The 144,179-nt window shown below is 32.1% G+C and overlaps 4 protein-coding genes and 2 long non-coding RNA genes across 8 annotated transcripts; 2 read left to right on the forward strand and 4 right to left on the reverse strand.

Moving 5' to 3' along the window:
• Positions 1-22,957: 22,957 nt before the first annotated feature.
• LOC143059190 (activin receptor type-1-like) lies at positions 22,958-53,967 on the reverse strand. 2 transcript variants are annotated; one of them, XM_076232679.1, is made up of 8 exons: positions 53,836-53,967; positions 35,078-35,205; positions 33,651-33,855; positions 32,224-32,438; positions 31,608-31,707; positions 28,434-29,054; positions 27,035-27,165; positions 22,958-25,759 (listed from the first exon to the last, which is right to left on the reverse strand). In XM_076232679.1, exons 1-8 carry the CDS (start codon positions 53,885-53,887, stop codon positions 25,604-25,606), a joined length of 1,608 nt encoding a protein of 535 aa, XP_076088794.1. In that variant the 5' UTR covers positions 53,888-53,967; the 3' UTR covers positions 22,958-25,603. The 2 variants fall into 2 exon arrangements, with proteins under 2 accessions (XP_076088794.1, XP_076088795.1); XM_076232680.1 differs by lacking the exon at positions 53,836-53,967 and adding an exon at positions 45,623-45,804.
• Positions 53,968-55,542: 1,575 nt separating this feature from the next.
• On the reverse strand, positions 55,543-58,902 carry LOC143058608 (uncharacterized). Its single transcript, XR_012973149.1, has 3 exons — positions 58,772-58,902; positions 57,833-57,968; positions 55,543-55,648 (listed from the first exon to the last, which is right to left on the reverse strand). It is a non-coding gene; the product is annotated as an uncharacterized LOC143058608 (long non-coding RNA).
• A 3,929-nt stretch (positions 58,903-62,831) lies between these two features.
• Positions 62,832-111,643, forward strand: LOC143058647 (cilia- and flagella-associated protein 65-like). 2 transcript variants are annotated; one of them, XM_076232113.1, is made up of 42 exons: positions 62,832-62,976; positions 67,099-67,341; positions 67,846-67,984; positions 68,569-68,699; positions 69,073-69,187; positions 69,655-69,739; positions 70,599-70,744; positions 71,287-71,400; positions 72,671-72,779; positions 73,113-73,228; positions 73,812-73,961; positions 74,796-74,924; positions 75,186-75,254; positions 76,037-76,129; positions 76,936-77,016; positions 78,406-78,460; positions 78,689-78,774; positions 79,793-79,919; positions 80,804-80,972; positions 81,445-81,583; positions 83,800-83,939; positions 84,360-84,444; positions 84,995-85,153; positions 86,165-86,330; positions 86,782-86,910; positions 87,458-87,614; positions 88,210-88,278; positions 89,009-89,137; positions 89,706-89,790; positions 91,631-91,789; positions 92,129-92,317; positions 93,286-93,399; positions 94,532-94,690; positions 95,811-95,954; positions 98,216-98,332; positions 98,767-98,907; positions 99,894-99,968; positions 100,822-101,024; positions 101,764-101,892; positions 102,302-102,572; positions 108,846-108,958; positions 109,994-111,643. In XM_076232113.1, exons 2-42 carry the CDS (start codon positions 67,118-67,120, stop codon positions 110,145-110,147), a joined length of 5,364 nt encoding a protein of 1,787 aa, XP_076088228.1. In that variant the 5' UTR covers positions 62,832-62,976; positions 67,099-67,117; the 3' UTR covers positions 110,148-111,643. The 2 variants fall into 2 exon arrangements, with proteins under 2 accessions (XP_076088228.1, XP_076088229.1); XM_076232114.1 differs by lacking the exons at positions 62,832-62,976; positions 67,099-67,341; positions 67,846-67,984; ... (3 more) ...; positions 70,599-70,744; positions 71,287-71,400 and adding an exon at positions 71,463-71,539.
• LOC143058648 (uncharacterized) lies at positions 64,345-67,000 on the reverse strand. The gene is made up of 3 exons (XR_012973169.1): positions 66,467-67,000; positions 65,655-65,723; positions 64,345-64,892 (listed from the first exon to the last, which is right to left on the reverse strand). It is a non-coding gene; the product is annotated as an uncharacterized LOC143058648 (long non-coding RNA).
• A 3,795-nt stretch (positions 111,644-115,438) lies between the features above and the next one.
• LOC143058322 (uncharacterized) lies at positions 115,439-118,274 on the forward strand. Its single transcript, XM_076231798.1, has 2 exons — positions 115,439-115,554; positions 117,417-118,274. Exons 1-2 carry the CDS (start codon positions 115,537-115,539, stop codon positions 117,810-117,812), a joined length of 414 nt encoding a protein of 137 aa, XP_076087913.1. The 5' UTR covers positions 115,439-115,536; the 3' UTR covers positions 117,813-118,274.
• A 12,990-nt stretch (positions 118,275-131,264) lies between these two features.
• Positions 131,265-132,646, reverse strand: LOC143059554 (uncharacterized). The gene has a single exon (XM_076233073.1). It carries the CDS (start codon positions 132,576-132,578, stop codon positions 131,640-131,642), a length of 939 nt encoding a protein of 312 aa, XP_076089188.1. The 5' UTR covers positions 132,579-132,646; the 3' UTR covers positions 131,265-131,639.
• Positions 132,647-144,179: the final 11,533 nt, after the last annotated feature.

Here is a 144,179-nt window from a genome sequence, read left to right on the forward strand (position 1 = left end):
TAGTTGTTAGACAAAATGATATAATGTCAATTGAGAGGCTGGATTATGATTGTTGTTGATAGACAACAAGACATAATGTCAATCTGAGAGACTGGATTATAGTTGTAGTTGCGTTACAACAAGATATAACATCAATCTGAGAGGCTGGATTATAGTTGTAGTTGTTAAACAATATATAATGTCAATCTGAGAGGCTGGATTATAGTTGTAGTTGTTAAACAAGGTATAATATCAATCTGAGAGGCTGGATTATAGTTGGAGTTGCTAGACAACAAGATATAATATCATTCTGAGAGGCTGGATTATAGTTGTAGTTGTTAAACAAGAAATAATATCAATCTGAGAGGCTGGATTATAGTTGTAGGTGCTATACAACAAGATATAACATCAATCTGAGAGACTGGATTATAGTTGTAGTTGTTAAACAATATATAATGTCAATCTGAGAGGCTGGATTATAGTTGTAGTTGTTAAACAAGGTATAATATCAATCTGAGAGGCTGGATTATAGTTGGAGTTGCTAGACAACAAGATATAATATCATTCTGAGAGGCTGGATTATAGTTGTAGTTGTTAAACAACAAATAATATCAATCTGAGAGGCTGGATTATAGTTGTAGTTGCTATACAACAAGATATAACATCAATCTGAGAGGCTGGATTATAGTTGTAGTTGTTAAACAATATATAATGTCAATCTGAGAGGCTGGATTATAGTTGTAGTTGTTAAACAAGGTATAATATCAATCTGAGAGGCTGGATTATAGTTGGAGTTGCTAGACAACAAGACATAATGTCAATCTGAGAGGCTGGATTATAGTTGTAGTTGTTAAACAAGGTATAATATCAATCTGAGAGGCTGGATTATAGTTGGAGTTGCTAGACAACAAGAAATAATATCAATCTGAGAGGCTGGATTATAGTTGTAGTTGTTAAACAAGATATAACATCAATCTGAAAGGCTGGATTATAGTTGAAGTTGCTAGACAACAAGATATAATATCAATCTGAGAGGCTGGATTATAGTTGTAGTTGTTAGACAACAAGATATCATTTCAATCTGCGAAGTTGGATTGTTATTGTTGTTGAGAAGCAACAAGATAGAATGCCAATCTGAGAGGCTGGATTATAGTTTTAGTTGGGAGACAACAAGATATAATGTCAATCTGAGAGGCTGGATTATAGTTGAAGTTGCTAGACAACAAGATACAATGTCAATCTGAGAGGCTGGATTATAGTTGTAGTTGCTAGACAACAAGATATAACATCATTCTGAGAGGCTGGATTATAGTTATAGTTGTTAAACAAGGTATAATATCAATCTCAAAGGCTGGATTATAGTTGTAGTTGCTAGCTATATAGAAAACAAGATATGACATAAATCTGAGAGGCTGAATTAAAGTTGTAGTTGTTAGACAAAATGATATAATGTCAATTTGAGAGGCTGGATTATGATTGTTGTTGATAGACAACAAGACATAATGTCAATCTGAGAGGCTGGATTATAGTTGTAGTTGCTATACAACAAGATATAACATCAATCTGAGAGGCTGGATTATAGTTGTAGTTGTTAAACAATATATAATGTCAATCTGAGAGGCTGGATTATAGTTGTAGTTGTTAAACAAGGTATAATATCAATCTGAGAGGCTGGATTATAGTTGGAGTTGCTAGACAACAAGACATAATGTCAATCTGAGAGGCTGGATTATAGTTGTAGTTGTTAAACAAGGTATAATATCAATCTGAGAGGCTGGATTATAGTTGGAGTTGCTAGACAACAAGATATAATATCAATCTGAGAGGCTGGATTATAGTTGTAGTTGTTAAACAAGATATAACATCAATCTGAAAGGCTGGATTATAGTTGAAGTTGCTAGACAACAAGATATAATATCAATCTGAGAGGCTGGATTATAGTTGTAGTTGTTAGACAACAAGATATCATTTCAATCTGCGAAGTTGGATTGTTATTGTTGTTGAGAAGCAACAAGATAGAATGCCAATCTGAGAGGCTGGATTATAGTTTTAGTTGGGAGACAACAAGATATAATGTCAATCTGAGAGGCTGGATTATAGTTGAAGTTGCTAGACAACAAGATACAATGTCAATCTGAGAGGCTGGATTATAGTTGTAGTTGCTAGACAACAAGATATAACATCATTCTGAGAGGCTGGATTATAGTTATAGTTGTTAAACAAGGTATAATATCAATCTTAAAGGCTGGATTATAGTTGTAGTTGCTAGCTATATAGAAAACAAGATATGACATAAATCTGAGAGGCTGAATTAAAGTTGTAGTTGTTAGACAAAATGATATAATGTCAATTTGAGAGGCTGGATTATGATTGTTGTTGATAGACAACAAGACATAATGTCAATCTGAGAGACTGGATTATAGTTGTAGTTGCTATACAACAAGATATAACATCAATCTGAGAGGCTGGATTATAGTTGTAGTTGTTAAACAATATATAATGTCAATCTGAGAGGCTGGATTATAGTTGTAGTTGTTAAACAAGGTATAATATCAATCTGAGAGGCTGGATTATAGTTGGAGTTGCTAGACAACAAGATATAATATTATTCTGAGAGGCTGGATTATAGTTGTAGTTGTTAAACAAGAAATAATATCAATCTGAGAGGCTGGATTATAGTTGTAGTTGCTATACAACAAGATATAACATCAATCTGAGAGGCTGGATTATAGTTGGAGTTGCTAGACAACAAGACATAATGTCAATCTGAGAGGCTGGATTATAGTTGTAGTTGCTAGACAACAAGATATAATATCATTTTGAGAGGCTGGATTATAGTTGTAGTTGTTAAACAAGAAATAATATCAATCTGAGAGGCTGGATTATAGTTGTAGTTGTTAAACAAGATATAATATCAATCTGAAAGGCTGGATTATAGTTGAAGTTGTTAAACAAGGTATAATATCAATCTGAGAGGCTGGATTATAGTTGAAGTTGCTAGACAACAAGATACAATGTCAATCTGAGAGGCTGGATTATAGTTGTAGTTGCTAGACAACAAGATATAATATCATTCTGAGAGGCTGGATTATAGTTGTAGTTGTTAAACAAGGTATAATATCAATCTTAAAGGCTGGATTATAGTTGTAGTTGCTAGCTATATAGAAAACAAGATATGACATAAATCTGAGAGGCTGAATTAAAGTTGTAGTTGTTAGACAAAATGATATAATGTCAATTGAGAGGCTGGATTATGATTGTTGTTGATAGACAACAAGACATAATGTCAATCTGAGAGACTGGATTATAGTTGTAGTTGCTATACAACAAGATATAATATCAATCTGAGAGGCTGGATTATAGTTGTAGTTGCTATACAACAAGATATAACATCAATCTGAGAGGCTGGATTATAGTTGTAGTTGTTAAACAATATATAATGTCAATCTGAGAGGCTGGATTATAGTTGTAGTTGTTAAACAAGGTATAATATCAACCTGAAAGGCTGGATTATAGTTGGAGTTGCTAGACAACAAGATATAATATCATTCTGAGAGGCTGGATTATAGTTGTAGTGTTAAACAAGAAATAATATCAATCTGAGAGGCTGGATTATAGTTGTAGTTGCTATACAACAAGATATAACATCAATCTGAGAGGCTGGATTATAGTTGTAGTTGTTAAACAATATATAATGTCAATCTGAGAGGCTGGATTATAGTTGTAGTTGTTAAACAAGATATAATATCAATCTGAAAGGCTGGATTATAGTTGAAGTTGCTAGACAACAAGATATAATATCAATCTGAGAGGCTGGATTATAGTTGTAGTTGTTAGACAACAAGATTTAATTTCAATCTGAGAAGCTGGATTGTGATTGTTGTTGAGAAGCAACAAGATAGAATGCCAATCTGAGAGGCTGGATTATAGTTTTAGTTGATAGACAACAAGATATAATGTTAATCTGAGAGGCTGGATTATAGTTGTAGTTGCTAGACATCAAGATATAATACCAATCTGAGAGGCTGGATTATAGTTGTAGTTGTTAGACATCAAGATATAATATCAATCTGCAATGCTGGATTATGATTGTTGTTGAGAAACAACAAGATATGACATCAATCTGAGAGGCTGGATTATAGTTGTAGTTGTTAGACAAAATGATATAATGTCAATCTGAGAGGCTGGATTATAGTTGTAGTTGTTAAACAAGAAATAATATCAATCTGAGAGGCTGGATTATAGTTGTAGTTGCTATACAACAAGATATAACATCAATCTGAGAGGCTGGATTATAGTTGTAGTTGTTAAACAATATATAATGTCAATCTGAGAGGCTGGATTATAGTTGTAGTTGTTAAACAAGGTATAATATCAATCTGAGAGGCTGGATTATAGTTGGAGTTGCTAGACAACAAGATATAATATCATTCTGAGAGGCTGGATTATAGTTGTAGTTGTTAAACAAGAAATAATATCAATCTGAGAGAATGGATTATAGTTGTAGTTGCTATACAACAAGATATAATATCAATCTGAGAGGCTGGATTATAGTTGGAGTTGCTAGACAACAAGACATAATGTCAATCTGAGAGGCTGGATTATAGTTGTAGTTGCTAGACAACAAGATATAATATCATTTTGAGAGGCTGGATTATAGTTGTAGTTGTTAAACAAGAAATAATATCAATCTGAGAGGCTGGATTATAGTTGTAGTTGTTAAACAAGATATAATATCAATCTGAAAGGCTGGATTATAGTTGAAGTTGCTAGACAACAAGATATAATATCAATCTGAGAGGCTGGATTATAGTTGTAGTTGTTAGACAACAAGATTTAATTTCAATCTGAGAAGCTGGATTGTGATTGTTGTTGAGAAGCAACAAGATAGAATGCCAATCTGAGAGGCCGGATTATAGTTTTAGTTGATAGACAACAAGATATAATGTTAATCTGAGAGGCTGGATTATAGTTGTAGTTGCTAGACATCAAGATATAATACCAATCTGAGAGGCTGGATTATAGTTGTAGTTGTTAGACATCAAGATATAATATCAATCTGCAATGCTGGATTATGATTGTTGTTGAGAAACAACAAGATATGACATCAATCTGAGAGGCTGGATTATAGTTGTAGTTGTTAGACAAAATGATATAATGTCAATCTGAGAGGCTGGATTATGATTGTTGTTGATAGACAACAAGACATAATGTCAATCTGAGAGGCTGGATTATAGTTGGAGTTGCTAGACAACAAGATATAATATCAATCTGAGAGGCTGGATTATAATTTTAGCTGATAGACAACAAGATATAATGTCAATCTGAGAGGCAGGATTATAGTTGTAGTTGTTAGACAACAAGATATAATATCAAGCTGAGAGGCTGGATTATGATTGTTGTTGAGACAACAAGATATAATGTTAAACTGAGAGGCTGGATTATAGTTGAAGTTGCTAGACAACAAGATACAATGTCAATCTGAGAGGCTGGATTATAGTTGTAGTTGCTAGACAACAAGATATAATATCAATCTGAGAGGCTGGATTATAGTTGTAGTTGTTAGACAACAAGATATAATTTCAATCTGAGAAGCTGGATTGTGATTGTTGTTGAGAAGCAACAAGATAGAATGCCAATCTGAGAGGCTGGATTATAGTTTTAGTTGGGAGACAACAAGATATAATGTCAATCTGAGAGGCTGGATTATAGTTGAAGTTGTTAAACAATATATAATGTCAATCTGAGAGGCTTGATTATAGTTATAGTTGTTAAACAAGGTATAATATCAATCTGAGAGGCTGGATTATAGTTGTAGTTGCTAGACGACAAGACATAATGTCAATCTGAGAGGCTGGATTATAGTTGTAGTTGCTAGACAGCAAGATATAATATCAATTGAGAGGCTGGATTATGATTGTTGTTGATAGACAACAAGACATAATGTCAATCTGAGAGACTGGATTATAGTTGTAGTTGCTATACAACAAGATATAACATCAATCTGAGAGGCTGGATTATAGTTGTAGTGTTAAACAAGAAATAATATCAATCTGAGAGGCTGGATTATAGTTGTAGTTGCTATACAACAAGATATAACATCAATCTGAGAGGCTGGATTATAGTTGTAGTTGCTAGACAACAAGATATAATATCATTTTGAGAGGCTGGATTATAGTTGTAGTTGTTAAACAAGAAATAATATCAATCTGAGAGGCTGGATTATAGTTGTAGTTGTTAAACAAGATATAATATCAATCTGAAAGGCTGGATTATAGTTGAAGTTGCTAGACAACAAGATATAATATCAATCTGAGAGGCTGGATTATAGTTGTAGTTGTTAGACAACAAGATTTAATTTCAATCTGAGAAGCTGGATTGTGATTGTTGTTGAGAAGCAACAAGATAGAATGCCAATCTGAGAGGCCGGATTATAGTTTTAGTTGATAGACAACAAGATATAATGTTAATCTGAGAGGCTGGATTATAGTTGTAGTTGCTAGACATCAAGATATAATACCAATCTGAGAGGCTGGATTATAGTTGTAGTTGTTAGACATCAAGATATAATATCAATCTGAAAGGCTGGATTATAGTTGAAGTTGCTAGACAACAAGATATAATATCAATCTGAGAGGCTGGATTATAGTTGTAGTTGTTAAACAAGAAATAATATCAATCTGAGAGGCTGGATTATAGTTGTAGTTGTTAAACAAGATATAATATCAATCTGAAAGGCTGGATTATAGTTGAAGTTGCTAGACAACAAGATATAATATCAATCTGAGAGGCTGGATTATAGTTGTAGTTGTTAGACAACAAGATTTAATTTCAATCTGAGAAGCTGGATTGTGATTGTTGTTGAGAAGCAACAATATATAATGTCAATCTGAGAGGCTGGATTATAGTTGTAGTTGTTAAACAAGGTATAATATCAATCTGAGAGGCTGGATTATAGTTGTAGTTGTTAAACAAGGTATAATATCAATGTGAGAGGCTGGATTATAGTTGGAGTTGCTAGACGACAAGACATAATGTCAATCTGAAAGGCTGGATTATAGTTGTAGTTGCTAGACAACAAGATATAACATCAATCTGAGAGGCTGGATTATAGTTGTAGTTGTTAAACAATATATAATGTCAATCTGAGAGGCTGGATTATAGTTGTAGTTGTTAAACAAGGTATAATATCAATCTGAGAGGCTGGATTATAGTTGGAGTTGCTAGACAACAAGACATAATGTCAATCTGAGAGGCTGGATTATAGTTGTAGTTGCTAGACAACAAGATATAATATCATTCTGAGAGGCTGGATTATAGTTGTAGTTGTTAAACAAGAAATAATATCAATCTGAGAGGCTGGATTATAGTTGTAGTTGTTAAACAAGATATAATATCAATCTGAAAGGCTGGATTATAGTTGAAGTTGCTAGACAACAAGATATAATATCAATCTGAGAGGCTGGATTATAGTTGTAGTTGTTAGACAACAAGATTTAATTTCAATCTGAGAAGCTGGATTGTGATTGTTGTTGAGAAGCAACAAGATAGAATGCCAATCTGAGAGGCTGGATTATAGTTTTAGTTGATAGACAACAAGATATAATGTTAATCTGAGAGGCTGGATTATAGTTGTAGTTGCTAGACATCAAGATATAATACCAATCTGAGAGGCTGGATTATAGTTGTAGTTGTTAGACATCAAGATATAATATCAATCTGCAATGCTGGATTATGATTGTTGTTGAGAAACAACAAGATATGACATCAATCTGAGAGGCTGGATTATAGTTGTAGTTGTTAGACAAAATGATATAATGTCAATCTGAGAGGCTGGATTATAGTTGTAGTTGTTAAACAATATATAATGTCAATCTGAGAGGCTGGATTATAGTTGTAGTTGTTAAACAAGGTATAATATCAATCTGAGAGGCTGGATTATAGTTGGAGTTGCTAGACAACAAGATATAATATCATTCTGAAAGGCTGGATTATAGTTGTAGTTGTTAAACAAGAAATAATATCAATCTGAGAGGCTGGATTATAGTTGGAGTTGCTAGACAACAAGACATAATGTCAATCTGAGAGGCTGGATTATAGTTGTAGTTGCTAGACAACAAGATATAATATCATTTTGAGAGGCTGGATTATAGTTGTAGTTGTTAAACAAGAAATAATATCAATCTGAGAGGCTGGATTATAGTTGTAGTTGTTAAACAAGATATAATATCAATCTGAAAGGCTGGATTATAGTTGAAGTTGCTAGACAACAAGATATAATATCAATCTGAGAGGCTGGATTATAGTTGTAGTTGTTAGACAACAAGATTTAATTTCAATCTGAGAAGCTGGATTGTGATTGTTGTTGAGAAGCAACAAGATAGAATGCCAATCTGAGAGGCCGGATTATAGTTTTAGTTGATAGACAACAAGATATAATGTTAATCTGAGAGGCTGGATTATAGTTGTAGTTGCTAGACATCAAGATATAATACCAATCTGAGAGGCTGGATTATAGTTGTAGTTGTTAGACATCAAGATATAATATCAATCTGCAATGCTGGATTATGATTGTTGTTGAGAAACAACAAGATATGACATCAATCTGAGAGGCTGGATTATAGTTGTAGTTGTTAGACAAAATGATATAATGTCAATCTGAGAGGCTGGATTATGATTGTTGTTGATAGACAACAAGACATAATGTCAATCTGAGAGGCTGGATTATAGTTGGAGTTGCTAGACAACAAGATATAATATCAATCTGAGAGGCTGGATTATAATTTTAGCTGATAGACAACAAGATATAATGTCAATCTGAGAGGCAGGATTATAGTTGTAGTTGTTAGACAACAAGATATAATATCAAGCTGAGAGGCTGGATTATGATTGTTGTTGAGACAACAAGATATAATGTTAAACTGAGAGGCTGGATTATAGTTGAAGTTGCTAGACAACAAGATACAATGTCAATCTGAGAGGCTGGATTATAGTTGTAGTTGCTAGACAACAAGATATAATATCAATCTGAGAGGCTGGATTATAGTTGTAGTTGTTAGACAACAAGATATAATTTCAATCTGAGAAGCTGGATTGTGATTGTTGTTGAGAAGCAACAAGATAGAATGCCAATCTGAGAGGCTGGATTATAGTTTTAGTTGGGAGACAACAAGATATAATGTCAATCTGAGAGGCTGGATTATAGTTGAAGTTGTTAAACAAGGTATAATATCAATCTGAGAGGCTGGATTATAGTTGAAGTTGCTAGACAACAAGATACAATATCAATCTGAGAGGCTGGATTATAGTTGTAGTTGCTAGACAACAAGATATAACATCATTCTGAGAGGCTGGATTATAATTATAGTTGTTAAACAAGGTATAATATCAATCTTAAAGGCTGGATTATAGTTGTAGTTGCTAGCTATATAGAAAACAAGATATGACATAAATCTGAGAGGCTGAATTAAAGTTGTAGTTGTTAGACAAAATGATATAATGTCAATTGAGAGGCTGGATTATGATTGTTGTTGATAGACAACAAGACATAATGTCAATCTGAGAGACTGGATTATAGTTGTAGTTGCTATACAACAAGATATAACATCAATCTGAGAGGCTGGATTATAGTTGTAGTTGTTAAACAATATATAATGTCAATCTGAGAGGCTGGATTATAGTTGTAGTTGTTAAACAAGGTATAATATCAATCTGAGAGGCTGGATTATAGTTGGAGTTGCTAGACAACAAGATATAATATCATTCTGAGAGGCTGGATTATAGTTGTAGTTGTTAAACAAGAAATAATATCAATCTGAGAGGCTGGATTATAGTTGTAGTTGCTATACAACAAGATATAACATCAATCTGAGAGGCTGGATTATAGTTGTAGTTGTTAAACAATATATAATGTCAATCTGAGAGGCTGGATTATAGTTGTAGTTGTTAAACAAGGTATAATATCAATCTGAGAGGCTGGATTATAGTTGGAGTTGCTAGACGACAAGACATAATGTCAATCTGAGAGGCTGGATTATAGTTGTAGTTGCTAGACAACAAGATATAATATCATTCTGAGAGGCTGGATTATAGTTGTAGTTGTTAAACAAGAAATAATATCAACCTGAGAGGCTGGATTATAGTTGTAGTTGCTATACAACAAGATATAACATCAATCTGAGAGGCTGGATTATAGTTGTAGTTGTTAAACAATATATAATGTCAATCTGAGAGGCTGGATTATAGTTGTAGTTGTTAAACAAGGTATAATATCAATCTGAGAGGCTGGATTATAGTTGGAGTTGCTAGACGACAAGACATAATGTCAATCTGAGAGGCTGGATTATAGTTGTAGTTGCTAGACAACAAGATATAATATCATTCTGAGAGGCTGGATTATAGTTGTAGTTGCGAGACAGCAAGATATAATATCAATTGAGAGGCTGGATTATGATTGTTGTTGATAGACAACAAGACATAATGTCAATCTGAGAGACTGGATTATAGTTGTAGTTGCTATACAACAAGATATAACATCAATCTGAGAGGCTGGATGATAGTTGTAGTTGTTAAACAATATATAATGTCAATCTGAGAGGCTGGATTATAGTTGTAGTTGTTAAACAAGGTATAATATCAATCTGAGAGGCTGGATTATTGTTGGAGTTGCTAGACAACAAGATATAATATCATTCTGAGAGGCTGGATTATAGTTGTAGTTGTTAAACAAGAAATAATATCAATCTGAGAGGCTGGATTATAGTTGTAGTTGTTAAACAAGGTATAATATCAATCTGAGAGGCTGGATTATACTTGGAGTTGCTAGACGACAAGACATAATGTCAATCTGAGAGGCTGGATTATAGTTGTAGTTGCTAGACAGCAAGATATAACATCAATCTGAGAGGCTGGATTATAGTTGTAGTTGTTAAACAATATATAATGTCAATCTGAGAGGCTGGATTATAGTTGTAGTTGTTAAACAAGGTATAATATCAATCTGAGAGGCTGGATTATAGTTTTAGTTGCTAGACAACAAGACATAATGTCAATCTGAGAGGCTGGATTATAGTTGTAGTTGCTAGACAACAAGATATAATATCATTCTGAGAGGCTGGATTATAGTTGTAGTTGTTAAACAAAAAATAATATCAATCTGAGAGGCTGGATTATAGTTGTAGTTGTTAAACAAGATATAATATCAATCTGAAAGGCTGGATTATAGTTGAAGTTGCTAGACAACAAGATATAATATCAATCTGAGAGGCTGGATTATAGTTGTAGTTGTTAAACAACAAGATTTAATTTCAATCTGAGAAGCTGGATTGTGATTGTTGTTGAGAAGCAAAAAGGTAGAATGCCAATCTGAGAGGCTGGATTATAGTTTTAGTTGATAGACAACAAGATATAATGTTAATCTGAGAGGCTGGATTATAGTTGTAGTTGCTAGACATCAAGATATAATACCAATCTGAGAGGCTGGATTATAGTTGTAGTTGTTAGACATCAAGATATAATATCAATCTGCAATGCTGGATTATGATTGTTGTTGAGAAACAACAAGATATGACATCAATCTGAGAGGCTGAATTATAGTTGTAGTTGTTAGACAAAATGATATAATGTCAATCTGAGAGGCTGGATTATGATTGTTGTTGATAGACAACAAGACATAATGTCAATCTGAGAGGCTGGATTATAGTTTTAGTTGATAGACAACAAGACATAATGTCAATCTGAGAGGCTGGATTATAGTTGGAGTTGCTAGACAACAAGATATAATATCAATCTGAGAGGCTGGATTATAATTTTAGCTGATAGACAACAAGATATAATGTCAATCTGAGAGGCAGGATTATAGTTGTAGTTGTTAGACAACAAGATATAATATCAAGCTGAGAGGCTGGATTATGATTGTTGTTGAGACAACAAGATATAATGTTAAACTGAGAGGCTGGATTATAGTTGAAGTTGCTAGACAACAAGATACAATGTCAATCTGAGAGGCTGGATTATAGTTGTAGTTGCTAGACAACAAGATATAATATCAATCTGAGAGGCTGGATTATAGTTGTAGTTGTTAGACAACAAGATATAGTTTCAATCTGAGAAGCTGGATTGTGATTGTTGTTGAGAAGCAACAAGATAGAATGCCAATCTGAGAGGCTGGATTATAGTTTTAGTTGGGAGACAACAAGATATAATGTCAATCTGAGAGGCTGGATTATAGTTGAAGTTGTTAAACAAGGTATAATATCAATCTGAGAGGCTGGATTATAGTTGAAGTTGCTAGACAACAAGATACAATATCAATCTGAGAGGCTGGATTATAGTTGTAGTTGCTAGACAACAAGATATAACATCATTCTGAGAGGCTGGATTATAGTTATAGTTGTTAAACAAGGTATAATATCAATCTTAAAGGCTGGATTATAGTTGTAGTTGCTAGCTATATAGAAAACAAGATATGACATAAATCTGAGAGGCTGAATTAAAGTTGTAGTTGTTAGACAAAATGATATAATGTCAATTGAGAGGCTGGATTATGATTGATGTTGATAGACAACAAGACATAATGTCAATCTGAGAGACTGGATTATAGTTGTAGTTGCTATACAACAAGATATAACATCAATCTGAGAGGCTGGATTATAGTTGTAGTTGTTAAAAAATATATAATGTCAATCTGAGAGGCTGGATTATAGTTGTAGTTGTTAAACAAGGTATAATATCAATCTGAGAGGCTGGATTATAGTTGGAGTTGCTAGACAACAAGATATAATATCATTCTGAGAGGCTGGATTATAGTTGTAGTTGTTAAACAAGAAATAATATCAATCTGAGAGGCTGGATTATAGTTGTAGTTGCTATACAACAAGATATAACATCAATCTGAGAGGCTGGATTATAGTTGTAGTTGTTAAACAATATATAATGTCAATCTGAGAGGCTGGATTATAGTTGTAGTTGTTAAACAAGGTATAATATCAATCTGAGAGGCTGGATTATAGTTGGAGTTGCTAGACGACAAGACATAATGTCAATCTGAGAGGCTGGATTATAGTTGTAGTTGCTAGACAACAAGATATAATATCATTCTGAGAGGCTGGATTATAGTTGTAGTTGTTAAACAAGAAAAATATCAACCTGAGAGGCTGGATTATAGTTGTAGTTGCTATACAACAAGATATAACATCAATCTGAGAGGCTGGATTATAGTTGTAGTTGTTAAACAATATATAATGTCAATCTGAGAGGCTGGATTATAGTTGTAGTTGTTAAACAAGGTATAATATCAATCTGAGAGGCTGGATTATAGTTGGAGTTGCTAGACGACAAGACATAATGTCAATCTGAGAGGCTGGATTATAGTTGTAGTTGCTAGACAACAAGATATAATATCATTCTGAGAGGCTGGATTATAGTTGTAGTTGTTAAACAAGAAATAATATCAATCTGAGAGGCTGGATTATAGTTGTAGTTGTTAAACAAGATATAATATCAATCTGAAAGGCTGGATTATAGTTGAAGTTGCTAGACAACAAGATATAATATCAATCTGAGAGGCTGGATTATAGTTGTAGTTGTTAGACAACAAGATGTAATTTCAATCTGAGAAGCTGGATTGTGATTGTTGTTGAAAAGCAACATGATAGAATGCCAATCTGAGAGGCTGGATTATAGTTTTAGTTGATTGGCTGGATTATAGTTGGAGTTGCTAGACAACAAGATATATAATGTCCATCTGAGAGGCTGGATTATAGTTGAATTTACTAAACAACAAGATATAATGTCAATCTGAGAGTAAGAGGGTGGATTATAGTTGTAGTTTTAAGACAACAAGATATAATATCAAGCTGAGAGGCTGGATTATAGTTGTAGTTGCCAGACATCAAGAAATAATATCAATCTGAGAGGCTGGATTATGATTGTTGTTGAGAGGCAACAAGATACAATGTCAATCTGAGAGACTGGATTATAGTTTTAGTTGCTAGACAACAAGATATAATGCCAATCTTAAAGGCTGGATTATAGTTGTAGTTGTTAGACAACAAGATATAATATCAATCTGCAATGCTGGATTATGATTGTTGTTGAGCGACAACAAGATATAATGCCAATCTTAAAGGCTAAATAATAGTTGTAGTTGCTAGACAACAAGATATAACATCAATCTGAGAGGCTGGATTATAGTTGTAGTTGTTCGACAACAAGATATAATGTCAATCTGAGAGGCTTGATTATGATTGTTGTGATAGACAACAAGACATAATGTCAATCTGGGAGGCTGGATTATAGTTGGAGTTGCTAGACAACAAGATATAATGTCAATCTGAGAGTAAGAGGGTGGATTATAGTTGTAGTTGTAAGACAACAAGATATAATATCAAGTTGAGAGGCTGGATTATAGTTGTAGTTGCCAGACATCAAGAAATAATATCAATCTGAGAGGCTGGATTATGATTGTTGTTGAGAGGCAACAAGATATAATGTCAATCTGAGAGACTGGATTATAGTTTTAGTTGCTAGACAACAAGATATAATGTCAATCTGAGAGGCTGGATTATAGTTGCAGTTGCTAAACTACAAGATATAATATCAATCTGAGAGGCTGGATTATAGTTGTAGTTGTTAAACAAGAAATAATATCAATCTGAGAGGCTGGATTATAGTTGTAGTTGCTATACAACAAGATATAACATCAATCTGAGAGGCTGGATTATAGTTGTAGTTGTTAAACATTATATAATGTCAATCTGAGAGGCTGGATTATAGTTGTAGTTGTTAAACAAGGTATAATATCAATCTGAGAGGCTGGATTATAGTTGGAGTTGCTAGACAACAAGATATAATATCATTCTGAGAGGCTGGATTATAGTTGTAGTTGTTAAACAAGAAATAATATCAATCTGAGAGGCTGGATTATAGTTGTAGTTGCTATACAACAAGATATAACATCAATCTGAGAGGCTGGATTATAGTTGTAGTTGTTAAACAATATATAATGTCAATCTGAGAGGCTGGATTATAGTTGTAGTTGTTAAACAAGGTATAATATCAATCTGAGAGGCTGGATTATAGTTGGAGTTGCTAGACGACAAGACATAATGTCAATCTGAGAGGCTGGATTATAGTTGTAGTTGCTAGACAACAAGATATAATATCATTCTGAGAGGCTGGATTATAGTTGTAGTTGTTAAACAAGAAAAATATCAACCTGAGAGGCTGGATTATAGTTGTAGTTGCTATACAACAAGATATAACATCAATCTGAGAGGCTGGATTATAGTTGTAGTTGTTAAACAATATATAATGTCAATCTGAGAGGCTGGATTATAGTTGTAGTTGTTAAACAAGGTATAATATCAATCTGAGAGGCTGGATTATAGTTGGAGTTGCTAGACGACAAGACATAATGTCAATCTGAGAGGCTGGATTATAGTTGTAGTTGCTAGACAACAAGATATAATATCATTCTGAGAGGCTGGATTATAGTTGTAGTTGTTAAACAAGAAATAATATCAATCTGAGAGGCTGGATTATAGTTGTAGTTGTTAAACAAGATATAATATCAATCTGAAAGGCTGGATTATAGTTGAAGTTGCTAGACAACAAGATATAATATCAATCTGAGAGGCTGGATTATAGTTGTAGTTGTTAGACAACAAGATGTAATTTCAATCTGAGAAGCTGGATTGTGATTGTTGTTGAAAAGCAACATGATAGAATGCCAATCTGAGAGGCTGGATTATAGTTTTAGTTGATTGGCTGGATTATAGTTGGAGTTGCTAGACAACAAGATATATAATGTCCATCTGAGAGGCTGGATTATAGTTGAAATTACTAAACAACAAGATATAATGTCAATCTGAGAGTAAGAGGGTGGATTATAGTTGTAGTTTTAAGACAACAAGATATAATATCAAGCTGAGAGGCTGGATTATAGTTGTAGTTGCCAGACATCAAGAAATAATATCAATCTGAGAGGCTGGATTATGATTGTTGTTGAGAGGCAACAAGATACAATGTCAATCTGAGAGACTGGATTATAGTTTTAGTTGCTAGACAACAAGATATAATGCCAATCTTAAAGGCTGGATTATAGTTGTAGTTGTTAGACAACAAGATATAATATCAATCTGCAATGCTGGATTATGATTGTTGTTGAGCGACAACAAGATATAATGCCAATCTTAAAGGCTAAATAATAGTTGTAGTTGCTAGACAACAAGATATAACATCAATCTGAGAGGCTGGATTATAGTTGTAGTTGTTCGACAACAAGATATAATGTCAATCTGAGAGGCTTGATTATGATTGTTGTGATAGACAACAAGACATAATGTCAATCTGGGAGGCTGGATTATAGTTGGAGTTGCTAGACAACAAGATATAATGTCAATCTGAGAGTAAGAGGGTGGATTATAGTTGTAGTTGTAAGACAACAAGATATAATATCAAGTTGAGAGGCTGGATTATAGTTGTAGTTGCCAGACATCAAGAAATAATATCAATCTGAGAGGCTGGATTATGATTGTTGTTGAGAGGCAACAAGATATAATGTCAATCTGAGAGACTGGATTATAGTTTTAGTTGCTAGACAACAAGATATAATGTCAATCTGAGAGGCTGGATTATAGTTGCAGTTGCTAAACTACAAGATATAATATCAATCTGAGAGGCTGGATTATAGTTGTAGTTGTTAAACAAGAAATAATATCAATCTGAGAGGCTGGATTATAGTTGTAGTTGCTATACAACAAGATATAACATCAATCTGAGAGGCTGGATTATAGTTGTAGTTGTTAACCATTATATAATGTCAATCTGAGAGGCTGGATTATAGTTGTAGTTGTTAAACAAGGTATAATATCAATCTGAGAGGCTGGATTATAGTTGGAGTTGCTAGACAACAAGATATAATATCATTCTGAGAGGCTGGATTATAGTTGTAGTTGTTAAACAAGAAATAATATCAATCTGAGAGGCTGGATTATAGTTGTAGTTGTTAAACAAGAAATAATATCAATCTGAGAGGCTGGATTATAGTTGTAGTTGCTATACAACAAGATATAACATCAATCTGAGAGGCTGGATTATAGTTGTAGTTGTTAAACAATATATAATGTCAATCTGAGAGGCTGGATTATAGTTGTAGTTGTTAAACAAGGTATAATATCAATCTGAGAGGCTGGATTATAGTTGGAGTTGCTAGACGACAAGACATAATGTCAATCTGAGAGGCTGGATTATAGTTGTAGTTGTTAAACAAGATATAATATCAATCTGAAAGGCTGGATTATAGTTGAAGTTGCTAGACAACAAGATATAATATCAATCTGAGAGGCTGGATTATAGTTGTAGTTGTTAGACAACAAGATGTAATTTCAATCTGAGAAGCTGGATTGTGATTGTTGTTGAAAAGCAACATGATAGAATGCCAATCTGAGAGGCTGGATTATAGTTTTAGTTGATTGGCTGGATTATAGTTGGAGTTGCTAGACAACAAGATATATAATGTCCATCTGAGAGGCTGGATTATAGTTGAAATTACTAAACAACAAGATATAATGTCAATCTGAGAGTAAGAGGGTGGATTATAGTTGTAGTTTTAAGACAACAAGATATAATATCAAGCTGAGAGGCTGGATTATAGTTGTAGTTGCCAGACATCAAGAAATAATATCAATCTGAGAGGCTGGATTATGATTGTTGTTGAGAGGCAACAAGATACAATGTCAATCTGAGAGACTGGATTATAGTTTTAGTTGCTAGACAACAAGATATAATGCCAATCTTAAAGGCTGGATTATAGTTGTAGTTGTTAGACAACAAGATATAATATCAATCTGCAATGCTGGATTATGATTGTTGTTGAGCGACAACAAGATATAATGCCAATCTTAAAGGCTAAATAATAGTTGTAGTTGCTAGACAACAAGATATAACATCAATCTGAGAGGCTGGATTATAGTTGTAGTTGTTCGACAACAAGATATAATGTCAATCTGAGAGGCTTGATTATGATTGTTGTGATAGACAACAAGACATAATGTCAATCTGGGAGGCTGGATTATAGTTGGAGTTGCTAGACAACAAGATATAATGTCAATCTGAGAGTAAGAGGGTGGATTATAGTTGTAGTTGTAAGACAACAAGATATAATATCAAGTTGAGAGGCTGGATTATAGTTGTAGTTGCCAGACATCAAGAAATAATATCAATCTGAGAGGCTGGATTATGATTGTTGTTGAGAGGCAACAAGATATAATGTCAATCTGAGAGACTGGATTATAGTTTTAGTTGCTAGACAACAAGATATAATGTCAATCTGAGAGGCTGGATTATAGTTGCAGTTGCTAAACTACAAGATATAATATCAATCTGAGAGGCTGGATTATAGTTGTAGTTGTTAAACAAGAAATAATATCAATCTGAGAGGCTGGATTATAGTTGTAGTTGCTATACAACAAGATATAACATCAATCTGAGAGGCTGGATTATAGTTGTAGTTGTTAAACATTATATAATGTCAATCTGAGAGGCTGGATTATAGTTGTAGTTGTTAAACAAGGTATAATATCAATCTGAGAGGCTGGATTATAGTTGGAGTTGCTAGACAACAAGATATAATATCATTCTGAGAGGCTGGATTATAGTTGTAGTTGTTAAACAAGAAATAATATCAATCTGAGAGGCTGGATTATAGTTGTAGTTGCTATACAACAAGATATAACATCAATCTGAGAGGCTGGATTATAGTTGTAGTTGTTAAACAATATATAATGTCAATCTGAGAGGCTGGATTATAGTTGTAGTTGTTAAACAAGGTATAATATCAATCTGAGAGGCTGGATTATAGTTGGAGTTGCTAGACGACAAGACATAATGTCAATCTGAGAGGCTGGATTATAGTTGTAGTTGCTAGACAACAAGATATAATATCATTCTGAGAGGCTGGATTATAGTTGTAGTTGTTAAACAAGAAATAATATCAATCTGAGAGGCTGGATTATAGTTGTAGTTGTTAAACAAGATATAATATCAATCTGAAAGGCTGGATTATAGTTGAAGTTGCTAGACAACAAGATATAATATCAATCTGAGAGGCTGGATTATAGTTGTAGTTGTTAGACAACAAGATGTAATTTCAATCTGAGAAGCTGGATTGTGATTGTTGTTGAAAAGCAACATGATAGAATGCCAATCTGAGAGGCTGGATTATAGTTTTGGTTGATTGGCTGGATTATAGTTGGAGTTGCTAGACAACAAGATATATAATGTCCATCTGAGAGGCTGGATTATAGTTGAAATTACTAAGCAACAAGATATAATGTCAATCTGAGAGTAAGAGGGTGGATTATAGTTGTAGTTGTAAGACAACAAGATATAATATCAAGCTGAGAGGCTGGATTATAGTTGTAGTTGCCAGACATCAAGAAATAATATCAATCTGAGTGGCTGGATTATGATTGTTGTTGAGAGGCAACAAGATACAATGTCAATCTGAGAGACTGGATTATAGTTTTAGTTGCTAGACAACAAGATATAATGCCAATCTTAAAGGCTGGATTATAGTTGTAGTTGTTAGACAACAAGATATAATATCAATCTGCAATGCTGGATTATGATTGTTGTTGAGCGACAACAAGATATAATGCCAATCTTAAAGGCTAAATAATAGTTGTAGTTGCTAGACAACAAGATATAACATCAATCTGAGAGGCTGGATTATAGCTGTAGTTGTTCGACAACAAGATATAATGTCAATCTGAGAGGCTGGATTATAGTTGTAGTTGCTAGACAACAAGATATAATGTCAATCTGAGAGTAAGAGGGTGGATTATAGTTGTAGTTGTAAGACAACAAGATATAATATCAAGTTGAGAGGCTGGATTATAGTTGTAGTTGCCAGACATCAAGAAATAATATCAATCTGAGAGGCTGGATTATGATTGTTGTTGAGAGGCAACAAGATATAATGTCAATCTGAGAGACTGGATTATAGTTTTAGTTGCTAGACAACAAGATATAATGTCAATCTGAGAGGCTGGATTATAGTTGCAGTTGCTAAACTACAAGATATAATATCAATCTGAGAGGCTGGATTATGATTGTCTGTAAAAAAACAATTATTGTGTCAACCTGAGAGGTTGGATTATGGTTGTCTGTAAAAAAAAGATACAGTGTCAACCTTAGAGGCTGGATTATGGTTGTAGTTGTTAAACAACAAGATATAGTGTCAACCTGAGAGGCTTGATTACGGTTGTCTGTAAAAAAAAAACCAAGATAAGGTGTCAATCTGAGAGGCTGGATAATGGATATCTGTAAAAAAAAAAACCAAGATATAATGTCAACCTGAGAGGCTGGATTATGGTTGTCTGTAAAAAAAAAATCAAGATATAGCATGTATAGTGTCAACCTGAGAGGCTGGATTATGGTTGTCTGTAACAAAAACAAGATATAGTGTCAACCTGAGAGGCTGGATTATGGTAGTCTGTTAAAAAACCAAGATAAAGTGTCAATCTGAGAGGCTGGATATGGTTGTCATGGTTGTCCGTAAAAAAACATGATATAGTGTCAATCTGTTAGGGGCGAGTTGTGATCTAGCTTAAATGTTTAACACAGCCACATTATGTATGTATGTGTCTGTTCCAAGTCAAGAGCCTGTCATTTAGTGGTTGTTTATTGCTGTGTTTCATACTTGTTTTTCATTCATTTTTTTATCTATACATTAATAAGGCCTTTAGTTTTCTTATTTGAATTGTTTAAAATTTGTGATTTCATGGCCTTTAATAGCTGACTAAACGGCATGGGCTTGCTGAAAGCCATATGGTAACCTTTAGCTTTTAATTTCTGTGTCATTTTGGTCTTTTGTAAATAGTTGTCTCATTGGCAATCATACCACAGGTCCTTTTTGTAATTTTATTATTTAAGTCCAAAGATACCTGATCAATTTCCTTGTTTCTTTGTTACTTTACTGCAACTTGGGCAATGTTGTTCTGGATATCTACATTTGATGGCCAAAATCTCTTATTTATGATAGAGCTAGGAATATCCTGTCCTTGGAAAAGTGTTGTCTTCAAGTTCATGTATACTTCTAGTAGTATTCTCTTACCCATACCACCTTGACTGAATACAATTATTTTGTTAACAAATATCAAATTATCAATAAAGTATTCTTTTCTGCAAATCAAAGGGAAAATGATAAATTGATTGTGGCAATATAAATATTCTGTCAATTTTTCAACAAACTTGAACATATTTTGTTCAAATACTTAAATTTATGCGACTATAAACAACAATTAAAATGAAATAAAAATCAGGGTGAATGGACCCTGGGCGAACAGGTATCAGGGCTAACGGACTTGGATTCAAGCAGCCCCTTTATGGAAAGTTATTTGCCACTGCAGTGCTATTGAGTTGATCATGCAGTTGAGGTAGCTTTTACAATATATTAATAAAGATAAAAGCTTCTGATTGGTAATAATTTCAGCTCAGACATGATTTTTCTGGTGTCAACTTGTTTATTTTACAAAAACGTATGTGTATATAATATACAAATCCTTCATATATAGAAATGCACTGTCTGCCCATCATTTCAGTGTATACTTTTATTATGTATGTGTTTCTTTTAGTTTTATAAATCTTCCTATAAGGCATGGTTTATTACACTTACAGCCAGTGCAGTGGCGGATTCAAGGGGGGGGGGGGGGGGTTCCGGGGTTGGAACCCCCCTTTTTTTTGGCCGATCAATGCATTTGAATGGGAGCATATAGTTGGAACGAACCCCCCCCCCCCTTTTACTCTGGGTTTGGAAATGGCTGGATCCGCCACTGCAGTGTTCCTGAAACCTATGAGCCATACAAGTTACATGTTTGTCTTTATATGACCTGTACTACCTGGTCCCTCTATTCCAAAATATTTGTCCTTTTTACCACTCTAAAGTTTAAGTTTGTATCAATTTTAAATTCTCTGGTGGACAGTTGTATTTTAGAGAACGATTTAACTGAAATTCCTGTCATCCCGCTTTCAATAACATTAATTCTAATACGAAAATAATATTCGGTATCATTTCCGGAATCTGAGAAGCCTCCATAGGATATAAGGTCCACCTTCCTTCATAGGAATACTGATAACAAGGAAACTATTAGACCAAGAGTTCAAAATGAAAAAGTTCAAATCATCCCTTCGACTACTAGTATTTTAAAGAAGCCATCACAAGTTGGTTAACCGTAATGGAATATATTATTGACGGATATGTTCCTAATTTGTAACCAATCCCACCCTCTTTTTTCCGAAATAAAACTACCGATTTAAACTTATCATCAGGTTTGTACTAATATGAGTAACACAACAGGTGCCGCAGATGGAGCAGAACCTGTTTATCATTCCGGAGCCCTTGTTTTCATTCCGGAGCCCTTGTTTTCATTCCGGAGCCCTTGTGATCATACCCTGATTTTTTTCCTCTCTACTTATAGACAGGGTTACTCAAATACTTTATGCCTCGACCTTCAAACATGTAAGGAGTGTTCCCTTGAAAAAAATAGGAAAGAATACCAATAAGACAACTCTTCATCCAAAAGTGTATAGAAGCCTTTGGCAGGATCAGAAACTTCTGTTTTCTCTGTTTTGTTTTATCAGCTATATGTAGTGTTAAAGGTCTTAATTGAATGATCCATCACATTGCTTTATAATTGGGTAAGCTTGTACTGGTAGAGGAAGTCAGAGAACCTCGAGGGAACCAGCACCATCTGTAGGAAAACAGCCACTCCTACTTAATTAAGATTTGAGTCTAACAAACCTTTCCATTGACATCATGGTTCACACACATAACCTCAGTCTTGGCAGATATGTGATTACTAAAGATGAACTAATTAAACAACTTGGCAACAATGGTCATTGTTTTTCTTCAACTTATGATTTTTATATATTTTACTACTATTTGCAGCATAATCAACTGAACTCAATTAAACTCAAATTTTCTGCATTTATTACATTTTATTATACAAGATATCTCAATAAATTATTGTCATAAAATACAAATTCCAACTGTACAATACAAATGACACATGAACAATGATTATCTTTACAATGAGATTGCTTTATACAATGTAACAACTGACCATCAAGTTAATCAAGTGATAAAAGCTAATTTCCTAATGCATGTAGAGTAAGACTTTGGTTAGCTTGCTTTGTTTGTTTGTTTTTCTTTGTAAAATTGTAATTGGAATAACATTCAATCAATTTTTTATATAATATGTACAGGTTTAACTTTGCCTATATAGAATCATATTCAAAACAGTGTAGCTGTGGCCATTGATTGACAACCTTAAATTATCCCATTGACTGGGGCAGATTATGTGAACGTTTGTCTGTAACAACCGCTGCTCACTTTGTACTTGTTAAAGGCAGTTAAACTGTGGGGTCACAAAAGGTTCTCAACACCTAAATAAAGAAATTAGAAAAACTAATCAGGAATAACACAATGTTTTGATTTAAATCAATAATATAAATCAAAACATAAAGTTATTCCTGATTAATTTTTCGAACTATTTTAATATTAAAGGCGTTAAGAACCTTTGGTGACCCCACAGTTTAAATTCTATAATAAGTAAGTAGTGAGCAGTTGTCGTTACAGACACTCGTTCACCTAATCTGCCTCAGTCAATAGGATAACTAAGGTTGTCAATCAATGGGCACAGCTACACTGTTTTGAATATCATTCTTTATTGTTTGCAGATGTCAATCTTTACTACAATGCTTGAGCTAACATTAAATTTACTGTTTACAAATTTTTGAATTTTTTGAAATACTAAGGCTTTTCTACCTCAGGCATAGATTACCTTAGCTGTGTTTAGCAAAAATTTTGGGAATTTTGGTCCTCAATGCTCTTCAACTAAGTACTATATTTGGCCTTTTTAACTTTTTGGGATTCAAGCGTCACTGATGAGTCTTTTGTAGACGAAACGGGCGTCTGGCGTATATTCTAAATTTAGTCCTTGTATCTATGATGAGTTTATTCATAACCAAAGAAAGCAGGATAATCAAAGTCTTACTCTACAAGTATTAGGAAATAGATAAAAAAAAAAAAAATTTGCAAGAAATGATGAACATTCTAATTATACAATAAGTTTAAAAATGTAAATGTTAAAGTTAATGAAAGGGGTTCTCACAAAAAGTGCTCCTTGAGTCTTTAACTTAACATAGCTTTCTACAAACATGAGTTCTAAGATGTATTAATGTTCTATATTCAGCTAGGTATAGCCTTAATAAGAATTTTCCATCATTTAATTTAAACAAAAGGATTGAATGCCCTATGATGATACTGATTTTCATCTGTCATCAGTACAAATAAAAAAGAAGATGTGGTATGATTTCCATGAGACCACTCTCCACAAGGATCCAAAATGACACAGCAATTAACAACTAACAACAAGTCCTTAGAAACAGTTTTAGTGACAACCCTGAATAAAATGTATTTTCCGTTTTATTCATTTATATAAAGTAAATAAGATAAAAAAATCCAGATATGCAGTGGTATAAAATTGAACAAGTATGATTTATGACTTTGCTGTTCATAATTGTTCTGATGGTTCTTTGAAACTTATCTGTTCAAGTCGATGAAAATGAAAAAGAGTGTGAAAATGAATATATGTACTTGTAATAAAGGACAATTGAAATATGAGGTACAAGGCAAAACATTATTTCTGAATCATATTTTGAATTTCTTTTGGACTTTTTTCTTACAAATTTCTACATCATGTACATGGAGCCTTGGCTTTAACTGAATGATTTAAATTATATCAAATATTCAACAATCGTTAAATTACCTATATCATCTTTCATAACTTTGCAATTTCTTAGTAAACAACACAGTAGAAAATTATTCAAATTCAAAATTTTTAATTTTTCGACAAGTTTAAAAAAAAAATTAGCATTTTAAATTTTGTTACTGTAAATTCAGAAATTATTGCGTGCATTTATTATTGGGATTTTGTCATTTTAGACTTAAATGCGATTTTCATTTTTAAGATTTTGAGAAAAATTTTGTTTAATTCATATAAAATATTTCAAAATGCAAGTTTAAATACTCTGTCGCATTTTTGGCAATAATAAAAACCTCGCATTAATTTCTGAATTTACAGTAGTATTATTGGTACGCATAATTTCTTTAAATCACAATGATCATTGATCTATTTTGGCCATTGCTCAACAATGACATTTATAAATGCACACTATAATTTCTCAATTAACAGTAATGAATGTGTATGCTACCACATGTTTACCATATAAAAAACAATCAACCTTCAATTCTTAGGTACAGCAATATCATCTGAGATCCGTTACATATTGAAAAATGAAAAATACATGTAGTTACAAAAATATGTTTCATTGGATTTTGTTTTTCATTTTACACGGATTTTGTTTTTCATTGTACGTCTGCAAAATCCACATAAAATGTTGAGAATTAATCTTTCTATTTTGCTGGACAACAACTACAAAACTATATTCCTTCTTTTAAAACTGTGGTGAAATGGACAACAGCTACCATACTAAATTCTGTCTTTTAAACATTTTAAAAACTGTTGCGAAAATACATGAAATCGTAAAAACATAATCGTTAGTTATGATTACAATCAGAACAGTCGTCTAATTTTTCTTTCTTCGGTCTTTGTGTAATACTGTTAAGTGTCTTTTTCACACGTAACATTGTTAAACGAGATTTTGGATTCTGTGCCCAACATTCTCTTATTAATATCGTCATCTGTTTTAAAGTCTGAAAAAAGATGTATTTTCAATAATAATTTCACTTGATAAATTTAAAATACAAAATGTCAACACACCTTTGAAAAAAAGAATCAGTTTTTGCTGTAAATATTCTGTGCATGTTTTATTTTTCTTTCAATGTATTCCTGTTTACATTTTTTTGCCATTGCAGCATCTTTAATTTCTTTCTTCTTTGCCGTTTGAAGGAATGTTAAAAGTGCAATTTCAATGTGTAAATCACTTCTCTTTTAATCAGAAATGCACTAAAAATCAGAAAGAGCAACATTGACTGTGTATTTGATTTATCCCCATCACAAGTTGGTTGACCGTTATGGAATTACCGTTTCACAAATGATATCGGATATGTTCCTTACGTCGTAACTACAATCCCCTTCCCTTTCATGAATGAGACCTACCGAATTAGACTATTTACCCAATTTGTTATCACATAAGCAACACGACGGGTGCCACATGTGGAGCAGGATCTGCTTACCCTTCCGGAGCACCTGAGATTACCCCTAGTTTTTGGTGGGGTTCGTGTTGTTTATTCTTTAGTTTTCTATGTTGTGTCATGTGTACTATTATTTGTCTGTTTGTCTTTTTCATTTTTAGCCATGGCGTTGTCAGTTTATTTTAGATTTATGAGTTTGACTGTCCCTTTGGTATCTTTTGTCCCTCTTTTATATGATTCTTTATGTTCTATTCAGCATTTAAGAAAAAAAAAAAAGCCCTTTTAAATGTGGATTGCTCCCTTGTTGTCTACTAACATGACTTTTGTTTCTGTCTCACGACTGTACCCCAATTTTTGAAATTTTAACCTATTATGTCTGTGTGTTTTTTAATCACATTTTTGGCAATAAAATGTAATTTTATGCAACTGTCATATGTGTTGGAGGTTTAACTAGCTATAAAAAGTAAAATAATAAAAAATACTGAACTCTAAGGAAAATTCAAAACAGAAAGTCTGTAGTCAAATGGCAAAATCAAATGATAAAACACATCAAACGAATGGACAACAACAAAAACCAGGTTTAATGAATCACTTTCTACATTAGAAGATGCCTGTACCAAGCCAGGAATCTGACAGTTGTTTTCCATTTGTTAGATTGTATTCAGCCTTCAATTTTGCCATTAGAAAAAGGAATTCCCAATTTTAAATTTTAGTGTATAGTTCTGAATTTTTTTATTTTACTTTTCACATCTTATTTCACCTTACTTTACTCATATCAAAACCAATAATTGTCGTTAACTGCTTTGTCAGCTTTAACTATAACTTATTACTTACTGGATCATAACTCCATCTGTTTGGAATTGCTGGTCTCTGTTGATCAATGACTACAACTTTCTTCATATCTTCAAAGGAAGGATCAGAAGGCACAACGTCCCAGAACGGAGGTTTGTAATCTTCTATCATTCCTACAAATATCAAACATGTTAACATAATGTCTGTTTGTTTTGTTCACACATCGTTGTCAATATAATGGAATTTGATGGGACTACCATACCATTTTCTACATAGGAACATGCCTGAAACACATCAGGAATGACAGCTGTATTCTATTCGTTTGATGTGCTTGTTATTTGATTTCGCCATTTGATTATATATTAGTGACTTTCCATTTTTGAATTTTCCTTGGAGTTCTGTATTTTTGTGATTTTACTTTTTACTCGTCATGCTCATAGCAAATACTAAGTAAAAAGACATATGCAATTGTGTCTGAATTTGCAGTTAATAATGCTGTTGTTTTTGCTGATGAAAGGTCTGGAATCTGTATCTTGGGAAAAAATTTCAAATAATTTTTTTTCATAGTATTCACATAATGGCATTGTGTTCCAAGATCTTTGACTCAAGCTTGTTTCAACTTTAGTATAGCGATTAAATTATTCATATATACAAATTTTGCCAATAAATACTCAAATGAATTCCCATCATTGTTCATGAAATATAAAAGCAAAACTACATGTGAAAAGACTTGTCTTCACTTGATTGTGTAAAAAATGATTTCATGATAACTTGTCGATATTTTCCTTGCAATATAATACTTATTGTAGAAAAATGGTGAACAGATGGATTTTAACCATGCTAGGCTTATATCTTAAAGATGGAGATTTCAGAATTTCAACAAAGAAAATAGGCTTCCATCATTATCTAGAATTGAAACCTATGTGCTTACATCACAGAAATACACAAAACTCTTCTATATTAGATTTGTTCCACAATATACACTACAGATATAATTTAATTTTGGATGTAACGCGTCTTCTGATTGGCTGACGTTATTTTGTTATGAGCCCATAGACATAAGTTAGTCATGTGACCTTGACGTCATCAACATTTTTTCATGGTTTTCTACGGTTTAAAATGGAATTTAGAATTAAATTATAAGAAATGACTGTAATATTTTTTCTGTCTATTGGAAATAACATAAAAAATGTGGTGCACACTTTTAAATAACCCGCTACGCGCGTTATTCAGTGTGCACCAATTTTTTTATGTTATTTCTTCATAGACTGAAAAAATATTACAGTCATTCCTTAAATAAGCAAATTCATTTTTTGTTATTTGAACATGTAGTTTAGAATATTTTTTCATATGTTTTTCATAGTGATAAAAAAAATTTCGAGGGAAAAGAATCAATGACAAATGATGGACTGATTCCCTGTTTTCATAGTTTACAACTCACCATTTGTGTAACAACGTCTGGTAATTTCCCACAGAACCAGACCAAATGCATAAACATCCACTGATTTAAATGAATCAAAATAATACACATTTAAAGTTTCATCTAAAAGTTCTGGGGCCATGTAACGTTTGGTCCCAACTTTATTATTACGACCAAGGTCTATTTTATTATTCTCTTGCGAATGAGTCACTGCTAGACCTAAGTCCCCAATACAACAAGTCCCGTCTAATTTAACGAGAATGTTTTTAGATTTGATGTCTCTATGTGCGATAGCAGGTTTCCCTTGGTTACCAACTATTTCTGTATGAAGATGAACAAGACCTGCAGCTGCCGATGTTGCTAATAGCAACATGGACTCGTAATTGAGCACATTTCTCTGAAGGTAATCGTACAATGATCCGTGTTCATGGTACTGCATAATCAGCCACAATTGAGTACACGAGTTTCTGCTCGTCATGTCTGACGCATAATATCCGAGAATATTGTCATGCCTAAGAAGACAAGTATTATAGATTTCTGTCTCTCGTGCCCAGCTAGCTTCATCACGTGAGGAAAAAATCTTAACGGCTAGACTTTCTCCGTAATAATTTCCACGCCACACTTCACCATATCTTCCTTTTCCTGTAATAAAAGAAAATATACACATACAATAATTCTGCTAGATAAATTGATAGTTTGTTTAATGTGTAGTGCACTTATGCTGGATAATGCATTAAAATAAGAATTGTCACATGTGGGAATTTTCCAAACACACATCATCTTTTCATTTGCTTTCATCATGCTAATGATAGTTTAAAGTTCAACAAGATTTTGAAACTAATTTAGGAAAGTAAACCACATGTTATTCATTTTCAATTAAACAGTAAAACATTTTTTATATTAATTAAAAAAAAAACCACAAATATCAATATATTTATATTCTGAGAATCAGTATCAGGATTTTTAATTTTGAACATGTGAAAATAAATTTTTGAAGAAATAATATAGAGCAACTCAGCTGTCAACTTGATGTTCATAATAAAAACTTTGGGTTACTTCCCTTTGATTATATCTCACAAATCAGCTGAAATTTTTTTTTTCTTTTTCAGTTTAGTTACAAGGATTAATTGTCCATGATTATAATCAGTAAACAATCTAGGCACCATTTAAAAAAAAAAATAATTATTATATATCATTACATTTGACACAAAAATGATTTTTTTATTTAAAGAATGACTAATATTTTTTCTGTCTATGAAGAAATAACATAAAAAATGTGGTGCACACTGAATAACGCGTGTAGCGAGTTATTTAACAGTGTGCACCACATTTTTTATGTTATTTCGAATAGACAGAAAAAATATTACAGTCATTTCTTATAATTTAATTCTAAATTCCATTTTAAACCGTAGAAAACCATGAAAAAATGTTGATGACGTCAAGGTCACATGACTAACTTATGTCTATGGGCTCATAACAAAATAACGTCAGCCAATCAGAAGAGGTGTTACATCCAAAATTAAATTATTAGCTGGTAGTATTAAGACAACATGTATTTTTTTTCAAAATTGTCACTGTGAACTGTCATTGCTGTAATTCATTTTAATACCATTATTCCAAAACTGAAACTGGTTCTTCATTTTCAAATTAAAAATTGTCTTGTATTTAAAATTTATGAAATTGTTATAAAACTAAGTTCACAACACAATCAGGCAAAGTAGACAAAAGTTGATTTTTGATGTTCTGTTTCAGCCAACTTTGATTTTATACTCAAAAACATTATGCTGTCAGCCTACCTGATGAAGGTTGTTGAGGAAACAAGGTCTTAGGTCACAGACATTATATCAGTAGTTCATTTTTTATCCAATAAATTACTTATACATTCTAACAAAGCTAATTTTTACAGAGTTATCTCCCTGTATTGTAATGTACAGCCTTAAGCTATTCTGGTTTTTATACTCACAAACATTTTTGATTTTTGGAAGTCAAATTTTTTGTGTCAGCCTATCTGGTGAAGATAATAGAGGAAACATGATCTTAGAGCACAGAAATCTTATCATTAGTTAAATACTGTGGATCCATTATTATCTTACCTCCTATACATTTCCAGGAATATGATTGGTTAAAAGCGTCCGCGTGCAAACCGTGTATATTTGATATTAGGCTAGTAGGGAGGCGGGGCTTATCTCATACACGGTTAGTAGTGGAGTTACGTCCCTTTATATTCCATATTAGGTAAGAAGGGGGCTGGGCTTATTTCATACACGTTTAGTAATGGTGTTATGTCCCTTTATAAAAACAAAACGGTACTGAGAAAAAAAATTAAAAGTTCCAACAGACCAAGAAATTGATGATTAAGATTGAAATAAATTCATAAAACACATTTAAACCTTACAAGTCGTTATTGTTGGCATCTGTTTTTGTAGGATCAATGGTAGTATGTTCTTAATGCTAACAGTATTAAAGACTTGCTCATTTTGAGAATCACTAGTCTTAATTTCACAAGTTCAGATAGTCGGTAAGATAAATTCGTTACATAGTGTGCTAGTGACGTAATACGGTATATATGGGGCCAGTAAATTCCATATGGGGATTCGAGCTTCGCTCTCACCCCATATGGAATTTACTGACCCCATATATACCGTATTAGGTCACTAGCACACTATGTAACTAATAATATTAGTGGGATATCAATATGCATGGATTTCAAGGGTAAAGGTTAACCACAAATTCTTATAATTTCATTTTGGATGCAACGCGTCTTCTGATTGGCTGACGTTATTTTGTTATTCGCCCATAGACATAATTTAGTCATGTGACCGTGACGTCATCAATGTTTTTTCATGGTTTTCTACAGTCTAAAATGGAATTTAGAATTAAATTATAAGAAATGACTGTAATATTTTTTCTGTCTATTCGAAATAACATAAAAAATGTGGTGCACACTGTTAAATAACCTGCTACGCGCGTTATTTAGTGTGCACCACGTTTTTTATGTTATTTCTTCATAGACAGAAAAAATATTACAGTCATTCCTTAAATGTTCAATGAATTTCAAATGTTATATAGGCTTATATGCAGACTTTGTTAAATTCATGAAATTTAATATCCATGAAAATGCAATTTTTACTGAATCTATGAAAATTGATATCCACGAGAATAAATGAATCCATAATATTTATTCCAATATATTACCTATACATTCTAACAAAGTGACTTGTCTGGCTATAGTTCTCTGTACCAGGAATGGTAACCCTGATCCACTTCCAGATGTACAGGAGTCATCCAATATTTCCTAAACAAAAAAAAATTCTATAATTTAATTTAACCTTTCATAATCAGATGCACTCTATATCTTGTATGTTCTTTTGTATTAATATGTCTTTTGATTGAGTTAAGCCATTTTGATTGATATTTTATAGTTGGCTTTCTATGTTGTGATGTTACATTATTGTTTCTGGTAAGGGTGAAGGTTGGTACCTATTGAAATTTTTAAAACCACTGCATTTGTTTGCCCCTGCCCTAAGTCAGGAACCTGATGTTCAGTAGTTTATTGATGTGGTTTATAAGTGTTTTTTTCATCTCTCATTTTTATATAGATTAGGTTATCCTGTTTGAATGGTTTTACACATGTCATTTTGGGGCCCTTTTTCATAGCTTACTGTTCGATGTGAGACAAGGCTCAATGATGAAGACTGTACTTTGACCAATAATAGTTTTTTTCTTTTACAAATTGTGACTTGGATGGAGAGTGTCTCATTGGCACTCATACCATATCTTCTTGTATCTTTCAGCGTGAAAAACCATATACCTTTAGAGTGCTATCTCCAACTTGCGTAGCTCTGATTCCATATTCCTCTGGTAATAGTTCTTCTCTAACCCGTAAGTTCTCCGTACTTTCCTGCCGATTCTTTCTCAGATTCCTAAAGAAATACCACGCTATGGCAAGGGAGATCACAAGTACTATCACTGGGACAATTATTGCTAATACAACCATGTAGTTAAATACCTGCTCTTCTTTGGCAACTGAAAAAAAAGACATTTAAGTACAAACACTATAAAATAAAAAGTATATTTCTTTTCATTATCATTGTAATTTGGTCACCTGTGGTCACTTTTGGTCACTTTTCAGAGTGGTTGAGGGTGTTTAAGGGTGATTCAATCTGTTCAATTACAATTTATATATTCTGTATTAAGTTATGGTAATGTATTCATTACACCACTGGGTCGTTGCCACTGCTGGTGGAAATTTCGTCCTCAAGGGCATCACCAGCACAGTATTTAGCACTTAGGTGTGAATATTAATAATATGGTTATTTTTTTATTAAAGTTACTGTTTGCAAAAAATAAAAGTTATTCGAAATATTAAGGATTTTTTTGGCACAAATTTTTGGAATTTTGGGTCCTAAATGCTCTTTGTACTTATTTTGGCTTCCTAACTATTTTGATCTAAGCGTCATTGATGTGTCTTAAGTAGAAGAATAGTTCGTCAGGTGTATCAAATTATAAGCCTGGTACCTTTGATAACTATTTACAGCTTCCACTTCCTCTAGTTTGATAAGAAAATGTCATTTGACCTCTGGTGGATAGTTGTCTCTTTGATGATCATACTAATTCTCCTAGTTAAACACTGAATCACATTACCTAGCTGTCCTGCATAAATTTGTTACAGCCGATTGCATTGAGTGTGTAGGTAAAGGTTATAACATTGGTTAGCTTTCTTGCTAGCTGAACCTTGAGTCATTATTAGGTTAGGTAAACAACCCTCCTTTAAGAGTAGACTAGTTTGACAGATAACCAATCTATTTGTCTGTAGGACTAGGCTACTTTGAAAGAAGGGTAGTACACCTTACCTAATAATGACTTCAAGGTTCAGCTAGCAAGGAAGCTAGCCAAAGATACTATCTTTTCCTACACACTCAATGTAATCGGCTGCAATTACAAATATATATTATTATCGCTATTTTGTGCATTTTTCCTTTGATCTTTTATTGTGATAATTTTTCATATCATGCTACTGGCTTGAGATGGAAAATTATTGATAGAAACTTAGGAGGCATGTGGTGTTGCTAATGAAATTGACATCAAATTGACAATGTTATCAAAGGTAAAATAGCGATAAACAGATTATCATTGGTCATCTCAACTCGATGGCTAGTCTCCCTTTCACCTTACCAGCTCAAGCAAGAAAACCTCAGTGAGATGATCAATCATAGTTATAATTCCAGAAAAATTTACCTGGTTTATCGTGCAGAACTGGTAGAACAGCTGGTATAATTTTTTCGTTACACATTTCTTCTCTACAGCACTCCATTGCAACATGCTTTGAACTCCAGTTGTCATCCCTACGACCTTGACAGTTCATATTCTGTTTCTCTTGGTCATATCCACAGCCTCGTCTGACGATAAGTATGTCGTTGGAATGGTCAGCCATTACAAAACACTACAATACGTACAAAAATAAACTAAGTTTCATACTTAAAAAATTTCAATGCAATTATTTGGCTTTCATTAATGGATGGAAAACATGCAAAATTCTTGATATTTGGTAGAAGCAAAGTGTGACCCACTAAATTAGACTTGTTACTGGGTTTGTACTTATATAAGCAACATGACTGGTGCCAGATGTGGAGCAGGAACGGCTAACCCATCTGGAACACTTGAGATCAACCCAAGATTTTGATGGGGTTCATGTTGCTTAGTCACATGTTTTGTTGTGTTTTGCGTAGTATTGTTGTCTGTTTGTCTTTTACTTTTTTATATAACCATGGTATTGTCAATTTATTTTCGATTAATCAGTTTGTCTGTCGCCTCTGATATCTTTCGCCCCTCTCTTGGTAAAGTGAGTTATTCTGCTCATGAAAAAATGCCTATTATTATTAGTTAAAGTCCCTTAACCTTGTGGACATTTGTTTTAAAGTGAAACATATATATTGGTACTCTTAGATAACAATCTTTTTCTCTTACCCAAAATATTTACAACAATTTTCCCATCTATAACATTAGGGTTGAGGTAGAGAAGCCCGAGACTTTCTACATTTACCCCTACATCAATTGAAAATTCACAGTAGTTTTGCCCTTTGGAAAATATTGTTCAGTATATGGACATTCTCCCTGAGACTTTCTACACTAACCCGAACATCAATTGAAGATTCACAGTAGTTTTGCCCTATTGGACAATATTGTTCAGTATACGAACATTCTCCCTGTGACTTTCTACACTTACCCCGACATCAATTGAAGATTCACAGTAGTTTTGCCCTATTGGACAATATTGTTCAGTATATGAACATTCTCCCTGAGACTTCCTACATTTACCCAGACATCAATTGAAGATTCACAGTAGATTTGCCCTATTGGACAATATTGTTCAGTATATGGACATTCTCCCTGAGACTTTCTACATTTACCTGACATCAATTGAGGATTCACAGTAGTTTTACCTTATTTGACAACAGTGTTCAGTATATGAACATTCCAACAGAGACTTACCCCAACATCTATGGAAGATTCACAGTAGATGAGTAGTTTTGCCCTATTGGACGACAGTGTTCAGTATATGAACATTCTTCCCGAGACTTACCCAACATCGATTGAAGATTCACAATAGTTTTGCCCTATTGGACAACAGTGTTCAGTATATGGACATTCTCCCTGAGACTTACCCCAACTTTGATTGAAGATTCACAGTAGTTTTGCCCTATTGGACAATAGTGATCTGTACAAGCACATTTAAACCTGGTCATCCTTCTTCTGGCTTCCTCTACAAGTGTGGAGTTAGGTGGTCTAAATCCTGAAAAAATAAACAATAAAATTCAGAATGGAAACGGGGAAATTGTGTCAAAAAGACAACAACACAAGTTACAACCATAGAGCAGACAACAGCCAAAGGCCACCAAAAGGGTCTTTAATGCAGCGAGAAACTATAATATATCTCCATTCAAATGTATTGATCGTCAAAAAAAGGGGGTCCCAACCCTACGAACCCTCCCCCCTCTGAATCTGTCACTGGATTACCATTAAGTCTTTTGCTTGTGTTATGTGCATTATATAGTGAAACAGGTTGATTGCTGGTGATTTAAAGTGATCACGCTTAGCGACTCTTTACAAAATTAATCTTATGAATAAAATTGATTATAAGTTATACTGACAAGACTGAAATATGTATGACTTCAAGAGTATTTTTAATCTTAAGATTATTTGTGAAAAAAGGAACTGGTATACAATCCTGTCCTATCTTAATTATGTCTCTAAATCCGTCAATAATGTTTATAATTCATTTATTTTTGTACCAATTTTCATGGATTGAGGAAAAGTTGTGTTTTTGAAAAATATTTACTTTCATTGGTTTTGCCAAAGTCTGCATACAAGTGTATAGACAATTCTTACTAAGTTAAACGATTAAATACATTGTTTACCTATATATACCAATCAAATCCAAGAAAATTAGTATTTCACAAATAATAACGAATCCACTGTACTAAAAATATATACTGTAAACCAACTTATTTTCGCAAGCGATTTATTTTCGCGACTTTCGCGAATAGAAAAATAACACGGATATATTATACATGGATCATTCCTTATTGAACTTCAGAACATCGAGAAATTAAATAGCCGTGAAGTGGTCTAAAAAGGGTAAAATGCGAAATTAAGTATCCGCGAAAATAAGTTGGTTTACGGAATATTTTGATAGATTTATCAGAGTAAATCACAGACAATCTCTATATATTAATGCTTTGCTCTAAAAGTTAGCATAAAATTAGATCTGCATGAGTATTGTATCTTACAGCTCTGCATAAATAGCCAAAAATATGTTCTGTAATAAATCGAAATCTGAGGTGGAATATAAACAAAACTTGTGGTCATAAAATCCGGAAATAAAAGTGCAATTTGTGTTTATCTTTACACTGAAAATAAAACATATATTAGAACAGTACTTGTTAGTACATGTAGTACATATACTAGCACATTGCATTTTTTGTAGTATGTATAATTTTACTCTAAATTTAAAAATTAATAAAATGCAATTAACCGATGGGAACCCGTGGCAAATTATCAACTCCTTTAATTTTGATTTGTGTCCCAAGTTAAGACCATGTATTATTCTTATCTACCATTGTCTATTGTGAATTCCTTTATTTTCTCTGGTACTAATTTTTGGGGATTGAGGAAAAATTATATTTTGGGGAATATTTGATTTTCAAAGTCTGCCAGTGGCGGATCCAGGGGGGAAGGGGTCCGGGGGTTTGAACCCCCCCTTTTTTTGGCCGATCAATGCATTTGAATGGGATATAGTTGGAACCCCCCCCCTTTTTAAAATGGCTGAATCCGCCACTGGTCTGCACACAAAGTGAAACCTATAGAAAATTTGTATTTTGTTACAATTTGGTCTACATTGTTGAAGGCTGAACGGTGACCTATAGTTGTTAATTTCTGTGTCATTTTGGTCTTTTGTAGAGAGTTGTCTCATTGGCAATCATTTTACATCTTCTTTTTTCATAATAAAGATTAATTTACATATTACATGAAATTGGTAATAGTATCCCATGAATAATAATAAATTTCCAGTATGCAGTCTTCTAACATGTTGCAAGAAACAAGAATAGGGAACCAATGAATAATAACTAATCAAGACCATTATAAGTAAAGATAAATTAATATCAATATGAAACACCAACATGAGCGGATCCAGGGGGGCAGACCCACCCCCCCCCCCCCCCCCACCTTTTGAGGGAAAAATTTGGTTGATTATATAGGGAATCACTGAAGCATGACTGGACCGAGCCCCCCGTTATGAAAAGTTCTGGATCCGCCACTGACCAACCACTTCCATTTGACTTTAGACATCATTATTGGATATATATCATGTATATGAATATAGATAAAAGAAGATATTGCTTATATTACAAAATTTATATAGTATAAAATTATTATCACCATAAACCTTTAAACAACAGGCCTGGCCTGGAGTTCTAATTTTTGAAAATGTTAGTTAGATTCTGTTGGCTTGTACATTAACATGATGTAGGGATGATTTTTACAGGCCTAAAAGGAATTTTACAAGCCTGCACTTCTTGGTTTGTGGTTCAGCGTGAATATTGTATAACTATTAAAGCTTGTAGATCAAAGTAGCTACATAAAAAAAATCACAATCTATCCAATCTCTAATGATATGCATATAAGCTCCTCCATTGATAAGATTTTAAATCTTCCTACAGTTTGGATGGTTTTAAATATCAAGACAGCTTTATTATACCATCTTTTAATGCATAAACCAGCTAATTTAATCTTCGTTTAAATAACTAAACAAATTACTTCAACAATGGGTAAACAAATTTCCTTTGTGAATCTTATGTCATCAAAATGTTTGTTTAAACACAAATTATAGGGTTGGATTGTAAGAAGTATATCGAGTTACAATCAATACCAAACACTTGCAAATTTTGTTGTGATCTTAAATTATAGGATAGTTGTAGTAGTTTTATTTTATTAGTTACAATGACTTCATGATATGATAGCACATTATTCATACAATTCTTATAAACTTTGTGGACGTCTTACAACAGTTTGTCGGCTCCTTATATCATTAACTTTATATTTAAAAAAGAAGATGTGGTATGATTGCCAATGACTGAGACAACTCTCCACAAGAGAGTCCAAAATGACACAACAAGTTAACATATAAAGAAATCTTTAATTTGGTTCAGAAAGAATTGATATCAATTCAAAATTATTGTGTGCATTTATTATTGCAAATTTGTCATTTTAAATTAAAATGCGATTTTAATTTTTGCACTATTGAGGATAATCCTTTTGTATTCTTAAACAAAAAAATCAAAATGCGAATTTAAATTATTGCAATTTTAACATGGTCGCATTTTTTGCAATAATAAAAACATTGCAATAATTTCTGAATTCACAGTAAAAAATAAAACACCAACTCAATAGAGCCTTTAATTTAAACTAGAGTTTAACATATATCGATTCAATATATATCTTTTCAAACATTAGAGGGGATGAGGACATACATAAGGCCTTAATTGTTGATTAAAAATCCCACCATAACTGTCCTCAAAATATTTTTTTGGAAAAATGTGTTTTTACATGAAATATATATAGCAAAAAAATGCAGGTGACGAATACTTTTGGCCAAGTACTCTGTACATCAATAAAGTGAAACCAAATAAAACAAAAAAATGAGGGCAAAACTTTTTGCGACATAAAAATAGATAACCCTTGCATTGTCTGCCATTTAACTGGAACTTTTAACAAAACATGTACAAGTATATATACTAAAACATGACATCCATCCAAATCCGTATATTGTGAGTCATTTGAAATCCGAAATTCAAGAAAAGAAGAAAATATGACTTTCTGAATTCTGAATTAACATGATTGAGCACAAGAAATCTGATTGAATGTAAGGGATATGTAACATTTAATTAATTAATTAAATTTACAACAGAAAATTGAATCTGTAGATGATTTTCAGTTTAAGCAAATACTTTAAACAAATATTATATAATAGGAAATTTAATGACAATATGCCACAATTAAGAGATGAGTTAGAACTATATAAGCCCTTTTCGATCCCGACTTACGAAAAACAAAAGGTCTGATAATTACATTAAAAATATGTAATTTTTGAGAATTATAAATTTTGGTTGACAAAGTTAGATGTTGACTTAAACTTCCTTTCAAATCAAGAGAATATATCTACAGCATATACTTTCAAATTGCTAATAAATTAATTTCTCTACAATAATTTCTAATTTGTAATTACTGACAATGGATTGATTTCTTTTTTGATGAATGAGTAAACAAAATTTGGGAACTGCATTTTTATATATTAATTCCCTACAGAAAACTTGTATCTTAATTACTTGAAGATGTGGTTAATACATATCCCAGAATTCATAAAAAATATTCCTAAGAAAAAAAAGAATGCATCAATGTAACTGATTTTAGAACTTTTAAGTAACTATACCTCAAACCAGCAGCAAATTATTGAGAACTTGAAGTCCACCATAAACTAGATTTTCACCCCGAAATATTACAACCCAACTACAGATTTTTACCCATCCCTTCACTTTTAATTCCAAAGCAAAGTTGAATTAATTTTTCAATTTGAATTAATAAGCCATAAATCTCTATTACAATGCAAAACTTTTTCATGTACCATTGTAACAACGCTGTAATCTGCCCCGCCCCCAATCTTAAGGTTGCACAATCAATTGGACAGAAGAAAAGTAATCGCATACAAATTAAGATTTTGTCAACGTACAACTACCTAATTCTCTTTTCTTTTCGACATGATTTAGTTGAGAAGCTAAACTTGATTTGTATAAAATTCAACACCTTTTAATGGTTCACTCCGATCTTGGTGCTCAATTTTAACTAGCTGCAGTGTCAAAGCGTTTTGTTCTCCCCGTCACACTGGCACCTATGTGATGTCAATTAACAATTTCATGCTTAAGTCGTGTATTTTTATTAGCGAATATTTGAACTGCCACTCTCGAAACAAACTCTTTTCTCTCAAATAAATTGAATTACTGAATGTAAAGCTGTATTGAAGCCGTTAACAATAGCGAGCCTTACTGGGTAACGGATACCTGATCAAGTCAATGAGAAGATCGAAAATTGAATTAAAAATGACGAGGGGGCAAACGGGGGGTGATTTGGTTTCTCTTTTGAAAAAAAAAAATAATCCTATCAATACCGAATTCAAAATTAAAACAGATTCAAATCTAACAAAATGTTCGTATATATATTTATAGAAAATAAAACGTCTATAAGTCAACGCGAATCTGAATTCCAAATTTAACAAATTGACCAGAAACATCCTTTAATTACCTCTTCAAAAGTTTTGTTTGGTTTTGCTATTTAGCATTTATTTACATACATTTCTCCAAACAAAGCGTCCGGTACTCAACGATATATGAAAAATCCGTCTTTGATCTAAAGAATATGTGGGAATTAAGACGTGTAAGAATCAAGGGTCCACTTGAAAAAATTCAAATTAAAAAATCAATACAATTTATTCCTAACCAGCGCTGTTTGCACAAACTTTAAAATGTTTTCATAAGTTTTTTTCCGAGCTGCTTAGGGTACTTTAAACTCAGCGACAAATTATATCAATTAGGACAAATAGATACTTTTAATTCATATACAAACAAACTGAGTACATCTCTTTGGAATATTAACTAAGGCCTACAACAAATGTACAGGTGCGGAGAATGTATTCATTTCATATCTAAATCATTTAACTAGGATTTGTAATTAAGTCTTATTTAACTCAAATATTGTTAATCATAAAAATGTATGCCAACCGCTTCCATTTAGCATGTCGTAAACTATTAAAATACAGGGAATTTCATAACTAAATTAAGTGCTTAAGATTTGAAAATTGAACCTAGTCTTATTTATATTTAACTCAACTTGGATATTGAATATAAATGTTAATGGTACAATATGTCATAAAAGAGTTAATGCAATGATTTATTGGGCCACGGTTTTTTAATTTGATGGTTTACGGATTTTCCCAATGAAAAAGTCGGGTCGGTCGGTCGGGAAAAAAAAAAGAAAAAAAATCATCTTTGAAGACAGAAAAATATGCAAAATCAATATATATTTCACCTTTCTAACAATATGTTTGTTATGCTATTTTATCATCATTTCTTAAATTTTAGTTCGATGAAATATTATTGCTCAAATGTTATAAACATCGCATGACATTGTCTAATAAATTACAGTAAAAAAAAAGGGGGGTGCACGGACAAAGACGAAATTAAATCGTCATATCAGAAACAAGAAAAATAAATTCGCGTAGCTCTTTATCAATTCCAGAAAACTTGGTGAATAATGATCTTCAAGCACGAAAACTGATAAAGAAAAAAATGTAAAAACGTCGTACGAAAATAAGTTTCAACACACGTGTTAAAAACCTAATAGACTCGTCCACTGGAAAACGAGATTATCGGGTTAATCTGTTGTCTCGCATTCCCGTTTTTTATCCAAATGGACGATAATTTTTTCATTATCTATGAAACAAGAAAATTCCAAATGATTTGTTAATATTCAGTACTTCAACTTGATGCCTTTACCCTGTCCACATTTGGACAAGTCTATTTCTATGAGATGATGATCTTACGGACTGATGACAAATAAGGGAAACGAACTTATTGTGTAATTGGTTTTAAAAACAAGTTTCGTTCCGCAATATTATTTGCGCAAACGACATTTCAAGGTCAGTTATAATTGATTTGTCTATTTTTAGAAACGTAAACTGGAAGTTTTATTTTTTCACAACAGAAAGTGTTATCAATTTTGTTAGTGATTAATGCATTTCATTTCATAAAAAAAAAATTATTTAATTATTTTCCAGGGATAATGCATTTGTTAGGGTCGGCGGGAATAAAAAAGCATGAAAAGTCAATTTTATTTTTATTCTGGAAATCGGAAAAATCGGGTCGGCGGATCCGTAAACCAACAAATTAAAAAATCCTGGCCTTGGCTATCGTTTAGCATGTCATAAACTGTACAAACAGACATGTAATTATATAAGCAAATTGTATTTTAAATTTTTGTGTTAGTTTCTAAACACATATATAGATCCATGGATTCCATTCCAGGGTTCTTACTTAGAAGTCCATGAGATCTGGACTCATGAAAATCTGCCAATCAGCTGACTCAATAATTTTCTGAATTTTATTGTCTAAATTTTGTCTATTTATCATATTGAGTCCAGGTAGAGATGCATCAAAACTGTACGTATCAGCTGGTAGATATATCTACATGACATTTAAGAAGATGTGGTATGAGTAACAATGAGACAACTCTCCATACAAGTTAACTCGAATAATTCAAGCCCTTTCCGTGTCCGATTTTCTCCAACACATTAATGTAGCCTTCGTAGATCAGCTGAATATAACGACTGAATTATTCGGGTTACATACAAGTCACATTTGTGAAAGTAATTGAACAATTATAGGTCAAAGTACAGCCTTCAACACTGAGCCTAATGGCTTACACCAAACAATCAGTCATAATTTAAGGGTCCCAAAAAAAAGACTAAGATAAAACCATTTAAATGGGAAAAACTCTTAAACTTAGTTTCCACTAAAAGACTTACAATGCTTTAAAAGTACTTATTACCATTACATTTAATTAGAAAATCATCATTTGAAAGAAGAACGTATTTTTTGGAAAATTTCAAAATTGTCTTTATTATATATAGTTGTGATCAGCAAACATTTGAAATGTCCTTTAACTTCTGACTTAAAATTCAAGAATTCCTGGATACATATATTAATGATCATACGTTTGAATTATCATTTTTTTACTGCAAATGGACATTATGTTATCTCAACTGAAATGGATATTATTATTTTACAATAAAACTTCGGAATAAAAAAAAAAAAAAAAAATGAAAATGAAAATTACGTAACAACCATACAAGTTTCTGAATTATAAAATTTATAAAAAAACTCAAATACATATAAGGCCACGGTTTTTTAATTTGATGGTTTACGGATTTTCCCAATGAAAAAGTCGGGTCGGTCGGTCGGGAAAAAAAAAAGAAAAAAAATCATCTTTGAAGACAGAAAAATATGCAAAATCAATATATATTTCACCTTTCTAACAATATGTTTGTTATGCTATTTTATCATCATTTCTTAAATTTTAGTTCGATGAAATATTATTGCTCAAATGTTATAAACATCGCATGACATTGTCTAATAAATTACAGTAAAAAAAAAGGGGGGTGCACGGACAAAGACGAAATTAAATCGTCATATCAGAAACAAGAAAAATAAATTCGCGTAGCTCTTTATCAATTCCAGAAAACTTGGTGAATAATGATCTTCAAGCACGAAAACTGATAAAGAAAAAAATGTAAAAACGTCGTACGAAAATAAGTTTCAACACACGTGTTAAAAACCTAATAGACTCGTCCACTGGAAAACGAGATTATCGGGTTAATCTGTTGTCTCGCATTCCCGTTTTTTATCCAAATGGACGATAATTTTTTCATTATCTATGAAACAAGAAAATTCCAAATGATTTGTTAATATTCAGTACTTCAACTTGATGCCTTTACCCTGTCCACATTTGGACAAGTCTATTTCTATGAGATGATGATCTTACGGACTGATGACAAATAAGGGAAACGAACTTATTGTGTAATTGGTTTTAAAAACAAGTTTCGTTCCGCAATATTATTTGCGCAAACGACATTTCAAGGTCAGTTATAATTGATTTGTCTATTTTTAGAAACGTAAACTGGAAGTTTTATTTTTTCACAACAGAAAGTGTTATCAATTTTGTTAGTGATTAATGCATTTCATTTCATAAAAAAAAAATTATTTAATTATTTTCCAGGGATAATGCATTTGTTAGGGTCGGCGGGAATAAAAAAGCATGAAAAGTCAATTTTATTTTTATTCTGGAAATCGGAAAAATCGGGTCGGCGGATCCGTAAACCAACAAATTAAAAAATCCTGGCCTAACACATAACAATGTTTTGACATTTGTATAAAAACAGAAATAATTAAATGAGCACATGTGCAGAGTCAACAGCTACATTGTACTAGTCATAATAATAAAGTATGGTGGGTGCTGTATCAAATTACAAATGTTTGGTAAATGACATGATTAATAACAATTACTTATTTTTGAGAACTTCTCCAGTCTGACATAAATCAAAAAAATATTAAGATACTATGAAGGGTTTTCCATTCATTTTGGCCTAACAGGGCACTAATAGGCCAAAATGAATAAGTTAAGGGCGGTCACTGGAAATTCAAGGGGGGTGGAGGTGTACCAAAAAAAAAAATTGAAATCTAGATTCAAAATTTCGGTATCTGGTGAATTTTAAGACAATATTTCATGCTTGTCAAATGGACATATATTATTAGCAGGACTTTTTTTCTAAAAAATGATGACTGCACAATTGTAAGAGTTTGAATATTTAAAAATTTGATACAGCAATTTTATTTATTATTATTTTATTATAAATAGGATGCACACCATATTCTTTATAATCATGTCTTTTAAGCTTTTTTTTGGTAATAGTTTTGTAATATATTGAAGTTATAATAGAAATGTAGAAATACAAATAAAAAAAGAATAAAAAAATCTTCTTGTTTTATAATTAAGCACATTATAACCAAATAGGCTTTAGACAACACAACATGATGGATAAAATTCAGACTATCAATTCCATTTAATGAAGTTTATTAACCTAAATCATATCTCGTCATCAGAAGAGGAACAATCATCTTCTGATAATTCATCCATTTCATCAAGTTCTAGGATTTTCATGACATGTCGAACTTCATTTAATGTCTGTCTTACTAATTCAGTTTCCTGAGTGACAATTTATGACTCTATGGTGGTTTTCTAAATTCATCAGTTAAATTTAAAGCTCCTGATCATGGATGCACTTGGTAATTTTGAATAGGCCTTTTTTTGTTATAATTAGCTCCTTACAATCCAGCATATTTATACATCCCTGACTTTCAGATGTTTACGGTTGATTGTTTGGAAAACAGAAATAGTGATCAATAGTTCAATGCTAATTGTGAAACTAAAATTTCATTTCAGATGGTATTGATCTTTTAAAAATTTAATTTTACTTGCTACATTTTTTTTTTTAATTTTATTTCTAGTTACTCTTAAGCTGGTGTTACCCCCAAGAGAGGTTAATTTGCTACTTTGTGCTAATAGAAAATAATGTAACTAATTGTACTGGACCTACATGTACATAAAAATATATATATACATTGAATCTTATCTTTCGTAAATTTCTTTAAAAGCAATTTTTTTTCATAAATTTCTTTAAAAGCAAATTTTGTGGCTCTTGGTTTAATATCTTCTTAATTGTTCTTTTTCTGTGAAAACATAAACTATTCTCATATACTGAATGGCATTAATTAAGTTCCTCATTCTTAATTTAAGAGGCCTAGGAGTTTCATCAAAAAAATTTAAAAACATAAAAATACAAACCTCAAACAATGAAACTAAGACCAAGATATTATATAAATGGGGAAAAAGATCTTAAAGAATTTCAAGCAACTCCTAACTCCTAATTGCTTATTGTTTTTTAAACTTTTTATTTCACAAAGACAAAAGCAAGATCCTAAAGACTGTTGAAATTTAATATAAATACTGAAAATTTAAACTTAAATATATAAAAACAAACTTACCTTCAAAAAAAGTAATTCTTATTTCCACAACTTTACTCTCAGTAGCAGTTAGACATACAATATCAGTCACAGATTTTAATTAAATTTAAAGTAACGTATATATTCCTTCAACAAAATTCACTTTATTATGTCATTTGATAAAAACAATCTTTTTACAACAATCTTTTTACTTTCAGTTATTGCCTGGTTAAAATCGAGGCAAATCTATTACTGCATGTAAAAACACATGTTATTTTCAAATACTGGTGCACACATTCAAATAAAACCAAAAAAATGTTGAAATAATATTCTCTTAATGCAGCCCACGGTATGAAATTCACATTGTATTATAACATTATAACCCAGGTGTAACTTTCATTTAAAGAAATATACATTTAAATACATTTCTCTACAGCTGTGAATTTCAATACAATATGAAACTATTTAAACTACTGTATTGTACAAGGCAAATAAATCAACACTTTACAAATCACAATTGTACCCATATAAACAAATCTACACTTTACTGAAGCTTGGATGTGAAATTATGTTGAATTTTGGGATTAAATTAAAGGAAAGCAAATAAAAGTGGGTTGAATATTTCACTCTCGATCATGATCTCTGACAATGGAAAGCTGACCATTCATAGAATTACTACCAGTAACTAGAACATGGGTGGCCAAACAGCTTTAGGCCAAACCACTTCCATGGGTTTATAGGGTTTAAATTTGATTGCAATTTTGGAATATATGTATATATATTTTTTTGTTTTCAGGGCTGGAAACTTATAATATCTTTATTCTACATTGGCTAGAGGTATAGGGGAGGGTTGAGATCTCACAAAACAAGTTTAACCAGCAGCATTTTTACACCTAGTGTCCCAACTCAGGAGCCTCTGTCCTTTGTTACTAGTTTAGTATGGTTTTAAATTTTAGTTAAGTTTACTGTTATATTTTTTTAAGTTAAGTATGACATCCATTTTACTAAACTAGTGCAGAATTTTTTATTGAAGACAATAAATATTTAAAATTTAACTGTTGAAAGTGGATAAATATCATATTACACAAGATTTGGTGGTTGAATGTGTTTCTCTAATGATTTTCAAACAATATGCAGGCAAACGTGTTCCTTCTTTTCAAATGATCTGCAAAAAGATGTGTTCTTTCTATGTGAAGTCATCAGGCATGGTCGCCTTTTTTCATGCCGTCACAATAGGAAATTCAGAGGAAAGCAAGAAAATTTGACGTCATAATTGGATTTTAACCAATGAAGAACTGAGATCAAACGAACCACACGTTGATTAATTTTTTTTTATACAATGGGTGCAGAAAGGAAAAATTGAAAAAGAATTAGAGAAATATATATATGTATATGTATATATATATATACAACATGTACAACTCTTCTTAACATCAACCCAACAATGTTAGATCTGTAAATTTGCTTTCGCAAAATTTTTTTTTTTGTTCTTCCCTCTCTGGGATTCGAACCCATGCTACTGAGATATTGTGACACCAAATCGGCTGCACTATAGCCGTCCCGCTAGACCACACAACCACCTATATATAATACATCATTACAAATTTAAAACATTGATTAGCTTAATTCTATAATTGTAAATGCTTTTTTAGTCACAAATTCCTAGCACCCATTCTCACAATAAACCAATTACCATTAATAATATTACAATTCTGCTAGAATGGGGCCAATTTTTAGAGCTGTTATTAAGTCATATAATACTGAACAATGCTCTATAACGAGTTATTTTCACGGTTGTAAAATTCTGCAATTTGCATTAAGTATACATGTATGGTGTACAAAATATTTTAGCAGAACTTTTATTATTGTGGCAGATTCAAAACTTTTCTTGTTGTCACTTATGAAAATATGACCTAGTTTAAAAATTTTAAATTTTAAATTTCATTAAATATTCCAATAAAAAAAAAAAATCTCATTTTATTCATATTAAACTGATTTTTCGTACAAAAAAAATAGATGTCCCAAGACACTGTAATACATAGACATTCACTGTATTTAATAGGTATCAAAATTATTAATCCATCTCACGGTAACCAACTTAGATACACACAGATAACATTTGTATGGCCTGAAATTTAAATATGGGGTGGCGATCCTTGTAACTTTTGTGGTATTAAGTTTGATCCTATTCAGGAAACACCTGGACTTAAACCCGTGAATAAATATTCATGATTCGACATTTAATTCGTATCTCAATGAAACATATTAAAACTTTCCCTTTAATCTTACTCTTAATACTTGTCAAAATATTTGACAAATTCTTAAAGGAACATGGAAAAGTTATTAACGTGACTATGTCGGAAATGCATGTGCAAAAAAATAAGTTTTCAAAACTTATCAGCGGAACAAAGCTCTATGCATATATATCAAATATGTCTAAAATCCATCATCCATGCAATGTGCAGGTGCATTTTACATGCATATTTTCATAATTAAAAACTTAATGTTGGTAGATGAGGTTAACTTTAACATCTGTATGTATTTTGACAAATTTTAAAAAATTACCACGGGTAACAAAAGTTAGTTCAGCATTTCCAAAAAAAAATATCATTGGCTCCTCTATAATATTTCATTCCAAATCATGTCTAAGAAAAAGTAACATGCACATGTACATATGAAACTACCCCTTTTTTACATTAAGTAAATATTTTCATAAAATTTTATATATATAATATCTTGAATCTCTGGGATGGTACTTGACTGCATACAGTGGCGGATCCAGGGGTTCCTGGGGATGGAACCCCCCTTTTCTTTTGGACGATCAATGCATTTGAATGGGGACATGTAGTTGGAACCCCCCCTTTTTGTCCTGGGTTAGGAACCAACCCCCTTTTTTTCAAATGGCTGACCAGATCTGCCCCTGCCATATATAGTATGTGTATCTAAAATTGATCCAACTTTAAAAAAAAATAATTTTGCTCCACTCCAATATTTAATTCATTCTAAATCATGCCTGATGGTTAACATGTATATACACATTTATAACTACCCATTTTTAACATAGAAAATATGTTTCTTCAAATTATTGTACAATGCATCCTTATTTTCTGGACAGGCTGGATGTTACTTAAATGACCAGAAGTTGAAATAGAAAATGAACAAAGGTTAAATTTCAAGAGAAGAAAACGAGCTGCATAATCATCATTATATCATCATCATTATTAACTGTTCATGTCTCAACCTCTTAAACTAAAAAAATTAAATAGCTTCCTACAAAATTTTATCTGTTAAAATAAAGCTAATAAAATTCATTATTCTGTTGTAATCAGATTTTTCTAAATCATCATCATTATATCATTAACTGTTCATTTCTCAACCTTTCAAACTAAAAAATTTAAATAACTTCCTACAAAATTTAATCTGTTAAAAAAAAGCTAATAAAATTCATTATTCTGTTGTAATCAGATTAGTACTGCATGGACGAAAAAGAAAGAAAAACACGACGTTTCTGCTTCTTTCGTCTTTATGTCAACGTGGTACACCATACGAGGTACATTTTATGGCGAAGATTTTACAAGCAGAGATCAGTAGCGCTGAATATAGATGTCAATTCAATTGGTACTGTATTGAAACTCTCACCAGGTGTCCTAATATAATTCATAGTAAAAATCGCGTGAAAATCACGCCTCTAAAAATTAATTACATTACTGGGGGATTTATTGAATAAACACAAATAAATGAAAATTTCTTTCACTAATGCATACAGGGATAAAAAAAGGTTTACTTCATTATACTTTCTCAGGTGCAGTGACGTTCAAAAATAAATTTATCCAACAACCTACCACCTTTCTGTTGCCAGCTTTTTAAATTACGATATATATATAAAATAAAAGAATAGTATCATGAATATATCATGTATATATATGTAGGTGAATTAGAATGGAGAGTCTCAGTGTAAATAAATTTATGTATATCCAGGGACCAAGCATAAATCTTAACCATTAAAATAAAAGAAATGTATATGAATACATGTTGTGTGTGCTGTTCCTTTGCTTAAATGTGTGTGCATATTTTTTACGGTCCATTTTACATTGTCATTTCGGGCATTTTATAGCTGACTTATGGGGTATGGACTTTGCTCATTGTTGAAGGCCTTACAGTGACCTTTAGTTGTTAATTTGTGTCATTTTGGTCTCTTGTGGACAGTTTTCTCATTAGCAATCATACCACATCTTCTTTCTTATATGTGTATTTTTGTACTGATCTTGTGTGACAGTGTCATTGATGGGTACCCCATATTTGTGTTTCTTTTACATCATGGACCCAGGACTTTTAAATGGGGGGGGGGGGGGGGGGGGGCACTGACTGACCTAAGGGGGGGCCAGTTCCCATCATTCTTCAGTGATTCTCTATATAATCAACCAAATTTTCCCCACCAAAGGGCCTTTGAAATTTTTAACAAGCTTATTTACAAGAACATTTTTGAGAATTTGGAATACATAAAATTGAGAATTGAAATGGGGAATGTGTCAAAGAGACAACAACCTGAACATAGATCAGACAACAGCCGAAGGCCACCAATGGGTCTTCAACACAGCAAGAAACTTCCACAACCGGAGGAGTCCTTCAGTTGGCCCCTAAACAAATATATATACTAGTTCAGTGATAATGGACTTCATAATAAACTCTGAATTATACACAAGAAACTAAAATTAAAAATCATACAAGACTAACAAAGGCCAGAGGCTCTTGACTTGCAATAACTGTTAATGCATCAGTCAGATGAGATTATTTCTTCTTATTCCTGTTCTTTTCTCAATCTGATCCTTTAGAGACCCTCTAGATCTTTAGTCATTATACATTGTACATTGTATGTATGCCAACTAGCTTATAATGCAATATATCTGTATGATACATGTTGTGTCCTTATGAATATGGGTAACACACCAAATAATCCAAGTCTAGTAATTACCAACTTTGCAAAAATGTCATACATCGTCATGATCTGTCATAGGTCCTTCTTGTAAAAAAAAACTCATTTTTAAAGTGCCTGCATGAGTCTTTGTAAGAATCAGGCAAATTAGGTAAAAATTAAAACATGATTAGAAAAAACCCACCGAGCTAATCATTCTATTTAATACTAACCATCATCCTGAGTTAAAAAGTATTAGTCTTTCGTTTGTGTGTGTCTGGTAATATCAAATAACTTGGTTAGAAAATTGGTTAGAATGATAGCAAATTACAGAGTTATCTCCCCTTATTCGTTAATTTCTAGTGCATTTCAACCAAATTGTATCTTCCATTACCAGAACAGAAAATGGAAATGAATGTTATTTTTATGCATAACTACATATTATGAACTGAAATCAATGTCAAATAGGGTGGTTTTTTTTGGTTATGTTTTCACCACTGCCTGATTCTTAGGCAGACTGGCACTTAAAAACAACTAATTTAAAAAGCAAAATAATAACTTTTTGTTTAAGATATTGGTTAAACATGTAAAAAATGCAAGATTTTTTATTCGATTTCAATATTATATACACATGTAGCATAATTCAAATCAACTGTTTCCAAAATTATATAAATTCAATAGGGGGAGATCACTCAGATAATTTCATTTATTGAAAGCTTGTTTTTAGCTACAGATTGTGAAAATTCACATTTTTCGTAACAATTTAACAGGTAACTTAAACAGCATTCTACAGAAAAATAGATTTAGAAATTATAAATATAACTAACGACAAAATTTAAAATAAATTACAAAGTGCTGAATATAGCTTCAAAAAAATGCATTCAAAAAGTCAAATTATCTGAGTTATCTCCCCTATTAGATTTAATACATTACAAGTGTACACAAAAGCAGGGTTCTCATTAAGACCAGGGACTCGTCATTTTTGGCCATGGTGAGTCCAACAGCAAGGAGAAGATATTTTATTGCAATATAATGTAATATTTAAGTCTCCATGGCCTAACAGAGCAATGAAATGACATTAAATTCAGATTACTTTTAAACTTTTGCTATAAAATGATGATATTTGTATTTAACTGTGTTTAGTTTATACAAAATATTTCTGTCTTGATGCATCTGTGGACTCACTAGTTTTGAAAATGATGAGTCCAGACAGATTTTGATGAGTCCAGGACTCATGGACTCGCCTTAGTGATCATGAGAACCCTGCACAAAAGTGACATGAATTAAATTTTTTTAATCAATCAAACATATTTTGCACATGAAAAAAATGTCTCAAAAATCTGATAATTTAATACATGTATATGCATAAAAAAAACTTAGTCTTGATCAGGTTAATAGTTATCTGCTTTTTCAAGATCCAACATTGGGAAAGACTCCAATCTACACTGGTAGAGTGGTACAGGATATTTATGAAGCTAAGCTCAAATTCTTTAAAATGTTCCGTGCTTGTACCTGTGCCTCCACCAATGCATGCATAAAATGATACAAGATTTCTTTAACAGGTAGGGGACACCCCACCAAATGGTAATGGGGAACTATTCCCCAAATGAGTAATAATCCCTCATTTGTGTATTCATTTGATAGTGCTAAAAAAAAAAAATTGTGGTAAATTGTTTTTTTATCCAGGTGTGTTGATAAGTCGTTATCCTAAGGCTATTTTTTTCTTATTTTTTCTGTAGACTTAGCTTTCATTTTTTATTACCATGCATTGTCAAGCTTGGTAACTCATAATTGTTTGTCAGTAACTAAATGTACGATGCTGTCCCATACTGAACCTTCTGACCTTGTTTGTTTACATTCAAATTTCAATGGCGTCAAAATCACGTGATGTCAATTCGTTATACCCAATCAAATTGCTCTACTGTCAATTAGGGGATTTTTCAGTCTACGGCAATTACGTATACGTTATTTCATTGTGGGATATTGCTTCAAAATAGTTTGCAATAATTTTGGGTTTTATTCAACAGGAAACTCTTTTTTTGTCATCCCTTTTGACATCAAGGGAATTTTGTATAAAAATTTACCTACAATCATGATGGTCAGAATATCGATCTTTTTATAATGAATAAAAAGAAAATTCTATGAAAAATAAATGTAAATTGTTTTTAATTAACCAACTCTATATTCCTGTACAAAATTATGGCATGGACATCGTTTTTTCATATAGTTTTCCTTTCATTTTGGTTTGGTTTTTTTCGCGGGAAAATCGCGAAAGACGTAAGGAGCATGTCATTTTAAAATTCCTAAAAATACGATTTGCTTGACCTGTATTGCCTGCCACAAGATTGATGACGCTGAATGGAATGTACACAAAGCAATGGAGGCCGGAAGTGGGATTTTGTGAAGTTCTAGAATGTTTTTAGACATTCGGAAGTCGGGATTGAAACGGGCATTAGAAAATTGGCATTTTTTGGCAATAATTGAGAACAACAATGAAAACTTACCTTAAGAAATGTTTTTTTATTCAAAAGTGCAGAAAAAACGTATGCTGCACTGTTTTTCTACGCCGGAAGTAGCGTAGTGACGTCGATGCGGAGTTTCCCCGTTTGTTAAGTTCAAACACAAATACCTAACGAACTGACAAGATGAACGAATTGAGACTACGGTAGGATACTTTAGATGGAACATATTTGTAGAAAATGAAACAACTTCTTCCAAAGAACTATACTTTTTTAGACAGTTAGTAGGCTTTAAAATTGTGAATTATAACTTTTCATAGGCTTATAACTTCTCAGTAATTCAAGATAAGGAATTCATTTATTGGCAATTTTGCTGATTTTTTCACAATTCTGTGCCATTTTACATGTTTATCATGTTTATAGTAAAAAGACTCAGTTGACATATATTATACATGTAGTATAGAAATGTTCTTCAGAAGTTCAGATGAAAAAAATCTAATTGGTAATTTCCGACAATTTTTACATTTCCATATTTAGATATTTTTTCACTGAAGTCAGTGAAGAAAAAAATGACCCATTTGTTTATTATTGTGTAAAGGTGCCATGAAGTCTGGGGTCTATCACAGACAAACTGTAAAGTTTTAATACCCATAATCCCTTACTTCCAATAACTGGACAGTCACACAGATGCAACAAAACTTAATTTTGATAATGAATGTGTTATACACATTGTGTAGATTACATACACAATGTACATCAGTGTCACTTTGTTTACAAACAATGAAACGAGAAAGATGGTATGTACTTATCGATTCAGCGCCATTAAAGACAATATTTTAGCGATAGAAAATTATAACGAATTGTTCCCTTCTATAAAAACTTACCACAAATGAGAGTAAACACAGAGAAGGCCACTAAAATTTCTATTTTCCACATGATGATCACCGTAACTTCGCCATGACAGATCTATGTTCCAGATGAGTGATTTTCATGCTTTTTGGACATTAGATTTAACCAAGCACCAACACGTAAGCATCTTTAAATACAGACGAAAAAGGTCCGATTTCCCCATAATATTTTCAGCTCGGGTTTCAGATTACTACTGACAAGGACGTATAACTAACATATACATCCTTGCTACTGATGACATTAATAAAAATTATTGACAACACAAACATTGTTTGGATTAGACATTTATAAAAATATGAAGTATAGACGAACGTTCACCAAAATCTAGACAAAATAATGAGAAAGACAGTTCCTAATGTAATTCAACAGTATTGTACCGGGGGTATATTAACTCGAATAATTCAAGCCCTTTCCGTGTCCGATTTTCTCCCACACGAGGTTAATGTAGCCTTCGTAGATCAGCGGAATATAACGACTTAATTATTCGGGTTAGGGGTTAACTCGAATAATTCAGCGCCCTCTATCCACGACTTTTTACACTTTGGTGCTAAAACGTCCGATATTTTCACTAGCATGTCCTATCTATGCGCTTAAATGTCCTCCGCCGAATTAAATGATAAGCAGCTACATTTTTATAAGCAGCTACATTTTTTTTAATTGTATGTTATTTGCAGTTATTGACAACGTGATGTAATTTTAAAATCTGAGACGTTTAGTTAGAATAATAGTCTAAGTTATAATCAATTAGCGAGAGAAATAATATGTCCTTAATCAAAATTTATTCTTGAAAGCTTCAATACTATGGCATAAGTTCAGAACTAAAGGCATATGGCCGATAATATGTTCATTGTATTTTTGAAGAAATAGATAATTTTATGAAGTGTAGCTTTAGGAATTTTTGATAAAATGATCCATATTTTACACAACAAAAAGTGCAACGCAGTTTTACGTACGTGTTTTAAAAAATAAACAGTGATCGTTTTTGTTCCGGAACTATTTTCCTTGACTCCATCCGAGGAAAATTCTAAACGGAAAGTCCCTAATCAAATGGCAAAATCAAAAGCTCAAACACATCAAACGAATGCATGGATAACAACCGTCTTATTCCTGGTTTGGTACAGACATTTTCTTATGTAGAAAATGGTGGATTGAACCTGGTTTTATACCTATAGCTAAAACTCTCACAAGTTTGTATGACAGTCGTATCAAATCCCATTATATTGACAACGATGCTTGAACAAAACAAATAATAAGTAAAAATGTCAAATATACAGCAATCAACATTAACTTAAAGTTATAATCTTAACACAAAAAAAAGATTAGCAAAAAATAAAGACAAGAATACACAAATTTGCCACTTTACAATAACACAATGATGCACAAAGCAAAAATGAAAGACAACCAACAAACAAGTTTTACCGTGATTGGCACAATAACGGGAGGTATAAGCACAGAGCCACACCACATGCATCGAAGTAACACCAAAAGCCATACAGACAACGCACATTAGCAAAAACGAAAGACAAGAATATTGCATTTAAAAAAATGACCCCATGTCTTATTGCTAAACATATCAATATAATCCGATATCAGACAAGAAATTTTACATGCGTAGACTATGCTCTCTCTATATATATATCTGGTCACGAAGAGTGTACATAAAGTACAATGAAACTGAAGAGTGAAAATGAATTCTTTATTAAATATTTAATTCTTTAGTACGGTCACTGTGCTAGTAACATATATACTTCTCATCCAAGTGTTCCTAAGTTTCCCAAGTTATCGTATCTGAAATAGAAATAGCTATTAATTGATATTTTTTAGTGTGTTGATCTTTTTTGTGATGTTATTATTATTATTGTTTCAAATAAAAGTAAAGGTTTGGTACCATTAAAACGTTTAAACCCGTTTCAATTGTTTGCACCTGTCCTAAGTCAGAAATATGATGTTCAATAATTGTCGTTTGTTGATGGGTTTTATGAATGTTTCTCGTTTCTGTTAATTAATATATATCAATCTAATTAAAAACCGATCTCTCATCGCTCCCGTTTTCTGACATGTCGCCACGCCACGCGACATATCAGAAAACGGGAGCGATGAGAGATCGGTTTTTAATTAGATTGTATATATATATATATAAATAAGACCGTTGGTTACCCCGTTTGAATGGTTTTACATTAGTATTTTTTTGGGGCCCTTTCAGTATGCGTACTGTTCGGTGTGAGTCAAGGCTCCGTGTTGAAGAGCATATTTTGACCTATAATGGTTTTTTTTACTTTTATAAATTGTGACTTGGATGGAGAGTTGTTTCATTGACACTCATATCTCATCTTTCTATATCTATTTGTCAGTCGTGTGTTTTTTTAATTTTAGTTCATTGTGTGACGTTCATTTTCATGAACTTTTATTTAGGGGCAAGCTGAGGCATTCACGCGCGGGTGCGGAATTTTCTCGCTGCGTTGAAGACCCATTGGTATATATAGCCTTCGGCTGTTGTCTGCTCTTTAGTCGGGGTGTTGTCTCTTTGACACATTCCCCATTTCCATTCAGGCTCAATTTTAGTAAGTAGAAATATTTTATTTTACTTATATTGTATCATTAATATGTTGTATGTAAAAAAATCAGTTTTCATATTCATTTGTTTTATTGCGATATAATTTAATTTTGGAAGTACTGCGTCTTCTGATTGGCTGACGTTATTTTGTTATCAGCTCATGGCATAATTTAGTCATGTGACTTCATCAATGTTTTTTTTTCATGCTTTTCTACGGTTTAAAATGGAATTTAGAATTAAATTATAAGAAATGACTGTAATATTTTGTCTGTCTATTCGAAATAACATAAAAATGTGGTGCACACTGTTAAATAGCCCGCTACGATCGTATTATTACAGTCATTCCTTAAGTAATTGTTTGCTGTTCCTACGATTAAAAAAAAAAATCTATTGGTGTTTTTTTTCCCAATCAAATTTATCAAATTTCAAGTTATCAACAACTCGAATAATTCTTTCCTCTCCAACGCCCAGTCATGATCCTTTCGATATTGTAAGTGAGATAGTTATATCATGAACGATAGGATTATTTGGTTTACATATAACCATTAGAATCTATTCAATAGATATAGGAAAATATTGTGTGAGTGCCAATGAGACAAATCTCCATCCAAATAACTTAGCTCACACCGAACAACAAGCTATAAAGAGCCCCAAAATTACTAGTGTAAAACCATTCAAACGGGAAAACCAACGGTCTAATCTATACAAAATTAAAAAAAAAAAATAAGAAACGAGAAACACGTATAAATTACATAAACAAACGACAACTACTGTACATCAGATTCCTGACTTAGGACAGGTGCAAACATTTGCAGCGGGATTAAACGTTTTAATGGATCCAAACTTTCTCCCTTTTTTCTGAAACAATAGAATAACATCCCAACATAGAAAAACGCACGGTAAAATATCAATTGGCAGGCTTAACTCAATCAAAAAACGTACATTAACACACTATAAACAAATAAATTTGATCTGCGATATCTGAATGCAAATGCACAGTTAATAAAATATTAGGGACAAACATTCAAGGCCAAAAGGCAAACAAACAAGTCCAAACAAAGCCATGGCAAGTCACCACTGCGAAATATTTAACCCTTCGAAAATATTCACTTTAGAAAAAAACCGGTTTTAAAAATATACAGGTAAATCTTGAAGTTTATACAAATGTAGTAAGAAGAAGTGAAAGTCTGCTTTTTCGATTTTGAAAAAAAGGAAAACATATATGTAGCATCACATCTTTGTTGACGCTAGGCCGTAAACAATGGATTATAGTTACATCCATTTGTATCATTTGGTCTCTGTTGTCTTAATAGCAATCATGCATAACAAACACTCCTTTATTTTCAAATTTCTTTTTTCCCGGTATGTTGACCTCCATCTGATGATTGATTGATTGATTGATTAATAAAATGGCTTACGCATGTTTCAAACAGTAATCCCGACAGTCTGCATAGATTGGTGATTCAAAAGAAACTGAAAGACCGCCTGTCTTGTCATGAATGCATTTCATCTCACAAGCCATCGTTGGTGTGATTAGTTGAGCATACGTAGAACCTGAAATAAGGCATACGATTAGGCCACACGGCAAATTATCTGGTGGTTTTTTTTTCTAAATTCCTTTTTTTTCTTGTGGATGTATTGAAACATTTTTTTCCAATCCCAATTTCTTAAGGCATTTACCCCATGAATCTATATCGTAGGTTCTGCTTGACACGTAATTTCATGACATACACTGACATATACTACTTGATATAGCAATAAATCGGTCGGAGTAAAACTGACAAATTATTTTCGAAATTGCAGTCAAAAAAAAAGAAAATGTTAGTGGTAAGTAAAAGACGGATGCACTGTAGACAAGCTTAATAATCGCACACGGTTACAAATGAAAAGTGGCAAATTTGGATCTTTTATCTGTGAAGCACTTTAAAAGATATTTTTGTAGTAATATATATCTAGTTTTCTTTTTTACTCGTTTGTGTTGTAGGGTTGCTGTTTCTCAGACTTTTGTTTCAGGTCTCCTTTCATTGATATGTAAAATAAAACATTTATAATAAAAATGTGTATAGCCTACATATCCAATTTTGGCTTTAAAAAATTAAATGTAATAATTAAAAAAAAGTTGAATAAAATTTTCAAGATTCTATTTCCCTGTAAAAACATCAGTATGTGTCTCCTAAGTGAAAAATAAACTTGTATATTTTTCATTGGCAATAATAGAATTGGCAAAACTATTTTCAGTGGTCTTTTTAAACTCGGCGTAAACGGTTGTTGAATATCGCAGGTAGTGAAAAAACTAAAATGCTTTTATATGAGATAAAGTTATGAGTTTCTTAATACAGGTTAAAAATGTCAATTACCTGCCAGGTAAACAAACACTAAGAAAACTACGCAGAAAGGAACCTTCATTGTTTCACTGAAGTTAGAATAAAATGGAGGACAAGAACGGCCCTTATCAACTATTTATCTATCATATATGTGATGGTCTGGAGGGGTGTACAGAAAAGTGAATAATGGGCAAAATGTACAGAATAATTGGCATAAATCAATAAAGATAAGAGAAAGGTGGACCAAAATTATAAAAGAAGAAGAGTGATAGGTTGCTAACCCCCCCCCCCCCCCCCAAAATGAAAAAAATAATGGACCAAAATATGTAAAAATAGAAAACAAAATGGCTGCATGCAAATTTACAGAATCCAGAAATGAAGACCCTCATAACAATGTATAGAACAGATAAAGAAAAAGCACGACTTGTAAATCTGATGTCACTGGCTCATGTGGTTATCGCTGCATCTCAAAGTGTTGATCATTGATAAAGCAGATTACCGTTTAAAATATGTGGAAGTACAACTGTAAAACGTAGAAATTCCACGGACATCATGTGGATGATTAAAACCAAAGCACAAAGTAAACACCAACCATTAAGGTCATGCTTTAGTATTACAGCCGATTTCATTATGTGTGTAGGTAAAGGTCATATCTTCGGTTATATAGCTTCAACTTGTTAGATGAACAGTGAAGTCATTATAGGTAAGGTAAACTATCCTCCTTTACGAGTAGACTAGCCCAACAGATAACCAATCTATATGTCTGTAAGACTAGACTACTTCGAAAGGAGGGTAGTGTATCAAACCTAATAATGACTTCGTGGTTCAGTTAACAAACAAGCTAACCAAAGATTCTACCTTTACCTACAGACTCAAGGCATTCTGCTGTAGTATTTAACAAATTGATTGATTGAGTGTTGCTCCCTTAAAGTCCAGTGGAAAATAGTTAATGTATATTCAACACAGAAGAAATAACAATGAATACAAAAGAAAAGTTTTTAAATAAATGTCGAAAGGGATTGGGATTGGACATGTTTACATCCATTGAAACAATAAATGTTACGTATGATTGAGTCGACATATTTTGCATTGCGACAGGGTCGTACTAAAAGAAGAATATGCTGTATAGTTTAACATATCGGTCGAACGCAACTGCGTTTATGTACACACCGCAATAGCAAATAGACGTATGCACTTGTTAAGCTAGGTTTACTGCTGCCTCGACAATATAGAAGTTCAAATTACTATTTTTTATACAATTACCATTTTCACAATGATATTTCAAATAATACAGTTTTAACCGCGGTGTATTCTAGTCGCTAGATTGCTCAAATGAAACAGGAGATGTCAACCTATTGCCAATAAGACGAATATCCAGCACAGCCATCCAACAAAGGCCAGATGACGCGGATTTAAGCCCACTTTAGGTCACAGTTCATCATTCAACAATGTGCTCGTGACAAAATGTGAAACGACTCAAACGGGAAAAAATAACAATCTGATTTATGAAAGAAAAAAAGAAAAAAACACATGAAAAACAAAAACGCCATGAAGACTGCAACCACCGAAAATCATTGAATTACTGACCACTGACTTGCGGTAGGCACATAAAGAATGTAGCATGACTAAACGTATTTGTAAGAAGCCAAACCTTCTAAAAGTTGAACATGCAATGGTAAAACAGCACAACATAAGAACAAACTGTATAATCAGTAGTAAATTAAATCATCAAATGCGCATTGAATACAAAAACAACTAACATATAAAGACAAAATACACAGATAAGTTCAACCCGGCATGAGTTTTGCTCAAAACCCCGGAGTTTTGCGCAAGAACAATTAGTTCAGGACCTCCTTTGAAACCAGCTATTCTTCATATATTCCGATAATTATAAGTAAAATAAAAACAAGCTGTGAAATAACGCATCAAATGGAACTCCACCTTGAGGTGCCTTCAGAAAGTTTCAATATAAAAACGGAAGGATTACAATGAGAAAGTGAAATATTTTCGTCAAGTTGTTGCTAGGTTGGTCCCCTCCGTAAAACATTCAGTATGCCTTCGGAATTTACAAATATCAATTATTGTCAAGAATTTCAATAACGGCCGGGAAACAGACTAAGTTGTTGCATATCTGTCAACCTGTGACGATGAAAATGTAGGTCATGACCTGCATTGAAGAATGAAATCTCAGGTCATAACGCGTACGAACTTTTCGAGCTGAATTTCAGTAATTAGGGGACATTTATTTTATTTAAATAAAAGATTCCAAAACATGTTCACTTTATTAATCAATATTTATAGGTTAGACAATACTTGGTCATGTTTTATGAAGATTTAAGCCCAAGCCTCAACACGCATGAGAAAGATTAATTTGCATAAATATGTTTGTAGCAGGTTTGCGGCAAACACTCATTTGCATATAAATGTTTGCAGCAGGTCTGCAGCAAACACGAATGAGAAAGATTAATTTGCATAAATATGTTTGCAGCAGGTCTGCAGCAAACACTCATTTGAATATAAATGTTTACAGCAGGTCTGCAGCAAACTCATTTGCATGATAAATTGTTTGCAGCAGACCTGCAGCGTATTTGCAGCAAACACGCCGCAAACACGGAGTCTGTGTTCGCTGCAAGTCTGCAGCAAGTTCGCAGCAGACTTGCAGCAAATGTTTGCAGGAGGCTGAATTTTTCAGTAAGGGTAAAGAGCCCACGGGAACTTACAGGGTAAAGTTATAGCTTTTTTTGTTCATGGTGTGAAGCATAAAAGAAGGCGACAATTAAAGTTGGTGCACATTCGTTCCAATAGGAATGCTATATTGAACTTTCTGTTGAATAACACGTCCAACAATTGTAATACACATGTTGACAATTAAAAAAGAATATTAAATTATTCCAATCAAAGGCCAGGGCTGCAATTGGTGTACAGCATGGCATTTTCACATAAGACAATCGGGATAATTTGTATAAACAGAAAGAAAAAAACATTTGAAAAACATGCAATAAATACCAGCTTAATTTATAATGCCATGCAGTTTTAAACTACTTTAACATTATTTTTTAATAATTTGATTTTGGATGTAACACGTCTTCTTATTGGCTGACGTTATTTTGTTATCTGCCCATAGACATAATTTAGTCATGTGACCGTGACGACATCAACGTTTTTTCATGGTTTTCATGGTTTTCTAAAATGGAATTAAGAATTAAATTATAAGAAATGACTGTAATATTTTTTTCTATCTATTCGAAATAACATAATAAATGTGTTGCACACGGTTAAATAACCCGCTACGCGCGTTATTCAGTGTGCACCAAATTTTGTATGTTATTTCTTCATAGACAGAAAAAATATTACAGTCAATCCTTAAATGTATTTGTATCGTATTTGTTTTGCTAACGCACGATATCAGCACCTGTCTTTGTGTTTCTACGTTCATAAAGTTACAATAATAATTCAATCCATCTTAAGTTTACATGTCTTTTTTTTAATAATAAACGACTGAAAAGTAGTATGTTTGAGAACAATTATATACATTGTACTACCTACCATGACCGGCCATGATGACTACGAAATCATAACTAATTGCACATGTATTCTTGCTTTATTCCATTTCTTGTTTAAATATCTAGTAACTTGTAGTAGCTTAATTTAATTTTTTGTTTAATAATCTAGAAACTTGTAGAAACCGGTACAATTCGTTTCTTGGGGATATTGTTTGCTTTCCGTCCAGTGGAAAATATATCAGGTAAGTTCCGGAAAAAATAGACAATAATGATTTAAAAACTTCCATTGGAAAATTTTGGATAGTGACAAACATTTAAACTTTTTATCACATTTTAATGGGATTTGTCAATTTCTTTACGGGCACGTTTATATGTACTATTTAGAGAGTAATTTTATGGTTTCTGGTTATACCAATAAAAAATAAATTCGAGTTACGTCCCCTTTAAAGAACTCTTTTCTGCATGAATTGAAAGAAAAGAGCACACATACACCTGATACTAGTTCTTTACTTAATTTTGTGTATTATTCTGTTTTTATTCATCATCTTCGTCGAATTAGCTCCCTAAAAATAATAAAACTATATGCATACTGTTAAATTTGATAATATCAAAATCGCTTAGCAACAGCGCCATTTTCATGTTTACAATATGGCGGCGGATAAGATTGAACAGAATTTCTTGTAAAATTTTGGATATTAAACAGACATAGTTCCACACTCTTATTCTAGGTCACAGGTATGCCTTTTAATGTTATCTTTCACCCAAGTTACACCCAGGAAAATGCACAGGGCCGTCACTAATCTTAGCTAGGTTCACTATAAATATGTTTTCATATAAGATCTTCTCAGTTTTATTTGAGGGTGGCCTTATTTTATGGTTCATGTTCTTGGTTTTATCCCAAGAGCTAGTGTAAATTAAGTGTTAGAGAGTAATGTTCAGGGTATGCATAGTTTAGCTTTAAGGTCATCCATGTCCTTGGTACCATAAGCATGATAAGAAAGTATGAATTTGGGTCTGTTAATTTGACCAAAATCACAGATACAGTTATTTAGTTGTTCCTTTTCAGTGTGGGCCTTTATAACACAGTATACCACAACACACCAAAAATTTAACACAGAACTATGAAATATTAATACTTCATACAGAGATGCAAACAGTTTTTTTTTCCTGTCAGACAATGGGGCCTACAGGGTACCAAGTTTTGCCAGACCCATCAAATTTCTGCCAGACCCATATTTTCACTCAAAAATCAAATGAAATTATGCTATTGAACAAACGTTAATTTTGATTTTGTTGATATTATTATTATTTTAAAATAACCTGTGATTCATAACAATTGTAGTTTATTTTTATCGGCCATGACATATTTCCTGAACTTATCAACTATGCTTAATAGACCTCCTTCCTAGAGAGCGAATTTCTAAAACAAAAAACATGACAGAAATACGGAGAATTGTTCGGGGCGAGATGGACAAGGTACGAAAGACTATTATTGGGCGGAAATACTGGTTCCCGGAGTTAGAAAATGCGGGGGAACAGGACATTTACTTTTATTAAAGATGATCGCAATTTTATAAACAAAATACTCTGCCGGGGCAGACGGGGATTTCAGTTTTGGCGGACCCAAGCGGACTTAAATATTGCCGGCCATCAGGTCCTGCACAGCTACGAGTTTTGCCGGACCTGCATAAATTCTGCCCCTTAGGTCCGACGATTAGTTGCATCTCTGTTCATACATAATTATCAATATTTTGGCATATATTACATGCTAAAGAAATAATTAAGAAAGTCTTCACATTAACGAAATATTTTTCTAAACTACATATGATCACAAACATCAACCCTCTGTAGCGACATCAAATATACATTTACCTAATTACTGCACTGAATGACATTAAGACGTTCATCAATTGTAACAACTCAGTTTTGTCATTAAATTCAAATGATATATTTATAATTGCACCCATTTTTATTTTGTTTTGTTTATTCACAAAAATGTAAGTTTAAAAAAATCATGTGCTTAATGTGGCAGATTGTCAATCAGTTGACAGTTGCTGCTTATCAGAAGAAGGGATGTGGAAATGATCAAATCCATGTGAACTGGGTATACATTTACAATTAATTCTCCATAGGCGGTAATGGTAACGTTTTCCTCCGTTGCTCAGTCCATATCGTTTACTTGAACATGTATGTTGGCTCATATTGAAGCTGATACATTTATACATGTCTGGTTAAATTTTTCGGGGTGGCAAGTGAGATTACTTTTTTCGCAAATTGATGGACCCCGGAAGATGGTGAAAAATGTCACTTTCCTCATGAAATAATCCCAAAATTCTGATCATAAAATTCAATAAAAAAATTGTCCTTTCTAATAATTTATTTCAGGTCAAATCTACATCTTTCTTTTCTCATCACACCAGCTCTATAAAACAGTTCTTATTGTTCATTTATGTCCATTTTTAAAATCACAGCATCCACAATTGTATGGCGGACTAATATTTTTTTTAATTACGTCATCTGAGTTCCTCATCTCAAGGTCTATTAGGGATCCTGACCCATATTGAAATTCATACTTCTGATTTTTCCAAATATTTTTATGTGATCTTCATCGGTATAACATTCTGAATAAATCTGTGTATTTTTGTCCATTTCTGAAAAAAAATAAAGTTGTTTTAGCACTATACGGCAATGACACTTTCGTCGCTATATTCATTTATTTTGAATACAATGTGTTTGTATAATTAATTTCTTCCATAATACCTTCACTAGTCAAAACAAGGACAAAACTTCTGATTATAACCTTTACTTACAATACACAGACCCTGTTAAAGCATTCTATAAAATTTTCTTGTGCCTTAAAGTGCATTTTGACAGAGAAATTATGCAAAAATGAAGATTTTATAAAAAAACCAACACCAAAATAATTATTCTTACTAGTGGAAATCTGGTATTTAAAACTGTGGAAAGCACTCTTAACTACTTGGAAAGTCATCCTTATCATATAATTAGAGTGCAATATAGTGCAAATTTTCAAAACTTGTCCTTTCACATAATTCTATTTGAGAAAAAATGTTTTTAACATGTATTTCAGTGAAAACCTTTTATTAGTGAGAAATCCACATGAGGTTTTAAAGGAAACATTGTGACATCACATGTATTATGGCGTCATTAAATAACGACAGATCAAAATAGAGCTAAATATAGTTTGCAGTGTTACGTGAGATACAGTTGCCGTAAGATTTAACTCGAAATATTGAGTCGAAACGATCTGTAACTAAGCCTTTTCATTTAATACCAAGACCATAGCAACAGTTTTCATATTTGCATATTTTTAACATTACGACTGTAATTTCAATTGCATAAATACCATAAATAAACAATTTAGAGCTTGCCTAATAAAGCAAAATGCTTACCAGTTATTCAGGACTTTTTAAAACCTCTAGTTTGCCATCTCAGGTTAAAAAGTAATGATATGTCTGGAACTGAAATAAGACAAAAAAATTACTCAGGCTGTGTTATCATTTGATTTAAATACAGAAGTACTATTGAGAGAGAAAAATCTAATTCTTGAAAGTTTAATCACAAAGAAAGACAAATGCTTCTCCCTTGTGGCTTAGTCACCTTCATTTAAACCTTTTATTTTAGAAGCAATGGGTAGTAGCTAACTAGCTTAATAGTTGAATAGGTGCAGAAATATTGTTTTCAAAAAGGTTTGACCCTCCCCCTTTTTCACTGAGAAATGACAATATCTATTGTTTTGCTCAAGTGCATTAAAAATATTAGTTCATGATTTTCTTAAAACATGTACATGTTTTTTCTGTTTTTTTGCATATGATATCTACTGACCAGGGGTCAAATCATTGGATAAAAGCACATGCGATGATGTATCTCACTTTACTCGTATGAAGTGTGTTATCTCCCTTGATTATCAGGTATTCCTGTAGACCGAAGTGATAATTACATAACAAAGACTATATTGTGTCATGTTTACTTACAATTTAATAATATTTAAAAGTTGTTTCTTGCCTTTTTCAATATAGTAAACAAATTCCTTTCGGATCTCTCGGAAGTAAACAAAGTTATGATTGTGCCTAAAAAAAGTGTTCAGCCCCGTGCCAGTAATGCATTTTAAAAGCAAAGTTTCATTGAGTTTTTGCTGATCTTTATCAATAATATTTATCTTAAACCATTTATAATAACTAGGTATAAATAAAAAACTACTAACCATCATTTTCGGTGGTGTACAAGGTGAAATCATCCATAAATCAGCCTGAAAACTTCTGGAATTAAGCTTCTAAATTGGGTATACATTTACAATTAATTCTCCATAGGCGGTAATGGTAACGTTTTCCTCCGTTGCTCAGTCCATATATGGGTTTACTTGAACATGTATGATGGCTCATATCGAAGCTGATACATTTATACATGTCTGGTTAAATTTTCGGGGTGGCAAGTGAGATTACTTTTTTCGCAAATTGATGGACCCCGGAAGATGGTGAAAAATGTCACTTTCCTCATGAAATAATCCCAAAATTCTGATCATAAAATTCAATAAAAAAATTGTCCTTTCTAATAATTTATTTCAGGTCAAATCTACATCTTTCTTTTCTCATCACACCAGCTCTATAAAACAGTTCTTATTGTTCATTTATGTCCATTTTTAAAATCACAGCATCCACAATTGTATGGCGGACTAATATTTTTTTTAATTACGTCATCTGAGTTCCTCATCTCAAGGTCTATTAGGGATCCTGACCCAACTGTTATTGGTATGTCATGTATGTAGACACCTGTTTTGGATAACTAATTTCCTATTTATAGGATATTTTCATGAGTGTTAAATTTTATATTTTTCAGAACAGTATAAGAAGGCATCATGCCAGCAGTTTTGGAAATGACGCAGGTGGGACCTATGCCGGGAGACCCTAGTAAACTGGAGCCATCAACAAGCCCACGACAAATTCAGATATTAAAGAATAATTACTATGGAATTGAGGTCATCAATAATGTGGTGTACCAAGGATGGGAACCTGGAAGAGAATACACCAAAAATATTGTACTGAAGAATGTCAATGTCAAAACACAAAAAATTAAATATAAGTATGTATGAATATGTTATAGACTTTTAATTTCATAAAATTATTTTGATATAAAGTTTGTGATAGATACTGACATGACTGATGTTATAGAAAAGGAACTGAACAATCATAAATGTGTAATACATTGTATGTCAGAAAATATTTGTATATAGAAAGAAAGACTCATAGGTAACATCTGATGGATTACTGAGTAAATGATTTCAAATTTGCATATGTGGATTTTATATGAATATTCAAAGAAATTTGATTCAAATTTTCCAGATTCATTTTAGAGAAAAACTAATAGATTGTTCGTTATTTCAAATAGATACAGCTATTAAAGAATGTTCATTTTATACTCTAACATTTTTACATTGTATATATATATATATATATATATATTGATTTATTGAACAGGAATCCTCAGATTTTTCATTATTCATGTTATTTCAAACAGTATTTTTGTACCCTTACAGAATTTCAATTACTTTAACATTTATACTTTGTATATTGATTTATTGAACAGGAATCCAAAGAGTAGATTTTACACAACACTGTTTCCGAAACCAGTTGTTTTAAGTGCAGGTACCAGTTTCTCCTTGCCAATAACATTCCGACCACTGGAGAAAGTTGTCTATGAGGACAGTATAGAATTCCATACTAAGGTTGGTCATATGAAAATGAAATTGTCTCCTTTTATTAAAGTTACAGCTTACAGATTTCATCAAGCAAAAACTGCCATGTTTAATAAACATTTCCATTTACATATATATATAACAATAAGGAGATACGGTATAGTTGCCTATGAAACAACTATCCTTCAAAGTTAAAATGAAGTGGATGTAAGTAATAACAGGCAATTGTATGGCCTTCAAAAATAAGAAAAACCTATAACATATTGTCAGCTATAAAGTTCATTATCTATTATGTACTCGTTGAAGGTAATAATTTAAGTGAATGTTTTATACGGTTTCAATTTTTGTTTGAAAAAAATGTGTCTTATTTCAAATTGAACCAATAGCCTCTTAACCTTTATGTTTACAATATAAAAAATGTATATTCAGAAATTATTGCCTTCATTTTTTATTGTTTTTTTTGTAATTTAAGACTAAAATTCAATTTTAATTTTTGCTATATTAAGAAAAATCCTGTTTAATTCATATAAGAAAATTTCAAAATGCGAATATTGATTATTGCTATATATAACTATTTGGTTTTTTTTCAAGTTAATCACTTTGTATATTATAAGGATGGAGTATTTGAAGTACCAATTACAGCTGTTTTGCCTCAGGTTGACATCACCGTCCCAGAATTCCTAGATTTCAGTATGTGTGCTGCTAAAGATTCTGTAGAGACCATATTTGAAGTCAAAAACTCGGGGTAGGTCCAAAAGAAAGCCACTTGAGTTAAAATTAAATGAATTTATGTTTTCACTTTAGACTATTAAAGTGATTGTATTTGTAAACCATAGGAAATTGATGTGTTGCTCTCAAGTTTTATTCTGATAACGAAAGTGATTTTTTTTGCTGTTTGATTATTTTTTTTATATATTTTGGATTGCTTAAGGTGCAAAGTTAGTAAAACAAGACTTGATAGAAAAAATAAAGTTTTACGGTTAAAAAATGAGATAAATTTTAATCTTTTGTTATCTAGAAATTGAGGTGATTTCAATATTATTCCATATTATTGAGTATAAACTTGAGTAAATCTAAAGCAAAATTTTCATTTATTTTGAACTTTTGTTATTTTTCAGTGACCTTGAAACAAAAGTGGAATGGGAGGTTGGAGAACCTTTCACTATAGATCCACCAGCAGCAATATTAAAATCTCAGCAGATTAAAAAGTTTAAGGCAACATTCAAACCAGAGGTAAACATCATTTGATAGACTCATCCTTGAGGGCCTAGGTGGCTGAGTGCTCTAATTAAGTAGTTACTACTGTAATCACTAGCCAGTCAACACTGAGGTTGTGTCAGTTCTAATTATGTCAATGAAATACTCAGACAGTAAAAGTTCTATAAATATTTTATCAAATATGAGTTTAATAGGTTGTAGTGACCATTCCTCTGGATTTAGTAAATACAACATTTATGATAATCGTTTGAAACATCAAGTGTAGTAAAAAGTACAATACTAAAAATTCTGAACTCTGTGGAAGGTTCTAAATGGAAAGTCCTTAAGCAAATGTCAAAATCAAAAGCTGAAACATATCAAACGAATGGATAACAACTGTCATATTCCTGATTTGGTCTTACATAGAAAAATTCTGGTTTTATTGCTAGCTAAACCTCTCACTTGTACAACATTCAAATAAAATCTCTTGTTTTATTTTACAGAATGCCAGTGTATTTGAAGCAGAGGCTGTCTGTAAATATGGAAATGAGTTGAATCTTGGAAAAATTACAAAATTAGAAGGAATAGGTGAGCTGATAATAAAATAAAAAAAAAAGGAATTGAAAATAACAAGCAATTAATTATTAGATTATTAACAGCAATATAAATTATGATAATGAACATCAACTAAACTCAAACAAAACAAGCATTCATGCAGAAAATGAATATATATAATTCCTGGATTTGCATTGGTTTTACCAGGGTTCAGTTACCATGATAACTGTCAGCTGCCAAAAAAATGCTCAAATTTTGTCCGACAATGGTCAAGTCTAATCATTAGAATTTGAAGCTGAAAAAGGCAACCAACTAATAGTTAGATAATCGAGCAGGTAATTGGAGTTTTCTAAATGTTGAATCATTGAGTAATTATTTGATGTATTTTTGTTTTTTTCTGTTCGTTTTTACTGCAGTTCTTTAAAATTTTAATGTATGACATGTTTACTTAGACACAAAACAAAATGAATAATTGAAAAGATGACAAAATAATGAAGCTGTAAACAAATATCTCTAAAGATTTCTTCTTTTTTTGTAGCCCAACTTGCATACCTATCACTTAAATGTAGTATATGTGTTTTGAGCATGTAGATAAAAGGAGCGAGTAAAATCAAAGGCGTTTTAAATGCTTTACTTGGAGTCAATAATAGGCGTGAGCTAGTGACAACGTTGTGGGCCGATTGTTACGTAAAATTGTGCTAAACATTTTAACAAAAAAAAAAGTACAGAATAGTCTGAACTGAAACTTAACTAATTCACGACAATATGCAGTGACAGTAAAATTAGACTTTTCATTTGAGATCATGCATGACCTTGAATGAAAACAGCTCTTGATGGTAAATTTGAACTAACTTAAAAAAAACAACAATACTTATTTACTTTATTTTTACAGGTAAATATCCCCACATTTTGATTTCATTGCCTGGAAGACCAGCTACAACACTGAACAAAGATAACTTGGAGGCTACTGTCGAGTTTGGTGGTGCTCCTGTTGGGACAACTTTACAGAAGTACATAGAACTACACAATTTAGCTCCTGTAAGTTACTCACAATTCATAGTTTCAGAATATGACTTATTCTTGGTAAAGTTTTTGACATTTTTTGTTCAAATTTTCTTTTATCTAATTAAACATTAAATGCTAGACAAGAACGAGAAAAAAAGAGTATGGACATGAATTGTGGACAGTAAATAAAGGGAAACATGAAGCACGCTCATTGAACCAAACACGAGAAAACAAGAAATAAAACGTCAAAACTGGAAAGCACATAAATTAAAAAAACAGAAATGCATGAAAATTACCCTTTACCACCTTAATAGGAGATATGATTTAATTGGTAGACTAATGATTGTTTTGGAAATAAAATTTTAATATCTTTTTAAATTTCATGCATTGTTTGATAAATCAAGAACAGCTCTAAAAATAAAATTAGTTAACAAATATGAACGTCAGAATAATTTGTTCAGTTTTTAATGCATTTGACAGAACAACTTTGTATTAATAAAAATGTTGCAAAATTTCTTTCATGAACTTTTTTACACTCTTTCTTGATCAAAAATTCCAACTTCTTCTTTTTCCAGGTACGAGCTCCATTTAAAGTAGAACATCCAACAAGATTAAGCAGGATAGATACAGTATTTGACTGTCCACAGAAAGCAGGAATTGTTCCTCCTATGGGATCAATTAAATTACCTGTAAGTACTGTAAATGTAAGAGCTAATTTCCTAATGCATGTAGGTAAAGACTTTGGTAAGATTAAGCAGGATAGATACAGTATTTGACTGTCCACAGAAAGCAGGAATTTTTCCTCCTATGGGATCAATCAAATTACCTGTAAGTACTGTTAAACAGTAAGAGCTAATTCCCTAATACATATGTAGGTTAAAACTTTGGTTGGCTTGCTAGCTTTGTTTGTATCCAAGTTAAATTTGATTATTTGATATTGTCCAATCAAATCTAAATAAGATGTATATAGGTTTCACATGGCCTAATTATATTGTTTGCAGATTTCAATCTTAATAACAATGCTTGATCAAAAGTTTATAGTAGCGAGGCAAACAATTTAACCAAAATCTTAACTTACATGCATTATGAAATTAACTCTAAAAAATAGACAAGCCTTGTAACAATAGATCCTGTATTTGATTGTCCACAAAATCAAGAATTGTGCTACTAACTATATTGATATGTCTATCTTTGAGCAATTATTTATACAAACTGAAACAAAGCAATTAAGCTTACCAAACCTTTAAACTACAATCTTTAAGAAAATAGCTTTAATATCTAAAGTTACTCAAAAGCCAAACAATCAAAATAATTTTCGTACATGAATATGATGAATCCAATAATCATTATTTTTATTTCCATATTCCCTAGCCTAACTCAAATCATAAATAGAAAAGAAACTTTATTACAATAATTCAGTACGTAGACGAAGATGTGAAAAATAACTTAAACATTGTGGTATGAGTGCCAATGGGACAACTCTCCATCCAAGTCACAATTTATAAAAGTAAACCATTATAGGTAAAAGTACGTTCTTCAACCTGGAGCATTGGCTCACTCTGAACAGCAAGCTATAATGGCCCCCAGAAATGAGTAGGGTAAAACCATTCAAATGGGAAAACCAACAGTCTAATCTATATTAAAAAAAAAACCTCTTATGAACCACATCAACAAACGACAACTTCTGAACATCAGGTTCATGACTTAGGACAGGTGCATATGGACACATAGGTAAATTATATACATTACACATTAAAAAAAAAGAAAATACAGGTGCTTGATTACCTGACAGTAATTTCGTTGAATGTGTTTTATAATGTCACTTAGAGAAATAGAAGCATTGTAATTTGTGGAATTTGGTGCAAATTTGACTATTTTCCCTCCCAAAATAATTGTATGATTATTTTCATTAAAGGACTTTGATTGAACTTAAAAATTAACATAGACTTTTCATTTCAGTTGACCTATAACCCTCACACAGTTGACACAACAAGTATTGATTACTTCCATATTGTTGCTATTGGAAACATCAGTAAAAGTGTGGTCAAATGTCAAGGAGTATCAAAAGGTCAGTATGCAAATTAAAAAGGTCGACCAATAATAAAGAACTTCGTTTTATATCACATTTATAATTACAAACAAAATGATTTGGATAAACATCACAAGTCAAAAACAACAAAAACAAGAAACATACATCTGATTGCCCTTATAAACCCACAAAGTCTATTAAATTGTGTAAACTGGGAAATTTCCACCCCATCTTTTATTCATGATAGTGTGGATGGGGCATCCGTGTACTGGGGACAATTCTTGTTTAATATCTGTTGGTTGTACAAGATTTGTTATGATGAAAGCATATAATATCTGAAATATACAGTATATATTTTATGATATTTTATAGGTCCATTTGTTCAACTAAGCTCACCAACAATCAACTTTATGCAAATTGATTCAGGACGGATCGGAACAAAGACTATTGATATCGTTAACAACTCAGATGTAGATGCTCAGTTCCAGGTATAGTTAAGTTACAAATTCAGCTATTGGTTAGGGCTAGGGAAAATAGCAGTTTTTTTGTTACATGTGTTGATTGGATTATTGGAGAAAAAATTAGGAGAAATTATATATAAAATGTAGGAACTGATAAAATTGTAAAAAAAATCTAGTAAATATTTTTTTTCCGAATCAAAGATGGCGATAAAAATTGTAAGTAAGGCCTTTGAGAATAAATCTTAAAATTTGAAATTTGACTAAAAATATCAATTTTATTCACAGCAGTATCTGTGATTTAAAAACTTAAAATTCTTGTTTGAATTGTTTTACATTGTCATTTCGGGGACTTTTATAGCTGACTAAGGGTATGGGATTTGCTCATTGTTGAAAGTCGTACAATGGCATATAGTTGTTAATTTCTGTGTCATTTCATCTCTCGTGGAGAGTTGTCTCATTGGCAATAATACCACATCTTCTTTTTTATATTTTAGTATGATTATTTTTGTTTTGTTTTCTAACTTCACTGTTTATTCTAGAAACAAGCTACTTGTATACATCAGAGAGTCGATTAGAAAATGTACTTTTATTGTACTTCTATTTTTTTCAGTTTATGATAGATTGTGAAGAAAGTGTTTTCAAATTTGAGAAATTGACGGGAACCGTACGTGCTAACAGCACTATAACAGTGATAATAAAGTTCTTTCCGGTTCATCCAATCAACTATTACAAACGGCTGGCATGCATTGTCCACAATCAGGTAAGTAAGGTGTAGTCCTGTCATGTAATGTTATCATTTTAATGTTATATTTAACATTGCCATAAAAGCGGGCGGTTTGGCATGCCACAAAACCAGGTTCAACCCACTATTTTTTTTCTTAAAATGTCCCTTTCAAAGTCAGGAATGGCATGCATTGTCCACAATCAGGTATAAAGTATAGGGTTTTATAAGTTGTAGAACCTGTCTGATATATTTGTTGAAGATATCACATTGTTTTGTTATAAAATAGAATGATTTGCAAATCAAATAAAAAAATGATACTTTACACAAACGAAATAGCATTTTCTACTTTGATAATTTACTTTTAACGTTGATGTTATTACAAAAATAACTCATCCAAGAATATTTAACTTGTCTTAAAAAATCATTGATAGGTAAGGGTGACCTATAGTTGATAACTTATATGACTAGTCTTTGATGGAAAGATGTCTCTCTGGCAATCAAACCACATCTTCTTATTTTTAAAAAGGCCCCTGATAGGAAATGTGCATTTATCTAATCATGTGTTGTTTGGTTGATCCTTGAATACTTGTTAATATTCTGATTCCTTGATAAGTAACATCTAGGTAAATTTTGGTTTGTCTATTTTTTTCTTGTCTGAAATTTACCCATTCCTATAATTTGACTGTAAATGTAAATGCAGTAATATTGCGCAAGGTAAAAAAAATATGAAGAAAATAGTCCAGTTTTAATATTGCAAAACAAGAAAAAATCCTTTAAACGCAAACAAAATAAATTATTATCTTATACTATATTCAGAAAGATTTAAGATGCACTTTTACTTGTCATGACTTTATTATTTATTTGTTTCAGGGACCATTGTTTTTAGACCTTATAGGAACATGTCATTCAGAAACAGTGAAACCAGCAGTATTGTTATCTAAACATTTAGACCGATATAAATGTCATGTAGAAAGAGGTCTGTCTACATACCCACCAGAGGTAAAAACATTTCTCTAAATACCTGTTGTTTAGCTAAATTCTTTTGTCACCAGAAATTATTTTTCATGAAAAATTAGTGAAACCGGTGATACATCACTTTCAATTTATCATGCTATGCATTGGCAATAGCCATTTTGTCCAGTATAGAACCAGTATTTGATTGGCAAAGGGAAGTAATTTGTTTAAAAAGTGTGTAATAACAGAATCAAATTAGGTAATTGGCATATGGACGTTTTTCTAGTTACTTTTTCTTTTTAACAGGAACTGAATGAGTTAGTTAGGAGCAACAAACTGGAAATAGATGACGCTGGAGCAGTTATGATACCAGAGGTAACATTTCATTATTAGTTTTATTATATTATCCTCTTTCTGTGTACATTTTTAACCGGATTTTTGTGTCAAAAATGTCGGTTATTGATTTGGGGATGTACGGCGGGCGGGCGGGCGGGCGGCAACCAAATGTTGTCCGTGCATTTACTCATGAAGCGTTCAACCAAACCTTTTAAAATTTTAATATGTTGTTACTGACAACAAAATGGAGGTCAAGTTCAATAATGACGATTTTTACTTTTACCGTTCAGGAGTTACGGTTCTTGAAAGTTTAAAAAATGTTGTGTCCGTGCATTTACTCATGAACCGTTCAACCAAACCTTTTAAAATTTCCTATTAGGAGTTTTGGTCCTTGTAATATTGATAAATGCCAGAACACAAATAAATGTAAAAGAATTCGGTTTACTGTCATTTTGACAGCTCTTGTTTAAGTTTATTTAAGTTGTCCGAATCCAATATGTTTAAAATTATATAATAAAGTAGAAATTGACTAACTTGAAAAAATAAATTGCAAGATTTTCAGCTAACAATTTTTTTTTTTAATTAACCCATACGATTGTAGAAAAGCAAAATGGAGCACTTGGTACTTGGGACTGTTTTTGAAGACTCTATTATTGCTTTTGTTGAACAATAGACAAGAACGTGAGATTATTATTATTGTTTCTGCATACAAACTATGCTGTAAAAATTTAAAATTTGAATTTTTCTTTAAGTATAAACTCTTGTGTCATATAATTCGTAATCATAAAAATATCTCCATTTATTTGTTTTTTCTTTTTTAGACGGAAGTAGAACATCCACACAATCCACAGTCAATACATTCGGTCCATCCAATGGACGAATATTTCAACGACGGGTTCCATTGTGAGGTTATTGTAAGTATATCTGACAGAGTAAAAGGACATATGGGGTATATTATATGAGCGAGAAAGGCATCTAACAGATTCTAACAACAACAACAAATTGATTAGGAATGGCACATTGCTAACATGGTGAAGTGATGAAAAGAATTAAGCTATCAAACTTTCAAAATTCCAAAGAAACAGCAAATAAACTCATCATAGATACCAGGAATAAATTTGTATATAGCCATACGCATGTTTCCTCTACAAAAGACTCATCAGTGACGCTCGAATAAAAAAAAGTTAAATAGGCCAAATAAAGTACGAAGTTGAAGAGCATTGAGAACCAAAATTCCTAAAAGTTTTGCCATATACAGCTAAGATAATCTATGCCTGAGGTAGAAAAGCCTTAGCAATTGGTGAAAATGAAATAAAAACAAAGATAAAGAAAACTAAAACTAAAGGCTGAACAGTCATACTTAACCGGCTCGGTTGTTGTTTCTTTGACACATTACCCATCTTCTATTATGAATTCTACATTTTGTTTTAAAAGCTAGGCGAAAGATACCAGAGGGAAAAGCAAACTCATAAGTCAAAAATAAGCCGACAATGCCATGGCTTAAAAAGATAAAAGACCAACAGACGAATAATAGTACACAAAACAATAAAATTAAAGACTGAGAAATGTAAACCCAACCTAGAAATATTTAAATTTTCATTAAATATGTTGAGAAAAGATCCAGTTGCTTATTAAAATAATTTTAAATGTGTTAAGTTCTTTTTCCTGTATTTTTCTATCTCAAGTATTTAAATAAATTAAACTTTTTATATTTTGTTAGAACTTTGTTCCTCATGTGAGTTTGGAGACCAACAACATTGATTTTGGTAACTGCCAGAATATTAGAACCATTGAAAATAAGGTGAGTTTGTTAAAGAGGGCCCAAACAGTCTGCACCATCATCTTCAATGCTTACATAACCAAAAGCTTTTTTTCCAAAAAATAATCTATATGTCCAACCAATGAAGGTGACACGATGAGCCGTTATTAATGGCCCCAAAGTTCTTACATTTTTCAATCCATTCCAAATATATTAATTTTATTGATGAAATAACATGTGTATATAGTCTGAACACTTTAATGGAGAAATGTCCTGTGTTATGTGTAAAGTTGAGGTCATACACAGAGTCTTAATATTGACCTGAACTAGCCATTTCACACATTTTTCAACAAAACACATGTGAGCTACAGCATTTCTTAAAAAGATATATTACACACATTGACTGTGACATATTTGTAAAGCACCTTTTGGATAAAGCCTTTTTTTATTTTGCAATATAAATTACAAGATCTCAAAATTTTCCCATCTGACTGATATCTGCAGTTGACAATTAAAGGGTATTCTTATGTGAATGCTTGAAAGTTCCATGTTTTATTAGTTTTGTATCAATCTTTGCTCCCTGTCTTAAATATTTAGATACAATAAAAAGAGTGATTTGGGCAATTATTTCAGGGCTTCTGACTATGCAGTATGGGCTTTGCTCATTGTTGAAGGCCGTACGGTGACCTATGGTTGTTAATGTCTGTGTCATTTTGGTCTTTTGTGGATAGTTGTCTCATTGGCAATCATACCACATCTTCTTTTTTTATATTTCTTGTAAATTTGTACACACATTGCAGAATATTGAGGGAATGTGTTTTTTTTATTATAATTGTATAAATAAATCAATTTTTCAAGACGTTTCGGCCATTGGCCTTCTTCAGGTCTTTATTTTTCCTCTCAACTACATGGCTGACATTACATTTGTATTTCCTTTTCAATCATTGAAAAGATGTTATAGATAAATGTCTTTGGAAATGTCATGACCTCATAATACTTTAACGTCATAATAACATGACATCACAATACTTTTGTATGAATGAAAGTTAAATCATATAAGCTTTGATCAATTAAAGTCATTCCTTTTTAACGTTAATTCCAAATGGTCTAATTGTATTTAGTTTTTGCATCCATTATGCCTCAATATATCTCCTGTAGTTTGCGGATTTATCGTAAATTGTTGCAGAACCTGAACTGTGATGTTCTCTTTACAATGATCCTCTTGGTTAAAATGTTCTGCCACAGCTGTATCTCTATCATGTCGGATATCTGCAAGATGCTCTTTTATTCTTTCGTTAAGTGAGCTTTCTGTTTCTCCGACATATTTTTATTATTAAATCAGTGATGATTATTCTATACTTTAAAATCGTTCTCTGTTAATGAAATATAAATAACCTTTTCTAATGATTTAGAATTTATTTTTATTTTCAGGTGATCAACATTACCAATCACACTAAAGGGAAGATAACTGTGCAGTGGATGGGAGGTAACTCTAATTATTTTTAGTTGAAAACTAATCAATGAATATTGCTTATCCTGACTTAGATTTGAAAAATATCACAACCTTTTTTAAAAAATGCATTGAAATCTCCCACAGAGAAAGGACATCTAATTTAATCAATTTCTTTATTTCTGAAGATGTCAATCTTTTTAAGTTAAAATTATTTTGTTTAAAAAAAAATGATTAACATATTTGACTTTTGACCTTTTGCAGGACATGAGAAAACATTTTGTGTGATGCCTCTATCCATGGATATACCACCGCTGAAGTCATGTGCCTTCCAGGTCACATTTAAACCTGTAAGTATTCAACTTTGAACTTTAATGTATTAATGAAGGTTTACATTTTAACTTCAACATGTTCAACAATTCATTATCAAATAATGAACAAGCCTGTAATTCAGTGGTTGTCGTTTGTTTATGTTTTACTTATTTGTTTTTTCGTTTTTTTTTTATATATACAAATAAGGCCGGTAGTTTTCTCGTTTGAATTGTTTAATAATGTCATATCGATGCCTTTTATAGCTGACTATGCGGTATGGCTTTTGCTCATTGTAGAAGGCTGTACAGTGACCTATAGTTGTTAATGTCTGTGTCATTTTGGTCTCTTGTGGACAGTTGTCTTATTGGCAATCATACCACATTTTCTTTTTTGTACAATATACATGATAGAAGTATTATCAGTGTTACCGAGTTTAATTCTAAGGCTACTGTCAATATTGGAATAAAGCCATTTTTTGAAGGGTAGTGCCATGTTAGAATATTTTTTAATGATTTGAAACAACATGAAAAAGAAGGATTTGTTTCTTTTTGAATATTCATTGTTTGTTGGAGGTTCCTATGATAGAAAAACTGAAATTATATGAGAAAAGAATATATTTACACCTGCATCACAGCAATATTCACCTTTTAATCCATCATCGCTAAATAAATATTGTGGTTTATTACTTTTAAACTATAAGTTTTAGAAAAAAAACCAATTTAACTGAACAATTTTTTTTTATTAAAACTATTACTAAAAGATGGACGAAAGATACCAGAGGGACAGTCAAACTTATAAATCGAAAATAAACTGACAACGCCATGGCTGAAAATGAAAAGACAAACAGACAAACAATAGTACACATGACACAACATAGAAAACTAAAGAATAAACAATTTGTTTAACCAAGACAGTAAATACTTGCTGTCAAGTTTAATCAGTATACAAATTTTGCTTTAAGTTCAGCCTACTGTTAAAACGTTATGTTTAAAATAACTTATCTGGTACATCATTTATATATACTTATGCCTCTCTATTTTTTTAATCTCTCTTTAGAATGCACCAAATCAATTTTATGGATCAGAATTGGAATGTTTTGCCTACTACAAGAGCTTGAGAGATTTCCGTCTGGTGGAAGATACAACACACTTTCCACCGTGGTGTTTAAATCTAACTTGTTCAGGTTTGTATGTTTTTGTCTGCTTTATTAATACAACAATGCAATTTTAATTTTTGTGATATTGATAAAAATCCTGTTTAATCCATATAAAAAAATTTCAAAATGTGAGTTTAAATTATTGGGATTATGACCCTGTCCCATTTGTCGCAATAATAAAACAACACAATAATTTCTGAATTTACATTATTCTGTGCTATAAATGTCATGCATGAGTGGTCAGTCTGATGAAAAATACAATGCTGTAAATATAAATATTAATATGATGGTTTAAGCCGGAAAAATGCAACTGAATAAATACACTATGGATACCTTAAATTTCGTGTGCACTGATTTAATTGGTACATTGTACTCACAAAAAAATATTTTTCATTGGTATTGCTTTCTCTAGAATTGAGTAAAGAATGTATTTTCACGTCCATTTGAATAAGTGAATTTGCAAAGGACTGAATCCAAGCCTATAGTAAAACTATACCTTGTATAAACATATAAATATGTGGTTTTATCTATAACTATAATTTTGGTACCCAACAAAAATAATGAATCCATATTCAATATCCTAAAAGAGTAAATTTTACAATCTATCTTTTGCTTATAATTGTTTGATATAACACATAAAATATATGCATAAATGCATCAAACAGTATATCAGTTATCAAAGACTAATACTAGCTATTGAATGCATTTCATTCTTAATTTGCAGTAGACTAAAATTCTATATTTTAATTTGCAACAATTATAAAATTGAGAATGGAAATGGGGAATGTGTCAAAGCGACAACAACCCTACCATAGAGCAGACAACAGCTGAAGGCCACCAATGGGTCTTCGATGTAGCAAGAAACTCCCGCCCTCGGAGGCGTCCTTCAGCTATACTCTTTTTTGTTTCAGGTCAGACCTTCCTGCCAAACAATGAGACATTCCTACCCAGATATACATTAGACACATCACGTTTGGTATTCCCAGCTGTAAACACCAAAGAATCAGCGTACAGAACGTTACAAATGAGAAACAATGGGACAACACCTATCTTCTTTGATGTACAAAAAGATCCAAACAAGTAAGTAAAAACATTACAGCTGTTTTCCTAATGCTCGCAAGTTAAAGGTTTGGTTGGCTTGCTTGCTTTGTTTGTATTAATGTTTGTTCTCTAAATTTTTCAGTTTCTTGTGTAGGAACAATTTTGAACTGAAAATATATGAAAATTAAAAACATATATACTACTGCATTGCAGCAATACTAACCTTTTATTTCATAAATGAATGTCATAGTTCAACTTGGACATAGTTTTCTATTTTTTTCTATATTTGTGACTCATTTTTTTTCTTCAGTTTTAAACCAGACGTTTTCCCTATGGAAGCCAGTGATTTTCTCTGGGCATTCTGGCTTCCTCCATCAATAAAAATTGGCCACTACAAAATAGACCAAAAGTGACACTTAAAAGTGGCGTTAAAACACCAACAATCATTCAAACCAGAAGTGTTTACTATAGGAACTTTTCTTTTTCAAAATAAATTTGTTCTCTATTTCAGTGTTTATTCTGTGAAGCCTGCCAAAGCTTTGATGAAAGGTGAAATGATGACTTTCGTAGTGAAATGTACACCAGCAGAGGTCAGAACGTATAAACATAACTTGATGTTACGGCTGAATGACAATGAAAAGTACAACAAGGTAAGAACCAATCAGAATTATAGAAATTAATGATATGTATGTGATACAGGTCAAAATGTACAACACAAAAACCAATCAGAATTTTAGAAATTAATGATATGTATGAGATACAGGTCAAAATGAACAACAAAGGAATCACCAAATCAAAGATCTTTTCAAATTGAATAATGAATAGTTTAGAGTCAGGGTGCTGATTCAGCGTCTTCTAGTTAGTTATTAATTTTGCAAGAGTGCCGTGGTGTAGTGGTTAGTGCATCGGACTTCTACCGCAAAGGTTCCTGGTTCGATTTCTGTTGGGGATGAGAATTTCAGGAACTTAATTTTTGGCTCTCCCTTGACACCATTTGCGAGTATGGTCTTTAGGAAACGATGATAGTCTGTCGGAAGGGGACGATAAATGGCTGACCTGTGTTAAGAGAGAGACATATCTCTTTCACCTTAAAGACACCCTTGTAGATTTCGAAAAAGAGTAGGCTAATGCCGCTTCAAGGCAGCACTCGCACCCGCAAAGTGGAAAGGGATTAATATAAGTTGCAAAACTTGTTTCCCAATCCACTATAAATAAATATGTTTAATTTTGCAGTCCATTCACTGTACATTTACATAATATACTGCTGATTCAGTATATTTAGGGGGATACCAATTTTCGTGGATTTTATGGGTAAAGGTGAACTACAGATATTTATGATCAATGAAAGACCAAACTTTCTATATATATGCTTGTATGCAGAGTTTTGCAAAACCACAAAATCAAATACCCATGAAAATGCAAGTCTTTCTAAATTCCATGAAATCCATGAAAATAGATGAATTCACAGTAGTCATGTATAATAGGTCCTGACATGAACAAATTTCAACCAAGAAAACCAAAACGACCTGATTAATGTACAAAACAATAAAAAAAATATGAAAGTGACATTGACCTTACCACAGAATTACTGGCTCCTGATTATTAGACAGACCTGTATAAACAGAATGTGGATCATAGCCAATTTTAAATTTGCATTTATATTTTCTGAACATCAATGTTTATTCTTTTACAGATCATTATTTCCTTAATAGTATTGAGGGGGGAGGATCTTTTTCAGGACGTCGGGATTGGGTGTTTTTAAGCTTGGGATTTCAGGGTTGACCCTTTCTTTTTTTTTTTAATTTGGGATGTCAGGATTTATTTTTTTTTAAATTCGGGACCTCAGGATATCATGTTTTTAAGCTCGGGATTTTGGGATCAGGATCTTTCCGACCCCCTCTCAGTATTGTAATAATAACATTAATGGTACATATTTTTATGCACCAGATTCGCACTTCGATAATCAATGTCTCTTCACTGATGCTTCAGGTTGAAATATTTGAAAATCCAAAGCTTATAAAAAATATGAAGAGCTATAAACCAAAAAGGACAAAAAAGGTATAGTCAAAGCTGGGCAAGGAATCAGAGCTTTTTATAATGCGGGGTTCACACATTGCCGATTATTGCTCCCGTTTGAGATCAGACAGCGATACGACACGAAAAGTGAAAAAGTCAGATTAGTATCCTCAATTATCTGGAATGTCCTATTATTGTCTGAACGCAGTCGTTTTAGTTCGTAACAGATTCCTACTGGTCGGGAAGGGTCCGAATAGTTCGGCAAAGCACCCCGACAGTTAGGTGCGTCCCGTAACATTCGGGGAAACTCAGCCGATTTTGTCTAGTCGGATTACAATCGTGCCTATGTCGTGACAGATTCTGCTGTATCGGATCGAATTTCTAACAATGTTCTGTGTATTCGGGACGGTGTCCTGTGGAACGGGAATGATCTGGAGAAGTCCCGACAATAACAGAATACAATACGACTGAGACCAGACAAAGCCGTTTGCAATGCGATAGAGCGGAACGTGATAGGATTACGTTCCGACAGTACCTGATCATCCCGATTATGCTGACAGTTTTCAAACGGATAACTTCCGTCAGCGTCGGTTCACTGTCTTGTCACTATCTGATCTCTGTCGGATTACATTCGGTAGAATCGGGACGCAGTCGTGACAGACTCGGTAGAATTTTACCTGGCGAAAGATACAAATCGAATTTCCATCCACGATTCACAGGATCTTGATCAGACTTTTGACAAATTTTAATCGGGAATGGTCCTGTCAAGGACGGCAGTAAAAATCGTGAATGTGTGACCCCAGCTTAACAGTTTAATCTCAATCTTTTAAATGCTTTCTTTATCTTTCAGGAGCTTGAAGTATGGGGATCAGCTGAATCACCAGAAGTCTTGTTAGATACAGACGGATGTTTATATTTCCGAGAGACTTGTATCGGAACATTCTCAAAACAATGTTACACCATCAAAAATGTCTCTAGGATACCTCTTAGGTATGGTTTATTTACAGTTTAATCATGAACTCTGACCCTTAACCTTCAATGTTCACACCTGACCCCCTAACCTTTTAACCACAGACTTACCTTAGATTTCACCAACCTTTGAGGTCAACTGAATAAATGAAGAATTGCATTTTGAGGTTGTATCTCCAAAATGATTTTCTTCTTTGAAATAAAGAAAACCTTGGAATTGGTACATATTTTCAAATGTTTAAACTTAAATAATTTATACACATTTTCATGAAAATTAAATTAAGAGAAATTAAAATATTTCTTTACACATAAAAGAAATATATGTTGTATTTTTTATTTTTCTTAACAAGATGGGGAAAAATAAAAGTCCTAGAATAAAATAAACAAAAAAATACTGATTGATATAGCGAGATAATTTTTTAAAATTTATTTTGTTTCCAGATTTGAATGGAAGTTTAAATTTGCAGATAAGAAATTACTGTCTGTAACTCCAGATTGTGGCATCATTCAACCGAATGAAAATCAGGTATGATTTAATCTCACGGAACAATTGCTTTGATTAACCACAGAATAACAGAATTCAGATTTCCTGCTATAATTGCCCACATTTTTGATGAGCATAACTCTTAAAAATTATCAGTCCTTATCAAACATTTTCTGCTCTATTTGACAGTTGAAACTATCATATCATTATATAGTGCACATAATGGCATTCAACAATTAGCAAAACACTTACTGCTTAGCAAGCTATATAAGGCCAAAAATAAAAAATGTAAAACATTTCAGAACAGAAAACTGACAGCCTGATTTTATGTGCAAACCAAAAAAAAAAAAAAATACAAAAAAATATATGATATGAAAAAGAAAAAAAAAACTTCTAAATTACAGGCTCCTGACTTGGGACTGGCACCTACATAATGTGGCAGGGTTCTACATGTTTGCTGGTGCAGAACCCTCAATTAACCTAACGAGTCTGTTGAAATGAATAAATTTAATGTCAGTATTAGCAATGATTGATTAATATAATAGACACCCTAAATATTTTATTTAGCACTATTCATTATTTTGTATTTTAGACACATGCTTGGTCATTTACTCCAACATCTAAGGAGAAATATGTGATGAAGCCTAGCCTTATTGTCTGGGGGCAGGGATTCAGCAGTACATCGTCTGGTGGAAAGAAAAAGGAATTTAATGTTAGAGCTATTGGTGAAGGCACTATTGGAGATATTAAGGTAATGGCTATAATGGTTTCTTGTCCTTGGCAAAAAAAAGGTTTAATAGCCTAACCTCATCAAATCTATAGACAATCCTTATGTATTAAAGGGAAAAACAAAAACAATTATAGTTTAAGGAATCCACTGACAATTCTTTTAGTGGTTATTATACCCCCGCTTTGAAAAAAAGGGGGGTATACTGTTTTACCTCTGTCTGTCCTTCCGTCAGTCCGTCAGTCTATCAGTCCATCAGTCTGTCAGTCAGTCCGTCCGTCCGTCCCATGAATATTTTTCGTCACATTTTTCTCAGGAACTACACTACCAGGATTTCTGAAATTTGGTTTCAGGCTTGATATAAGTCAGCTATACTGTGTGATGCGTTTTCAGATTCATCACTCGACAACTTCCTGTTAACCGAACACTTGTATCATTTTTACACCTGATAGCCAAGTTGAAAATTTTTGTCACATTTTTCTCAGGAACTGCACTACCAGGATTTCTGATATTTGGTTTCAGACTTGATATAAGTCAGCTATACCGTGTGATGCATTTTCAGATTCATCACTCGACAACTTCCTGTTTACCGAACACTTACCATTTTATTTCGTCGCATTTTTCTCAGGAACTATAATTCCAGGATTTCTGAAATTTGGTTTCAGGATTTATATAAGTCAGCTATATGGTGTGATGCGTTTTCAGACTCATCACTCGACAACTTCCTGTTTACCGAACACTTACATATTTTTACACTATTAACATTATCCACTTGCGGCGGGGGTATCATCAGTGAGCAGTAGTAGCTCACAGTTACACTTGTTTTGTAATGATATTTCCTGAAAATTCACTTTTTTTTTCTACAGTAGATAATTTTATTATTTGAAGAAGATACATAAAGCAAAGATTTTAAAGTTAAAATATGTGAATTTTGAAAACCTGCAATCTAAAGTCAAAGGCATATTCATAATTAAGTGGATCTTTTTATTTTTTTTCCCAAGATTTCAAGAATCAACATTTCATATTTTATTTTAGGCTGACCAGACATATATTGAATTTGGTGATGTTGTGGTGGGAAGCTCAGCTTGTAAGACTATTACTATTTCTAATGAGAGTACATGCAGCCTCCATTATGAGCTTTTTATAGAACAGACGATGACCGGTCCTTATCCAGAGGAACTAACTATAGATGACAGAATAGGTAGGAGATTTTTCTTCTAAATAAATTCACAAGTCAAGTTTGTGGCAGAGTCTAACCTGTCAACTCTGAGGTTGGGAGTTCGAACATTGCACTTGGCAGGTGCATTCAACATAAATCTTAATTGTCATACAAGTGAGAGGTTAAGCTAGCTATAAAATCAGGTTTAATCCACCATTTAATACATAAGAAAAAAACTGAGACCAAGTCAGGAATATGACAGATGTTATCCATTTGCTTGATGTGTTTGTATGTAAAAAAACTGCCAAAATAGTTTGTGAGGTATGAAAAATACCTGCTTAAATTCAGTTTGTGAACCTCATAGAAACATATAAAAAGACATGACATACAAGCAGTACTTATTAGGAGATTTAACTAGCGTTCTATGACAAAAAGAGTATTTAAAATGTTTGTAAGGCAAGAAATTATGATTTGTGTTTGTTTTTTATTACAGCTCTCCAGTTAGAGAGAACAGAAGGCATCTTACCAGCTAGATCTAAACATGTGATCATGGCAACTGTAAAACCAGTCAGACGGGTCCAGTACCAGTTTTCTGTTTCATATAAACTTGTGACACCAGAAGGTACCAGTCATTAAACTAAAGTTTTTTTTTATAATTTAACTACTGTAGATTCATTAATTTTTGTTGGATACCAATTTTCGTGGAATTCGTGGTTTCAAGTTGTTTTAATATTTTAATATCCACGAAAGTGAAGGTTTTCAGCAATCCATGAAAAATTGGTACCCACTAAAATAAATGAAGTCACAATATCTGAAAAAATTGTTTATGTTATCTCAAAGCAATGGGGACAGATTTTTTGAATTATTGAAATATTGAAAATGAGTTATTGCCCCTTGAAAATTATATATAACTGAATTGCTATATATTAATGATGGTTATAATATCTTCACACAAATCTCAATAAATGTTACATGCAAAATAGTTCAAACCAAATTTATATACAATTTTCAAATGAATACAGAATAATTAAAGTCAAATACAATTGAATGTTGAACTAAAAAATAGAAAAAAAATTGTTCAGTCAAATTTTTTCAGTTATACTATACCAATATGATAATATCTAGATCCTGGAAATTCTTTAACAACATGAGTTTCAATCTATTTATAGCCACAACATCACATCCCACAGCCACAGAACCCCAACATTTGTGTCATGTGTTGACTACTGGAGTGTTCCCTGTCATGGCCGTCACTGATGCACGTTGTTATGGTAGTGCCATTGGTATCAGTAAGAAACAGTTATGGGGTCTGTTCTCTCTAGACAAGTAAGTATACACCATACTGCTATTTGTCCGCCTTTACTAGATATAAAAATTCACGTAAGATTTTGACGTCATAATAGAAAATTTCTTATGCCCAAATGGAAAAGGGGTTGTTGTTTGACGTCAAAAATATTATCCAAATAGCTATAAGGTGTATTGTTGACATGAATTACATTGTTTTTATAAAATATTTTTGGTGAAAGATATTTATCTTGTTTCTTTTAAAAGAAATGTTGACTCATAAATGCTCTTTGAAAGATTTTTTCCAGAACCCAAATTTGGTTGAGCAAGATCAATAGTATAAAACAATGTGATGTTTTTTGATACATGTCATCTTAACTGAATGGTGAAAACCCATAAATTTATAGAATCAATGTATTTTAATAATAATCTGTACAAGTGAATGAGATATTTTTTATGCCCCAGCTGTAGGTGACCGGGCATTAAGTGTTACCCTTGACTGTCCATCTTTCCGTCTTTATATCATTCAGTTTTTCCGTCCTGAAGATTGGGTGGGGGAATTTGTGTCCTCTAACACATTTTTCTTTTTATTGGAAATAGACTTTTTCTTAAATTCTTTTTTTTTTTTTAATTTCAGTATGAACGTTTGTTTGGATTCAGATCCATCTGCTGAGGAACTGAGATACAGTGTTGCTACAAGGCACAGGTAAGGATAATCTACAAAAAAAATCATTCAATCGTTTCATATTCTGTTCAGAATGCATGACGTCCATTTTCAATGAACTATAACACATTTTATTAAGGAACCCATTGGTGGCCTTTGGCTGTTATCTGCTCTTTAGTCTGGTTGTTATCTATTTGACATATTCCCTATTTCCGTTCTCAATTTTATTTCAAGGATTATTAAATGTTTGTATATATATCATCTTGTATAAAACTTGCATACATCATTCATTATGACCAAAATATTTTGAAAAAAATTAAATAAAAGCATTTTTGTTAAAACCCAATTTAAATCTTCATTACTGTTTTTTTGCAAGTATTTTACCTACTGTGGATTCATTATTATTAGTGGAAAACCTATTTTCTGTGGGTCAAGGTGAGCCACAAATTTGAATGATTTACGAAGTATGATTTTTCTGTAGGCTTTTAGGTAACCTTTAGCAAAACCATGACATCAAATGAAAACGAAAATACAAAGTTTCTTTACTCTTTGAAATAAATGAATCCACAGTACTATCAGGCATACTCTTTATCTCACAATTATTTTCCTGATGTATTTGAAAAAAATATTATTAAAGTAAAACCCTTCGATAAAATGTGAAAATAATATCTACTCCAGTCATCACATATCACATGCAAAAAACTATCAGATAAAAAGCTATATTAGATTTATTTATGTGCTTTGTTTTAACAGAACTATTTGTTTATTTTAGTCACCATAGACGGCCACCAGTGTACACCAGAGCTATATTAGACTTTAACTTCAGTGCTGCACCTGTGGGTAGTGAGCCGTGTATTGTGAATTTAATGTTTGAAAATACAGGAACTGTAGCCACTGATTGGTAGGTTTTCTACACAAATTTATTTAACATGAAATTTAAATAATGTTGTTTTTTCTCATTTTTTCAGCACTGGGTCGATACCTCTGCTGGTTGACTATCAGTCCCGAGGGAATATCATCAGCTCATAGTCAATACTTCGGTACTGACATGATTTATAACAATCCTTTCTTAAATTGTCTACTAATAAATTTCGAAATTTTAATTAAACTAAGGTTTCAACTTCCTTAGGCTAAGTTTGCCTTAGATGGATTCAGCTTTTTTTAAGGTTCTTTTTTGTTATATAAAATATAGCTCTTCATTTGTTTCAGTTAGTATAAATCCTTGTTTTTCGAATGTTTGTCTTTGAGCTTTTCTGATGAAGATAAATCCAGAAAAGTGCTTCGGAAACATGAATTTAAAATAATGTGTTTTCATTTATTTCTGCAGAATATATGTTGCTATTTTTTACTCTTTTATTGTAAATATATTTATATTGTTCATATGTATGCCTTCAACCACTCTATGTTAATGTGCATTTCTTAAATTATAATTAAAGCAAGACTTAAAAATATTATTGCTCCTGTTTCAGGGCTTTCTTGTTCCCATCGGACTTACAGCTAGAATTAGAGTACTGGGCAGAGACGGGAGAATTTGATGAAGACGAACTACATGAGGTACTTATTTAAGAATTGAATGCTTCTTTTTGTAACTTCAGTGGGGTATAAAAGCCTTGAATGAAGTACATTTTGTATGAAATACAGAAATACTTCATTCTAAAAATGTGCCAATGGTTAACGCTTTTACAACCCTATGAAGTTACAAAAAGAAAAGTTCAATACTTAAAATTACATTTTTTAGCTAGGATTTTTTAAAGTTTTAATTTAATTTACCTGCACACTTAATTGTGGGACCTTGTGTCATCATGAATGATAAATTTTATTGTGAAATGCAGTTGATTAAGGAATAACACGAGATTGCAGTGTAGCCAATCAGAATAATGTATTATAATGAAACATACATCTAATGTAATTATTTTGAAAATACATATAATACAAATTACCGGTATATGAATTTTAATGTCACACAAGTTATATTATAATGAACATGCGCAGTATAAAACATTGAGACATCTATTCATCACACAGCCTTTTCCTTAAGAAAGTCATTCCAATCCCTAGAATTTTTTATATTTATATATTGTTATTAAATAAATGGGCATATAATTGTAACTTTAAGTCATTCAAAATAATCAAAAATATCAGAAAATTATTGATGACTTTGTCAATGTTATTTTTGAGTTATTTCCCTTGATAACCTGTGTTTTTAAAAAATAATATTTTTATTCGCTTTTTATCTTTTGATTTTCTTAATTTAAGTATATAAGCATTCTTTAATACAAATTACACTTAAAAAAAGAAAAAAATGCATGTATAAATGCACTGTGCTTCAAAAAAATATAAACAATAATATTATTTGATATTTTCTAAGATGTACAATGCTAATTTAATAGATCAATAAATTTCTGGAGTTAGGGTAATGTAAACAATTCAAATATATACCGTATAGTGATTTGTAGAGGATATGCACCTCATGTAGGTGTATTAAAATTAAAAAAAGAAGATAGGGGATGGGAGAATGTATTGAAACACCCAAATATCAAAAATAATTTGAAGATGGCCTGTCTGAGCTAACTCAAAAATAGAAAAATGATTTGTAGTTGATCTAAGTAAATAAATAATGCTGCAGCTGCTTGAGAAAAAATTGACATGATTTTTTAAAAACTTTTAACCAAAAAAATGTTAATATGAGCATCCCTGTCACAGTTGTTATAATCGCAATAATTCAAACTCGCATTTTTAAATTAATATTGTCTGAATTTACAGTACTATAGTCAATCAACACTCAGGTTGTCAATTTGAATCTGCAAGCCGCCGTGGTGTAGTGGTTAGTGCATCGGACTACTAACACAAAGGTCCCTGGTTTGATTCCCGTCTGGGATGAAAATTTCTGGGACTGAATTTTTGGCGCTCCCTTGACACCATTTGCGAGTATGGTCTTGAGGAAACGATGATAATCCGTCGGAATGGGACGATAAATGGCTGACCCGTGTTAAGAGAGAGCCATATCTCTTGCAGGTTAAAGACATCCTTGTAGATTTCGAAAAAGAGCAGGCTAGTGCCGCTAATGCTCGCACCCGCAAAGTGAAAAGGGATTAATATAAGTTGCCAAACTTGTTTCCCAATCCACTATAATTAAATATGTTTAAACTAAGCAGCAGTTGTGCTGACTACTCCAATTTTAATGGACTAGGATTGTTAGTTTTCATGGTTCTCTCTGGGGACTCAAGTTTCCTCAACAAATAAAAACTGAAAGCCACAAAAAGCACAATAGTGTTCAAAGCGGCAATAAACCCCAATCAATCAATATTTTTTTGAAGCCTGTAGATGTTATTTGGTTTATTTTGTTGGTGGCTTGCTGTATCACCTAACATCTTCCTTTTATTCATATTTTCAGATGAAGGTAATGGACAACAAATTGTTTTCCGTAGAACCACAGGAAGGAAAACTTCAACCAGGAGAGTGTCGAACTGTAACCTTTACCTATAGACACAACATGACAGGAACAGATAGACTTCCTGTCCTTCTCAAGTTAGCTCGGGGTAGAGAAGTTCTGGTAAGTAGGAAACCAGTTATTATTCAAGAGGTTGTTTGATTCAAAAGCTTCATTTTTCAGAAGAAGTGGTGGAAATTTTCAATGATAACTTAAGCAATTTAAATCCTAAAATCTTTTACATTGAGGTTAAATTTACAAGCAAAATTACCTGTCCTGCCAATTTAACTTTTCTGATACCCACATTAGATGTATTTTTTAGTTTGTATCTGGGTGGTCATAATATGCACTTCATTTTGTGAAACTAAATTTTTCTGAAATAATATTAATCATGTTGAATTCTTTTGCAGCTTTGTGCTTTTACATTTTACTCTCAGTAAATTAAAGTTATTTACTTTTCAGTTGAATTTTATTGGAGTCACAGTTGAAGCAGAAAGGAATTATATCCATTTCCCATCCAATAAACATCTGTTTACTCCAGTACCAGTGGGAGAAAAATCAAGTCCAAAACAAGTGTATGAACTTTATAATGGAGGTGCTAAAACAGTTAAATTCACCTTTGACCTTGCACCTCTTGAACTTTTACAACAGGTAGGGCCATTGATAAAACTAAGGATTAGTTTATATCTGAATGTTGTCAATTGAAAAATTAGTTCATGCATTTATTATTGCGATTTTTTTGGAGTGAGGGATAAAGAATGTTCTAAAGTCGAATCAAGATATTAACATTAATGCTTAAAGTCAAAAGAGTATTAGTTGAGGAACAAAATAAGCTAAAAATATTGATAGATTATAACGCTTTTTTCAAGTTTTTTTAGTTTTGAAAAATGGTGGGAAATGCTGACTCAGACTTTTCCCTTATATTTGGGTCTCAAATTGAAAGAAAAGAAATAAAAAAATTGCTTAAATTTTGGTAAATGACCTTTTATTAGCTAAAAGTCTTATCTGAAATTAAAAATGGGTGTTGTGGGGCAAAATATTTTTTTGCCCTGTTTTATAGGAAAAAATACAAAGAGTCTGAACATCTGACAAAAATGACCAAACCTCACCTAAGCACGTCCTTAAGGGAGTTCGCTTCTCAGTTTCAAAGTAATTAACTTTTCAAAACACTAGTTTATATAGATAGGGGATTTATAAAGGATTCCAAAGAGCAATAAAAATATATAGGTGACCGTGCTTGTTTTCGAGATAAAAGCCATTGAAATTTTGGCGGGAAAATATTCTCTCTTGACTTTTCATAGCTTTATCATTGACAAGTTGAAGTTCTCAAAAACTGTTAAAAAGTAATTAAAATTTAAAAGACTTTTACAGATGGCTTATCATTATACATGTAAAAGATTTACAAAAAGAAAAATGGGGGTCACCGGGGAAATTTTTTTAATGCATTCAAATGGATAAAACAAGAGGATTCCGAAAATCTGACAAACATCTAAAACATGACAAGCCAGCTTCCTTAAGTAAAACCTTACTTTCACTAAAGAAAGTAAATTTTCTTTTTTTACATATTTGTTCATGCCAAGAATTATTTCTAATCTCAATCTAATATTTTACACACGTAGGAAAATTTTGACCAGCCAGTATTTGAGTGTTTGACACCATTTGGAGAGATACCACCAGGACGATCGCTCGCTGTAGAATGGAGATTCTCACCAATTGAGGCCAAAACTTATATGGTATGTTTTGTAATATTACAATTAGAATTGACTAGGAGGAAAATCTTGCATCAGTGGTATTATATTATACTTGTGGATACATTAAGATTTTTCCTGTGTGCCAATTTTCATTTGATATTTAATTTCAGGGTTTTGATTTTCTTCAACTGTGTTAATTTTGTGGTTCACCTAAACCTATAAGATCCACAAAAATTGGCATCCCTCAATGAGGTTCCCGCAGGGTCAAAAACGACCTGCGACTTCTGGGCTTTTTAGAGGCGACTTCCGACCTGAGGGCCTTCTAAAAACGACCTGCGACCTGTAAAATTTGGAAAAAACGACCTCCGACCGACTTCCGTCCTCTGTGTTGGGAAAAAAACGACCTGCGACCTGTACATTTCCATTAAAAACAACCTCTCAACGAATTTAAAAGCGACCTTGCAACCTGAGGGGGGTACCCTGTGGGAGCCTCCTCAATGAGCTTATTTACTTTAGCACCATCTAATAATACTAGAGGTCACTCATTAAAACTTTTTAAAAAATAGTGTAAGACCACACATAGACTAAATACTTTTTCAATTAGAGTAGTGGATCAGTGGAATAACCTATCAGATTTAACAGTGACGGCAAAGACTCTGAACAATTTTAAGTCTGTATTAAATGGCGAAAATTGGAACCCATATAAATTCATATGTTCGTGTTAGTGTTTTAGCTGCGCACACCTAAATAAGTATTTTTTTGATAAGTGTAATATATTATGTATAAATATATTATTATGAGATGAGAAATCATATACGACAGTCTAAGATGAGGGGTCAGTAGAAGCCTTTGGCTTATGTAACGACCGGAAGATAAATTTAAAGGTATAAAGGTATAAATATAAATTAAGCAACAATAATCCAAGTATCCATATGTGAATTTTTTCATAATCTTTCACCCATATGACGACATTGTCAGTAAAAAAAAAAATCAACTGTTATTTATCATAAACATACAAGTGGCCAAATTCTATGTAAAAATTGCTATTTCAAATTTCTGTTCAGTTTAAACCAGTATTCCAATTTAAAGTGAATAGTCCTGGAGACTTGAATTTGCTTGATGCATTGCTATTTCTTATGTTATCATAAATGTTTTTTTTTACCTCTGTTGTTAGGTTGATGTCCCCGTGATTGTAGATAAAGGAGATACAGCTATAGTAACATTTACTGGTGTGGGATATGACAAGAGGATCATGGGAGAAACCATGCCGATGACTGACCAATCAGATTTAACTGGTGTTCCTGGAGTACAGAGCGCCATTGTTCCTGGACAGGTATGAAAAAATTAGTTTGATGTTAAATATGCTCCAAAACAAATGGAATACTTCTTCTTCTTAATATAAGCCTCCTTTAATTAGGAGCACCTCCATATGGAGTTTTACCTTAACTTTTGAAATGTTAAATACATTGGAATTCAGTTAAAAAAAGTAGTGACCAAAAGATTGAATCAACATTTTTATTTGTTGATTAAAAAAAAAGCATTGACAGTTTGACCGATATTCTTGAAAAATGTTTTGCTTTTTATTTTTTTTATTTATGACCTTTTTTCGCTTGTGACTTTCTTACATTTGATTTATGACATGCAAAAACACAGATAGCTGTTTAAATGAAAACTTGTCAAGATAAATCAAGCTGATGCATTTTAGTAAATTTGATTTTTTTGTCGAATTATTACTTGAAAAAAAATCTGTTTAATTTTATTGAATTGGTGATTTGCATGATATTTGGTTCATATGAAAAATTGAATCTCCTATAAAAATGTGTATATGAAATTAATGAAAAATTCATGAATGCTCAATCAAATTTAATTCAATTTTTTAGGCCTGTTTTACTAGAATAACTTTTTTCTTGTTGAAAACTTGTGTATGAACTCATTACTTAGCTGTGTTATAAAAAAGAAAAGATATGGGGTATCTGTCCAAGACACATAATCAGTGTATGTACAGTAAAAGACACAAAAAAAGCACAAAGGAACCACACTTTTATTGCTGTTCTCTATCTTATTGGTTAACATTTATGATTTTATGCCACCAATGAATTTGAAGGGGGCATTTTAAAAGTGTTACCCATGACAGTCCATCTTTCCATCCTTTTCTCTTTCTGTTTCATCCGTCCATCCCATTTTCATTTGTTTGAAGATTGAGTCCAGGCCTTGCGGTCACAAATCTTTCGAGTCAGTTTTTCGTTCTCGTACTCGAAAATCAACCAATCAAAATGCTGGATTTCATGTTTCGAGCATGATTTTTGTGCTCCAAGCACTTAGCAAAGTTTTATGACCTTGACCCCAGGCATTTACATGCCCATAGACACATTCTTTTTTTATTTCAATATATATTTTCCCAAGCTAAAATATTACTGAATAATCATGAAATAAACTGGTTCAATTATTTGCAGCTTGTATACTTGTCACAAGAAAGGCTTTCCTTTGGAAACCTGCCATTATTCAGCAGAGCACGACGTATGGTGTTTGTGTCTAATCGTTCAAAGGAGAATGATGCTTCGTTTGAATGGCATGTTACTTCACAGTCAGATGCACAGGTAATATAATAAAAACAATCTAAATAATTACATAAATCTGAAAAAAAAGTTATGTTAAATTCTCTTTATTCTTCACCTATTTTAAACAATCTCCCAAAAAGATGATTATTTTTTCTATAATCCACATGTTGTTGGACAATTATAGATTTACATGCGTGTTTAATAATTGCGATTTTAGGAATTAATTCATAAAAATAATATTAACAAAATTTAGAATGCAAGTAAAATTGAGAATGGAAATTGGGAATGTGTCATCATTTTAGCGACACCTTTATTGTCGCAATTTTTGCAAAAATCAAAACGACAAAACTTTCTGAATTTACATTAATCAATATAAGATAAAGAGAAATCATTTTTAAAATCAAGATATTTTCTCATTTATTCCTTTAGCTAAAATTATATTAGAAGAAGACTTTATATATATATAGAAAAAAATGTATAATAACCAATATTTACAACAAATTTTAGAATCTTGTTAAAGTGAGTTTACAATATAGATTTTGTTTTCTTTACAGAGTTATTTGTTTTGAAATTAAAATTTGTATTTAAATTTGTATTCACATTTGTGCTATATTGCATGCCATTGTGTTAGTAATAAATTGAATATGCAAAAAAAGATTGAATTTGTTCCTTTCTTTTTGTAAAATTTTAAGGAGGCAGCTGGCACCAGCCGTGTGCAATTTGCTAGGAGGTTTCTGGGATATGCCCTCAAGAAAGTTTTGAAAATTAGTTGCAAAGTCCTACATTCTGAGAAGGAATAACTGCATGAATTGCTAATAAAATTCAAGAGATTTGTAAACAAAAAAACATGATAAGACACCAACAAAAATGTCTACATTAGATGGGGAATTTTGGAGCTGAAAATTGAGAAAAAAGAATATATTTCTCTTTGGATTGGGGCCAAAATTTGCACCCAAAATGAGGGTGGGAAAATCCCTGCTATATGAACTTTAGTTGTTTCGCTCTAAATTTTTGCTTACTTTTACACCATAACATCCATGTAAATAAGTACACCAACAACAATAATAATAATATACAATTATGGCCCGTTGAAAAGGTGAATATCCAAAATTGTCAACACGAGAAGGTTATTTCAATGAGGGCGCAGCCCGAAGTGAAATAACTTTTAAGGGTTGACAATTTTGGATATTCATCGATTCTAAGGGGCCACAATTGTTTTATTATACCAAATTACCAGTGGAATGGCCTTTTGAACACTACATTTTTTACATAACAAGCACAAGCTGATGTTTGAAAATAGCCCAGGAAAATACATTTGTCATGTTTGTGTTCTAGAATTTCTCGGATGTACAACAAAGGTAGAATCTTTTTGTAAAATATTAATGGCCCTGAAAAGGACCGTTTATAGGAGATAACATCGGCTGCTGGCACTCATTTCCAAAGCCTTATTTCCTCGTCTCTCGATGGGCTGTTAGTGTAACGTGAACCCTGCCATCTTGTTTATTTACGTCTGTGACGTCATTTTCATGGGAGGTAATTCGAGTGCAAATCTAGACACTAAAAAAGGTTATTCGCCGGTGAATAATAGGGTTATTCACCGCTGGTGTAAATTTTAAGGGTTATTCGTCCTCCCTTGAAATTAAATGAAAATTAACCGAATTATTCCATGTCACGTGATAAGTTTTTATCCAATAGAATTGTTTGTTATATATATAAGGTATAATAATAATAATTGGTCTACAGTTAGTATTCTTTCTAATTACAAAATAATTCTGCATGTGACATATTTTTGTAATTTTTTTACAGTAAAGGTGACTATATTGCATGATACCTAACTGGTAACCAAAATGTTTGTAGGTTTCTAACTTTAATTCTTTATATTTAATTCAACTATCTTTATTACCATTCACACTCATTTTACTTGCCCTTTATGGAAATTAAGATGTCCAAACACTGCAATTTTTGCCTATGTCTCAACATGTCTTAATTGAATTTAGTGAACTATTTATGGTGTCAACCCTTGATTAAAGAACTTAATATTTTTTTTACGGGAATACCTTTATTCTAAAATCTGACCAAGATTTTCTTTTTAAATTATACTTCAATGAACAGACAATAAAAAAGCATCAACCAGAAAAGTTTGAAAATTGGCCTATTATTTCACAATTTGACAAGTATTTTTTTTTTTACTTTTACAAATTTTGACTTGGATGAGAGAGTTGTCTCATTGACACTCATACCACATCTTCTGATATTTATCTATGATTAAAACTTTAATCTTTTTTTATTTACATTAACAGTATTTGTCTATATCACCTGTGAGAGGTTACCTGGCCCCAGGAGAGAGCCGTATGTGTCGTGTGGTATTTGTTGCCTGTGGCGTCCCATCATTTTATGACCTGGACTTAGTTTGTGAGGTAAGATAGTTAAGATGTATCATTCTCAAATTGTAATCGCTACACAATTTCAAATATATTTTTTATGTATCCTTTAAAAATATTTTTTAGGCCACTGAACATAGAAAATAATAGTGTCCCTTTCAGGTTATAGTTATTGATGAAGTTGAAGTCCAATCAACATAAAACTTTCTACACATGATCTTCCTAATTTTAATGCCAAATTAGTTTTGACCCCAATTTAATAGGCCATATTATACAAATAAAATGATAGTACTCATTTAAGGTTTTATGGTGTTGAACTCCAATCAACTTGAAACTTAGTACACATGTTCCCTTTGATATGATCTTTCTAATTTTAATTCCAAATTAAGAGTTTTAACAATCCACTAAACATAGAAAATGATAGTGTTAGTAGGGCATTGATGTACAATGAACACATTCTTGTTTTATAGATAACTGATGAAGTAGAGAACAGAGCGTACAAACAGAGATTACAGGATTGGAACGAAGAAAAACGTAGACAGACATACGAGTTTACAATCACAGAGAACGATCTAGATGCTGATCAACGTTTACCTGAGGTTGAAATCAAGGTAAACCATTAATTGTTTCTCCATCTAAAGCATTATAAATAGAAACATTGGCAGAAAATTGTGTTCATTATGTGTGACATCACCAGGAATGGTTGCCTTTTTTTAATGACATCACAAAAGGAAATTGAAAAGAATCCAAGAAAATTTGACGTCATAATTAAATTTTGACCAATTATTTGAGAACAGATATTTCACTAGTGAAGAGAAATATTTTTCTCACACTTTTCAAGATCTAAATGCTGATCAAAGTTTATCTGATGTTATAATTTAGGTAACATATTAATGTCAGAATCTCAAGATTTATAAGTTGAAACGTTATTAAGGTGGTACCTAACACTTTAACTAAAATCAATTTGGCTCGTTTAATTTTCATAAAATTTTGACAAAGTATTTACTTTGATCCTTTGACAAAAATTTAAGAATTTCAAAAAATTTGAACCAACTGTTAAATCAGAAAAATTACACTGGTTATATAGCAGTTTGACAAACACTTATTTTGATCATTGAGAAGCTTAATATTCCCTTATGAACACAACGTCATTAAAATGATCTGCTGATTTTACAGAGTTATCTCCCTGTAGTGTTAAGTACCACCTTAAGGAAAATGTCTTATAATACTGTGGATTCATTATTATTCGTTGGACACCAATTCTCATGAATTTTGTTGGTAAAGGTGAAGCACAAATTTAAATGTTCAACTTATAACATATTTTCAAAAGACTTTGTATGCAGAGAATGTCTAAACTACAAAATCAAATATCAATAATTATAAATTAAATACTCATTTGAACTTGTTTCATTAGTGTAGTTTTGTCAGATGGCTCATATTTTGGACATATTAAAATCAGTTGACCCATTTGAATCTGTTTTCTTATTATCTGTGCCTATAGTAAAAAAAAAATGACTGCTTAAAAAAAATGGATAAAATTCAGAATTTACAAGTAGATCAATACTGAATGTACATACATGTATGTTGTTTATTTCAGGAGAGGTCAGCAAGTCGACTTAGTTCATTAGAAACAAAACGTGAGAATTCTGATGGAGAGCTGACCAAATATAGGGTATTATTTTATATTCTATATTTATTTATCTTTATTGTAATACCCCACACCACCCACCCCTAACACTGACTCAGAATTCAAAAGGAGAGCTGAGCTGACCAAGAAAAGGGTAGTGTTTGATATACTGTATATATTTATCTTCATTATATGCCCCCTCCCCACCCACCCCTAACACCCACTAAGAATTCAAAAGGAGAGCTGAGATGACCAAGTAAAAAGGTAATTTTTGATACACTATATATATTTATCTTCATTATATGCCCCCTCCCCACCCACCCCTAACACCCACTAAGAATTCAAAAGGAGAGCTGAGATGACCAAGTAAAAGGGTAATTTTTGATACACTATATATATTTATCTTCATTATATGCCCCCATAGTAATTTTTCTAGTCATCTGCTTGTCCCTCTGTCTGTCTGTTTGTATATTTGTTTGTTACTGACTATCTTGTTAAGGTTTTGGTCAAGTACAGAGATGTCATTACACCAAAATGAAACTAAGTACAAATGTTCATTTATGATGTGAATTTTGAATGAATAACTGAACTATTGAAAAACTGTTATATTTAGTAAGAAATATAATACTGTATGAATTTATGCATTTATTATTGCAATTTTTTAAATTTTAGACTAAAATGTGATTTTATTTTTGCGATATTGAGAAAAATCCTTTTTTAATTCATATGAAAAATGTCAGCTTAAATTATTGTGATTTAAACCCTATTGCATTTTGCACAATTATTAAAACATCACAAACAATTTCTGATTTACAGTGAGTAAAAGCTATCAATCAGAAAATAAATATTGAAGATGAACAATGAATAACACATTCTCTTATTATTATTTTAATCATAGACCCTGCCACCAATCAAAGTGCTATCCCCTGATGAGGAAAAAGAAATAGCTGTCCAGAAAATAAAGAAAGATTCTTTACTGTGGGAGAAACCTAACTCTCCTAAGCCATTCTTATTGCATCTTGGACTAACAGCCAGAACTCATGATGTTAGAGAATTCCAAATTAATTTCCCTGAGGAATACAGAAACTTTTATATTGATCGGTAAGTATCTTATGTTTTGATAGTATTGTTGGGATACTTGCATACTATTGTACATTGTGGACATCGTATTGTCAGTGACATTGCCTAGGGTGGAAATATGTTAGTTGTTTATTAAATGTACATGATGTAATGGCTGAACAGTTGTTGAAATACACATTGCGTTACTATCAACTTCAGGTATTGCAAGTTCTTTGTTGCTTTTAAAAATATTCTAGATACAGTCAATTTTAGTAATATATAACTGGAAAAAAAAATTGAATTATTCAAATTTTTGTGGTTTTTCTATCCAATTATTAATTTGACTAAGCCTTACAAAGCCCAACATTTCAGAAATTTTTTGTTGCAATGCTCGTCAAATTGTTTTGTTATTTGACCTTCCAAATTTTTGATTCATGCCCAATTAATAAATCTTATGTAGCTGAAACACACATCTGGCTCTCCAAATAATAAGCCTGGTATTTTTTATGATTATTTTCTTCCATCTTTAAGATGCTAAAAGTTAAAGAAAAAAATCCTTTTTGAATTAAACAAGACTTTCATGTGAATTGATTTCCTATATGCCTTTTCTTATTATTTTTACAATATAGGTTTTCATATTGGGTCTACACTAAAGCAAACAGGAAAATAGTATCATTAATGCAGACATATATTACGAACCTAAAAATAATTTTTAAATTGTGATTTAATAAACAAAATTTCTTATTCTAAATTATATGCTATTATATGATATTTTTTACAGTTCATTAAGTGAGAAAATGGCACCAAAAATAGAGAAGAAACAAAAACAGACAGTGGCTACACCTGATCTAATAACATGTTCTACTGCTGAGGCTGATGTTGTGTCTGGTGTCCTTAGTAATGTGCTGCGGTAAGGATTTACTTAGAATATAGAGATCATTGTATTTTATTTGAGTAATTGAGAATGTATATGAAAGGTTTTACCGTTACAAACTGTTATTTTAGAATGTATTTTATTTGAGTAATTAAGAATGTATATGATAGGTTTTACCGTTACAAACTGTTATTTGAGAATCTAGAGATCATTGTAATTATTTGAAGAATTGAGGATGTCTAGGATTAGTTTTACTGTTACAAACTGTTATTTTAGAATTTAGAGATCATTGTATTTTATTTGAGTAATTGAGGACGTATTAACTGTTATTTTCAGAAACTCATTGGGAAAGGGATTATTGTGAAAATATCTTACGTTTATATTTTTCTATTTATAAAAAGTTCTTTTTGAAAATGAAAATGTAAATTATTTATATCTTTTACAGAGGTTTATTGGATGATACATACTTCCATGAAGCGGTCAGAAAAGTGACCAATGAATCAATTCCATATTATGCCCAGATCGGGCAGCGTCCAGTTACAGCACCAACTCCATCAAGAGAATCTACAAAGGTTACTGGAAGGTCATCCCCTCCCAAGGAAGATGATGGGCGTGTCTCTTCTGTATCTCTGCCCATGTCTGAAGCTGGTTCCGTAGTCAATGGTCAACGACAAAGTCCTCCGTCATCCGCAGGAAGTCAGACTAGTCAGAAAAAGGTTGGTACCCATTTGTCTTTTAGAATCATGGTTGTCTCTGTTATGTATCCCTCCCCATGTCAGAAGCTGTTTCTGTAGTTAGTGGTTGGTGACAAAGTCCACCCTCCTCTGCAAAAAGTTAGACTAGTTATTGCACTTTAAGCTTTTGATAAATTTGTGTAACACTGCCTTAAAGGGATAATTCGCAATTTTTCATTTTTCATCTTATTATGTTCATAATACCATAAAAAACATATTCACCAAGTTTTATTTTGATATGAAAAGTAATAAAGAAGAACATTGAGAATTATTAATTTTATTTCTTCAAACTTCCTGACTTATGTGACGTAGTTTAAGTCTTGTTGCATGTTGGGAGTGAAATTAATCTCATTTAAGTCTTGTTCGTTAACCATCTATTTAACGCTATTTAAAGCGCATCGACGACTTTTGGTGTAGCTATTAACCAACAAAAAGTGAGTGATAGCCATGCAACTTTTAAAATTAGATCGTAGGATTTATGTGTGGATTTTTTTATACGACTTAAGGGGGTAGACCTTGGTTCAGGGAGATAACTCTTTAAATCAGTTAAGTGTTTGTAAAAGTCAAGTTCATCACTGTATTTTAAGCATTTACCTGAAACAGATTGAAAATAATCTATGTATCCAAGAAGCTTAGATTAGATTTTTAAAAATGGTTGACACAAATGTACTGATGATTTTAAGAGTTATTTCCCTTAACCTAGGTCTACCTCCTTAAGTAATCATAGTAAATAATACAATAGAACATTTTTATGATTTTTTTCTACAAATACTTTAAGCAAACACATGAAACTGACATGTTCAATAGTGTATTAAAAAATACATGTTTGTATTCTGAACTTTTTGCTTCATTCCAGCAAACATTTTCACTTGCTTGTACTGTGGAAATAAAATGTGTATTAATTTGTGACACTTAGTGAATGTTGAATGCGTAGTTAAACTCAAGGTAATTAAAAGATTAGCATTATGTAATTCTAATCTTTTGATCTTCATTCAGTGACATCTAGGCGTCACGGTTCACCATTTCAGGTGTGAACAACATTTCGTATGAATGATATACGGGAGTCAGTTATAGTTTTAGACACAGAAAAAGAATTAAAATTAATTTACGGGAGTAATAAGGTCACACAATAACTGGATAGCTGTTGTATATTTTTATATATTTTGCATAAGCTCACTTTTAAATGAATTATGACTTCTGATTACTATTGTAACGATAAAATACTGAATTATTTTAATTGAATAAATTTATTAATAAAAATAGCCTAAACACGAGTGTATGAACTAAAAATTGTACTTTTTAAAATTAGAATCGGCAACCTTTAATATTTCAAACAGATAATTAACAATTGCAATTATATAATTCAGTCCATCCAAAGCGATCTTTATTTACCTATTTAGGAATTAATGTTCTCATCAAAATATTTTAAATCTCACAACGCAGGAATACTTCAGCTATTTGAAAAAAAAAGATGTTTTAAAAAATTGACAGGAAATTTAAGGATCTTCTTGGAATGGAATCGAAAAATTACGAATAGATATTCTTTTTAAGTGTGAAAAACGTCAACCAAATTTATTCATAATCAGGAACGTCCTTATTAAAATAGTCTTCGTCTCACAGCATATAATACTTTAGCTATTTGACCAACGATGTTTGAAAACAAAAGACAACGAATTTAATGTCATCTTTCCCTATTTTTGAATGTAATTATAAGTCTGTTCAACTGGCAAGAATACCCCTAAAGGGGACAAGCAGTTTATTCTTAAAATTGCTGTCATTGAATATCAAGAAAGAAAATAAATCCCGAAATTGATCTGAAACTGTAATACTCAATAGTTTTCCTAGAAAATATTCACATCCCTTCTTCTTCTTTTGGTATACAATAGTCTATTACATACTGTTGGCATACGTGGACTAGTCTATTTACAAAAATTTTACCCCATTTTACACAAAATGTATGTTTCTTTCTTATGTTCAATGTATACATGTATATATCTTAAATTGCGATATAGTTCTGTAACTTTCTATCCAGGCGTATAAACGAATCGTCGACAGTGAGTGCGTACATTTTTTTTTAAATCAATATTTCTGGTATGTTCCAATCTGTTCTTTACTATTGACAACGAGTATATATTACATTTTCCCAAATTAACCCTTTTATTTCTTCAAATCTTTTTTTTTTTTGGTATTATTTATATTTTTATAAATAATATTCTTTACACCAGAAATGTTATTTATAAACAAGCGTATGACTTAAATGACTAGTATATTATATCACTTTCGGACACGCAAGACAGAGATGTATATTATACACCTGATAGTTCAAATAGAAAGTTATAAGTTATCGGCCGTGTACACTGATCAATACCTACAGAAGTGAAACGATGTATGAACTTGCAAGCCCGACAGGAAATCGCTTGAATACCTGGACGTGTCACCTCACACCCCTCACAATACCTTTGGGAGTAATACCTTTAGCCATGGTGGTGATCAGATGAGGGAAGATCAGAATTTATTTGAATAAAGTTTATTACTTTAAAGAATTATGAGCAAATTAGATTTTCGAAAACAATTTTCAGGGAACACTTATTTATGATTTCAACTTTGACTTTTTCACTAATTCCAATATTAACAGTTTAAAAATAACAGACCATGGTAATTTGAAAAAAAATAAGAATATTTTCCGTATCAAGTTAGTTAGTTAGTCGGATGATTGAAAAGATATCAACACGCAATTACGACTACATCGGTTACTGTAGTTTTGTTCCTTTGTGGTTTATAGACATATCGTTGTTATTTATCGGGAAAGAAGACAAAATGGCTGAACGCAGAGAATTGATACTCTAAATTTAAAATCGATGGTGATCTCTTATCTAGGGGAATAAAACTTTAATATCTATGAATTTGAGCATTTTTATACAGAATGAACATATCAATTTTTGATTTTTTTGCGAAGTTTCCCTTTAATTCCTTTTTTAGCTCACCTGGCCCGAAGGGCCAAGTGAGCTTTTCCCATCACTTTGCGTCCGTCGTCCGTCGTCCGTCGTCCGTCGTCGTCCGTCGTCCGTCGTCCGTCGTCGTCGTCCGTCGTCGTTAACTTTTACAAAAATCTTCTCCTCTGAAACTACTGGGCCAAATTAAACCAAACTTGGCCACAATCATCATTGGGGTATCTAGTTTAAAAAATGTGTGGCGTGACCCGGCCAACCAACCAAGATGGCCGCCATGGCTAAAAATAGAACATAGGGGTAAAATGCAGTTTTTGGCTTATAACTCAAAAACCAAAGCATTTAGAGCAAATCTGACATGGGGTAGAATTGTTTATCAGGTCAAGATCTATGTGCCCTGAAATTTTCAGATGAATCGGACAACCCGTTGTTGGGTTGCTGCCCCTGAACTGATAATTTTAAGGAAATTTTGCTGTTTTTGGTTATTATCTTGAATATTATTATAGATAGAGATAAACTGTAAACAGCAATAATGTTCAGCAAAGTAAGATTTACAAATAAGTCAAGTGACCGAAATGGTCAGTTGACCCCTTTAGGAGTTATTGCCCTTTTTAGTCCATTTTTAACCATTTTTCGTAAATCTTAGTTATCTTTTACAAAAATCTTCTCCTCTGAAAGTACTGGGCCAAATTAATCCATACTTGGCCACAATCATCATTGGGGTATCTAGTTTAAAAAATGTGTGGCTTGACCCGGCCAACCATCCAAGATGGCCGCCATGGCTAAAAATAGAACATAGGGGTAAAATGCAGTTTTTGGCTTATAACTCAAAAACCAAAGCATTTAGAGCAAATCTGACAGACGTAAAATTGTTTATCAGGTCACAATCTATCTGCCCTGAAATTTTCAGATGAATCGGACAACCCGTTGTTGGGTTACTGCCCCTGAATTGATAATTTTAAGGAAATTTTGCTATTTTTGGTTATTATCTTGAATATTATTATAGATAGAGATAAACTGTAAACAGCAATAATGTTCAGCAAAGTAAGATTTACAAATAAGTCAACGTGACCTAAATGGTCAGTTGACCCCTTTAGGAGTAATGGCCCTTTTTAGTCCATTTTTAACCATTTTTCGTAAATCTTAGTTATCTTTTACAAAAATCTTCTCCTCTGAAACTACTGGGACAAATTAATCCAAACTTGGCCACAATCATTTTTGGGGTATTTAGTTTAAAAAATGTGTGGCGTGACCCGGCCAACCAACCAAGATGGCCGCCATGGCTAAAAATAGAACATAGGGGTAAAATGCAGTTTTTGGCTTATAACTCAAAAACCAAAGCATTTAGAGCAAATCTGACAGGAAGTAAAATTCTTTATCAGGTCAAGATCTATCTGCCCTGAAATTTTCAGATGAATCGGACATTCCGTTGTTGGGTTACTGCCCCTGAATTGGTAATTTTAAGGAAATTTTGCTGTTTTTGGTTGTTATCTTGAATATTATTATAGATAGAGATAAACTGTAAACAGCAATAATGTTCAGCAAAGTAAGATCTACAAATAAGTCATCTTGACCAAAATGGTCAGTTGACCAATTTAGGAGTTATTGCCCTTTATAATCAATTTTAAACCATTTTTCGTAAATCTTAGTAATCTTTTAGAAAAATCTTCTCCTCTGAAACTACTGGGCCAAATTTAACCAAACTTAGCCATAATTGGGGTATCTAGTTAAAAAAATGTGTCCGGTAACTCGGCCAACAAACCAAGATGGCTGCCATGGCTAAAAATAGAACATGGGGGTAAAATGCAGTTTTTGGCTTATAACTCAAAAACCAAAGCATTAAGAGCAAATCTGACAGGCAGTAAAATTGTTGATCAGGTCACGATCTATCTGCCCTGGAATTTTCAGATGAATCGGATAATCGGTTGTAAGTTGCTGCCCCTGAATTGGTAATTTTGAGGAAATTTTGCTGTTTTTTTGTTATCTTGAATATTATTATAGATAGAGATAAACTGTAAACAGCAATAATGTACAGCAAAGTAAGAACTAAAAATAAGTCACTATTACCAAAATAGTCAATTGACCCCCTAAGGAGTAATTGCCCTTCATAGTCAATTTTTAACAATTTTCTTAATATTTGAAGATTTTCAATAACATTTTCCACAGAAAGTACTGTTATAGATAGAGATAATTGTAAGCACCAAGAATGTTTAGTAAAGTAAGATCTACAAACACATCACCATCACCAAAACACAATTTTGTCATGAATCCATCTGTGTCCATTGTTTAATATTCACATAGACCAAGGTGAGCGACACAGGCTCTTTAGAGCCTCTAGTTATTGATATTCATTAAATTTATACAATGTATTACATTTTATTATCAATACATACATGATATCAACTTTACCCTCTAATAATGTTTTTCAGTTTATATTCTACAAATGGAAGTATTTAACATACTTTACAGCCCTTACATGTTTGACATTTAGAAAAAAAAATTGAAATTAGATTATAAGAAAATAAAGTTAAACAGTTAAAGGAAGTATTTATTTTATAATTGTATGACGGTAGAAAAATAATGAAAAGTAATATTTCAATATGTATTTGCATTCAATTTGTTTTAGATTTAATCTTTTTTACCCCCAAAAATGTAAAAATAAGGAACAATTTTGAATGGTGACAAAAAAGGGAAAGTAACTCCAGTTGTTTGTAAAACAACAGTGAAATACACAAATTATTTACAACTTAAAGCTAAGCCTAAGGTAACTGATGTTAATTAACACCGAAGCTGTCAAGTGAAGCCATGCACTTCACGGGTCACTTAATTTGACAGTTTACACCGCTAGCTGAACTTCATGTTCATGGAAGAATTACGAATTTGCTGGTATTTCACTTATGAAATCACTTATGAAATCTGAAGGCTAAGAAATCCATGTGAAAATGGTCATTTTTTGGGTTATTCAATGACCCGCGAGGTGTCCTGGGTGATCCCTCAGAAAATCTCGGGTCACATACAGGTCAGTTGACAGGTATGTTGTTGGTGCCAAATAACCCCCCCCCCTCCCCCCAAACCAAATTCAATAGATGTGTTTTGATAAAAAAAAAGAATCTGAAGGATGTTCGCTTCTTTGTTTTTTTAAAAGACTATTACAAATTAATAGCATATAAATCGCGTACCATAAACAGCAGAAAAAGTTACAGGTCCATGACCTTGTTGTTGAGATATATAAAAACATAGGATTTTGAAAATATCTGACGCATAGACCAGCAGACATCCTTAAATCAATTCTTATCTGTCATTTCAGGGAAAAGGGAAGAATGGAAGAAAAACAAAAACACCTCCTCGGTACACTCGAGATGAAATCCAGAGAATTAAACTTGAAGAAAGTAGATTGAAAGAAAAACAATTGTTAAAAAAGTAAGTGCATACTTATGATGAGTAGTTCATTTATAAATACAATATTGTTATTATTTCCTTGTTTGTTAACAAACTTTATAAGCTATTAAAAAAAAATTATGTCAAGAAGTTTAACATTGGTTTGTTAAGCTTTTAGTTGTTACTTCCTTGTTTGTTGAAAAATTTACAACCTATTTAAAAATTAAGATTATGTTAAGAAGTTTAGCATTATTTTGTTAAGCTATTTATTTATGCAATATTGTTATAATTTCCTTGTTTTAAAAAAAATAAAAATTGGAAGTTTTATAACTAGTAGAACAAAATGGGAATATCAAATTTTAAAAAGTGAAAAAAGATGGTTTTATTCTAATTGAAAAAGGGAATACAAGTCTTATTAGGAAAGAAATGAATACTATAGTAATGCGAGATGTAAGCCAGTAGCAAAACAGCCGAAAAAAATCTTTTTACTCTTATTTACTTGTGTTCTAGAGGGACCTCGGTGGCTAAGTGATCTAATAATTACTACTGCTATTACTAGCCAGGCAACACTGAGGTTCTGAGTTCGAACCCCGCTCTTGCAGGTGAACTCGACTCCTGTCTTAATTGAATAGGATTGTCAGTTTTCCTAATGAAGGTCAGTGGTTTTCTCCAGCAATCCTGGGATTCCTCCACCACATAAATACTGGCCGCCATGAAATAGTCAAAAAGTGGTGTTCAAGCACAGAAAATCAATAATTTTGTGTTCCATATTAAAGCTTACAGATTATAACATTATGACAGATGGATACCTGATTCTAAGAGTTATTTCCTTTCAATGTCTAAACATTTGATTTTTTCTATATTGAAAGCTATATAGTGAAACCTGACTAAACCGAATCCTGTATAAACAGAAAACCTATATAAACCAAACATGTTCGTAAGCAACATCATATCAAATTATGTGTGTTGAGAACCTGATAAAACTGAACTTCGGCCAAAACCGAACAAAATCTTAAGTCCCAAAGAGGTTTGGTTTAAACAGGTTTCACTGTATTAAAAAATGCCATTGCTTTGTAGGAATCCAGAGTTTGGAAACATGGCCGAATCAGTGATGGAGAATGCCTTATTAAACATAATGACTGAAGCTTTGAATGAAGAATTCAACATCACTGCCAGACCTAGATTTATAGCTCTTCCTAAAAGAACAGCATCTGCCAAAAGCCAGAAATAAGATCTAGGATTGTAAACAATTCAGAAGATAAAGATACTTTCTTGAGTTTATGGTCTTTGTGTATTGACAACCAATTCAGTGTTCAGAAGAACAGACCATGCTTAAAAAATCATGACTATCTGTAATGTAGAAGAACAATATTAAGGGAGCTAACTTTTCATATAAGCGAATGGGGATATCTTAAATGGGTTATGTCCCTTTACCATGCTAGGAAAGGAACATAACTGAATTTGAAGTAAATATTTCTCTTTAGGATATTTTGACCATTAGTTCCCCCAGAGAATATGATATAAGTGGTACCTGTGTTTTTATCTACAACATGAGCATAGCTGTATGAAGCAAATTCAGAGTGTGCATCTTGTGTTTCAGAATCTTCTGAATTATGGTTTGAAATTCAGAGTTTTTTGTAACAGGCGTTTTGGGTTTTAATGATGGACATTTAACCAAAAGCATGAAAATCTTATGTTCTTTTGCAAACAGGTTTTAAAACAATTATTTTCTTGATGAGGTTTGTGTATCATTGTAAAGTTGATGGCTCAAATATGCATTTTTGCAATGTTTGGACTATAATTGATTTATTACCCTTAATAGTTTCCTTGGAGCAAGCTTTTTAATTTTTTGTTTCTTTAATCCTCTATATATACTCCCTTATAGTGAAAAGAAGATTATTTTTTCAAAGGGAGGTAACTGACCTATGTATATTTTATCCATAAAAAAGGAATTATTTCAAGTTAGAACAGACAACTGTTTCTTTCTAAATGGAAATGAAAATGATGCTTTACTAGGAAAACAGTAAATATCTATTCTTTTGTTAAATGTAATTGAAAAAAATATTTCAAAATGACCACACTGTATAAAATGAATGTATCTGTTTATTTTTATTGTACATAATTATTTATATGTTATTTGAAGATTGTCTGTGATATCTTGTTATATTTACATTTGAAGAGTTTTATTATGTGTGTAGCTCTCTAAACTGCTTTAAAATCTGTATTTGTTTACATATGATAGTCAGAAAAAGTTCTTCACATTCTGTTCTGTTCATATTTTGATTAATCCGATATAACATGGTTCAAGTTGAAATAGATTTTGTTGGTCTATTTAAAGATGTTCTTCTTTCTGTCTTAAGTAGCATTCAAATGTTTTCATCTTTTACATGTATAGAAAATGTAGTTTTTACTTTTTGAAATTGACTTTATAGAGATTGGTCTCAATTAAAAAAACCTGTCTAAATATTTGTTGTTTGAAAAATATGATATTTTAGGTATGTGATAATGGCAAAGGCCTGTAAAGAGTACGTAACAGAATGTGAAGTATATTTCCGTAGTTTCCCGTAGTTTCAAACTCTCAAAAACATTCCGTCCACACATTTTACGAATTTATTTTATTACAGATTTTGTATTACAGTTTGTACTCACCGCAGATTGTATTGGACCGTTTTGTCTGTATATTAAATTATATATTTTTTATCTGTCAAATAAACTGTGAGAATATTATTTAATTTTTTTTTATTGATTTTGAATAGAGCTCATATTTTTTTTTAGGAAATGATTGTGAAAATATGAAATTCATCAGTTCTTCTGAATGAATAGTGCGGTACTGTGAATACATTAATATTCGTTGGATACTAATTTTCGTGGATTTCGTGGGTACAGGAGAACCACAAATTCAGATATTCAACGAATTACAAATTTTCTAAAGGAATGTGTGCAGACTTTGCCAAAATCATGATATTGAATATCCACGAATATGCAAATTTTCCTCAAACCACTAAAATTGGTACCCACAAAAATAAATGAACCCACAGTAATTGTTTCCTTAAATTTTGAGGAAATTAATGTTGCAGATACCTAAAATTTTTTAAACATAGTGCTTTATTCTTGTGATGCCAAGTGCCTTTGTATGGAGTTGTATAACAATTCTTGAAGAGTAACCAGGAAAGCCATTATGAATAGGAGAGTCGTTGTATAGTGCTTAGCACATCGGACTACTGACACAAAGGTTCCTGGTTCCATCCCCACTCTGGGGAGAAAATTTCAGGGACCAAATATTCGGTTCTCCCTTGACACCATTTGCGAATATGGTCTTGAGAAACGATGATAGTCCGATGATAGATTTCGAAAAAGGGCAGGCTAATGCCACTATATGGCAAGATTAATATAAGTTGCAATAACTTGTTTCCCAATCCACCATACATAAATATGTTTAAACTAATATAATGAAAATGCTTTTTATTTAGAAATTCCTTTTAAAAAGATGATGATAATTCCTGATCAAGAGATGTGCATCAAATCAAGTAAAGCAACTGTGTACCTATTACTAGTTAGCTAGAGGACTGACTCACCATGCAATTTTGGGTACAACAATCCAGCTGGGGTTAAAAAATAACCCTTTTATATATCGATTTATGTGTAAATCTCTACCCATGTCTACTTATTGGTATACAGTGAAACCTGTTTAAACCGAACCTCTTCAGGACTTAAAATTGTGTTCGGTTTTGTCCATTATTCGGTTTTATCAGGTTCACAACGCATACAAAGTGCTTAAGAACATGTTTGGTTTATACAGGTTTTCGGTTTCTGCATGACTCGGTTTAGCCAGGTTTCACTGTATTACCTCTGTGAAATTGTATGTCATTGATATATTTGATATTCCAAAAAGATTACCTCTACCAGCGAGCAACATGTGTGTGAATAGCTTAACATCAAAAGATATGATATGATTTCCAATTAAAACAGCTCATCACAAGTGACCAAATGTCACAGACATTAACAACCATAGGTCACTGTGAGGCCTTCAACAATGAACAAAACCCATACCAAAATAGTCAGCTATAAAACAAACCCGAAATGATAAATGTAATACAATCCATACAAGAAAACTAACAGCCTGATATTTGTATAAAATAATGAACAAAAAACGAATATGATATACAGCACCAAACTACAATCAATCAATCATAGGACAGGCACATTTGACAATGTTAAACTAGTTTGAATGCATTGACCATGTTAACCCTCCTCCTTAACCTTGGGAAATGGTGTAACAATACATCAAAAGAAACGGACAGGATGGGGCAGACTTAAAGATATACAACCCCACAGCATAAGAAAGACACTAGTACAGATTTAATAGTACTAGCAGTTACTGATATCTAGTTCAAAGCTAATAACAACTAAAAGAAGAGCAGGTATCAAGCACTAAAATTTTAATCGGTCAAACATTTGACATCCAATGGATTTATTGTAAAGACTTCATTAATAGACAGTGAAAATATGACATTGTGCTATGCTGAAAAACAGGCACCGAAAGATTGTAGAGCTATGAATGTGAATGTGTAAATAAAATGATATCGAGTTCAATTAAGATTTACCAAAATTAAGAAATCAAAAAAGTACTCCTTGACTGTATACCTTACAACCAAATGATTTTTAATTACCTGTGTACGTTATTTGGCAGCATTTTATCCAAAATATGGCTGTCTTTTTGATTTTGGTTTACATCTCACCCCTTATTTTATTGAATAAGTGTGTCATTGATGAAATTTATATGTATGTTCACAGGGGCGGATCCAGCCATTTATAAAAAAAGGTAGTGGTTTGGGGGTGGGGGGGGGGGGGAGGTCCTTACCCATTACAAAAAGAGGCGGGGGTAAGGTCCTTACCCATTACAAAAAGGGGGGGAGGGGGGTGTTCCCAACCATATGTCCCCATTCAAATGCATTGATCGTCCAAAAAAGGGGGGTTTCAACCCCCCGGACCACCATTTCTGGATCCGCCAGTGGTTCACTTGTTTAAAAAATAGTCTTTTGATTGATTTAAGGCATTTCAATTGATGTTTATATTGTGTCTTTCTATGTCGTGATGTTGCACTATTGTGTCAGATAAGGGCGTAGGTTGGTACCTATTGAAACGTTTAAACCCACTGATTTATTTGCACCTGACCTAAAATCATGTTTTATTGTGGAAATGGTTGATTTTCCATATCGTATCGGCTTCATCTAATTCGGTTTGGACGGGTGTTATAGTCATAATGAGTTGGTTGACCGTTATGGAATATTCATTTCACAATGTAGCCGTATTTGGCACAACTTTTGGGAAATTTGGGTCCTCAATGCTCTTCAACTTTGTACTTGTTTGGCTTTCTAACTATTTTGATCTGAGCGTCACTAACGAGTCTTATGTAGACGAAACGCGCGTCTGGCGTATTAAATTAAAATCCTGGTACCTTTGACAACTACATATTTCTTATGTCGTAACTACAATACCCTTCCACTTTCACTAATGTGACCTATCTAATTAGACTATTTACCGGATTTGTGATAACATAAGCAACACGACGGGTGCCACATGTGGAGCAGGATCTGCTTACCCTTTCAGAGTTTTCTATGTTGTGTCTTCTGAACTATTATTTGTCAGTTTGTCTTTTTATGTTTTAGCCCTGGCATTGTCAGTTTATTTCCAATCTATGAGTTTAACTGTCCCTCTGGTATCTTTCGCCCCTCTTTTATAGCTTCCGATTAGAAGTACAAACGCTCTAAATGTTTCTATTATAGTCGATATGATTCTATCATGCCATGTGCTTTGCTAATTTAACATGGGTAGACATATTATGTTTGTGAGCATAGCATGAATTAATTATTTCATAAACAAAACTTGCTAATTAGTACCTTCAAGTTACCACAAATTTAGATATAATATTAGGGAATTACCATTTGATTTTTATGAGGTTTGGGGAGCTTGGGGGCCATGATTAAATTTGAACAAAAGGCAGGACAGAACTTCGGAATAAAAAAAAGACAGGATGGATCACTTTGCAAAAAAGCAGGATGGCAATTGATGTAGAGGAAAGTCAGGATAAAATAATGAAAAATACCTCCTATGAAAATCAAATAGTAACTTCCATAAATAGGAAGTCTTACAAAATTATGGGAAATGCACTTTAAATTGATAAAAAAAAAATAATGCCTCATCTGATCTTTGTAGAAAATTTAAGATCAAATTGCAATGTTATCGTAAACGAATGCACATTTACAACCCATTGTGAATAATCCGATAAAAATCTGGTTCATGTTTACTGTTAAGTTGACGGAAGGGTGGCAGGATATAACTTACATATAACATAACACAATTAAACAGAAATTCAACTCTTTGTTTGTAAATACAGTGAAACCTGGCTAAACCGAATCCTGCATAAACCAGAAACCTGTATAAACTAAACATGTTTTTAAGCACCGTCGAATGAAATTGTATGCGTTGTGCACCTGATAACACCGAACAATGGCCAAAACCGAAAAAAATCTTAAGTCCCGAATAGGTTCGGTTTAAACAGGTTTCACTGTACAAATATTCATTCATTAAGTATACTTGCGTACTGAAAGAGAAGAGTGATGGAGTTTATAATTATGGTGAGTTTTAAATTATTTTATAACTCAAATTATGCATGCTTTCATGTAATAGGCAAGTATCAATAATCTCGATTGGGGGTTACAGAAAAGACACATCTATAAATAAAAAAAGTTCGGGAATTATTCGTTATTTAAAGATTCCACATGAGAAAAAAAGTAGAGAAAAATCAAAGTTGGCATTTACGTAAAACAAATGACTTATTTTATCCTAAATGCTTTGCATACAACTTTGAAAAGCTAATTAATTGACAATCTGCATTTATTTTTATTTCTTTCGTACGATAAAACTACGAACTGATATGCATTTGTCTTTGATTTAAAAAAAATATTTTGCTGTTGCTAGGCAATATTTGTGTTGCTATGCTCAATATCTAACTTGTTAAAAACATATTGATAAATAAGATAGTATATTAAAATGCTTCCTGATATGTAAAAGGTAAATACTCAATATATTATTTCTCGAATCATTTCTTTCACAGGAAGTCATCGTCAATAACGTACGCCGTTATGTCGCCAAATTAACAATTACAGGTCACCTTAAATACGTCAACAATGAGTAAAATCCGGGTTGTTTATAGCGTCTTGTAAACAAATCCAAGTTATTATTATTAGAAACCTAAAGTTCTTAAATGTAAAGATAAAGAAATTACTATGTGATAGTTTTGATACTTCATAAAAACCGTTACTAGTCAACCTTCCTCTAAACAGAATGCAATCAAATCACTACATGCACTATTGTTTTATACAAGTCTATCTTTTATTCTTTACTATGTTGATTATGTTTATATCTGAATATTTTAATTTTTGGTACTTTGCATTGATATCAAATATTGTTTTACTCTTTCAAAACTTATTCATAACGTTCCTAGTGAAAATATCCGATACAACAAATATACGAAGTCAAGCAAGTATATCATGAATCTCGAAAATTTACCTAATATTATGTAGACAGATTTTAAACACATTTTTATTCCTTCATTATCTGACTAATTATTATATAGAGCAATCGAGTTTAAAATATTATTGTTTTGTTTTTCATACATAAAACTAATACAGTAAAACCTGGCTAAACCGAATCCTGCATAAACCGATAACCTGTATAAACCAAACATGTTCTTACGCACTGTCATATCAATTTGTATGCGTTGTGAACCTTATAAAACCGAATATTGGCCAAAACCGAACAAAATTTAAAGTCCCGAATAGGTTCGGTTTAAATAGGTTTCACTAAATAGATAAGCAAAGTTTATAAACTAAAAAGTTGAAATTAATTGTGTCATTCATATCACCAGAAACGCTGTCACAATAAGACGACACGTGTATCTTTCGTCAAGAAACACACATAAGTTGTTATCCGGTTTTCATGAGGTTCATGTTGCATATTGTTTAGTAGTTTCCATGTGGTATATTGTGGACTGTTTTTATTATTTATCCTCTGTTTGAGTCTGTAAACCAATGTTTTATTTGCCTTCTCACCGAATTACAGTTAATATTGCCAACTGTGTATCTTATTTTTAAGTGGTTTTAAGAGTTATTTTTCCTTAAATGGCTCATTTGAAAACAATGATTCTAAAAGCAAAAATATATTATATTTGTGTAAATATTTTGTATTATACAATAAATTACCACGTTTTCTTTATATCATTAAACAGTATAACCATTAAATTGCAAATCTGTCTCCAAATTTGCAGATTTAGGCAAATAACTAGACCGATTTTTTACTGTGATTGTTCAATCCAAGATGGCGGTATACCATGTATCTACCTTAAGTAGTTGTATGATTTGAACAGCTTTGACAGGTGTCCCTCAAATTTTAAAATAATTCATTTGTTTTTTAATAGCAACTATTTTTTTTATTTCAGATCAAACTGTTCTTCATTAATTTTGGTGGTAACATCTGTTTAGAAGCCAATTTTAGTGATACTGATAGACAGCCAATACCTGGATATTTTCAGTGGCACGAAGATACAGTTGCTAGTGAATTCCTTATGTGTCCAAACTCTTGTCAACAACAGATCACAAAAGAGCGTACTTTTGCAGGGAACAGTGTTACCACTTGTTGCGTGGAATATTCACGGCCATACTGGATAACTTCTAAATCTGAGAATTTAATCGGGTCATTACGTTTGGAACCAAGAGGAGAACAAGGTTTTGTTATAGTTCCTGGTGTCGCTAATGACACATTGTTCAATAAGATTTTATACCAGCAAGGCAATTTAAATGTTTTTCCAAGCAGTCTTTGTGAATTTCGAAAGTGAAGCTCGTTTTTTGGAATTTGTAGTTTTTTCCATGAATTAAAACTAATTTCCTTTTAAGTGAACATTCTTGAGTATATAAGAAATATATTACTCAACTCAATTATGGATTAAACTCATTTTTTCTCTCAAAATGTGTCTTCAAAGTCAAGGTGTTGACGAAAAAAATTGCTCACAGAAAATTAAAATGTAATTTTCTTTCTTAACTTCTCGGGAAGCTATGCTGAATTTAAATTATGTTATGTAACATAACTTGGACTATGATATGTCAAATTTGTGCCAGTTGATATGCTAAGATACGTAAATGTGCCAGTTAGATGTGTCGATATTTCTGACGAAGCGGGGCCGACGCTAATTCACGAGTTACGTCCCTTTGTTTGACACTATCATGAACAAACTATTGTTATATCAAGCACCATATGCTGTTATTTACATGTGGATATTATTAAAAATTATCTTATTAAATATATTTTGATACTGTAAACATGTGCCAAGAAATAGAGAAACACATGTTTTCACTTTTCAGAACTCATTCCCTGTGAAATAGGCCCTATGTGTCCCTATGTGCCATAATAGAGTTAATAATTTAATATTAATTTAATATTCCAAGAGTTAATTTAATATTCATGTTTTGGTAAGTATTTTTACTGGTGCAACCAAATTATTTTAACACAGAAATAAATGTCTACTCAATTAATACAAGGGGTAGTCTAAATATTCATGAATAATGGATCAAGACAGCACTATTAAAATGATAAAAAAACAGGAATTCCTTTTCATTAATGACACTTGCAAGTTGGTCCTACCTTTTTTATTTAAACATAAACGAGATCATAATGAAAGTATTCTGAATGTAACATCTTTATTATTTTAAATTTATAAAAGGAAAATTAGTTTGCAATCCTTGTATGAACAAACTAAATATAACAATACTGTTGTCTCATCGATTTCATGCAAGTTATAGTTCTAATGAATGGACTCAAATTATAAAAATAACACACTAAACCAATATATAAATGGGGCTAATCATGAACTTGAAAATAAATAAGAACAAAATAGACTCAGTAATATATTTCTTTTTCTATTTGAAAAAAATAATAATAACATTAAAAAAAACTATGCATTTTTACATTTATATAAAAGTATTTCAGAGCAGTTTCTGGGGGCTAAGTCAACAATTATGTTTTAGATCACAAGTCAAAATTAAGTCACACTTCATGTCAGTATGATAATGCTTTGAATAAGATTGATTAAAATGATACTCTGAAAGAGATTGTTTGAAGGCAGCAACCATTTGTTTTCAGGGAGGGGGAAACTATGGATTTTTTTCCAGACAAGTTGAAAACAATTCTTCTCTATCAATTTTAGCATTTCATTTAATGGCAGCTGAGGGTAAAACAAACATATTTTTTTTCTCAGGGTCAAATACAAATTATTTTTTATCCAAAAACAAACTTTTTTTTCTTCAAAACAATCAATAGCCACCACCACTTCCCCCTCCAGAAAATGAAATGGTTGTTGGCTACCTAAGTTGAAATTTAGGACAGTACTTTCTCATTTACTTTTGCAGGATTCCTTTATCACAAAAAAAAATAAATATAATAAACAACGAATGTGTTTTATGTCAGTCATCTAAAGCAGTTAAGGTTGTGCAAAGACGGTATAAGATTCCTTACCTTGTTTTAGTTAAGTCATACATTTCACTGACTTAAAGAGAATAATTAATCCAGTCAAATATTCCAAGCTGATCTCGCCATTACTTTTTCAAACAAACATACTAAATGTGTGTACATTGACTGTGTTCAGATGCCATCGATGTGTAAGACCGAAAAACTACAATGTCAAAAAATGTCTTTCTTTTGGAATTTAGTTCAAACGGGGTTTCCCAAGGGGTAATAGAACGTTATACTTTATGATTTTTTTAAATTTTGAGATACGTATTATTAATTGTTTGTATAGTACATATAGTCTTTGTTAATCTGTGAAAAATAGAAGAAAATAATTTTAAACGACGATCAACGGCATTACGGGATTGTAAAACACGGCCAATTTGACATGTTTGAGATTTTTTTCCTTTTGATAATAAACTCCATGCTTCACAAATCGAAATAAATCTATTTCAGACCATAATGGCAAGTAGGAAACTGAAAAAAAGATAAACTTCCAAATTGGCGCCAAAAAAAAAATCCGCGAAATTAACGCAATTTCGGAATGGCGGGTTTTAATATCAGTCCCATTGTTGTCTTAAGAAAGTAGCAACAACGGTCGTTTCTAAGGGCTTGCTTTCCGACTGTTATGAAGATTTTTTTGTGTCGTAATTTTCTGGAAAGCATTGATTTAACAAATTTATTTCTCGATTATTCGTTTGATTTTATACAATTGAGCAGCAATCACACTTCGGAGTTTACAAATGAATTAGATTTTAAATTCAATCTTTCAAAAAGTGGGGGAAATATATATTTAGTCTCTAACCAAATTTCTGAATCTCCAAATTTTTCGAAATTAGGCCTTACATTTCCAATTTTATTTAGTATTGCCTTCAGATACCCTATAAATATCATTGACAATCCTATAAATTGTAATTGCAAGGTCGAACCTTTCTTAGAACAGTTCAAATTGGCTAGCAAAAACTTTGTTGAAATGTAGAACCATACATGCGGACATCCACCGTTTCTTCGGGGTCGACAGATTTTTAATATGAGTGCAGACCTTTTCATATGTAATTTCTCAATGAAAGACAAATGTCCTTTTAATTGCAGTTGTTTTGAACAGCCATCGAGGTATAGACTTGTTGTCAATTGTACTATGAGGGGAAAATACAGATTGCCGAGTGAATTTCCGCAACACAATGGTTTAGATATTGATTTAAGTCATAATTTGATAACAGTTTTCGTATACCGTACTTATTTAGATAGAACGTCTTCAATATATTTGTCGTATAACCGAATAAAGAGAGTAGACCCGAAAATTAACAATATCAATCTCAAGCAGAATGCTATATCGCAGATTCAAAAAAATGTACAGCTATTTAAAAATGAACGAACGGGTCTGTTCGGTAATATAACGATCACTTGTTCCTGTGATATGAAGTGGATTCAAATTTGGCTGGAAAATCAGAATGAAAGACGTAGAGGTAATAACTTTATAACCTGTCTTTTGCACGATGAAGTTATTGAGGCGATTTCTATCTCTCAATTGTGTACCGCAGAAAAACCACAATCCACTGTGCAATATGCATTGCTCATTTTTTTGTTAATCGTATCGATATCACTGGTTCTTTACTTGACAATGAAGTACGAAATATTTTTACTTTTAAGGGATTTCAAAATGCAGTACTTTCGCAGATTCAATAATTACGTCAGTTTGCAACCGACCAGATTTGACGTTTACTTGTCATTCAATACAGATAATTACAATATAATGAAATGGGTAAATACAGTTGTAGTTTACAAGCTAGCAAAAAAGGATTAAAAGTTTGTCTGCCTCCTAGAGATTTTACCCCGGGTGGTGTACAAGTCGAACAAATTTTGACTGAAATTGCAAACTCAAAATCGTATCTAGTAATCCTAAGCAACGACTACTTGAAATCACAATTTCAAAATACTGAATGGAATCAAATTTGGGCTCAGTACATGTCAAACAAGTGTCGAAGAATTGCTGTTGTTAATTATGATATTTTGGATAGTAGTCATATCAAAGATAGGCGATTAAAAGCCTTTGACTTTTGTAATTTCGACAACAAATTGATGGATTACCTTGAAGTACGAACCCATAGATTACAACTAATTAATATCATTTTTATATAGATTAGACCGTTGGTTTTCCTGTTTGAATGGTTTTACACTAGTAATTTTTGTGCCCCTTTATAGCTTTCTGTTCGGTGTGAGCCAATGCTGCGTGTTGAAGGACGTACTTTGATTTATAATGGTTTACCATTACAAATTGCGATTTGGATGGAGAGTTGTCTTATTGGCACTCATACCACATTATCTTATATCTATATCTTATATATATAACATTATCGATGTTAAATTTAAAATGCAATATAATTAAAGGCATGTTCCATTCAATAAAAGGTAATTTTAAGTTGTTACGTCCATGACGTAAAACAGTCTTAAAGCAATATGAACTTACGACCCAGATTAGCATTTTCTTATAATTAAATTGCCAGTTTCAGCCATATACAATTAGAAAATATACTTGTATAGATATGTAAATATAAGGCATTATAAATCATTACATTTTTTAAACACGGTTTTAAAGTTTATTATCTAGTTGAAGATAAACATATTTAGTGGCTCAATGTTAACATATCAATGTTACATAGAGCAGATCTGAACATCTGTCAAACAATTCGAAGAGTATAGAAACTAGTGAAAATACATTCTGGAAATAATTTTTGAAAAATGAAACCTAATACTGATCCAATATCATATAATGAATGTGCAATGGAATTTTCAAACGCGGTGTAGTTTGACTCAAAGTTGTGTGTACACCATCCATACAATATTGAAACAATCTAGGACGTAAGACGTCAAGATTTTCCTGGTTTAATGCAAAATTATACCGTGTTGACATTTGGTTCTCTGGGGTTTTGTTTTAATAATGTTTAGGTAGGTAAAAAGTTTTAACTGTATGTAGGACGTTACCAGGACACAACACTACTGAAAATGGAGGGTACTAAACACTGAGTTCTGAACTCGGATTATTTCTCTATTTATTTTAAAATAGTTTATCAGAAGAAATGATTACCATTTGTATAAGCAAAACTAAAAGAAAATAATCCAACTGAAGACGTAACCCATCAAGTAAGGGGTAAATGTGGAGAAGAAAAGGAATGGGATGTAAATATGTAGGACTCTAAAGTGTGATGATACTCTAAAGTGCGTTGGTCACGCTTAAGTATGATGGTCTACGCTAAAGTATGATGCTGTCTCACGCTAAAATGCGATGGTTGTTTGTTTGCAAAAGTACGATGATATGTCACGCTAAAGTGCGATTGACCAATAGGGTAAGGTTCGAGGGCTGAAAACGTTACAGTGCATGGATGTAAAAAAATAGTCTTTTTTCAAAAAGCTAGTATGCTAAGGTACAACATATGGGATAGGAATTATAATTTACAGGAGTGATTGTTTTTAAATTTAGAAGACCGACCACGTAATAATTGCTAAACAGGTAATTTATGTGTCACAAAATTCTATATTTCTTGTAAATGATTTTTTTACAATTCGGGCGTATTAAATATTTGGTTAATTGGTGTAGCTTGCCATTCACACAGTCTATCAATAATCTGAACACCTCCCCTTAGAGTCGTAATATTGTAAATTGCAAATACAAATTCGTTCATAGTCGAATAAGTAACATTTATTTGTACAAGCTTTATGTTAAATGAGAGAGAAAGCCAATTTCCGCCGAGTTTTCTCCGTCTTCGTAGCGAGTACAAATGCATGTTATATTTTCTTACAACGTACGAACTATGTTTTAGCCGACAATTTATAATTTACGCTTGAAAAATTGTACCTTTATTTCACCGACGTTACTTTTTTTGATAAAATCGACAATATTTTAACGGGGACCGCAAAGTAAACTGCAACGTAAAACAATGATTTAAATGCATCAGTTCACTTCCAATAGAAACAGGATACAGGATACCTATGCGTATACTATTTTATATTTATACAGTAAAATTGTCGACTGCAGGACACAAATCCTTCTTCCAGCACCCGAAAAAACCACACAAACGCACTTTAAAGCAGGCCATCACACTTTAACGTGACCGTCGTACTTAAGCGTCCCCATCGTACTTTAGAGTCCTACACATATACATGATATATATATATATTGGTTCTACCACTGCATCGAGTGTGATACGATGTTTATTTACCAGAGACAGTTAAATTTTCAAATTTAAAACGCGAGACTTTAACTGTCGAGATTTGATAAATACCGTTTTGCACGAGATGATGTGGTGGAATCTGTTTCTCTAATGATTTTTAGACGATATGCAGACAATCTCAATCCTTTTTTTCGAATGATCTGCCAAAAGATGTGTTCTTTCAATGTGACGTCATCAGACATGATTGCCTTTTGTCATGACGCCACAATAGGAAATTCAGAGAAAAGCAAGAACATTTGACGTCATAACCGAATGTTGACCAATGAAAAATTGAGATCAAACTAACCACACGTTAATTAAATAAAAATAAACAACAGTTCAGGAAAAGTATAAATCAGCTAAAAGTTTGAGAAATTAATTTGCTGGCTTTTTTATGATATCAAAATACTCATATTATAAAAGGTGACAGAGTTTAGAAGACCAGAAATTTCACCTCTTTCTGTAGCGGTTATTGCACTAGGAAATGACTTTAAGTCTAAAACATTCATTTTGATCTTAATATCATTTGAAAAGTCTAAACAATTAACCAATGAAATGTCCAGACTTTCAGTCAATATTCAGACTTATCAACTGTGGGTTCAGTACTGTTAAAAAATTTCGCTTGCAGTCAATTTAGAAGTTTCAGAAGCGTTTTCGACAATTCAGTACGTTGCTGATGTATAGATGTATATACAAACTACTGAACAGTTTGGAAAAAAAACCGACTGGACAGATTTTATTCGACTGTATTGTCTGAACCGTACTTAAATTTTCCCAATGGACAAGTCTGAAAATTTATTGAAAGACTGAAGAGGACTTAATATTTCATTGCTCAGTCTTTTAAGAGCTGTTCAGATCAAAGTGACAGTATAAAATTTAAATGGGTTTAGTAGTGAACACATTAAACTTTAGTGTGTATGCAGCTTAAATCTGGACGACTTTGATTTTCAACTAAATATATACATATTAACTTCTATGTCATTTGGTCTCTGGTGAAGTGTTGTGTCTTAGACAATTTTACAGCATCTTTTTATTCTCCGAAAGTTTCACATTAAATATGAATAGGGGTTAATGAGAGGAAATGGTTACAAGGACTGCGGATAGGACAAAGCCCATGCGATGCCACATAAACCCTTGGACGGCGTTGTTACAATTGATCCTGGAATTGGAATTGCAAAATTAAGTCATCTGATTAAGATTCCGAGGTTTCAGAAAACTTTGACATATGATTCAAAAGCAGTTGTTGATAAGTTTGACAGACGGACGCAAGAAGAAAAAACAAACGATCGGAATGATTAACTGACTAACTCAAAATCACTTTTTATAAATCCATAGGGCATTGCAACATTTGATATGTAAATAAATACATTATTATCATTAACTTTGTTTTTTCTAATGCATAAAGTATTTGTTTTGGTTGAAAGCGTTAAAGGAAATAAAATTACCTTTTTAAACACGTACTAAGCAACATGAACCCCAGGAAAATGACAAAATGACAAACAAAAGTAAACAAAACATAACATAGAAAACTAAAGACCGATGAAAGCAAATCTCAACAAAAACCCGAGGTGATCTCTGGTGCTCCAAAAGGGTTACCTGATCCTGCTCCACATATGCCACTCGTCGTTTTGCTCAAACAGTTGATATTCTTTAAAACAGCAACCCATCAAAAAAACAAACCAATATACAGTTAAAAATTAAGGTACATTGCCTTTAACATCAGACTTGCAGCAGGTGTTTTCAAAATATGCTTAGGTTTGAGAAGTTGAGTTTATAACTATATGTATAGACTATCACATAGAATGAAATTCAAAACAGTGTGGCTGTGGCCATTGATTGACACATTAAATTCATCCATTGACTGGGACAATTTATGTGAACGTTTGTCTGTAACGACCACTGTTCACGTCGTACCTACGATAGACCTTTAAACTGTGGGGTTACCAAAGGTTTCTTAACGCCTTTAATTATAAAATAATTCGAAAAAATAATCAGGAATAACCTTTATGTTTTGATTTATATTATTGATATAAATCAAAACATCGTGTTATATTTCTGATTAATTTTTCGAATTACTTTATTACGGTGTTGAGATCCTTTGGTGACACCATAGTTTAAGTTTCTTTAAAAAATACATAGTGAGCAGTGGTCTTTAAATACAAACGTTCACCTAAATTGTCCCAGTCAATGGATGAATTTAATGTGTCAATAAATGGCCACAGCCACACTGTTTTGAATTTCATTCTATCTGACATTTACACCTTATTCTCTAAATGACAACAACTTCAAAAATTAACAAAAGACAACTTTGTTTTGTGCTGTAACAAATATTTCATGTATTTTGCCATATTCATAAATGTATTCACAATAAATACAATAGAGTATTAAAAATGTAAGATGAAGAGCATGAATATAGATAAGAGGAGACATGGTAAATGTGGCAGAAGTAATGTCATCACAGTGTAGTAATAATATGTTTTACGAAAGGCCCAAAAGGGAACTCTCAAAGGGTTGTTGGATTTGGTTCTGTTATGTGTACGTTTCACAACTTGTTCTATATTCCCGTGTTTGTAGTAGCGTTTTGGATTTAAATTATCTTAAATTTTGTATAAATTATACATAATTAAGTCGGGGATTTCGTTCTAACAACATGTACCATATCCTTTCATAGATACAAAGATTCGGTTAGGAAGTTTAGCTGTGCCTTTGTTGGTTCATGGGCGTAGTATTTTTGTTTCGTAACCTGTTTTTGTTATAAATAAGGGCGTTAGTATTCTCGTTTGAATTTTCATGGCGGCCTTGTATAGCCCACTATATGTTATTGATTTTAATCGTTCTTGAAGGTTGTACGGCTGGCTATATTGCTTTCCATTCATTTGAACTCCGGTGGATAGTTGCGTCATTGTCAATCATACCGGTACCACATCTCCTTAGTTTCATGTTCCAAAAATACAGAGCGTGGCTCTCTCCATATCCCAGCCTCCGGATTGAAGATAATATACGATATTTCAAAAGATATTCATTTTGATAAGTTGACTTCTTCCATTAAGAACACTTCAATTAAGTGGATATTATGACATGTTTTCGTCCTCGAATAGGAAAGAGGAAGTCAGTAGCTGTATTTTCCCGATGGTATCAAGTACAGGCAATATGCGGCAAGGTTAAACTTTGACCTTAGCATAGATAAATGATTAACCAATTTAACAAATAACCGTACTTAAATGCATCAGGAAATTTAGTGCTTATGATAAAAATTTTAAAGATTCAATACTCATATATTAAGTGTTCCAATAACAATGATTTTCTGAAGAGGGCTGTATATAGTGATTAGACAGTCAGTCAGTTCGTCCGTCTTTTTTTCGTTTGTCAGTCTTCTACTTTTGTTTCTACAACTGCTCCGGATCCGCATAAAAGAATATTTAAACGTTTTACAGATTCTTAATCACATGGTTTTCTTTTGCATTACGATTTCGTTTATTTATAAAAAAGATGTTTTTGTGGTTTACTTTGTTGTATCTTCACTCTTTAGTATACATTTGTATATCACTATATATAATTCCATATTACATCTTCTATTTTTTATTTTTTTGTTTCTTCCAAAAATTCATGGACTATTGCTTTATCTGGATGTAGTGATTTTGTATCTAGTTTTGGAAGTTTCCTTAGCTCATCATATAGTTTGTCATCGTTTTATCTGAACTCGGAGGAGGGTTGGGAGAGGGGGTGAGTGTGGTACACATTTCTTATCCGCAATTCTTCATAAACTCTTGTTTTAATATAAAGGTTTACGGAAACCTTCTTTGATTCTTAAATATATGATGTCATTGTGCACATATTTTAATTCTCGATCCAACATCCCTTTGGGGTTTTCCTTTGCAAATCATAGACTAGACATCGTTGATATATTTTTGTGAGCTTTTTCTATATAGTAACTAAAAGTTGAAAATTTGTTGCAAATATCCCTTATGACTATATTTACGACTCTGGTCCCAGTTACTTTTACATTATTTAGTAAACACAGTCACATTAACAGATATATCAATAAAATGAATAAAACAGCATATTTCTGTACATGCCATTCAATATAAAAAGTGATCCTAGTATGTTCAAATTTTCTGTATTGCTATCGTAAGTGGTCAGAGCTGTCTTTAAACTGGTCCGAGTTGTCTTTAGATGTGCACCAAGTTGTCTTTAAACTGGTCCGAGTTGTCTTTAGATGTGCACCAAGTTGTTTTAAAGCTGGTCCGAGTTGTCTTTAGATGTGCACCAAGTTGTTTTAAAGCTGGTCCGAGTTGTCTTTAGATGTGCACCAAGTTGTTTTAAAATTGGTCCTAGTTGTCTTGGTTCGACTATCATTAAGTCTGAATTGTCATATCAGAATAAGATGATGGGATAAGATAGCAAATGAGACAACTTTCTACAAAGACCAAAATGACATAGAGGTTAACAACTTACGGCCTTCAACAATGAGCAAAAACATACCTCATACTTAACTATAAAAGGTCCCGAAATCACGAAACCTGAAACAATTGAAACGAGAAAACAAACGGCCTTATTAAGGTACTAAACAATGAACGAAACATTAAATATGATATACAGCAACAAATGACATCCGCTGAATTAAAGACTCCTGACTTGAGAAAGTATCATTGAAAATATATATCAAGTGGCGCTTTGTTGAGACTTCATAAAGGCTAACAATCGTTTGCGATTTCTAAGATAAATAAGACTAAATAAACAAATTTGGATTTAGTGTTGTGTCGTTCTTCCTCATCGGAATTGCTTTCACTTAAAAATTTACTTTGTTTATAAAAAAAAAATGAATGTAATTATTACAACAAAAAACAACTCACTCCGTTTTTGCATGTCTTATTAGTGTATTAAAAGTTAGTTATTTGCTAAAAACAACAACAGTTGTAGTAACATCATGAATTATCGAAAGGCCATTAAAGCAAATAGGACGTTTTCTATTAAATTAGTTTTGACGGTTATGTAATGTAAAGAGTATAAATGTTATCCCACCCATTCAGGAGTCGAGATTCAATTGAATTCTCTGAATAGCTTGGTCAAAGGTGTATGCATGCTCTCGAGCAAAGAGGATTGACTTACCAACACTTAGGTGAAGTATCCTTATTTTACAACGACATAGGTTTAACATGTTTATTTATTCAAATGCACAGTTATACACCAAGGAAATTTATAAAATAACACGGTACATATAACATCTCAAGAATGATAAAAGTACAACACATAATATACATAAGTACATAACAATTAGTAATATATAGAAAATGTTTAACAGGAAAAATAAATTATAAGTGTGTTTTCCTAGTATTAAAGTACATCATCCTGATTTTGTTTAAAAAGGCCAAACATTCCCTTTTAACGCGTACAAATACAACATATTTTTTTTCCATTAGAAAATATAATATTAATGATAAGGATTTATATATTTACATATTACACGTTTCAATGCTGCCTGGATTTCCAAAGCGGACGATATAAAGGATATTGTATCAGTCTGTTCGTCCTTCCTTTCGTATTTTTTTTTCGTTCGTCCGTCTGTCAAACATATCTGCAACTGCTCTCGAATCGCATCACATTCTTTGTGAAACTTTCACAGAATCTTTGTCATATCTTATTTTGCAATCCCGATAATTTATTTTGACTTTGTCCTATCCACGCGTACACAACAATTCGCTTTATCTTAGAGTTTCCTGATTATGATTTATTGAAAATAATATGCACATCTTGGAAATCATAGCAATATTATGCGCACAGTTTTTTTTGGATTAAATTAAATTTTGGGTTTCTTAGCAAATATTGGTGTTTTTTGGCAAATCCTCCAAATTTACCATACGATGAAGAGATCTTCCACAATCTTCACCATATAATGCTATTCGCCATTTCAGAATCTAATGCATCCTTGGTAATATTTTCAAAAGTGTACACCAAAACGTCCGGATTGGTTAAAAATGTCATAAACAATGGAAATTTAACCAATGACGTGACGTTATTTTCATTTTGGTGTACGTACAATGAGATTACCTACAGTCCTTTAGATTCTGAAAAGGCATCCTTATCTAGTTTTTGATCTAAACTTTTATTTTCCATGGAAATCATAGACTTTACCATTGCTTTCAGGTGGTACCTAACACCACAGGGAGATAACTCTTTAAAATCAGCTAAATGTTTTAAATACGTTGTGTTTTTAAGGGAATTTTAAGCTTCTCAATGATCAAAATTAGTGTCTGTCAAACTGCTATATAACTAGTATATTTTTTTTGATAAAATGGTTGGTTCATTTTTTTTTTTAAATTTTTACATTCTTGTCAAAGAGTTAAAGTAAATACTTATTTAAAATTTTATGAAAATTAAACGAGCCAAATTAATTTGAATTAAAGTGTTGGGTACCACCTTAACGAGGGATTGGTATCCATTTTATTTCGTCTACTATTCCAAAACCCTTTATTTTAGTTTAAAGAAACTCGTTCAAAATCTGAACCGTGTACTACCATGGTGCAAATTTATTTTGTGTACTAATCCAAATTTGTTTTGGGATTTCCCTTAGAAAGCCATGAACTTTGCAATTCTTTTTTGAAGGGCGAATCATAATGTAAGCCTTGCGCATAGTTCCTGTATGTTGTATTCGGTTTTTTTTCTATTGTTTTCTATTTGTTGATATTTTGCGTTCTAAAACCAGTATCGTGTTGCAAAAAGCTTCATGAGGAATTACTTTATAACTAGCCCCCCCTGCAGTTTTACAAGGAAGCATATGACACTGGGGCTTGTCTGTATATATTTCTTTAAGTGTAAATCAAATGCGTGCGGGATTAAGCTATATTAAACACCTACGATTAATGGCTATGTTTCATATACTACAATAGAACCAATAAAAAGTGTCGGGTTCGGGACTCAATCACTTACTTTTGCAAATTTACATAAGTATTTTAAAATCCATTCCTTTCCTCACATTTAACCCGTATCATTTATATTGTGTATTAATATGTTTTTTTCAGCTACTACATACAGTTCAAAACTCATATCTAGCCATACACTAGCATGACAAATTCACAGAACCATAGGAATATTATAGTTTATATGATAGGAAGTCAAATTCATCTTGGTAAACTTTACCCAAGAGAGTTCTTAATAATATCTTAATTATTCAAAGGAGAATTTTAGAAAGGTATCATATTGATGAGAGACAGATTTCTCTGTATGGTATAAACCATGCCAGAACAGAAGCATTGACTCTGAGCTGAAGATACTATCGATGGACCAGTAATCCATCACGATAACACAGCATAAACTTGTTGATACATACCACGAAAAAGACTCACTAAAAGAGATTTGTTCATCTTCAACCAGAAAATAAACTTTCAAAGATATTATAAAACTCAATACACAAATGATAATGATTTTTTATGTCTAACATTTGCATATTAATATCAATATATTTCTGAATATATATGGCGTAAACTATCTATTGAAAATGTTCTGCATTAGAAAATCCAAATTGGAATCATTAACTCATATTTTCCTAAGATTGTATTACACAATATATGAAGCACCTCACACATTATTTTCCTTGAATTGAACATGACTTAATTATGTTGCATTTTAGCTACGCCGATCACGGAATATTAATCAGATACACTTTTTATCTGACGGTTGTTTGTTCGTAGCCTTATTTCAAGGTCTTCTAGCAATTTATTGTCGAAGTTACAAAAGTCAAATGTTTGTCCAACTCGTACAAACGCTTTTAACCTCCTATCTTTGATATGACTGCTATCCAAAATATCATAATTAACTACAACAATTCTTCGAGGGTTGTTCGACTTAAAGTGAGTCCAAATTTGGTTCCATTCAATCATATTAATTTGTGATTTTAAATAATCATCGCTCAAAATCACTAAATACGAATTTGAATTTGCAACTTCAGTGAAAATCTGTTAGACTTGCACACCACCTGGAATGAAATCTCTAGGAGGCAAACACACTCTGAAGCCATTTCTTTCTAGATTTTTAACGAGACCTGTTGTTACCCATTTCATTGTATTATAATTTTCAGCATTGAACGACAGGTACACATCAAATTTGTTCGGTTGCTGACTGGTTTTATTATTGAATCTGCCAAAGTACCGACTTTTGAAATTCCTCGAGAATAAATATATTTCGTACTTCCGTGTAAAGTAAAGAAACAGAGATACAAATACGATCAACATTGAAGTAAAAACTGCATATTGCACAGTTGACCGCGGTTTTTTATCGGCACAAAATTGAGAGATAGAAATTGCCTCAACGTCTTTATCGGGAAAACGACAGGTAATAACGTTATTGCCTCTACGTCTTCTGTTCTGATTTTCAAGCCAAACCTGAATCCACTTCATCTCACAGGAACACGTGATAGTTATATTTTCGAACTGAACTGTTCGTTTATTTTTAAATAGCTGTACATTTTTATGAATCTGCGATATACCATTGTGCTTGAGATTGATATTGCTAATTTTCCGGATTTCATAAATGAACGGGTCCACTCTCAGAGTTCGTTTATAAGACAAATCTATTGAATACGTTTTATCTAAATAAGTACGGTATTCGAAAACTGTTATGGAATTATGACTTAAATCAATATGTAAACGATTTTGTTCCGGCAAAACACTTGGCAACTTATATTTTCCCCTCATAGAACAATTGACCACAAGTCTAGACCTCGATGGCTGTTCAAAACAACTGCAATTAAAAGGACATTTGTCTTTCATTGAGATATTACATATGAAAAGGTCTGCACTAATATTAAAAATCCGTTTACCACGAAGAAAGGGTGGATGTTCACAAGTTAATTTTCGTTTTTCTTCAAAATTTTTGCTGCCAAATTTGAACTGTTCCATGAAAGGCTCTATCTTGCAATCACAATTTATAGGATTATCCTCAAGGTTTATAGGATATTTGAAAAAAGCACTAAAAATAATATCACGGGTAAAACCTAATTTCGAAAAATTAGGTATTTCCGAAATTTGGTTAGAGTTTAAATTTATATTTCCCCCACTTTTTGAAAGATTGAATTTAAAATCCAATTCATTTGTAAACTCCGATATACAATTGTTACTCAGTTGTATAAAGTCAAACGAATAATCGAGATATAAGTTTGTTGAGTCAATGCTTCTTAGAAAATTGTGATGTACAGAAATCTTCATGAGAGAACCTTGGCGGTAGTTAAATGTATTTGGCTCGATATATTGTATCTTATTGTAAGATAAATCCAAAACTCTCAAATATTCCAATCTCCTGAATGTTGTATTTCCCAATACTGCAATTCTATTAAAAGACAGGTTTAATGTGTCCAACATGTGAAAACATTCGATGTAAGTAATATTTTCAACCTGGTTTTTAGAAAAATTTATATCCACTATTCCTCTTAATTTACAAAGACTGCTTGGAATAACTTCTAAATCGCCCTGCTGGTATAAAATCCTGTAAAACAATGTGCCAGTAGCGCCATCGTTAATTATAACAAAATCGTTTTCTTGTTTTTATTTCAAGTGTAAAATTCTTATCAACTTCTCAATTATCCAGTATGGTCGTGCATATTTCACGCAGCAATTGGCAACATTTCTCCCTGCAAAACTACGCCGTTTTGTGATATTTTGTTTACATGATTTTGGACACATAAGGTATTTACTAGCAACCGTATAATCTGTCCAATGAAATTATTCAGCGATTGGTTTTTTAGTAATATCACTAACGTTTGCTGCTAAAAACATGTGAAAACTAGAAGTAATGAAGAACAAATTCATCTGCAAAGAAGATACCACTCATTATTTCAAAATTTTAGGAAAACTTGTCAAAACTGTTTAAATGATCTTTTGCAAAGAAGAAGATATGCAGTTGGCAATATAAACTAATAGTATAAGTCACAGAAAAGAAAAGAAAACGTGTGAAAAACAACAACACAAAAACACAAAAAACATAACAACAGTTAACAAAATACTCCACAGGAACTGCAAAAGAATGTGCTACATGAACCTTACGAAAACCGGATGTAAACGCGTGTATCTTTGTCCTTCTTTGCTCAATATATGACACATGTAGTCTTATTATAATAGCGTTTCTCATGATGAAGAAGACATATTAAACGTTTAAGTTTTTGACCATAAACTTTGACTATGTATGAACCGGTCATTTTTTAAGGATTAAGGGATATTACTTTTTCAGAAGTACTTAACAATAACTTGATTTTGTAAAATTAATTCATCAGGAAAAAAAACCTGTTTTTAAAGCCGTCAACACAATATCAAGTTAATAATATAAGTTCTTGTTTTATTTACCTGACTTTATATTGGATGTATTTACTGTATTATGCTTTAGTTATATCATATGCGTCTTTGTATTTAATGATTTTCAAATTTTTTTTTTCTGTTAAAGACGATTCTAATAATTATGTCAAATTGGACATATAAACTATGTTTCAAAAGGCATTCTTATCCAATCTATGGGTAACAATACGTACCTTTACATGCAGTGAAGGTAAGATTTTGATTTTAAAAAAACTTATCAAAGATAAAATACAAGGCTTTCAATTTGGTACGCCAGACCCCCATTTTGTCTTAAAAAAAACGCGTCAGTGACGCTCGAATAAAAATGTTTTAAAAGTCAAATCAAGTACACATGAACAGAATTGATGACCCAAAATTCAGATAGTTTTGTCAAATACAGGTAAGGTATTTTATTCCTGAAGTAGAAAATCTTTAGCATTTCGAACAATTAAAAGTTTTGTAAAAATTGAAAACAACACGCGTCCGAAGCAGTAAATTTACAAATATGACCATATGAAGGATATCAAAAGAATATCCTTCTCATTCATGATTTGTTTTAATATTTCTAAATTGTAGTTTAAGGTATTTGATATGAAAGAGTACATAAATAAATTGATTTTGATTAATAGTGTAAACAGTTAGAAAATGACCATGATAGTGAACATTGGTCCTACCTCGTTTGAAAAAAACCGAATTAACTTACCATATTACAACGCTCATACTTCTCATTCAGAACACAACTACTGAATTAATGTATGTGTCTATGTACAGGTCATTCGTATTTTTGATATTCAGAAATTTAATATTTTGAAGTTATATTCTACTTAGCTTCCGACCACAAATGAAAATTATGAAAACAATCCTCTACTTATATTGAATTAAATTTTGCAAATTGACACGATATATTTGGAAGATTATTCTTCGATGAAAGATTGTTAGGCTGCTGCTTTGGCCACATAAAAAAAATTCTTTTCCGGAATTTTCAGGTGACAATAGTGGGCTACGATCGAACTTAAAAACAAAATCAATGAATCTGTAAAAAAATTTTCTTTCGGTAATTGAAATTGAAAATTACAATATCTGCTAAATTATTAAGAATCAAATATATCTTCTTTTGTCTTTCATACATCAATCACTTTAATTTATTGTTTTCATATGCCTGTTGCAGTGAATATAGATCCCTTCCTGTTTTGAGGAAGTTTAATTTAAAAAGATCTTCTTAGTGATCAGTTATCCTTAAACAGAAGAAGGCGTGACACCTTTGATTATAGAAAAACCTGACGTTATGAGGCATAAATGCCGTTGATGTCACTCCCAGCTTTTGTGTTTTGAGATTATAACGTTAAAGGAAAGATTTCAAACCAGTTAAAGAATATATTGAACATGTTCAGAATAGAACAACATCTTTATTGAATCAACAATCGCTCCACAAGCCATCAACGACTCCATTTCCCCACTCACAATTTCGACACTGAACTTGATCCTAAACTTTCAACAATGTCTTGTCATTACCGCTGAGTTTTTCTCAAACACACTAAATAAAAATTTAAATAACTATTTTTATCTCGTGCGTCTGAAGCGTGTTTTTGAATTACCTTCAGTATAAATATTCAAACAAAAATATTTGAAAATCAGGGATGTATCAATCGGCAATCCTCGGGTTAATCCGCTACTTTCCTACGGAATTGGCCGAGTTGTGACGGATGAGGGATGCATAAGACCCAAATTGTAGCCTTCGTCTGCACATGAACTATAGTGTTTGGCATCAGCACTTTTTATTGTTGCAAAACAAAATCGACATAGTTGGTAAACTCATTATTTTGGGTCAAATTTGTACTCGTAATAAAACTATACCGCTTCTTACCTAAAACGTTCTCGTTAACTAACACCCGAAAACATATCGAAAACTCCCACTTTTTTCGAGCGAAATTAAAATAAAGAATAAAAACATTAATTTAGTGTTGCTTTAATGCCAAACATCAAATATATAATACGTACTACAACACTAAACAGGACGATGATTTGTTACATTGTTTGTAATAAGATCGTGTAGTAGAAGGACACACTTGTTTTATTCTTGATACCTGTTTCTTACCAACCTTCCTGCCTCTTACACTCGTTACACACACATTTCCTTAAAGTATATAGAAACCTCTATAATGCAATTTTTGTTCTTCTATATCACAACAAAATATACTACACCAGCCTTTCGTCAATAAATAAAAATTATACAAGCATTTCCTTAAACGATTTACATAGTAATTCATATGATCTGACATTGTCTTTATTTAGGGCATGCGATACAGTAGCAGGGGAGGTAATGACGTTGCAAATAAATTCAAAGTTGAAGAGCATTGAGGATCAAAATTTCCTAAAAGTTGTGCCAAATATGGCTAAGGTAATCTACTCCTGGGGTTTTTCGAAAAATTCAAGGTTTTGTAAACAGAAAATTTATAAAATGACCATATAATTGATATTCATGTCAACACCGACATATTTATGTCAGCACTTCGGTAATATGCAATTTTTTTCGTAATATGCGATTTTTTCGTAATATGCGATTTTTCGCGACGTCAAAATGTCATGAAAAGACCGTTTTTAATAAAAAAAAATAACCGAATTATTTTACAAGTTAAAATATGCAGCAAAAAATGCTGTTTTTACTCAAATCTCGAAATTTCATTATAAATATATGAATTATTTTCACTAAACTGTTACACAAATTAAGAGCATTCAAATCGTTTTACAAAAATCATATTTGTTGATATTTCGAATAAAAAAAGTTTAGTATGTCTGTCTAAGGAAAGAGATGTCGAAGAAAATGAAATTCTAATTACATGACAAAATTTTCGAATCGATTTATCTCGAAAATTCGCACATGAAGATACAATTTTTGTTACATAATTCAATTAACTTCGTACTCTAATTGGCCTTTAAAACAATTTTAGATTTGAGAGTCACTGATGAGTCTTTTGTTGACGAAACTCGCGTCTGGCGTAAATATAAAATTTTAATACTGGTATTTATGAGGAGTTTATCTATCAGTCAAAAAAGCCTGTATGCAAATTTTCATAAAACAATCACCGTGCGATCAAAACTGTATCGTATGTTCTTGAGGTCAGTTTGAGGAATTTTTGTCAAATGTCTTTTTACCTTCTACGATTTTATTTGCTCATAAAAAGTCAGATACCATTTACCAAAATTTTATCAGATTTTAGATTTTCCCCGACATTTTTAAAAAGTCAATTATCTAGAAAAAGATATTTGTAAATCAGTTTATTAAGTGTACTTGTATCTAAACGTTGAAATAAGCTGAATTCGTTATTCTCCATTGTTGAAAGCCGTACGGTGACCTAAAGCTGCTAATTTCTAAGTCATTTTGTCTTTTGTAGAGAGATGGGTCATTGGCAATCAAACCACCTTTTTTCTATTTAAAAAGAGCATTTTGGCATTTTATGGTGTATTGTTTTTTCATATATATTCTTAAATATTTTAATATTTTCAGTAATTTGTTATGGCTCTTCCCTGAACGATGTGACAATAAAAAAGTCAAACATGCTTTCTCCTATTTTTTAATAGAAGACAGTCAATACTAGTTAAACAATATAGATATCGTTTATCCGTCGGCTTCGGTGCACGATATTTCCATCAAGTCATACAACTTGGGACAATTATCTATTTAAAAGAACTTACATTTCAATTTTTTTTGTAGGTGCTTTGTATGTGCAATCACTCAGCTATTAAAATAGTTCAATCAAATTGTAAACATTTGGGAGGGCCCTCATGGGGTTTTTGATTATGTGATTACTTGGCCGTTTTTTTAATGATTATTTGATTATTAAGCCAAATATTTCATGATTATTTGATTACCTAGGACTGTATTTTTAGTTTATGATTATTTGATTACTAAAGATAAGCAAATATTTAATGATTATGTGATTATATTGGCAAAAAAATGGTGATTATGTGATTACTATGACCCCCCCCCCCATGAGGGGCCTCACATCTACATGATCTACCAATGAATTTAAACTAAACTTACAAGAATAAAACAATTGTAATTAACCAATGTAAAAAAACTTTAACGCCTCAGTTTGTCATGAATTGTTTTTACAGAAATAAGATTATCGTAATTAATTGCATTTATTTGGATTAACGCCGGATTTTTTCATCATAATTAAAATTCTAAGAAATGAAGCCAATATCTAATGAGAACTCAGATCTGTATTTCCCACCCCTCATTGTCCATTACATATCTATATTATACATGTTCCTTCTTCTAACAATTTTAATGATTTTTGTCTTGGAAATAACTATAATATTCAATGAATGTAGAAAAGAAAGAAATAGGAAAACTCTGGTCAGATTTCTTAACAATGCAGAATGCAGGTGGCATGGGATTATACACATGATAAACGAATAAACACAGCATTTTCGTTCTTTGCTAAAAACCTATTGTTTATTTTCATCCCATGATGGCAGACGACACCCCTTCCACCTTTACCAGACGATATGACGATATCCATTAAACAAATAATGCTGTCCATCTTCTCAAACAACAGGAAGGCAATTTAAAATTAAGACATCATAGGAAATAAGGTATAGTCAACATACGGAAAAAGAAATATATCTTTGCAGATAGGTTTTCTTAATTTCATAGTGACTTCTATATACTGTAAAATTTTATTTTAATGGAAAGTAAAAACATGGTGTATTATGGACATAGCCTCATGATTTTTAAAAATGATTTTTTTGTAAAGGATTTGACACCTTTTAGTTCTTGCCACTGTTAGTTAAATACAAGAGAAATCGATCCTACCTCACGCTATTTTATCATTTGAAAACATGAAAGTTATTTAGGTTAAAAAAAGAAAGTATTTGTCAATTGATATATGTAAATAAGTATAAAAAGTAAACCATTATAGGTCAAAGTACTGAGGTCAACAGGGAGTCGTGGCTCACACCGAATAGCAACCTATAAAGGGCCCCACCAATTTCTAGTGTAAAAGCATTCAAACGGGAAAACCAACGGTTTTATCTATATGAAAAACGAGAAACGAGGTACACCTCAACAAACGACAACAACACCTGAAACAATAGTGTAACATCACAGCATAGAAAAACTTACTATAAAATATCAATTGAAAAGACTTAACTCAATCAAAAGACACATTAACACAAGTGAGCATAAAGTGAACGAATAAATGTGATCCATGATACAATGTAAATACAAAATCAAAAAAATGTTGGATGAAACCCATTACCTGTTAAATAGGATAATTTCTTTTTTGGCTTTACATAATTAACATACAAAAATAGATATTAGCTTTTTGTTTTCAGTGCTCTTCAACTTAATTATTTATTTGATTCCTTCTATCCTAACTGTAAGTTATATTTAAATGAATCGCACTTCTAGCGTATTTGATAAGAATACATCTTTGACATGATAACGGCAATAGAAAATGATACTCAACCAAATTTCCTTGGATTTTTCATTAATTTTTAGCTTAATAAAAGAACTATTTCTCCGACATTTCAACAATATATAAATTCAGATAATTTGATTATTCGTATCATACTTGTACTAAAATAGAAAATTAAGTTTTCGGTAATTTTAGATTAAAAATGGATGATTTCACCAACTATCAATTGCCTACTCATTGATATATATATATTAAATTTTAAATGATCATTGCAATATACAAATAAGAATTTTTAGTTTTTTGTGGATTAGATCAGTTTTCCCAAATGTTGCATATAAACAGCACGATTTTATCCCGAAGTACATTCTTTTTCAATAATTGGAATTACATGCGACTGTCAGTAAGAGGTTTAGTTAGCTACAATTATATCTGCCGATGTGTAATAGTATTTTTTTGATCGAACATAGCTTCCATGAGTCTAAAAAGGAACGGTCATTACGACATTTTTATAAATGACGTCACAGACGACACGCTTTCATATTTTCTTGCACACGAAATGAAATCATAACAAAACTACGGGCAGCAATAGGGTTAAACTTTAAATTTTGATATTTCAAACGTTCAAATTTACTCACTAGTCTCAAAGAATTTTTGTTTATAATGTTGAGTATACTTGTTATTTAATTGTTGGTTTATTGTTACAATTTTTTTTATTGGTAGGCAAGTTATTCAGAAAGAGTTTTTTATACTGTGATACAGATTTTCCTATGTATAATTCTCTATATACATCGCTTTAGATTTCAATACTTAGACAGGAAAAAACATGTCAAATTGATACGGGAGTTTAGCTAGGTCGACCAGACTATTTGAAAATCAAGCTGTATTTTGAAGGTTCGTTGGTCGTAGCTTCTTTTCTAACTCATTCATCAGTTTGTGATTAAAGTTACAAAAGTCAAATGTATGACCCAGTCTTGCAAAGGCTTTTAGTCTCCTATATTTGCTATTACAACTATCCAACATAATTTATAACAAAAATATTGCGAGATATGTTGGTCTTGTACTGAGCCCAAATCTTGTTCCATTAAATCATTTGAAATTGTGATTGTAAAGAACCTTAACTCAATACGACTAAATACGAATTTGAGTTCGCTATTTCGGTCGAAATTTGACAACGTGCACATCGCCTACATTAAAATCTCTTGGAGGCCAACAAATTTTGAAGCCACTTGTTTCAAGATTGAATACAACTGTCTTTATCCATTTCATTATGCTGTCATTCTCTGCATTGCACGAAATATACACGTCGAATCGGGTCGGCTCCAGATTGTCGTAATTATTTAGGTACAGTCCTTTAAAATTCATTAAAAGGAGACACAGTTCGTATTTCATTTTCAAGCATAGCATTAATGATACACATATAGATATCATGAAGCTAAGTAGTACATACTTAACAGTGGAATTCGGTTTTACAAAGGAACACATCTTAGAAATGGAACTCGCTTGAATATCTCTACCTCGTATATGACAGTTATTTACTCCATGTCTTCTAGCCATGATCCAATCCATTTCATTTTACAGGAACACTTGATTGATATACGTCCAAACGATATTGTGTGGTCATTTCTCATTAATAGTACATTCTTATGAATCTGAACTATTTTATTGTGCTGAAGATTAATATTCCGTAGTTTCATGATTCCATAAACAAATGGATCTACACTTGTTATTCTATTATTAGAAAAATTAATTGAAAACGTTCTATTCAGAAAAGTACGGTATTCAAAAACAGAAATTAAGTTATGGCTTAAATTAATATCTAAATCATCTTGTTGTAGACAAACACTCGGCATTTTATACTTTCTAGTCGACGAACAATTAACCACAACCCTAGACCTCGATGGTTGTTCGTAACAATTACATTCAGAAGGGCATCCATTTTTCATCGATATAGTACATTTTAAAAGGTCTTCACTGATATCAACAATCCTATTCTCGCGAAGTAGGGGCGGGTCTTTGCAAATTAAATTATGCACTCCTTTGGCAGCAAATTTTATGGTTTTAATAAATCTTTCAAACTTACAATCACATCTAATTGGGGTTTCTTTCAAATTGATGGAATATTTAAAAACAGCACTTAATAAAATATCAATGGTAAATCCTAATTTCGATAGATTTGGCATTTCAGAAATGTGATTTCTTGCTAAATTAATACTTCCCCCACCATTTGAAAAATTGAATTTACTAGATAATTCATTTGTTAACTTCGAAATTTTATTGTCAGTCAAAATGATAAAATTAAACCAATAATCGAGATATAAGTTTGATAAATCAATGCTTTTCAGAAAGTTTCCATTTAGACGAATCGTCATGAGAGAACCTGGACGATAGTTAAACGTATTTGGCTCTATATACTGTATCTTGTTATTAGATAAATCCAAAGCTCTCAAATATTTCAACACCCTTAATGTTGTATTGCCCAAAATGTTATTAAAGGACAGATTTAATGTGTCAAGAATGTTACTAGCAACCGTATCTGTTTTCCAGTGAAAATATCCATAAATTGATTCCTGGTCAATCTCACTCAAATGTGATGCTGAAAACATTTAAAAAAAAAAGCCCAAGAAGAATGATCCCACCTGAAATAAAAAGTAAGTACTCTTGTATCTTGGATCATATACAACTAGTCATAAAACCTATTATAAAAAGTAAAATCACAATAATATTGAACTGCGAGGAAAATTCAAAAAGGAAAGTCACCATATTCCTGACTTAGCATAGGCATTTTCTTATGTAGAAAATGGTGGATTGACATTTAGTCACACAATTTTGCAATATAATAGGCTTCTTCTCTATTCTTTGTTCCTTCTAAATTTCACTCAAATATGAAGTGTATCTTTCTGCACTGTTTCATACAAATGTCAATTGAGTCTCTTTACTAACATATTTATATTGTGTCAACAGCCAGCGTTTGAGATCTTCACATATAACTTAAATGATACAGTAGTCACCTTGCCTGTTGACATTCAAACTCTTGAAAAATTGACAAATATTGCTTTGAATTCAACGCATATTTGGCAAAAGCTCATGGATGTAATTCATAAAACCCCGATTACAGTTAAGCCAATGCCATCGAAGAGATTCAAGCAATAATTCACTAAGGTGTTTATTCTGTTTAATCTGTCAAGGAATATGATTGGGAATTTCTGCAGATTTCTGACCTGACCGGTGCACATCTTTGTGCATGTAAGGTTTTGTTGTTAACAAACAGATGTATTTTAACATTTAGATTTTCCGTTACTTGAGCACATACGATCTTGCAAGCATTCTGTTAGAACATGACTTTTAAAATACTCTGCATGAGATGAATTTTTATCCTTTGCCAACTGTACCCTTATCGTGATGGAATAAAGGGTTTAGAAATGTGTAATGTTGTCCTAAATTAGTTTAAAAACGCACTTTGCAGTTTGATGTCCTCATACATTCATCGATCGAGTGTAGTTTTAAATAATTTTATTAAATAAGAACTTGATGCAAGATATGAAAAAAGTAGAATTTGATTTAATTTTGTTTAATGGTCAATTTAAGTGACAGATGAAATAAAATATTCGCTTTTAGCAGCCAATTTAGTTCAATTTTGTCAAAATGAACGAGGAGACATTACTGATGAATTATTCACTAGAAAGTGAATAATTCGACATCATTAAACCGTATTCATGTGATATTCAATTTTACCCATTTACTAGAGAGTTGTTACTCATGTTTTAATCATGTTTAGCAATTAAAAGGAAAATAATGTCAACCTTGAATTCAATTCACGAAAAGGTCATTGTTACAGAGGTTAAATTTTAGTTCAATATTTTTTAACCAATAATATGATATCAACCAGACCTTGGACAATCCAAATTGCACGAGGCCCCTACCCGTTTATATTGATTTTTATGTTTATATTGGGTTATGTGACCGTCGGCAGTCTTAGGAGGTCATCTCGATAATTAATTAGATTTCATCTAGATTAAAATAAACACAAACTTCTGATATGCATTATTGAGTACATAGATAAAGGCAGATGTGGTGTGAGTGCCAATGAGACAACTCTCCATCCAAATAACAATTTAAAAAAGTAAACCATTATAGGTTAAAGTACGGCCTTCAACACGGAGCCTTGGCTATGCATTGTTCACCGCTTACATTAGACTTATTGTAATTTTAAAATGTATTTTAGCATTCTATAAATCAAATATGAGAATTTTAGTCAAATCGAGGCCACGATTTTGACAGCTAATGCACCTTCAAGAGCAGGTACCCTGTCATAATTACGAAGGTGGTAGTAAGCTATGTTTTTCTTGTACGTCATATTTGTTTTATAAATACGAGTGATTTCAATCAATTTGGGTTATATGCTGTACATGTATATCAAAATGCCTCAGTTACATTTGTTGGTTTCTTTCGAACATTTATATATAAAATATATAGAATAACTGTATTATTGGATTGCACTCTCCTAAACTGTTCAAGCAATTTGTCAGGAAATATTAATACAAACAATGTTCACATCTTTACGTTGTTAGAGTAGTTACATTTCGATTGCTTCCTGAGTAGAAATACTGTATTTCAATATATTTCTTTTCGTTTGACTTTAGGGATTTCCCTGAGTTAAATATAGTTTTATAAATTGAAACTGGTAAGGGAAGTTGTCAAACAGGTAAATGCTACTTTTGGTTTAGATATATCGGTGATATATGCACATGAAATC

This window comes from Mytilus galloprovincialis, chromosome 14 (assembly GCF_965363235.1).
Source record: "Mytilus galloprovincialis chromosome 14, xbMytGall1.hap1.1, whole genome shotgun sequence".
Lineage (NCBI taxonomy): Eukaryota > Metazoa > Mollusca > Bivalvia > Mytilida > Mytilidae > Mytilus > Mytilus galloprovincialis.

Bases quoted from the DNA above. Each gene is read 5' to 3' on its own strand.
- LOC143059554 (XM_076233073.1), bottom strand. From the start codon at position 132,578: ATGGAACAGTTCAAATTTGGCAGCAAAAATTTTGAAGAAAAACGAAAA.
- LOC143059190 (XM_076232679.1), bottom strand. From the start codon at position 53,887: ATGTGGAAAATAGAAATTTTAGTGGCCTTCTCTGTGTTTACTCTCATT. The intron at 35,206-53,835 runs GTAAGTTTTTAT...TTATTTTTTCAG, and splicing joins TGTGTTTACTCTCATTTGTG to GATTTAGACCACCTAACTCC. The intron at 29,055-31,607 runs GTAATATATTGG...CTTTTATTACAG, and splicing joins CACTTTGTTAGAATGTATAG to GAAAAGGAAGATATGGTGAA.
- LOC143058647 (XM_076232113.1), top strand. From the start codon at position 67,118: ATGCCAGCAGTTTTGGAAATGACGCAGGTGGGACCTATGCCGGGAGAC. The intron at 88,279-89,008 runs GTAAGGATAATC...TGTTTATTTTAG, and splicing joins AGTGTTGCTACAAGGCACAG to TCACCATAGACGGCCACCAG. The intron at 101,893-102,301 runs GTAAGGATTTAC...TATCTTTTACAG, and splicing joins GTCCTTAGTAATGTGCTGCG to AGGTTTATTGGATGATACAT.